The 136,101-nt window shown below is 47.3% G+C and overlaps 2 protein-coding genes, 1 long non-coding RNA gene and 1 other non-coding gene across 7 annotated transcripts in view; 1 reads left to right on the forward strand and 3 right to left on the reverse strand.

Annotated features, from left to right (window-relative positions):
- Positions 1-14,354, reverse strand: part of suclg2 (succinate-CoA ligase GDP-forming subunit beta) — a 41,771-nt gene extending 27,417 nt beyond the window's left edge. Inside the window, exons 1-2 of the mRNA XM_028998276.1 lie at positions 14,278-14,354; positions 5,294-5,435 (exon numbers count right to left, since the gene is read on the reverse strand). Of these exons, the coding sequence (XP_028854109.1) occupies positions 5,294-5,435; positions 14,278-14,346 (211 nt within the window). The 5' untranslated portion in view covers positions 14,347-14,354. The remainder of the gene's footprint in view (positions 1-5,293; positions 5,436-14,277) is intronic.
- A 26,853-nt stretch (positions 14,355-41,207) lies between these two features.
- On the forward strand, positions 41,208-115,630 carry LOC114801363 (chemokine-like protein TAFA-1). 3 transcript variants are annotated; one of them, XR_003751492.1, is made up of 6 exons: positions 41,208-41,409; positions 42,348-42,483; positions 97,019-97,159; positions 103,999-104,123; positions 105,201-105,291; positions 112,402-115,630. XR_003751492.1 is itself a non-coding variant. In XM_028999542.1 (5 exons), the coding sequence occupies exons 2-5, from the start codon at positions 42,360-42,362 to the stop codon at positions 114,812-114,814; spliced, it is 408 nt and encodes a 135-aa protein (XP_028855375.1). In that variant the 5' UTR covers positions 41,208-41,409; positions 42,348-42,359; the 3' UTR covers positions 114,815-115,630. The 3 variants fall into 3 exon arrangements, 1 of the variants encoding a protein (XP_028855375.1); XR_003751491.1 differs by having other exon boundaries at positions 114,797-115,630; XM_028999542.1 differs by lacking the exon at positions 105,201-105,291 and having other exon boundaries at positions 114,797-115,630.
- Positions 100,966-101,084, reverse strand: LOC114801402 (5S ribosomal RNA). The gene has a single exon (XR_003751509.1). It is a non-coding gene; the product is annotated as a 5S ribosomal RNA (ribosomal RNA).
- Positions 115,631-129,089: 13,459 nt separating the features above from the next.
- On the reverse strand, positions 129,090-135,477 carry LOC114800970 (uncharacterized). 2 transcript variants are annotated; one of them, XR_003751455.1, is made up of 3 exons: positions 135,410-135,477; positions 131,111-131,235; positions 129,090-129,466 (listed from the first exon to the last, which is right to left on the reverse strand). It is a non-coding gene; the product is annotated as an uncharacterized LOC114800970 (long non-coding RNA). The 2 variants fall into 2 exon arrangements; XR_003751456.1 differs by lacking the exon at positions 135,410-135,477 and adding an exon at positions 131,340-131,639.
- Between the last annotated feature and the right edge of the window lie 624 nt (positions 135,478-136,101).

Raw genomic sequence — 136,101 nt, forward strand, 5'->3', positions numbered from 1 at the left:
CTCCATTGGTGCATCTCATTCGTATGTCTTTTTGCGTTGTGTGATAGCCTCTTAGCTTTACATGCCCTTTTTGTTAACTTTGGTGCGAGTTTGAGTTGTCCCCGCTGGACCGTCCCTTCCTTCAGGCTGTCCTGATGCTGGTTAGCTGTGCTGAGTCCGCCGTTTTATTCTACATGTTAGCTCACTGGATATAAAAGCACCGTTTGTACGCTTGGTTTGGTTGTGTGTGTGTGTGTGTGTAACGTTCTCCTCTCCACACCCTTGTCACGTTCCTTACACCCCTGGACTTGACAGGAACGTGACGACCATAATAATTTGCCTTGAACTCCAGTGAAATTAGTACAAATGTTACATGGCGAGAGGTATCAGTGTTTCAAATCTCTGCAAATACTTCCGTTTTTTTTCTCCGAATGTGAATCCTCCATAGAAATAAGAGCACATGCATAATAAACCAGGAGATCACGATGCCATAATCAGCACGCCGATCGGCTAAAAATGAGAATGAAGGGAAAAGCCGTACCTGCATGCAGGAGGAATAAAAAATAATAACAACAACTTGTATTTCTTCAAATTTACTGCTCAATGGACCCCAGAACAGCTCTAATAAAACACACAATTTAGTATGAACATTACCAAAATAATGGCGCTGCGCCGCGCCGGCATGGTGGCGGGTCGGAGCGTGAACAACCGTGATTTGCCACGCGTAATATCAATACCACGCCGCAGTCAGGGAGGCAAAATTACATTTTGATTTGTGGGGTCCCCGAAACGGAGCCCATAGCCCTCCCAACACATTTACAGAACCATTTGAGAGCCGCTGCAATTGTTCCACCAGCGAAACACAAATCAGCAGCGCAATTACGCTTCTTTATGATCCATAAAGTCTCCGGATTTTCACATTACAGCATGTTTTCTGGGTTTTTTTTTTTTTTTTTTTGGTCTGAGGAATTCTATTAGGGAATCGGGGGAGCGGGAATGTGGAGGTAATAAGGCCCAAGCTCGTATTAACATGCAGAAGAGACTGGCACCTTCCCATCATGCTTAGCCAGACAGAGGGCTCCTTTTACGTGAGACCATTTCGCTCATTTACATAAACTTTAGAAAAGAGTAAAAGCCGCTGACATGAAAAGCCCCGCCCCCATTCCCAGAAAAAACATGTTGAACAGGCGCGTCGTCGCCACGCATGGCTGAGGCCTCCAGCGCCAGAGACGCCGTGACAGATGGCACGGGCCTGGCAGCGAGACGTGGAGGGGGAAGCATATGGTCCGCCACAGCTGATCCATCAGGACAGGCGGTAAACGTCCGGACAAGATCCGCCTTCCCATCATGAAGAAATATCATCATATTCTGCATCAGAATTCACTTTTTGGAATAAAACTTTCATTAAAAACATGATGCGGTTGCCGCCGCAGGGTGGTATTGATCTTTCACACGTGACGGAGTAACGGATGTTAGATGTACAATACAGGAAGTGTGGGTTGGGGGTGGGGAGAAGCGTTCGTGGGGGTCACATCCCATCACCTTAAAAACAAGTGCAGATATCTGAGCCATCAGACAAAATAGAAGCAACCGGTCATGTGACTTCGAGATCAACTTTCATCAAATGTGAATATTCTGGACTTTATTCTATCTATCTTTGTTGGAAAGTTTAAATGTGCATCTGCTGGTTTGCTGCAGACGTTATCATCTCGCTGCACTTGTAGGAATGGGCTTATCGAGGACTTATTAATGCACGCATGCGTGAATAGACGCGTCAGGGCCGCCTTCAGAAGCCTGTTCTCAGACAGACCCGGTACAGAACGGTCATCCTGAGGAGAACCATACACCATAACAGTGGCCTGGAGTCCGCCGGACGCCTCATTTGTAACCTGTGGTAACCTTGTTATCGCCCCGAAACCAGACCAAGGTCCCAGCGTGGGGGACTCATCGGTCAAGCGTGGCTGTAGCTCGAGCGGACTTGCGGCTGGAGACGGTTATACTTCCTACCAGCAGTCGTCTAGTAAACTCACACGAGGCCCCAAACCTCACGAGTCCGTCAGGAACGAAAAGCGTGAATATTCATGCCACTGCGGCGTGAATATTAATACGCTCGACGGTTCACTTTCGGAATGAGGAGTGAGGAGGAGGAGGAGGAGAGCGAAGAAGATGGACTAGTCCTGCTGCCGGAAATACACGTCCAGCTCTCTGCTCGAACCTCCAGCACCATCAGCCGGGGGATCTTCACTGCTCCGATTCCACAGAAACCAGGTGATTCTCCAGCTCCACTTCAACCTGGATGGAGGTTCTGCAGCAGGCTCTCAGGCCCGCCGATTTCCGGAAGGAGGAAAACGCGGACCGGGTCCAACAAATACGCTGGAGGACGCACAACGTAAACTCGCACCATTCGTGCCGAATCCGAAACCTGCAGCCGGATCGGTTCCATGCATGCACAGCGGTTAGGATACGAATTTGTAGGAACGTACGTGACGACCGACGACCCCAACGCTTATTTATTTTATATATATTAACTTTTATTTTACAAAATGAAGAATGTAGAAATAGTTCCCTGCATGAAATGCACAAATTATTCACATGTAAATGCACAAACACTTTATTAATGGTGATTAAATGTGATTATTTTTCTCAACCCACTCCATAATCCAAATAAAATAAAAAAATCCACCTATATCCATAAACCAGACATGGAACAGAGATATAATATCTCATATCTCATAATAAACTACACAAAACAACCATTTAACTGGAATGCTGTTGGTGTTTCAGGAATTGTCCCATATCACATCTACTGATGCCGGACTGCCGCCATTTTAAACTCAGAAATTAAATACATTTAATACAAACTATATAAATAACACAATTCTGATTGTTCACTCGTGCTGGTTTGGTGAAGGTCAGATATAATTAAGGAACATAAAGGAAAATGATGAATATGATGAATATGATGAATATGAAAATGATGAAAGGTGAGGGGAGTAGAAAAAAAAACTTCTGCAGATATGGAAACATCACAAATCGTCACCAACAAAGTGACAAAAGATTTAGAGGAGCCAGAACTCTCATTACACCAGAGATTCGTGCTGCACTCGTTGAATATTCATATCTGCGAGATGAATTAATTCCGTCTCCAGTTAATTGCAGTGGCGCGAGGACGACTTTAAGCAGGCAGACAGAGAGGCACAGAGACATGAAGACAATGAGAGACAGGCAGAGAGACATGAAGAGACAGGCAGGCAGACAGAGAGGCAGAGAGACATGAAGAGACAGGCAGGCAGACAGAGAGGCAGAGAGACATGAAGAGACAGGCAGGCAGGCACAGAGACATGAAGACAATGAGAGACAGGCAGAGAGACATGAAGAGACAGGCAGGCAGACAGAGAGGCAGAGAGACATGAAGAGACAGGCAGGCAGACAGAGAGGCACAGAGACATGAAGAGACAGGCAGGCAGACAGAGAGGCAGAGAGACATGAAGAGACAGGCAGGCAGACAGAGAGGCAGAGAGACATGAAGAGACAGGCAGGCAGGCACAGAGACATGAAGACAATGAGAGACAGGCAGAGAGACATGAAGAGACAGGCAGGCAGACAGAGAGGCAGAGAGACATGAAGAGACTGGCAGGCAGACAGAGAGGCAGAGAGACATGAAGAGACTGGCAGGCAGACAGGCACAGAGACATGAAGACAATGAGAGACAGACAGGCAGGCACAGAGACATGAAGACAATGACAGACAGGCAGACAGAGAGGCAGAGAGACATGAAGAGACAGGCAGGCAGGAAGGCACAGAGACATGAAGACAATGAGAGACAGACAGGCAGAGAGACATGAAGAGACAGGCAGGCAGACAGAGAGGCAGAGAGACATGAAGAGACAGGCAGGCAGACAGAGAGGCACAGAGACATGAAGAGACAGGCAGGCAGGCAGGCACAGAGACATGAAGACAATGAGAGACAGGCAGAGAGACATGAAGAGACAGGCAGGCAGGCAGGCACAGAGACATGAAGACAATGAGAGACAGGCAGAGAGACATGATGAGACAGGCAGGCAGAGACACATGAAGACAATGAGAGATAAGCAGACAGGCAGAGGGACATGAAGACAGACAGACAGGCAGATGGCAGGAAAGTCAGGTGAAAAGGGAAGAATATGGATGTCCTAACAGATGGCGTGGTTATAAAAAGTCTATTTGCGACACTTCCTATAACTGTTTTTATAGAGTAAAATTTGACGAATTGACGAGTTCTGGGCTTAATTTTTTTTATACAAACATTCATGCAAAATAACAAAACACAGCTGACCGAACGCGAAACACCTCCCGGCTCCCATCCCTGGCATGACATTACTGTTCAAAACAGGGGAAAAGGATGATTGATCTTTAGAGGAAAACCCATCAGGATTTAGCCATCAGAAGCGCCAAAAATAACCAACTAAACAAACGACAGCGTGTCGACGGTCCCCATCTGGCCAAAATAATCATCTATATTCATCATACGTTCTGCTTTGGGCTCCAATGGAAGCTGCATATAAATGCTGGATTTGATAAGAGGCGGGGTTCTATTATCGATACGGTGATACGGCGCTCCCCCATCAGCTTCACGGCCCCTCGGATTGCTTTTCTCGGTTTCTTCTCCTCCACCTGCTCTCTCATGCGGAGTAAAAAATAAAAAAATCTAACAAATACCAGAGATCAAAAGGAACGAAATGTCGAGGTTTCAACTTCTTGATTTCATCGGATTTACCAGCATGAGGTCCTGAGGACGGCATCTGGAGCCTCGCTCGGGGACCCCGACTCCAGCACAGTGGCCCCCGAACTTCTCACCACCGCGCAACACGTTACAACTCATGAGACTAAAGGAGGCGATTCAATTTAAATATCCGCCCAGCAACTGGTCCTTTAATACATGAAATCGTACTTTATTTTTAAAGTAAAGTGAAGTGATTGTCACATGTGATACACAGCAGCACAGCACACGGTGCACACAGTGAAATTTGTCCTCTGCATTTAACCATCACCCTGAGTGAGCAGTGGGCAGCCATGACAGGCGCCGGGGGAGCAGTGTGTGGGGACGGTGCTTTTGCTCAGTGGCACCTACGGGGCCGCTTCCTTAACCGCTAGGCTACCACTGCCATTTTGATCCTTCTGAAAGAACCTCCGCATCGTATAGATTTATAATAAAGAATTTCAGGGTAAAACCCAGGAAGTTAGAAGGAGGAGGAGGAGGAAGAGGAGAAAGATGGGAAATAAAGGAGCGGGCACGGCTCCGGGAAGAGAATACGGCGCGTGGGCGCGTACTCACTCAGCCTCCGGGCGGCGGCGCGGGCCTCGGACGCCGTCTCGGCCACGAAGAAGCGCTGCACGGCCACGCCGCTCTCCTGCATCAGCTTCTTGCTCTGGTACTCCTGCAGGTTCAGCCATCGTCGGCAGCTCCACCCGGGCAGCTGCGGGGAGACGCCAGCGGCACAAGATGAGGAAACACACCATCATTAGTATTTTACCATTTCTCCGTAAACGCTGCCCGCTGATTCACTACCTTCATGTCCACTGAACCTGGACCTTCCAGATTCCCGATAATGTCTGATTTACCGCACAGCAATACTGAGAAGAACAGAGCAGCTTCACTCTCCAAAAGAAACGGTCAGGGAATAGGCCTAGTCCTGGACTAAAGGAGAACTTCAAATGAAGATCCGCATCCAAAAAGCCGTGACTTGGAACCTTAACTGCCTGGTGAAGACCACAAAAAAAACCTCCAATATAGACACGCGTGGTTCTCCTGACCTGCACCAGCAAGATGAGGAATCTCGACCACAAACGTTCAGCGATCTCCAGATCTCAATCGAGGCACCACCTCGAACTTACAGGACCTGCTGTTGCCTGCTGGGTGCCAGACGCCACAGCAGATACCGGTGTCTTGAATTGCAGGAACGTCACACCCTACATTTCTAGAACAACAAACAACATCCTCAGCAAGACCAGATCAATGCAGCCCCAGTTATTTTTGAGCCTTTAGACAGACGGGTCCTTCATGACCGACAGTGCAGACTGGAATTTCATCGATTGGTGTTCCTCCATCCATAATTCAGCCACACACAGATATGGCAGCATGCTATTGTGAGATGGCTGCCGAGGTCAAGATCTTATTACTTATTAAAAAGCACCAGAACAATGACGCACCACAAAAGCCATTATCTAAAACCAGCAGGTATTGGAGCTTCAAAAAGGCCAATCGGCGATTCTGTGTTTTCACATAATGTACTTCGCTTCTTGACTCGGGCGGAGGAGATTAGCAGCGACTCCAGCTGCCGCCGCTATTAGAAAGGCATCGGGCTTAATATCACGCATTGTCAGGTGGGCCCATTATCCCATTTCATTAGAGAAGAAAAAGCTAAAAGCTCACCCTGGACCTGCGAGTACAGTATGCCAGATGCAATTAGACACACACACAATGAAAGTGTGGCTGGATTACATACACACACACACACATTATATATATATATATATATTTTTTTTTTTTAAGAAAAAGAAGTGTTTATATTCTCCACATTAAATAGCTTCAGGTCATTGGGGCAATTTAAAATAATTTCTTCCCCCACGCTGCCCATCTGCCATTCCTAACAACTCCTGCATGTATAATGGTGCATAACCCACTACAGGCAGCCTGATAAATAATTCAACTTTATTCAAGTAGAGTAGAGAGTCGAAGGAGTTGATCAAACAGGAGACCTTTCTGGAGAAAGGCTTTAAAAAAAAAAAAAAAAGAATTCTGACAGCGGGACCGACGATGGGGCACTTAAAACGAGCGGGAGGGAAAAAAGGCAAAAAAGGTCGATGGCATCGGATTCGCAGGAGCAGGAGGCCGACAAGGCCGCGGCGTGACTTTCAAACGAAGCTTCCAGCGACTCCATCATTCATGAGTGTGGATGTAATACTGTCGACCAATAAAAACAAGACTAAATATGGTTTACAAGATAAAAACTGGACTAAAATGTCTTCATTTTCATTGACAAAAACGAGACGAGACGTGGTGCAATAATTATTATGCAGTATTTCTGTTTCCTGTGTCTCCTGTCCGGTCACACGAATAACGTCACTTCTGCAATACACATTCATGGCATTAATTCCATGTCAGGATACTTGTGTTATACGTTATTTGGTATAACGCTGACTAAAATAAGACTAAAATCTTCAGAATTTTAGTCGACTGAAACTTGATTAGACGAAAATGAGTCTGGACGTGACTAAAACCAATAACTAAAAAGACAGCTTGATGGAAAGACTGGAATAAAACTGAAATTAAAACACCAACCAAATACGACTATATGATGAAGTAAGCTGTGCGGGAGACAACATGGACGCTGGACCCAACAGCTCCCAGAAAAACATGATCCAAAGAATCTTCTCCCCACATTGCACCGTGGCTCTGTGGTACGGTTCTGATGTTCAACCTTCCCATCGTAGGAGTTTCTGGTGTTACGCTGTTTTAGCACGTCCTGACAGCTGCAGACCAGGAACCTGCCATGATCTTTGTCAAAGTATCTCAGATCCTCCAAGTCTCCACACCTCAAGATGTGCACTTGCTGCCAGGTGCCACTGTGATCTGATAATAAACGGTCATCGCTTCATCTGACCATAATGTCTCATCAGAATAAAGCCACAAAGAGGGACCATTTTAATACAAAGCCCAACATGCGAAGACATTTACTCCTCATCTTATTTCATCCCTGTCTGCTCTCATTACCAGACCCATCGTGCGGTGAAGAGGTGGCATTAAAAATGCCAGCTGATTACCTTCCACTAGTTAAAACAGAGTTACTCAAGTAATCTACATGACCGAGGGCTAAAGACCAATCATGGAGGATACTTAACAGCACGCCACCATGCAGCAGGACACAGAGACGTTAATGTGTCCGGACAAGCAGCGAGATGTCCAATACCAGCTTCAATAATACCCAGAAGCCCCTGCTGGATGCAGACAAGACAGCATCAGAAGGATGGCAGGAAGGGGGCTGGTCGTGTCTCACCTGGTCCTGACAGGAGAGACGCCACAGAGACGTCTCACTATTTAGCAGCACACAGATTCCTGCCTGATCTCCACGTTCCACATCTAGCATGGGGCAGTCAGGACCTGAAGCCAAAGGCTCTACACTTCCTAATATTTGCATCATGGTTTCCTTCCGTAATTAACACACAATCATCTTCATCAGCAAAAATTTCAGACACCGGACCACCTCTCGTCCAGGTGCTGGAGAAGCGGGACTACCGGAGACACCCGGACACCCACTTTACCCCACAAAGAAGCAGAAATCTTCTTAGCTACAGAAAACCTGGAAAAAGGAGGAGTACTACCATTTGGCAAACGTAGATCCAAACCAGACCTGCAGGGGACTTCAGGGATACTGGATATGGACCACTTTACCCCCATCTGACCACATGCGTGAAGAACTTAACCAGTAATAAAATGCACTTAAAGTCCATTATCTGCTGCTCTCGGGGTCCCACGAATGACTATCCAGTTCTCAGCCTGCAGTCCAGGAGCAGGATATGGTAGAGGGGGGTGGATGTGACGTTTCGCATAATAAAGATGTTCTGGCTTCATGGTTTAGCTCTCTTCAGGCTTTTTGAAGGTAACCTCTAAACACGTACGAGCTTTTTGTTCTTGAGATGTTCCGCTGTGGCTCTGCTCTGATGGACAAATTCGACTTACTGCACTTTTCTTCCCGTCTGGCATCCAGACCACGTCACCAAGAAAGGACGTGGACACAGGCCACCTCTGAACATGGTCCGAGTGGTCAGGTGTCAACCAACCGTGATGGAGGTTAAAGTGAGGCATGTTTCAACCCCACGGCACCAGCCAATAAACTAACAAACCTCGATAATTTAGTCTAGTCACTCGCTCACTCGAGGACTGGAATGGCTTCCGTAAAAGAAACGTGTTCCGAGATGAATGAGAACGGGCATTTCATCTGGAACTGGTCCTCAAAACCGCCACACGGCCTTATTATTACACCCTGCTGTCTGTATATAATAATACAAATCTATTAAATAATTGATTAAATAGACTATAACAATAAAATCCCACCAATCAGCTCCTTGGCTAATTAGCTGGTCTCCATTGGAAGCCCAGAGAGAGAGAGAGAGAGAGAGAGGAGATGTCAATACAGCCTTGACTGCTAAAAGGGTCCGTGAATTTTCCCCGACATATTCACGAGAAGCTCGTTCACGAATCTGCATCGACCAGCAGGAGACTCTTCTGGAACAGAAACTTTTTAAAAGCAGCAACGTCTCGGAAGTTCTTCCAAGGCATTCAGGAGTTGGTCCAGGTTTCTGGAACCAGCATGAGTGCTGATTTGAGCATCAGAGAGAAGCCATGGGTCTTCAGCGTCTGGCGAGGAGAATCATCTTCAACCAGGTTATGGAGCAAAAACTAGAAATAATTAAAAATCACATCCTGGAACTTTGAATACCATTACACAATACTCGACTATGAACCAGAAGACCCAGGTTCAAACCCCACTTACTACCATCGTGTCACTGAGCAGGACACTTAACCCTGAGTGTCCCCAGGGGGGGACTGTCCCTGTAACTACTGACTGTAAGTCGCTCTGGATAAGGACGTCTGGTAAATGCTGTAAACCACCATGGATGGAAGCATCTAGACAATTCAAGCCCCGCCTTCCTCGTCCCACTCCTTCATTTTGTACACATCAGCAACCACTTGACCCAACGCACTTCTCTTCATATTTGCATTTCATTAGAGACGAGAGATGCATTAAAAAGAGCGAACCTCTGAGATCCAGGAGCCGTGTGGAGAACCTCTGGGGACCAAATCCACACTGCAGCTCAAAGCTTAGCCCCAAACCTTAGAAATGACTCTTCCTAATTAGCACCTCCGAATGGCCTCCTGGTTAATTAACTGGGATATTCCTCAAGGGCCGGTTTTTATATTTAAAAATGAACACATTTCCATTCTGCTGATTGTTCATAATTGATTTGTTCTAATCGGGTTCGGGACCCGTGTTCCACATCCTAGGCCCACAGCTACAGATGGACTCGGTTTCTTCAATACGGAATACATGCTCATTTCTGGAAAATATTGGATCTCAATGATCTTAGCTGTAACACACCTGCCTATCACTTTACAAACCAAACCAAACCTGGAGATTCCATAAGGTTCCCTTCAGGATGGATGAAGGATCTATGGATAACAGTATGGAAGTGTTTGGCTGTATTGATTTATTGCCTCTTTGCAGCTGAATGAGCTTTTCATAAATCTGATTATTGATATTCCAGCTCCGGGTTCATGGGGAAATGGCAGCCATTACACCTGTGACTTATATTCATGTTGGAAAAGGAGAACTGTTCATATGTGAACAGAATGAGCAGAACTCTGGAGAAACGGGTCATGGGGGTCGGATGCATTTTGCCGATATGAACGTTAAAAAAACAAAAAACAAACACACAGTGACATTAATGCACCGTCTGTTAATAATAATAAAAAAAGCACTGGAATGACCAAGAGGCACAATCATCCATTAACATATTTCATAAAGATTCATGAAGAATGAGCACCAGACACAGGAGCACAAACACAAAACCGAATAAGAGTCATTTTAATTAGCGGCAAAAAAAACAAGCCAAGTGGCAAATGTCCCATACAAGAAAGGGAAGAGATGCGAGGACGCATCCGGCCGTGAGGTGAACGTTCAGAAGCTCCAGCCATTCCACTAATTAGCATGGCTAATGGGGGCAAATCACATCAGCCAGAGAAGATGGAGAAGAAGAGCGGCCGCTTCATTTATCCCTCTTTCCACCTTTTTATTTCATTTTCATTTCCAAAGACACGAAGTTGGCAGAAATGACGGTGGCGGCGGCGCCGGTACATTATTGAAAACCCCTAAACAGCTCTTATGAGCGACAGAGAGGACCATTAACCTCGGAGAGATGAAATTCAGGAGCTGCGCCGCGGTGTCCCTGGCGGGGAGGAAATGTAAATGCGGCGGCGCCGCAGACAGATGGGGACGGAGGCCGCCGTTTGAAGTGGCGGCGCCTCCGCCCCGCTTTTAAATATTCAAGCCTCGTGGCCCACCAACCTGCCCACCACGCGGAGGGACAAATCGTTCAGGCCTGTACCGCCGCACGATCCCACAAAGCTTCCAGTTTTTTTTTCTGTTTTGCTTTGGATTAGAGGAGGATTTCATACGAACTCGCATTAATTAGTCCGAATATTACAGTGAACATTGAAGTCGGTGTTTTCCCGTCATGAATGTTCTGGTCCCTGTAATCCTACTGAGACGCGCAAACAGGCTGGAATATTTCATACAAATCCGGGAAAATCTGCTTTTAAACAAGGGTGCATATTTCCCTTTTGGTCTTAAATACACACGACATGTTTCCTGATACCAAACACTGAATAACCACACACTCCTTAACACGTCTTCAGACGCTTCAACCAATAAGACACGTATGAACGGCGCATCATTAACCGATATTAATTAAAGGTAACGCGGATCCCAGAGAACACAGAGGGAAGCTCCAGAGACGCGTCTGGCCAGCAAGATGTAAAGCCGGCTTCAGAAGCATCTCCTCCCATCCAACAGCCTGGACCTTCAACACCGAGGCCTCAACAATCATAGCGCGGGGGTCGAAGTTAATCTCACAGTCGATGGACGATTCTGGATGGACGCATAATGGATTATTTCATAATGACTTGCTGGGTGGTTTTCTAATTAAAGAGCAGTGACGCTAGTGGCTGTGGCGGCCTGATCTAGGTACTGAGTTCGGCCTCGTCCACACGGACGCTCCAAATGAACGCCCACTGGAAACTGCACAGTATAAACTGTATAAATTTGTGAGAGCGTTACTGGTTTCGATAATACCGCCTACCGCAGAAATATCGTCACAATGACGTCACATGCGCGAAACCACGCCTACTTACAGCACAGAGCGCACAGCGGGGTTTAAAAAGCCCGAAATTCGCGTTTCCAAAAAAGAAGGCCTTAAATATGATGTATAATGACTAGTAAATGTCTTTTAATACTTCAGACCCAATAAATAAAGTAAAACAAGCCTTCAATCTGTCCGTAACCCGCCGGTCGCAGCGAACTTCCGGGTTTACAGGGCCTGATCCGGACCACGCCCCGGATTGGCTACTGACAGCGTGCATGGAAATGAGCTGGGGCGGAGCTAGCCGGTTTGGTGATCTGTACAAAAATAAAGTAATTATCTTGGAATCCTGGAGGGACTGCATGACAAAATATGAACGAGCGTCATATTATTTAAATATTTTTAATGTAAACTCTACAGCTGAATACAGAAAATCCTTATAGGCATGTCAGAAAGTCCACTTTCAGTAGAATAGTCCAGATCATTTTATCTTGTATATGGTTATGCTACATGCTGATGTATCTGAAAAAACGTTTATTATATAACTTCCTGCTGTAGCATATTTGCTATGGAATTAAAACAGTTACATATAAATTTACTTATCAAATTATATACAGATTAGTTATAGATTATTTAACACACACACTTATTTACATTTCATATTTGCACATATCACCGTACCCATATAAACACACCATAAGTGGTAATTTTAAATATATATATATTCATATATTTCGGTCCACGCTCACCTGATGGCACGAACGTCCGTGTGGATGAGGCCTTAACGCTCATCTCACTGACGTATTAAAAAATATCATGTGAAGTAATGTAGAAAATTCTGTGTTGTGTATTGTGTTGAATCAATAAATCAATGAACTGATCAATGCACATTATTGTGGCAGCAAACGGCAGGCAGCACAACTGTACCAACGTGCCTTGTAACGCGCATGAAGCATTTATGCATTTTTTAACATCATGTTTCATGTCAAAGCTTTCGTAATCGCCAGAGCTAGCCACAGGCTCACCGCCTCGGCTTCCGTGCGAGCCCGAATAAAACGAGAGATGAAACGCTGCATCTAGAAAACACATTACATGCAGCCACAAATACTGGCCCAGCGTCGCCTCTCAGAAAACTGATTTTATTTCATTTAACTGGTTTTTATTTCAGCTCAGTAACTAAGTCACTTTAAGCACCAGCACGTGTTCAGCAAGTTACGTTTCTTGTAGAATTGCGCTTCAAATAAAAACTTTGTTAACAAGATTGATATTTAATCATTTACAAGTCAACGTTTTCTATATGCAAAGCAATTTAAAAAGAACAGTAAAAAAAAGTTAGTCCAGAGCCCTACATATTCATAAACAATTGGTTTTCATAAACGAAGGGTGCTTAATCTCAATTACAAAAAAAAACGTATTTAAATTATTTGATTTGTTGTCTGCTGACTTGCAGCGATGGTCTTTGAAGAACATTTTAGCTAAAGACTGAATCCTGAAACAAATCAGCATAAAATGTTATATAATTCTGGATATTATTTAAAACTTCAATCAAGTGCCTGCAGTCAACAGATCATACAAACTCTGATTAGTCCACAAATGTCTTATCAACAGAAGGTCACGGCGTCAAGATAAACCAGATTAACCTTCAAACTATTGCCTCAGCTCGAGCGACCGAGTCAACAACAAAAAAAAAGGTCCAGCAGCTACGAACAAAGGTCTCCGTCCGGAGCAGATAAAGTTTAAGAAGGCCAAACGTGCAACGTGCACACGGTATCTCGGAAAGAAAGGAGAACAAGCTGATAAACGCGGAGTGAAGAGTGGTTTTAATCTGACGCCTGATATCAGGGTTAGGCCCGGCATGAAGAACTCGTCAATCTACGTCCAGATGACGGACAGAAAGTCATGATCGCGGGGTTCACCTTCTACATGGAACATGCAGCTCATTTCATTTACATTTACAGCATTTACCAGTCGCCCTTATCCAGTGCAACTAACAATCAGAAGTTACAGGGACAGTCCCCCCCTGGAGACACTCAGGGTTCAGTGTCTTGCTCAGGGACACGATGGTAGTAAGTGGGGGTTGAACCTGGGTCTTCTGGTTCATAGGCGAGTGTGTTACACTCTAGGCTACTACCACCCCTATTTCACCCCCACCTACAAGTACAGAAGGATGAAGACCTGGGTTCAAACCCCACTCACTACCATGGTGTCCCTGAGCAGGACTCCAGGGGGACTGTCCTCGTCTGGTAAAAGCTGGAAATGTAATACAGAATAGAGTAATAATGGATGAGAAATCACCCTGCTGAGGCGCTGAGGTACCTCAGGACCAGAAAGGTCCCACTGACACGCAGGGCTTTATGGGAAATAACGGCTGTAATCCCGCCTCTACCGACACGCAGGTACCTCGTTCTGGTTGAGAAACAGGCGCCTGGATCCTCTCGCCGCAGCCTGACAAGCCATGGATGCCGCCATGATGATCCCGGAAGTGAGCGGTGACGTGGCGCGCGTGCGACGCCTCCTTGTACGCTGATAGGAGGACGCCTGCGGAAGTGGGCGTGGCGCCTCTGCGCGCCACGTGTTCAGGATGCAACTACAACAAATAATCTTAAATAAAGCATGTCTATATATATACTGTATGAGTTTTAAAATATAATCTTTATAACCATTTCTCCCTGCTGTATCTTTATATTCAGAAATGCAACGTAACATTACAAGAATGATGATTCTTATAAAATATACATAATTGTTGGTAATGACTGTGGTGGGAAAGACGTTTTTATAGTTTTATGTTGGTATGAAGTGTGACAAAAAATATATATATTTTAAAAACTGTAAAATCACACAATACGTTTACTAGTTTACTTTCCAAATAATAGAAGAGCTAAATCTCGGGATATTAATGTTCCACAAATTTAACCTGGTGGTTAGAGTTTACAGCAAATGATTAATTGATAATCATTTGCCATTTTTTGCCACCGTCAGGTGCACCAGAGTTAATATTTAACAGCACCGTGCATCCTTGGAGGCGGATCTCAGTCACGATCCATGACACAGGCAGTCGTTCAGCTCTTCACCGCACAACTGAGCACTATCGTGGTCAAAAAACAAGTACATTCAAGATGGACTGCATCATTCTCTCTTTCAGAATGATTAATGCACCGCTCCGCACGCTGCCTCGGTAATTGAATGCTGCCTTTGTTTCAGGATTCCATTTGTGCGTTCTCTAAAGTGCTGCAGAACAGCGTACTCAGACGTGACCTTGTTCCGCAGGCTCGGCCGGATACTCTGTGTGAGAGGGATGAGTGGGTGGGATGTGGGCATCAGCGAATCAGTAAATATTTCCCTCTCATCCAGTCCTTCCATGCCCCCTTACACTGACAGCTTCAAAGGGCAGAGAGGGCAAAGTGATCATGAAATAAGTGATTATGACGGAGTGTGGGAGACAGATCAGCCGCCAAACATCGGTGAGACAGCAGTGGGTGGAGGAGCGTCAAAATCACACAATCATTATAGCCAAGTATTCTGTTGAAAGTCGATATGCATTGTGTGTTGGTTTTGAAGTAAATCGACTGTAAAATGGCCTCCTGTGACAGGAATACAGCATTAAATGAATTAATTAAAGTGATTGTCACATGTGATACACAGCACACGGTGCACACAGTGAAATTTGTCCTCTGCATTTAACCCATCACCCTGAGTGAGCAGTGGGCACCATGACAGGCGCAGTGTGTGGGGACGGTGCTTTGCTTAGTGGCACCTTGGCGGATCGAAATTCGAACCGGCAACCTTCTGATTACAGGGCCGCTTCCTTAACCGCTAGACCACTGCCCATGGAATTCCCGCGTCACCCTAAATCATTAAAGTTTTGCACGTTTGACAATCTGAACCCACCAGATGTCATGATCCGGTCCGAAACTCCGGGATCCAGACCGGAGTTTCACATTAGTCCTGTGTAATGTTTCCTAATCGTGTTCACCTGTGTCGAATGTATAAAGCTGCCCTGTTTCTTTTCTCGTCATCTCTTTTCATTGTCTCCGTTTACCTGCCTCGTCATGCCACCGTGGTTGTGACACCAGAACTGTGGCTGTAGTCCAGAATGAATGAGTGAATAGGGATTTTTTTTTTTTTTAATCGTGTGCTTTAAAGGTGAGTTTTCTACCTGTTAGGTGACTAACATCTACTCCATACATGGAGTAGATGTTTATCTGTTTTTGTCCATATTTAATGCTGGTATGCAGCGGTGAAGCAGAGTTTAGCATCATGAACTAGTCAACTCTGGACAGGCTCTTAGTGAGACGGTCCCCTGCAGCCAGGGAGCCTCATCACTTCGGCAGTCTGGGCCGCAGCGCGTCCTTCCCGGCCGGCCAGAGAGATTAACCTCACCTCCCCAGACTCCAGCACGGCGGCCGATCCGCGGCTGCAGTGCCGGTCCAGGTCGCCGCTGATGGGTTGGCAGCCTGGAGGAGCCAGTCTCATTAGCGGCGCGCGGTAGCATCGCGTAGCGTCGGGTCGGGCCCCTAATCTCGCCGCCTCTCCCGCTGTCTCCTGCCTGGTCCCACGGGCCTCCCTCCCTCTCTTCACCCTGCGAACCGGGTTCGGGGCTCGGGACGGACCACAGAAGCCCCGTCTCCGAGCCTCTTATCCCCATCAAAGCCACGCGTGTTCCGTGTTCACGTACGAACCTCCGTGGCATCAGGAGGAATTTCATTCACTGCTGAGTCAACAGCCTGGAAATCTAGCAGCTTAGATGCATGAGGAGCAAACTTGCTGCCTGGTGGGAAAATTACGGCTGAAGAAAGAAGCTATTAAGGCCCCATGATACTGAATATGTCATCAAAGCGCACGCAGCTACGCAGTCTGAGGCGTGAAAAGTAACTCTTCTCGGCTATTTAACTGCTCTGGCGCTGCAGTGAGAACCCGAGCGGAACCCCGAGGTGACCCTGCATCATCAGCAGTAATCTTCTGACACGACTCCTGTCCCTCCAATATTTCACCTGGTGCCTTCCGATATGCATGCACAGCTGTGAACCGCAAAAAGGAAACTCCTGACTCTCCTAGAACCGTAATCCGGCCCGTTTCATTGCACTTTCCTGCATGGTATTCGAGGTTAGCGTGATGGAGAGAGAGGCGCTGTAATAATGAGGCTGTGAAGATTGGGCCAAACACCTTCTCGGCCTCTGATGCCATGTGACAGTGGTGACAGTGACATTTTCATTCCTTTTTTTATTTGCTGCAATTCAGAGGCGAAATGCATTTAATTTTATACACGGTTAACATATTATAACATGTTGTAACCTGATTGGTCCGAACGTTATAATCATTGTGGAAGATGACCAGCAGAAAAGTCCATAGCTGAGATCCAACATTGTAAACAGTGTGAGCTCACGAGCTCCAGGTTGAGGTTCCGTTATTAAGATTATTATTCCCATTCCACGTAGTTCCAGGGCAAAGAAGACGAATGCCCAGGCTGCACAAGTCCACTGCATCCCAGTCAATGAAGGAGCCACAGCAAGCAGGTCATGGTGGATCATGGGACGTGCTGCTAGGCGAGGGGTCACGTGATCACAAACACAGAAACAACGTAATAATAATAATATACAGTACAGACTGAAATACGCATCTCTTCTTTCTCTCAGAACACTATTGTCATGAACCTGACTTTGTGGGTGTCACGCCGTTGAGGTGGCGGGGGAGGGAAGTGCAGAGGCGGGACATGCTGGGAAAAGGGGTTTTATTATCAGACGATTAAGAACACAACAGTGAAACAGCGGGGAGAACACAAACTGGCCCGAAGAACTCAAAATACAAACTCATACACGGCTGCCAAGTCAAGTTCACGAAGGAGTCCACGAAAATGTCGTCACTCCCGAAGGGGCGGAAATCCCCGGCTTTTAAGTGGGCTGCTCCAGATCCGGGGAAAGGGGTTTTAACACATCAATCAGGTGAGAGTTATTACTTCCAAAATAAGGGGCAGAACGTGGAACATGCAGAACCAGAACCAAAACATCAAATCCAACACAAAATATCGTGCATGAAAGAAAATGTCCGTTTTATTGTCTTTGTTTATGTCCTTATGACCTCTGCAGGTAATGGTAATGCCGTGCGGTGAGGTATTATTGCTGATAATTGACTGGTAATAATGACCTGGGCGCCTGAGCCGGTATCTCTGAGTCAGCACGTTGGTCCCCAGGGACTGGCGCCCTGTTCTGAAGAAGGTTAATCATAGGCAACATTATGCAGATGAAGTTGGGGGGAAGGGCGGGCGCAGGCGGCGCTGATGGGAGTTCGGGGAACCCCGGCTAATTAACCTTGTGCAGGCTGCCTGTGATGTAGGAGCTGCTCACAAGGCCATTAGCGTTATTAACGCCACCAATTTCAAAAGTTTCTCTTTGTCTATCGGTGTGTGCGGTTAGTCAAATACTGAAGCATGGGTGGTTAAGTGTGGTAGTGGGTGAGACCAGAAGACCCAGGTTCGAACCCCGCTTACTACCATGGTGTGCCTGAGCAGGACATTTAACCCTGAGTGTCTCCAGGGGGGGACTGTCCCTGTAACTACTGACTGTAAGACGCTCTGGATAAGGGCGCCTGGTAAATACTGTAAATGTAAAATTAATGGGCCGAGGAAGAAGCCGGTAGATTGTACAGGAGTCCTGAGTTCAGAACTCAAAATCACGATCCATATTCATGGCATCTCCTTCTGACCTCATCGTGGAGGAGTTGTTATGGTGATTTTCTACCTTTATCTATAAACACATTTGTATTACCGTTATACCACCCCATTAATAATGTACTTCTGGCTGTATTATAAATTTCATCATCAGCACACACGTTTTTCACCCGTCTGTAGCGCGTCTGTAGGCTGCTCTCCAACTTCTCAGTTCTGTAAAGGTTACATGGCGACTGGACAAGGCTCCTCTTATCATCTTAAGCTTGTCAATTCTCAATCTGTGTCATTAATAATTCATAATTCCAGTTGTCCTTTCAGTCTAGAGGGGAAGACACTCACCCATGAACGCGTCAGGGGACGGGCGTGACCTGGCAGGAAGATGCAGGCAGGTGGGTCCCAGGTTCGAACCCAACTGGGGGACCATCCCGGTAAAGACGGATCGGAAGGCGCTGTGGATGAAGATAAATGGGGGCAGTGGTGGCCTAGCGGTTAAGGAAGCGGCCCCGTAATCAGAAGGTTGCAGGTTCGAATCCCGATCCGCCAAGGTACCACTGAGGTGCCACTGAGCAAAGCACCGTCCCCACACACTGCTCCCCGGGCGCCTGTCATGGTGCCCACTGTTCACTCAGGGTGATGGGTTAAATGCAGAGGGCAAATTTCACTGTGTGCATCGTGTGCTGTGCTGCTGTGTATCACATGTGACAATCACTTCACTTTAAAATGATAATCGAGCGTATTGGTCTCCTCCCCAGTGACCAACTTCATTGATTAGAGTGAACAGGAGGACCTGCAGCGTTTATTCCAACTTTCCCTCTCCGTTAGCTTGCTGAAGGTCGGGCCGTGTTTTACTTTGATGTGGGTTAAAACCCGCCGCACGCGGTCTTTGGTGACACGTGTTGACGAGCGGGGTGACAGTAGGAGACATGCTCCGGGGCCGTCTGGCCTCATGCATAATGCTCTTTGTGTTTCCATGTGCGGCTTCGGCCAGGCTGAGTGGAGCTGCCTCGGCTTCAATCATAAATGCATTATGTGGGCGCATGTCTCTTTTTTTCTTCCACCGTCACTTCCATTAATGCATTATTTTCTGCGTATCCTTTTCAACTCGTTTTTTCACTTCACTCTTGGTTCAAACGTGCTCATTTCTGTGCAATGTTGATTGAGTTTTGTGCGTTTTCCTTCCCTCTTATGGTCATTACTGCAACGCCGGGACCCTCGCTGTACGGCCGAGCGTAGGTTCCGCTGACATTTCACCTCATTTCCATCAGCTTATCACACGCATACGATGTACGAAGTGCTGAGAAGGGAACGCTCGGTACCTTCACAGGAAAATATACCTGCACATATCTACCCTTATTCAAACATATAGAAATAAATGAATCATTCATTAAAACAAAAAAAAGAAATTCAGAGTTGAATAATTCATAAAAATTTCCGAAATATCATGATTGTGTGTTTTAATATGAAAAGCCACATAGCCCATTAGCCAGTGCGTGGGACTTACAGTCACATGAATTATGAATGTCTCCTCTTTCCTCACAGCCGGAGCCTTTTCCCTGATGTACAAATTACACGAGAAAGCAAGAGAGTCGCCACCTGGAAACCCCACCACCAAATAGCTTCGTCAAGGAACGAGATGGTCATGTGACAATAGCCATATTAAAACATATCATGAGACCAATCGTGGTTTACAATATAATAACTATTCGAAAACGAGACGAGACGTTATTTCCTTTCGCTTAATCTCGTATTTCTGTTTCCTGTATTTCCCAATAAAAGACATTTAGAGGAGAGCAAGAGTCCAACCGCCATGTCCGCCCTGTCCACCATGTCAGCATAAATAAAAGGCAACATTGAAACTAGGAAGGAAGAGCATCTGTTCTGTGTATTTCTCGCTGTGAGGACGTGGTGGTCTCCTCGCTGGGACCTCCGACCTCTTCTGCTTCAGCCCTGCTCACCATCTCCTTAGCGCACCCCTGATTATTTCTCCTAATTGGACAACGGTCCTACTCACGGCAGTTTTGTATTTATTATTTGACTGTCCTTCACTCCACCAGCACTGGTTTTTAATCTTCAGAAAGTGTCCATGGGTGTGGATTTTACGATTTATTATGAAAAATGAATATGATGCATCAAGCAGACACATTAAATCTAATATTAGAGTAAATTTAAATGCTTTCTGCATTCCTTGCATGAGCCACACATTGACTACAGTATAATAATTACAGTAAAAACTGCACCCTGGCGGGATGTTGTTTCGACTGAGCATCAGAATAGCAAATCCAAACATGTGTCCCAAACCCGAGGGCGCTTCACGCTGAGACTTTTACCATAATGTGATCGTCTAAGTGGGTCCCATTCACTTCCTGCCAGTCATGAATATATTCCATCAGCTGCAGCGACACTGCGTTTCTTAATGGAGATATGGAGCAGCACAATAAAATACCAGCCAGACACAACCAGGCAGGCATTCACCAGCTTCAATCCCATAATGCACCTGTAGCTACGTTCCATGAAGAAAGAAAATGGACTGGACAGCACGGACATGCGTTTCGGGGGAAATTGTACTGCTGCCCAGTTCTTCTGTACCAGGCAGCATTGTTGAGCGGGCCGACGCCCCGATCCTCTGGGGTTCACTGTCCGCTCCATCATCCACAATGAAGGTCCACAGCTGCAGAACCTGAACCTACAGGAGACCAGAGCAATATATTTCACATAGTATTCATTTCAAAATGCTAATATTAAGATGCATTTGGTTTAAAATGGAGACTCCATCCAAATTTGCTGAGGTGCATTACCTCATCAAGCACATAAGCAAATATGAGAGAAATAAATACATTTAAAGATTCCTGCCAAAAATGACTCCCGTGCACTGGGATTTTATTTATGAGAATCAATAGAGTCTGTGAGCGAAAAGTTTCTTTTCTGGAAATCTCTATTTTCGATTCTTGGAAGCCACACAGCATTTAATTAGTATTTTAATGATGGAAGTTCTCCAGGTGTGTAATTGACGCTCCATCTGAGGTTCGAGCAGAATACATTTCTAGCTTCATAATAAAAAATCCACTGAAAACCTGATAGCCTGTGCATTTCATTTATTTCTAATCGAAAGTCATTTCTACGGGCGGCCATCGCGTCTCTCAAGCAAAGACACGCGTTGGGCCAGATGCACGGCAAAGTCCCGTCTCCCCCTCCGTGTGTCGTACATCTTCATTTGAAAGGGGAGCCGAGGAGGACGTCAGCGTTATCACACCCAGCTTCCAGTGGGACCACCGACTCCCACCTTCCGTGACCTGAGGTGACGTGAAAGTCCCCACGATATAACAAATATCACGCATAGTTAAAGCAGGCACCATGGGAGAAACCAGGAGGAATGATGTGAATAGAACTGTGTCAGATTATTCATATACAATCAGGTCTTTTCCAAATGTTTTCTAAGCAGCAGTGAAAGGACCATCAGGCGCCTGGCAAGGTCACCGTGACGCGTCTGGAGCAGCTCGTGTTGTATTTAATAGAGTGTTGCTCAGGCATAATGCGGGATCTTTGTTCTTCGAGATTGATGCACGCTGCTAAAAAAATCAATGCCTTGGTTAGTTTTAACTGACGGGGTCTGTGATTGAGTTCAAGCCTCTTTTTTGTCTCTGTTTGGACAGAGAGCACCGACTCCCGTCCTCAAACGGATGTTGTGTCCTCCAGCAGCCGCCAGCCCGGGTTTCATTTCATTCACAGAATGCTACAAATCCTAGAAAAATGTTGTACGTTGTCATCAGAATTTACTGTATGTCGTGTTCTCCTTTGGAGGATATTTTATGAACAATAACTCGCTTGTGTTACTGTAAATACTCAAGCTGTGGGATTTCAGGCGATCCCGCTCTCACCGCACTGGAGGATCCATCAAGAGAGGAATGAATCTGATGATGGAGCCCAGAAACGGGATTAAAATCATCTGAATTACAACTCAACGCATCAGTCCAGAAATGTCTCTTGGATTTATTTAAACAGCGTTTTTCGATGATAAAAGCAGTTCGTCTGCTTGTATTAATATTTAAAAGACAAGATAAATGTGATGTTTGCATGCAGTCTGGTTAAGCCCTCCAACAATCTTCCATTCGGAATCTCAGGACATCCACCGCCGCGATGGGATCTATCGCGCGAGGTCCCATTACGATTATGGTGTCACGCGCGTGTAATTTTCCGATATTGGAAGTGCACATGCGAGCAGGCGAGTGAGGAATGCGCGTGTCGGAATAAATTGTCCTGGGATTTGGCCTCATATGAAGCTGCTATCATGTTTCTCGCGCTGATGGCATATTTCCTGTTTACTGGCCACTCGCTCGGCCGTAATTGACTTGTCTCGGTGATTTGGCTGCGTGTGGATTCGCCGTCACGTCTTTATCTCTTCACCTGCTCAGCAGAGGGCCCTTGGGTGGCGCGAGATTGTCTGTAAAGATGAAGAACCCAGGGCACGTAACGCCGCCATGATGGCCACTCCTGGAGCCGTAGAAGAATCAGCCGTCGATGGCAGCGGGCAGACCGCGGCGGCGGTGGCTGTGTAATTTCTCCGGGAAAAAGCCTCTCCATCCCGTCCACCAGAGCCGCAGCCGCTTCAGTTGGGACGGGACACCATACGGGTCCCACTGATTCGGGGATAAAGCGCATCTGAGCGTCTACAATGGGTGTCATTTCGCCAAGCGAGGAGCCGTGTCCTTTATTCGCCTAACCTGATTACCGGCGTTTCACCAGTCGTAATCTGGCAGGAAAACCCGCACCGCGCCGCCGGCAGCAGGTCTGTCGCGGCCTTCGGGAATTCCCAGGCCGGAAAAAACAACGTGTCCTGTGGCTGGTTCGCTGTTTCTGCTAATATATGAGGTGTAATTGCAATAAGACACAAATAGTGAGTGGCTGCCAAAACGGTGGTGAGAAGATAAATAAATCGTAAAATGAGAACGAGAGAGAGAGAGAGAGAGAGAGAGAGAGAGAGAGACCAAACCCGCCAGAATCAAACATAACACCCGATCCATGAACCAAGCAGAGGTCTGTAGGTGGCTGCGTCCTCCACTCATCTAGGAGACAGCAACATGCGACAGAGAGAAAGTGACGTGGTTGTCATGGTGATCCACTGCAGCACAGCACACGATGACACGGTGAAACTTGTCCTCTGTATTTAACCATCACCCTTGGTGACAGTGGGCACCATGACAGGTGCCCGGGGAGCAGTGTGTGGGGACGGGACCTTCATCAAGGGGACCTCAGTGGCACCTCGGTGGATCAGGAGTCGAACCAGCAACCTTCTGATTACGGGGCCGCTTCCTTCACTGCTAGGCCACCACTGCCAGTAGAGTAGAGTTTAATATAGTAAAATAGAAAAAAGAAGAGTAGAACAGAGTAGAATAAGATTAAAAGATCACCTTGACAAACAATATTGTAGACAAACGTCACATGATAGTTAGTCAAAAAAATCTAGGAACCTGCCGTATGTCAAATGTTGAACAAATATTGATTTACCTGAAGTGTTTGCTACAGAATTTCATTATTTCAAATTCAAATTCCGAAAGTTTAATACAAATTCAAATTCCTCCTGTAAGTTGCTTTGGATAAAAGCATCTGCAAAATAAAGTAAAGTAAAGTAAAGTAAAGTAAAGTAAAGTAAATCTAAATTCAAATTCAAATTTTATTTGTCACATACACAGTCGTACACGGTATGATATGCAGTGAAATGCTTTTTGCGACTGTACAGACCACAATATTGCAAATGTTGCAAGTAAACAATGAACCAATATGCAAATATTGCAAACATAACCAAATATTACACTTTTACGTCTTTAACATAAAACATGTGTAACAGGTAGGGTGAAGGTGTGCAAATGAGTGAAAGACAAAGTTTAAGATAAAAAAAAAAGTAAAAAGAGCTGTGATTTTGTGCAAAGAGAAAAAAAACGCATTTTTTGCAAAGAGTCCAGAATGATTGAAAGTGAAAGTGCTGGAGTTCTATGTTGTGAAGTTGTTGAGAGCTATTTGAATTACACTGCAACACAGCATATGTTGACACGGTGAAACGTGTCCTCTGTATTTAACCATCACCCTTGGTGAGCAGTGGGCGGCCATGACAGGCGCCCGGGGAGCAGCGTGTGGGGACGGGACCTTCATCAAGGGGACCTCGGTGGCACCGTGGCGGGTCGGGAGTCGAACCAGCAACTTTCTGATTACGGGGCCGCTTCCTTAACCGCTAGGCCACCGCTGGCCCTAAGGAAGAGACTCTGTTCTCCTGTTGTTCTCCGAGCAGCAATACAACATTGTTCTCCATCTGTAGAGATTTAATGGTAGGAGATCATTCATTAGTTTACAGAATTGTGAGAAACCGACCTTCAGTTCTTCTGGAACATTTTTACATATGAACATAATCTGGAAGATATGGATTTAACATGAATCATTAATACGGACATTCATCTATCCAGCCATTAAATCTGACCTGTCCATGCTGTTTGAACTCAGAACATGATCTACAGGCTTCGAGAATCTTTCTGAAGTTGAGTTGTTATTGAGTGAGAGACTCTCAGGCTGGTCAGTCTGGACATCTAGGAGGCCATGGAGAAGAACACAGGTTTTCTGAGGACCGGGACAGCATCAGACAGAAGAGGCAGGACAACGTCCTTTACAGCATTCATAAAATGTCCTCACTGAGTAATAAAGAGCTCGCAGCCTCCATACAACTGCATTTATGTTCCTGCTCTTTACACTTATGACCACGTGTTGATGATATTTAATGTGGAAATGCGATGAAGTGTGTTTCTGAGTGGCAGCAGGCGTAGAGGAACATCACACGCTGGCGATCTAGAAGCCTCCGTGAAAGGATGAAAAATACACAGCAGTCAGGTGGATACGCCGGCAGACTTCAAAGCCGTCACACAAAGACAAGAAGACAGCGCGGCATGAAAGTTTAATTCGCCGCTTTAAAGCCCAGATTAAAAAGCGCAGGAGAAAACAAAAAGAATCTTCTTCCGTGGTACTGAAGTGCGGTGAGAGGCGCTGAAATATGAATAGATCCCAATCAGCACGGCGCGGCCTGATAAATGTTAAATGTCCGACGGCCGGAGCCGGCTCGGCCTCCAGATAAGCGGCGCTTGGGGAGATATCTGTTTCTAAACGGCGCCTGAGCCCGCAGATCCGCACCTTTCTCCGACAATTAAAGCGGGGCGCCATCGATCGCGAGCGGGGAGCCTCCTGGACTGGAGCGTCTCGGTTGACCTGCGACGGTTAGCAGATTCTCTCGATAAATACGAGTCCACGTCTGGAACAGACGACGGATGGAGCGAAGATGAGTGATGCTTCTCGCCGCTGAAATGTGACCTTCCCCAAATTCCCACTGAATAACCTTCTCTTTCAGCTCTGCTGTTCAAAGACGGCTTCAAAGCTGAGATCCTGAGACCCTTTTGATTCTGTTACCATTAAAGCTGCCATATGGAGAGTGTTTGATCAGAAAACTCTCAATAAATGAACAAATTCCCGATTTTTCCTCACCTGCCTCATGCGTCCCTTTGAAAAGCGCAACATTTAGCTGATTTTAAGGAAGAGCTTTTTAATCCGGGTACGAAGGGGCAGAGTGGCGGATCAAAGCGCCGCTCGGCGTTCCCGTGATCCTCGCCTCTAATTATCCGTCTGAATGCAGGACAGCGAAGCCGCTCTCTCCATTCACGCTTCATGCTCTTCATCTCCTCGCTTCTGCTGGCTTTCGCGAGGGCTCGCGGAACACAGAGGCCAGTTCAAAAGACTCCGGCCGAATCACACACACACACACACACACGCTGGCACAGAGCTGGTTAACTCTAACAAGCAGCTGGCCATTTTTCCATACATCTGAGAGCTGGATCAGAGGTGCAAACACCCAGCAACAGGCCCTTCAACCACGAAGAGAGAAGCCCGTTTCATCCGGGATCCATCTCCGCGCTGAGCCTCGCGGCCGCTCTGCGGCGCCCAGTGTGGTGCGCATTGATCTCCGCAACATGACTGTGCTCTTTCTGTTCAGCAAAGGTTAACAATTCAGTATGGAACCTTCCAGGCCAGAAGAAAGAAAGACTTGCCCCAGTTGCCTTTAAAGGGAGATGAATGCGTTGTTTCTGACGGACGCCTCAGACCCCACAACAAGAGTGGCCGCCATGCGGAATACGAATAAATCAAGGCGGCCTTACAAAATTCCAAATGCTTGCATTGTTTGTAACATAAAGTGACAGAGTGTTCATGAGCCGTGTGGCGCTACGAAACCGGACGTGGTGGCTCCACGTCATGCTGAGATGTAGAAGATCCGCTCTTCCATGCATAATAATAAAAAGCTTCTAAATCCTCAGAGATTTGAGGACAGCGACACATCATGCAGACATGAGTTACCAACAAAAACCAAACTGAAAATCCAGGTAAAGAATAAAAAAAAAAGTTGAAAATAATCAGTAATGGCCGGATATACACGAAAACAAGAAAATTATAGAGATTATAAAGTAAAAGGAAAAATCTGTATTCTGGTATCAACCTATTTAAAGCCTGAGAAAAAGCAGCAGGGAATGAGTCTCATCATACGCCAGATCATGCATATAAAATACAGTATGATATGGTGTATTTATGAATGGGCTTTGTAGGATACGATGAATTCGTTGCTTTTTCCGGGTATCTACCGTAATTTCCCATCGTTCTCTCAGTCTTGGATCTGCGTGTTGGATCTAGTGAGTGTGACATGAGCAGTGTGTGGGCGCGGCACTGTGGATCTATCATCTGACATTTTTTGTTGAGGGGGTCCGTGGGGACGTGGAGAACAGATTCCCTGTGTGGAGATCGACCTCACAGCAGACAAGTTTATTGTCTCGCCGGGTCTGAAAGGTCATGGGACTGAAGCGCCGCTCCTCTCTATCGAGTCCTGCTAGAAAGGCCAGATCCCATCCTGGTCCTTTACTCATTATTAACCTCATTTACAGACAGAGAGCTCACTAAAGACATATGTCACGTACACGTGTCCCCACCTATCAGACCTGCATGGACACTGTTCTACGTTTTAATGTGAGTCTGCTAAACTGTACCCCAATAGATGGGTTTCAGAGGGTAAATAACCCTGACTAAGGTCTTGCACTGTGACACGTCCCCTCTGCACGTAAGCCTGCGTCTCCCTTAGTGAGCAGTGAGTGGGGACGGTACCTTCATCACTGGGACCTTCTGATGACGGGTCAGCTTCCCCACCCGCTAGGCCACCACTGCAACACCTCATGGCGTGTAGATGCGTGTCACTGTGAACAAGAGAGGGAATCAGTGTGAGGATGAAGCTCTTCTGGGGTTCGACATTTAAGGGGCACTGAAGGTTCCTTTTACAGGAGGAGCTGCCGTTTCTGTTCACCAGATGATGACCTTCACCGAGTTGCACTTACTGGATTCATAATCAGGAGAATCATTACGGACCAGCATGCATTTAAAAGTTGATCTGGTTTATTGGGCTCTGGGATGGGGGGGTGTCGTCTTTAAAAAGACGTTTTCAGAGTAAAGGGACCTAAATGGCATCATTCCTACATTCTGGAATGCTTCTGTAATGGCATTCTGCATGGCAGACAGGAAACACAGGACACATACACACGGCTTCACGGTGATAACATCACCACGGCAAACTTGACATGCCGACACTGGGAAACACACAGAGAAATGCAGCAGCACGACTGACCTTCAACCTTCCCAAGTTCTCCACACCACCCCTCTGCTACGTTCCTCCACTGGCTCCCAGTAGCTGCACACATCAGGTTCTAAATACTGATGCTGGCCTACAAAGCCAAACATGGAGTAGCACCATCCTACCTCACAGCCCTTATTACACCTCACACTGCACCTGGTATACTCCGAGCCTCCAGTACTGCTCGCCTGGTCCCTCCATCTCTGAAGGTAAAAGGAAGACGCTCATCTAGACTCTTCTCCGTCTTGGCCCCTCGGTGGTGGAATGAACTTCCAGCTCAGTCACTGAGCACCTTCACACGGCAGCTCAAGACCTTCCTCTTTAGAGAAGATTTAGATGAACTTGTGACCTTCTTCTTGTCTGACTTCTGTATAGAAACTAGAACAGAGTGAATAAAAAGATTGTATTCATAGTTGGGGGTCCTAGTGAACCAGAACTGATCACTTCATCCATGGTGACATGGAAGCACGTAAAATGTAAAATGTAAATACAATCACCCGGCAGGCAGACAACATCGGCACCATAAAAACCCCGGACTGGCACACGGATCTGGAGTCACCCTCACAGTAAGAACCGTGACATCTTGGACGTGGTTTGATAATCTATGATTAGATTGGTACACCGCGTGGTAATCTACAAAACATAAACATTCAATTTCACAAACCGCAATATACAATATGCAACTCATCCAGCCCTCCACACAGTACAGTACATGATGCTCCGCCATCTGATCACACCATCGTCTAATTGAATGTTCTGCGTGAGGAACATGATGTGTGTTTAATAGAGCAGGGCGAGGTGAGACCACGGTGTGTTGGTTCATTTCGTCTCCAGCTGAGGATCCCAACACCTACAGGCTTGTACCTTCTTCTCTGCACAGCAGGAACATTGTGGTGTAAAGACAGCAGCACTCGGCAGTGAGAGGGGGTTACAATGACGAATTTAAAAGATAAAATGGTTTAATAAGGACAGTGGCTGCAGTAGTAATCATTTCCAGAAGTATTGATCTACATTTTATTACTGCTAGTATGATTGTGATGATTACTGTTATTCATCTGATATGTATTTATCGCCACTGAAATTTGGTATAAATGTGTGCAGTTCCACTGGTTTAGAAAATGTGAAACCTTGGTAGTTGCCATTTCTTTACTATTTATTTCATTTAAAAATGTATTTATTGTGGCACGACCCCGAAGTGTTGCTATGCATGTCAACACAAAAATGAATTAGACGAGAGAATAAAACTGAATTGGACTTTTTTCTTTTTTGCAGACTCAGGTGAATTAAAGTAATTTGATTTCGAAACATAAAGGTTTGCAGAACAGAAGGTAATTGTCAGTGGCCTAGACGGCGTAAATCCATCTTTACCTGATGTAATTGAGAGAGAGACGGTCTAATGCACCGGGGTCTTCATCTAATTACTCAAAACACCCCATTATTCTGTAGCAGATACTCACAATCCTGAACACTGGGAGAAGGTCCTGGGTGGAGATCGGCCAGGACAGGCAGTCTTGTTGAACGTAACATCTAACATGGCGGAGATTATTGAATGGATCATGTGTTGCAGCCATGCAGTCATGTCACCATATTTCAGAGGGACATTTTGAGGACATTTTAATACGGGCGGACTGGGTGAAACGTTGCTCTTCCTTACGACCGTCCATTACATTTCTAAGACCTTAATTTTTAAAACATTGGACTGAAGGCGGAACTGGAGTTTTGATGGGTTCTCAGCACCCAGCATTGTGCCGGAGCCGACAGCGAACAGGATAAATCTGCATTACGCCGAGAAGAATAGTCTGGTCTTCTCCAAATAGAAACCGCTGCCTTGGATTTCAACTCAGTTTTTTCTAAGCAGGCCATTGATTGACCTTCATTTACGCAGTGAAGCCTGGAGATGGAGGGAGAATGGATCAGTCCATCTGAGATCTTCTGAGCCTCCTGCCACTCAACCCTTCATAGTTTGGACTGCGACCGAATCTTCAGCGGATCAGCGGAGGTGTTGGTTATTAATACCGGTTATTTAAACTTAGTCGTGTCTCCATTAATTAGACAAGGCGGTTATGAAGACTGAAAACTTCATTCCTGATATTCACATGGTTTGGTGAAAAGTGCGTAATGTGACGGTTAATATTCTAAATCACCACAACACAGCGGTTGATGGTGAAAGGGTAATACATGCTTTATGTTTCGGCAGAGGAAGCCAGGCCCGCTTTATAATCCCGTTAAGTGGTGGCAACACACCCAGAGCTGTATGAAAAATGAGCTCGACCGGGAGATGACAGCACGATTTACAGCCCGAATCTTTGAAGAATGCTTAGCTTCATCTTTTCCTCGGATCCTGACCAGAAACTGGAGTGGGACAGAAGTTGATGGTGAACTGTGGAGCTCCAAGTAGGTCAGAACTATTCCTGGTCCGTCGCCATATGCTAAGAGAGAGAGAGAGAGAGAGAGAGAGAGCCACAGCAGCACCACACTTGCGGTGGATGGTGACAGAATATCAATGCGTCTGCAGATGGACCAGCTGGCGCTGAGGAGGGACAAAAACTCAAGTTCCGCAGCTGGAGTTCGGGGTCCAGAGATCCCCACGTCCTGCGAGAACATGGATTTCCACCAGAAAGCAGCAGGTGATGCAGGAATTCCCTGTTCATGAGAAAAACGTCCCACCCCACTGTAAACACGGAGTCCACAGCATCCAGGATACAAGCTCTCCAGCAAAGATAAATCCATCTTTTATTCATCCGAAGACCAAACTGTTAAAATCAGCTAACGGCAGGCTATTTCAGGATGGACAGAGTCCAGAGTCCCTCCCAGAAGACATAAAACAAAGTCTCGAAACTCGACTGACTTGTGACATTGTTTCCCTGACAACAACAACAATGAAAGGACACACCGCGGCCTGCTGGGGACGTTCTGGCCACCGTTAATTAAAATGAAAGGTGGCAGCAGAAACGGGGGCATTAGTTCTGTGGCATTTCAGCTCAAGTGATATGATAAACGACCACACACACACACACACACACACATGCACACTCACATGCGCGCACACACACATGCACGCACACACACATGCGCACACACACACACACACACACACACACAAATGCACACACATGCACGCATACACACACACACACATGCACGCACACACACATGCATACTCACACATATGCACGCACACACACATGCACACTCACACATATGCGCGCACACACACACACACACACTACACACACACGCACACTCTCACACATACACACACACACACACACATGCGCGCACACACACATGCACGCACACACATGCGCACACAAATGCACACTCACACACACACACACACACATGCGCGCACACACACATGCACGCACACACACATGCGCACACACACAAATGCACACACACACACACACACATGCACGCATACACACACACACATGCACGCACACACACATGCATACTCACACATATGCGCGCACACACACACACACACTACACACACACGCACACTCTCTCACACACACACACACACACATGCGCGCACACACACATGCACGCACACACATGCGCACACAAATGCACACTCACACACACACACACACACACACACATGCACACTCACACATATGCACGCACACACACGCATGCACACACACACATACGCAAGCACACACACACACACACTACACACACGCACACACACACACACACACACACATGCGCGCACACACACATGCACGCACACACACATGCGCACACACACACACACACACACACAAATGCACACACATGCACGCATACACACACACACACATGCACGCACACACACATGCATACTCACACATATGCACGCACACACACATGCATACTCACACATATGCGCGCACACACACACACACACACACACACACACACACACACTACACACACACGCACACTCTCACACACACACACACACACATGCGCGCACACACACATGCACGCACACACATGCGCACACAAATGCACACTCACACACACACACACACACACATGCGCGCACACACACATGCACGCACACACACATGCGCACACACACGCAAATGCACACACACACACACATGCACGCATACACACACACACATGCACGCACACACACATGCATACTCACACATATGCGCGCACACACACACACACACACTACACACACACGCACACTCTCACACACACACACACACACACACACATGCGCGCACACACACATGCAAGCACACACATGCGCACACAAATGCACACACACACATGCACACACGCGCACACACACATGCACAGACACACACATGCACACACATGCTCACACCCACACGCACGCACACCCACAGGAAGTCATTAAAAGGCTCTACATGAAGAGCTGGACTGGTTTCTGTGGCTGATGGTCGGGCTGCTTCCTCGGATTGGTAACCGAGGGACCGACACATGAACCTCGTGTTTATTGTCACTTTGTGCCCGACTGCTGCCTGGCAAAACACAGCGTAGGTGGAAATGACAAAAGGTTACATGAGGTCAACCTGCAAACTCGGGTCACACAAACAAACTGTTATATCTTTACAAAAATAGAAGAGAACCAGCAGCACAGCACAAGCCGCCCTAAAAAGAATATTTAAAAAATGCAGTCAAAAAAGTGACCGTATTAACAAATATTAATCAGACACAATAAAGTAATGCATGATGGGTGCAACCCGGCCTGAAACCAGCTTGTTATGGACAGAAACTCATTTAGATTCAAGGGGTTTTGAGGGGTTTTCAGATCTTACTGAATAAAGCACAGACAGCTGCAGGATAACTTCTTCTTCTCTCCTGTGTATGAAACACTCCTGCACCTGCACCACAGCAGTGGAGATGGACAGGATAAAGAACAATAGAACATTTTGTCTCTTATCTCGGCCGTGCGGCAGCTGGAACCGGGCTTATCTGCTGTCCATGAATGCTCCTGATACTGGACTTCAGGGAGGAGATCGGCTGAGATACAGAGAAATCCGAAGCATGAAGAACGTCAGCGATGCAGACTGACGGTGGCTAATGCTGGAACCACCAGCAGAACCTGTACAGAAGATCCATGCGAGGAGAGCAGGGCATGGTGGTGCCTTTTCCGTACAGGTCCCAGCTACTCACCGCCAGGGAACAGCAGCGTGAAAAAAGGGACCGGGTCAGCGGGGAGGGAAGCTCGCTCTCAATCCCTCCTTTGTGCCCGTGACACATTGATGGAAACCCCTGGCTGAGCCGCCCCTACTTGCTGAGGGATTGTGAGCAGACACGCAGAATTTATATCTACAGACAAACAAGATCAGAATACGTGAAATGAGTTGTTCTCAGATTATGCTCGATATTAAAATGGGTCATGAAACATAAATGTACATTTCCGACAGGCGCGGCCGTTATATAAAACGAGATGTATATTTGTTGACTGTGCGTTCATGCACATGGTGCTTAATTCTTTAATGTGGCTTTGAGACGATGTCCAATGTTCACCAGAACAGAAAGAAGGAGCCGGGACATCCTGGAGACGGCGACCGAACTAATTAAACTCTCCGTCGTTACGGAAACGCTGATACGCTGAGAGGGCGTCCTCGGAAGAGGACGGGGCCCAGGGAGGACGAGTCCATTTCCGGCGCGGTTTAATGAATGAATGAAGAGTGGCAGATCGGGGCTGATGAGCGACCGGTGGAGATACGGAAAGCCCTCAGTGACCCCAACCTTCAACATGAGAGCAGTCAGGAAGTAAATAAAGCTTGAAGTATTTTGGCTGGGAAATATGTCTGGATGTTTGGATTGTAATGGATTCCGAAGTTCTCTTCTGTCCCCACAGTCCCGGCTTCATGGTTAGTTAGAGCCACAAGGTTCCTTCTGTTCTCTTGCCACTGTTGTTTAAGAACAAGAGCAGTTTAAATACAGAGGACACATTTCACCGTGTCACCGTGTGCTGTGCTGCAGTGTTTCACAATGACACTCACGTCACCTTCACTACAGGACGTGTCACCATACATCGGCTGTATCTGCACGACTGGTCGGAAATGTGGTCCATCTAACATTTATTTAGTTCATTAACGCGACTCTCCTGTAATTCCGCAGGTTTTACTGCCTGGATTCTCGCTTTCTGCGCCTGACCTTCATCTCTTCCGCTTTCTTCTGGAACACCTGAGATCGGATTCACCGTACGAAGCACACGGCGTCCTCGCTCTGCTGCCTCGCTGCACCTGAGGTTTAACAACGTTAAACCCTCGCTGCTGATGATGTCTCCACGCTGGCCTTCAGCTGGACCGGAAACCCAAACGCCTTCGCCCTCGGCTCCGACCGGCTCCTCACGACACAATAATGATATTTCAAAGTCTGGCTGAAAGAGCTCCTCCATTAGTCAGTGTAGGGTGGACTCACGGTCCCCCTCACCGCGGCGTCTTTCACTCCGCAGCGATGCCAATCCTTCCAGTAGCCAAAGTCCCGCTGGCCATGGAGGAAGAGTCTGGGGTATTAAGGTTCACATCAGCCTTGAGGAACCGTAGGACGTTCCCTTTCAGCACTCCATTACGTGCCGACGGGAGCCGGCAGTGGCCTGGAAGGGGGTTTGTCATTGAGGGATATTGCAGAAGGGATTCTGAAGGTGGTAAAGGCAGCACGCCAAGCTTAGGTTCGTTATCAATAAATAATTCATAGAATCCCTCACCATTAAATGTGTGTAACTGAGCCAAATTCGGAATTTTCTCAGGAATTCGATAAGCTGCATTCAGTCGGGCTCCCAAAAAACAAACGAACACGACAGATCTTCAGCTCTGGTTTCAGGCCGCTTGGCTTTAATTGGAAGATTCATAATTTGATCGTGCCGCTCGAACATGATCCCAGAGTGCCTCTATTTTGGGACCCAAACAGCGGGAACATGAGGGTGGTGGGGCCGCAATGTAAATAATGGCCGACCTGGGCTGTCGGGCCGGATATCTGGTTCCCAGCGCTCTCCAGACGGCGGCCAGCTCATTGCCGCTATCTAATGGGACCATTTGCTGGTTGTTTGGACCATAATTCTTCATTAATATGCCCTGATGCACTACAGAATTCGTGTTTAACTTAACTAGGTTGGGCCAAATGTCAAGTGTCATGAACAATTCCATTAGGAATTTGTACAGAATCTTAGAGGGACTTTTTCGCCTGAAATTGTTCCACTTGCCCTTTGCAAGTTCCCATTTGGTGATTTTCAATAACATTGATTATCTGGTGAAAATTGTACAGTGTAAGCACAGTCATTTCTTGCAGTTGATGAGTTGCAAGCAGGAAAATGCAGCAGGGCTGGTGGGGCGTTCCGGCTGCACAGTGGCTAATGGCCGGAGAAAATGTCCAGGCTTGGAAGCAGCTTCTACAGGAGCTATGCGATAGGTGTCATGGCGTCCATGCCTGGAAGTACAGAGCTGCTTCGGTGGTTTTAATGAAGTGGCTCGCGGTTGTCCTCCTGGACCTGGACGTCTGCCGATGGACGTTCTGGCTCAGGGCATTTGCTGTCTCACCAAGATAAAGAGCAGCCTCTCCAGCGAAGGTCCTGCCAGACTTTCCCAGAATCCTCTGGTCCTCAGCCACTGACGGCGGTGTTTCCTGAGATTTTTTACTCCCAGAAATCTCCCTGATCGGCCACCGGCGGACCGGACGCCCTCCATCCGTTTCAAATCGCTTTCACTTAATCAGGTGTGATGAATCGTCATCAAACTTCATAAATGGGAGCGGGCCGCTCGAGTCTCCCGCCATAAAGCCGGAAACACCGGCGCAGCGGGCACTCATCCATTCCGGTGACTGGAGTCCCCCTCCAAATTTATATGCTCCGACCGCGCCGCTCCGGCTCGGCCTCCTGGCCCATTTAGGCTGGGAATTTATGGGCCCGTGGAGGTGAGCGGGACGGGGCGTGGAACGGGGCGTGAGGGAGCGCGCCTGCCTTCAACTCCTGATGGGTTCAGCCTCAGCGGATTCAATCCGCTTTTAAAGATGCAAATAGTCGTACGGTCTCCATCTCCCTCGCTCCACATTTCCACCCACGGCTCCGAGGCCATTACCTTCCCCCACATCCATTTTCCCTCCTTCTTTTCCGGTATTCCTTCAGACTCAGATAAGCACCCTGAGTCACGGCCAGCGCCGCAGTGTATTAATAAAAAGGGAAATTAAATTGCTGCATGGAAACATCAAAACAACAACAAGCCCAAATGGGAAATTGGCGAATCGCATATTCACAACGCGCCGTTTCACGAAAGGTCAAAACGATGGCGAAGCAGCGGAAGCAGCGTGATGCAGGCTTCCAGATTTACATGAACATCCCTCCATCAGTGAACTCTTGTCTCTGTCCAGAAGGTTCCATTTAGAAAAGGTCAGTAGAGTATGCTGGTTTGTGCGAGAATATAAATGTGCATCAATTTAAATAGTATTTAAATCGATGCACATTTCTGATCAATGGCGAGGATGTGACGGAATGGATTTTAAAAAGCAGAAGAGCCCCTCTGCTCATAATGAGCGATTCTCTTATCCACTTATCTGCAGAAACATCTGCGAACGTCCCCACTTTCCATGCGTCCATCCTTCCAGTCCAGATGGTCTTCAGAAACGAGTCGGCGTCAGTGAGGTCCAGTAGGCAAGAGGTGTCAGAAGGCCAGCATTTGGTCAGGTCGTCGGAAATCGAGACGAAAAGAGTGAACGAGGCAAAACATTTTCCAACAAGAAGAAGGCGAGCAGCGACAACGGGGCAAAATTCAATATGGCGGCCGGATGGTTCTACTGGGCGCCCCCTGCAGGCGTGGTCGTGGGGCAGGTGCCCTGACACCGCCATCCTTCTTAGTACTGGGATTTGTACAACATGCAAGTAGACACGTGTAAAGCGAGTAAAAGATGTTCTTCTAGAATGTTCTGATGGAAAGCCCTTCTGCGGTCTTCACGTGGCTCTGCTGAACCGAGCGCTTTAAAAAGCACGCCGCATGCCCGGCTTCGTCTCTGCCGGTTTTTGTTTACTCTGTATTGTGCCGGAGGTCTTTCTCCATCATAACCCCCATTATTATCTGCCTCACTCAACTGGGGAGGAGCGTGGGACAGAGGTCAGGGGTCAAACAATCAGTTCCTAAACCACTCCGGCAAAGAAAAAGCCAAGCTGCAGCCGAGAAGGTCAGACGGAAGACAGGGGACGGTGCCCTCGGCACAACAAGCTCTCTCTATTCACCGTCACCTTGAGAACGCAGCAGAAATCTGACCGCGCTGGAATTGGCCGGACACAATGGCTGGACGGTGAATGGCGGCTGCCCTCGCCGCTCGGCCTCACGACCAAGGACTGCGGACACAGAGGAGAAATAACGGGAAGGAGCTTCATTCACCCTCCCTTCATCCAGCTTTCCACACGACTGCGCTGCTGGATGCGGAATAATTCTGCACAGCAACAGCTGCATAAAAGCTGCATAAAACAGCTGCATAAAAGCATTTCACTGCATATCATGTCATGTATGACTGTGCATGTGACAAAATAAAATTTGAACGTGATATGTTCATATTGCACATGAAGGACCAGGATATGTATTATTTTTTCAATGAAGACGAATAAACACGTAACATTTTATATTTACAGCACAAAGTGACTTACATGAGCGGAGTGGTGTCCTGTCGGTTGAGGAAGCGGACCCGTAATCACATCATCGATGGTAACGTGGTGTAAGCACGGTGTAAGTCACTCTGCCAAATGCCTTAAATGTAAATGTAATCAGAAGGTTGTGGGTTCGAGTCCCGACCCGGCGAGGTGCCACTGACGTCCCTTTAATGAAGGTCCTGTCCCCACACGCTGCTCCCCGGGTGCCTGTCATGGTGCCCACTGCTCACCAAGGGTGATGGTTAAATACAGAGCACACGTTTCACCGTGTCACCGCGTCCTGTGCTGCAGCGTCTCACAATGACGATCACGTCACTTCTACTCCATTCTATTTTTTCTTGCAACATTTCTGGAAGCTGTAAGACTGGACAATTCACAAGAAACCGGTTGTTATTCACGGTGGGTTTCTGGTGCTTCTAATTGCAAAAGTAATTGCACAATTTAGTGTCTTTTGGCCTGGACATGAAGAGCAGTGGGGCTGTGGAACCTTCTCCTGACCAGGATCCAGACCAGTTACTGGCACCATGCAGCGGCGCTGCTAATGGTCCCTTCTTCCCCGTCCTTGTGCTTCCATTCTTCCGTGAGAGGACGCCGCTGAGCCCCTCGTCCCCGGTCCAATCACATCGTGATGAAACTGGACGTTTTTTATGGTTCCACTTGGATCCATTTGCAGCGTGAGAGTCTCTATGAGAATATTCCTGCGCCGCTCAATTACTTTCACTGGTCCCACCAAGACTCTCCGATCCCGGTGCATTACCGGCCCGGAAATCTGACCCACTTCCTCACCTCGTCCTCTTCCTCACCTCGTCTGCATAAAAACACCGTATCCTCCAATGAACCACATTTATTGGAGTAAGTGAGGAAGAGGAGGAGTATGCGTTAATCGGTAATGATTACCGCGCCGCAGCTCAGAACAAGGCGTGTGGAGACAGCGAGATTTATCTCCCGGCTCCAGGCGGCGCTTCTTTATGATTCACAGGCAGAGAAATCACACACACACACGCGCGTGCGCGGCGTACAGATGCGTCGTAAAGTTCCGTCCGGTTCGAGGGCTTTTTATACGAGCGCCAGGAGAGCCATGGATCCTGCATCTGGACCAAACTCCACCACGACGGTGAAGCTGCCAGCTGCTCAGACTTCGCAGTCAAATAAAAAGACAGTCTGAGCCTGGTCCTGCATGGTGATCTGGTGTGGTTCACAACTTCAGAAATGATCTTCTCTGCTCTAGTCTAGCGATCGGTGAGAGTTCTTGCCTGAGTGCAGATGGAGACTTTATTTTCATCTCAACCATACAGAGATCCCACAAGTCCATGTGCACAATGAACAGAGCTGGGACGGTGACCCAGAAGATAGAACGTAGGTCCTGCATCCATGCATTAAAGAGGAAATCTGGGATTGATACCCAGTAAAAGTAGGAGGAGCTGTCCGCGGTGCTGAATCCGGAATCTGTTCAGGGAATTCCTCAATTATCATGGTGGGTTTTTACACTGTACGTTAGAAAGAACAGGACTGTGGACCAACGTGAGAGGAGGCTGGACATTAAAGGCAGGACCTCCAATTACCATCCTGGACCAGTTGGCTCCAGTCCCGGCAACAGATTTCTCACCAGGAAAACAAGTAAAATAAAAGCCCCTCAGCAACACAACCAACTAGTTTATCTTTCAGAAGGACGGTGGCTGGGAGGAACGTCTAATTGGACGCCTCCTCTCATAAATCCTCCTCTGAGGTTTCTAGATTCCTGGAGTTGTTTCAGTTTGGCTTTTAATTCAAGTCCAATGAGGATTAACACACACACACACACACACACACACACACACACACACTACAGACCTATCAATTGTCCTTCTGTTCATTAAAAACCCAAGATTATGAAAAATGAAATAAAAAGTCTAGTATTTGGTAATATAAATCAACATGTTGTTCTCATTTCATGCTGCAGCTTCATGTTGAGCTCATAAGCGAAAATATTAAAACTAAATTCTAATTGTTTGGATTGAAATGGTTCATTAATTATTAGTAATGCATCTTCTCTCGCTGAGCTGCAAATTTGATATTAACGGGTCTGGGTTGTCCAGAGTCTGGACCACTTTACTCTACAATCTTCTGGGCTTTTCACTCCTGGTTTGTTTCCTTGTTAGCAGCTGCTCTCTGGCTGCAGGGACCCGGCAGAGAGAATAAAAAATATCACCCTGCTGCCATCAAGCAGCAATCTATATTTCATACACACAACTAGCCGACACACACACATACACACACACACACACACACACACTCGAATAACACACACAATAACACACACACACACACACACACACACACACACACACACATACACACTCGAATAACACACACAATAACACACACACACACACACACACACACACACATACACACTCGAATAACACACACAATAACACACACACACACACACACACACTCGAATAACACACACAATAACACACACACACACACACACACACATACACACTCGAATAACACACACAATAACACACAACACACACACACACACACACACATACACACTCGAATAACACACACAATAACACACACACACACACACTCGAATAACACACACAATAACACACACACACACACACACATACACACTCGAATAACACACACAATAACACACACACACACACACACACACATGAATAACACACTCACAGATACATACAGACACACACTCAAATAACACACACCATAACACACACTCATACGCTCAAATAACACACACACACACACACACACACACACACTCGAATAACACACACCATAACACAAACACACTCATACACTCAAATAACACACACACACACACACACTCGAATAACACACACCATAACACAAACACACTCATACACTCAAATAACACACATATAGACACACACTCAAATAACACATTCATTAACACAAACACTCACATACTCAAATAACACACACACCATAACACACACACACACACGCACACACACACACATACACTAACACACACTATAACACACACACTTATACACTCAAATAACATACTCACCATAACACCCACACTCTTTCACTCAAATAACACACACAATAACACACACACACACATATACATACAGACACACACTCAAATATCACACACACACCATAACACACACACTCATACACTCAAATAACACACATAATAACACATACACACTCACACAGGAAGTCTGAATTAACAGACAGAGCGAGATCGTGATGTTGGGGGTCTGCAGTGGTGGACAGTCTTCCTTTAAGACATGTGATACCCCCTCTTCCTCCTCCTCCTCCTCCTCCTCCTCCTCCTCTCTCTCTCGCTCCGGTCTTCATACACAGACACGCACGGTGGCGCGCCGCGCGGGGACGCGGATCTTCTCAATGGGACCAGCGCTGAGCAAGTGACCGAGCACCGCGACACACCGCGACACACCGCGACACGGCGTCCGGGACCATGAGTGGATTTTACACGGCGTGCTGAGCGAGGCGGAGGAGCCGAACCCGCGTCCTTCTCACCCGAGATCTCAGGTAAGAAGCCTAGGGAGAGAGGGACAGGGGACAGGGGACAGGGAACTTCCTGCAAGTTTCAGGTGAATTTTCATATAATGCGCCATTATTCAAAAGCAGCTATAAAACACAAGTAGAGGAGAGAAGATCTATCTATCTATCTATCTATCTATCTATCTATCTATCTATCTATCTATCTATCTATCTATCTATCTATCTATCTATCTATCTATCTATCTATCTATCTATCTATCTATCTATCTATCTATCTATCTATCTATCTATCTATCTATCTATCTATCTATCTATCTGTGTAATTACTAGTGGGTCAGGAGACACGGTGTCGTCCCCTGCTTAGATCCAGAAGGAGGTGTTGGTCGCTGTTTGTGGAGATGACTGACCAGGATCGAGAAGGAGTGCAGGGCGTTATTTTACGCTCCTCGTGATCTTGTGAGGTTCCTCCTCATCTCGTTGGTCGAGATGAGGAGGGTGTTGGGTGTAGTAATGTAACAGGTTAAAACCACCATTCTTCTTGAGATGAAGGGGGAGCAGTTGGTGCTCTGGTGGAAGTGATGGCAGAAGACAATTGTTGAAGTCTGGGGAGAAATGTCAGAACATGTCACGATGGAGGGCGCTCTGCATCCATTACACAGACGCTTCTGACACAGAGACCATTCTTCTGAACGTCATGGCTTTATGGACGCCTTCAGCTGCTTCCACAGTTTATTCTCAGGTGACACAAAGACCATCAACGTTGAGCAAGACCTCCTGGCACAAAATGATGGATGAACCACAGGGCTTTTCATCATGGTGAGATGGCCAAGCATCTCAGGGGAAGGAGTTCATTCTTTTACCGATATGATTTTTTGGTGGAACGGGTGATAATATCCTGATTTATACCACACTTGCTGGGACAGAGATGATGAGTAAATGTGTGTATGTGAACTCTCCTGTTGTAGAGCCAGCCTGCCATGTCCTGGTTCGTATGCCTGTGGATTAGCCTGAGCCTCTTGCTTCTGTGCCAGGCCACCCTGTATGAGACCATCCAGCAGCACCACGTCACCGGGCCGGGACGGAACCCCCTTCAGATCCTCGGTGAGTCGCTTCTTCCTTGCACCCTGCATGCCTGTTGTGATGCGGACCTTCGAGTCCAGGGACTGGGAAGGACCGGGCAGGCCGCTGTGGCGTGCAGGTCCAGGGATCTTCGAGTCCAGGGACTGGTAAGGACCGGGCAGGCCGCTGTGGCGTGCAGGTCCAGGGACCTTCGAGTCCTGGGACTGGGAAGGACCGGGCAGGCCGCTGTGGCGTGCAGGTCCAGGGACCTTCGAGTCCAGGGACTGGTAAGGACCAGGCAGGCCGCTGTGGCGTGCAGGTCCAGGGACCTTCGAGTCCAGGGACTGGGAAGGACCGGGCAGGCCGCTGTGGCTCAGATGGGAAATGACAATTATCTTTAACTTCATTCTCGGCGGAGGCGTCTGGTTCCACTCTGAGGGCCAGAAGGACGTGAAGGTGTCTGACGGTGCGGCATTATGCCATCCCAGGATGCTGCAGTTTTAAAACAGGGCTTCCAGGTTTTATTCATGCGGTTTTTACATTTCTGGACGAGTAGAGTCAGGCGTGTTTCTGGTGACGGAAGTGACCGTTTCGTACGTTTCCACAGTTTCATGTGGTGTTGTATGTGCTCAAAGATCATATTCATATATTCATCCTGCCATCTCAGGATTTCACCATTTTACAAACTTTATAAAGACGGTGAGGGTCCAGGTGATGGTCCATGTGAAGGTCCATGTGAAGAATTCAGTTCCATTCAGTTCCATTCAATGGAAAATACAGTCATGCCAGTTATTTCTATTCAGCTCCACTCTAGATAATTCCGTAACTCGCTAATCAAACATTTCCCTTTTCAAGAAATACTCATGAATAAAGTGTTTAAATATTCATGTTCCTTGCTGAAGAATGAAGACTTTTCCTACGAGAAATGAAGTTCTCGCTCCCGAAGCAGACGCCACGCCCAGTCGGAGCCGAGTTCTCGGAACCGGAATACTGCCGTGAATATTTGAATTGGAATTGATTTTATAATTTGAGGATCATCTCTGGTTTCACAATGCAGACCTTGTGGTATAAATAGCCGTGCGCTGCCTGGAGAGTGAGATCTCACATCTAGAAGAAGGAGGAGGAGGAGGAGGAGAGAAGAGAAGAGAGCCTTTCGCCCACAGCGCTTCTCATTCGGCAATCAAAGCCTATTAAAATGAGCAATGGCCATTAAAAATGAGGAATGCTAAATGGGCGTTGAGCATAATGCATTATGAATATGTGCCATCATTTATTTAACAGGGAGATGCCCACGTTATATGATGGCGTTTATTATGCTCTTCGCTGGTCGCTTCGTCGGTGGAATCTGCAACCCGGAACACGTGTAATCCTCTGGCCGATTCCGTGGGAGAGACCGGCTTACATCCCGGCACGCCGGCTGAAGACTGTTCATCACCTCCTCCCATGAGCCTCCGCTGCGCCGGGCCGCTCGGCCTGCCACACTCGGCCAAGATTGATGATGTCCAGACTCTGGCCAGACAATTCGGGTCTCTCAAGAAATAATCCACTGCGCTGACGGACGAGTGGAAAGAGGCGAAACTCAGCCTCCTCATGTTATTTTATCTGGTGCCGAGGTCGGGGTGCAGTTTTTAGAGGGAGCTCGGGGGTCCAGGCGCCGCGTCCCGCTTGTTGCTGTGTTGACATGCTGCTCGATGGACGAAAGGTTATTTTCCGGCTGCTGGCCGAAGATCCAGTCATTTGAACAATTTACAACGTGAACTTGCAGTGATTAATCGTCCTCTGACTGGTTTCATATCAGCTCTAATTGGACTTCTGAGCAGAGCACCACAGAATGGAGGGAAATCCGGTTCCATTCACTCCGCCATTTTATTTTAGACGTTTGGCATAATCAGACCTGCTGGATGTTGCATGAAATCATTTTTGGCAAATGTTTTGTGTAAATAGGAGCCATTTTTGGTCGTTTCTATTAGTGTCGTGCCTCAAGTGTAATTTAGTTGAATTGATCTAATTGCCCTTTACTACGAGTGTCGGAGAGCTGCTCTACCGTCTAACGTGTTGCAAGATGGAAATGCAAGAAGGAAGGAGACAGAGCCGCTTACTTACCGCCCATAGTGCATTAGTATTTCATTCTATTGATTGTTAATTATTGTATGAATAATTTCAGATTTCAGCTCCCTGATCAATGAGGTTCCACGTTCTTCTAACATCGATGTTAGCAGCCAAATGGTAGAAGTGCAGTAATCGGATGTAATCTGATTGATTTCACACTGACTTTTTAATTGTGCAAATGAATTAGAAGTTGAATTGATGACAGGAACCGAATGTAATTAAACCCGCCCCATTAAGTGGGCGGTAGTAATCAGTTGCGGGTGTAATTGGATGAAACGAAGGGATCCAGACAGGTAGCCTGGCCAGGATTCAGAGATTTATCATTTAAAAAAAAAATAAAAATGGTCCGGAGCATGAAATGGTGTTGGGCTCTAAACGAGACTCGACCAGCCGCTCCAAAAACTCCTTCTCTACAGGCTTTCCAGGCTTAATGGAATGTAATTGACTGGTGATGTAAATCAAACACAATGTGGCACAAATGTAATTAGGAACATTTATTAAAAAAAATAAAAATAGGGCTCTGAGGCATGGACCTTAATCTGGTTCTACATTTTGTTCTAATTGCTCTGAAGACTGTGAAGGCCTCACTGGTGAAGTTGTTCCTCGTCCAGCTGCTCTGGTTCGCCTTTTCCCTCTTCTTTCTGTCTCCCTCCTTTTTTCTCAATTTCCTGGTCTCCATCGGGCCCTTGGACGATTTGTCATGGATCAGATGAGACAATTTGTCATGGATTAGTGCACTTAAATGTCTGTGTGATAGTGGAAGCAGCCAGTGGAAAAGCCGAAGAATCCTATTACGGTGCTTTTTATGGCGTTTTGGGGGGATGGGCGCCTCATGTGTTCATCACTTGCTGCACGTATCTGCTGATTCACCAGGAGAAGAAAACTGGAATATTCATCTTCTGTGTATTTGTATTCTTTTCAAATGATCATTTTTATGAATGAAGTTTTAACTCCATTTTTGGTTATGGTTCTTCCGACACTCGTCTCCAGACGCCACTGAGACTGCGGAACATCAGATTCCGATCTGCTCCGTCGGATAATTGTTCCGGTCGGGAGCCTGACCGCAGCCCATCACAACACGTTTATTCATACGTCTAAATTCCACTAGTGGATGAGGACACCTCACGTCCAGCATCTGCTCAGAGTCAAAGGAATGATTAAACAGGCCATATTTACACCGTTCTGCACGTATCTCATTCCATAAGATCGACAGCATCGACCGCCGAGATTTTATTTATTGTTAATGTTGATTAATCAACCATGTTGTATAGAAGCTGAAAAATGACATTTTCTGCACGCTGATATTACACGCTACCAGACTCTCTCCTGGCCTTGTACCTGATGCCGCTGTTTGGTGTCCTGACGTGGTCGTTTTGGAGCCGCAGCGAACGTAACGATTTTAATAAAACGCCCGCGGTCCTTTTTTCCGTAATTACTGTCAGTGCCGGGGACATGAAAAGATGACGCGCGTCTGGACTCCGTATTGATTAGTCCCAGCGTGTCACCGCTGCAATATTTAAAGTCCAGATCTGCGATTGGTCTGGAGACCCCGTCTCTGGTTATGAGTCCTGCTGTCCTGGAGAGTTTGACAATAAAAATAACATGGAAGCGAAGGTGAGAGAAATATTCCTTCATCCTGTCATGGAGAGTGAGTGAGACGGAGGACAATGGCCCAATTTGTCATTTCTGATCGAAGTGACATCATGAGTAACTTCTATCTATCATATCTCCACCGACCAGGTACTTTGTTGGCTGAAGTTGTATGAAACTGTAAAAGCTATCTTAAAAAGAAGGCAAGCAGCATATATACCAATATAATACAAATATAATGCAAAATATGATATAAAATTCAAATTAAAGGCTGAGGTAGAACCCTTTACTGCACATGAAAAAGATATTGAGTTGGAGGTGGTAGAATGTAGTACAGGACGATTCTTCTTAAAAACTCCATCCCATTTTTAATCAACACAATATGATTATGAATCCATATTTTAATGGACGTGCGGGAAGCTCGTAGTTACAGAAATGTAGGAATTTACAGAATTTTTACAGAATTGACAGCATTTACCAGACGCCCTTATCCAGAGCGACTTACAGTCAGTAGTTACAGGGACAGTCCCCCCCTGGAGACACTCAGGGTTAAGTGTCCTGCTCAGGGACATGATGGTAGTAAGTGGGGTTTGAACCTGGGCCACTACCACCCCTACGTTGTAGGAATACAACGTTCAGTCACTTCCTGCAGAAATGTCCACACGAGAAAGACTTGATGGACGAAGTGACTCGAGGTGTCCCGCCAGGTCTGAGCGGAGGAGGGACGAGCGGCAGGCACGGCAGGAGCCGGGTGACAGTTCGGCGCGTGCAACACGAACCCCTCGTTAGAGAGGTGGCACGTTCCCGTCCCCTGACGGGCCGTCTCGCCTGGCCTCCGACGCGCCGGTGACATGCACTGTGACGCCGCGTTTGAGGGTGAGCGGGGACTTGGGGTGCCGCGCCGTACCCGCCGTGGGCTGACATTCCTCAGCAGTGCAGTGCGGCGTGTATGTAGGTATGTAGCTGCAGTTCCTGGTTAAACAGGAACTTCCCGGCAGGTAGAACTTCCCATAAAAAACATTCGTGCGGCATGTTTGGTTTGTCTGATTTGGAAATTGGACGGTTTTAGTTCGTATTTTTTGGTATTTTTGGCTCTTTGGTGTTCGCCGTATCTCATCATCAAATGGCCGGTTGGTGAGAAGCTCCTCTCCAGCGCTGGATGGAGGGATAATGAACAGGCACCTTGCTGCTCATTCATGGCCGTATTAAATACGGTTTAAATACGTTTATTTACGATGCTCACTTGACGGGATTCTGGCGGTATGAGAGAGTGGATGGGGACCCTGCTGATGGGGACATCAGGCCATCCATCATGATCTGTGGCCATCATCGGTGCTCCAGACAGATGGTGTCCATTTGAAGTAGGGGTGGCGGTAACGCTGTCACCGGGCCACCAGGAGCTGTGACTGACAGCCACTCCAGCCGTAAACGCGTTAACCTTTGGAAAAGGACCCACTGTGTCCTGTGGACGTTTGCAAGGTATAAACATGGGCTTGACCTTTGACCTCTCAACTTCCTGGAGGGTTGACCACTGGATGTGAAGAGAAGAAGCTCTTCTGACCATACGAGACACATGGCATCAGCAGAGGATCTTCACCTCCCGTTTCACTGGGGGGACGCGTCAGAAAAGGACGTCTCCGTCCCGTAGGTTAAAAAAGACATTTCACCCCGAGCATCAGACGGAAAGCGGCGTGCGTCGGCGGGGATAAATCATCACATTAGCTGAGTAATGGGGCGACATAAAGCGCGGTTCCGCGGCGGCGACGCCCGTCCTCGCTACTCTGGATATTACTGACCATAAAAACGTCTTTTATCAGACTTCCGGTCGGCAGCATGGCGGCTTCATCTGCTAATGAGGTGGAGATGAATAACGAGACCTTGAATGATCTGGAACGTGGAATCAGGAGGAGCGCGGTATTCTGTACAGCGCCGGGCCTGGACATTTATCATAAATAACGATGCAACCAGCACGTGCGCGGTGATGTAGGGCTGGTCCACAGCAGGACGTCTCACGGGAACCTTACAGACTTCTCGTCGTGTTTCATGTTTGACTTGTGGTTGGTCTGGAACCGTCATCTTCTACCTTCATGCTGCCAGGTTCTCCTGCCTTTATCCTGGCCTCATCAAGGGAAAAAGGAAGTCTTTCATGGTGCGGATGACTTAGATTTCCACATAAACCAATGACTGACTTTCTTATCAGGCATCAGCAGAGGAGCTAGAAAAGTCCATCTGCTCATGAATAATATTTATCATGATTCCATTTTTTAATGTTGCCTTCAGGAATGACTTCTGAGTGGCGTTGGGAGAGCGTGTAATGAAAGGGGGAGAATACACTGAGTCTGGACGAAGGGAAGACAGTGTGTTGGACTTTGTTGGAATTGAGTTCTGTGTACGAGAGAAACGTGTTTTCTGCTTTTGCAAAATTGACTCTTGTCTTCACATCTTTGTCTCACAAGACGCGCCACCCCTCCCTGTGCAGGTAAACGGGGAACGGAAAGAACGTCTTGGTCTCCACAGCCACCGGCAGTCTGGTAGTAACCTGCAGACGACAAACCCAGTAAAAAACGGGACAAGAACCTGGAATGCTGGGACGGGGACGGTTATTTCTGCCCGCCAGCTGCGAGTGGAAACCTCAGTAGGTTCTAGAAGAACCTGGAATGCTGGGACGGGGACGGTTATTTCTGCCCACCAGCTGCCAGTGGAAACCTCGGTAGGTTTTAGAAGAACCTGGAATGCTGGGACGGGGACGGTTATTTCTGCCCGCCAGCTGCCAGTGGAAACCTCGGTAGGTTCTAGAAGAACCTGGAATGCTGGGACGGGGACGATTATTTCTGCCCGCCAGCTGCCAGTGGAAACCTCGGTAGGTTCTAGAAGAACCTGGAATGCTGGGACGGGGACGGTTATTTCTGCCCGCCAGCTGCCAGTGGAAACCTCGGTAGGTTCTAGAAGAACCTGGAATGCTGGGACGGGGACGGTTATTTCTGCCCGCCAGCTGCCAGTGGAAACCTCAGTAGGTTTTAGAAGAACCTGGAATGCTGGGACGGGGACGGTTATTTCTGCCCACCAGCTGCCAGTGGAAACCTCGGTAGGTTTTAGAAGAACCTGGAATGCTGGGACGGGGACGGTTATTTCTGCCCACCAGCTGCCAGTGGAAACCTCGGTAGGTTTTAGAAGAACCTGGAATGCTGGGACGGGGACGGTTATTTCTGCCCGCCAGCTGCCAGTGGAAACCTCGGTAGGTTCTGGAAGAACCTGGAATGCTGGGACGGGGACGGTTATTTCTGCCCGCCAGCTGCGAGTGGAAACCTCGGTAGGTTCTGGAAGAACCTGGAATGCTGGGACGGGGACGGTTATTTCTGCCCGCCAGCTGCGAGTGGAAACCTCAGTAGGTTTTAGAAGAACCTGGAATGCTGGGACGGGGACGGTTATTTCTGCCCGCCAGCTGCGAGTGGAAACCTCGGTAGGTTCTGGAAGAACCTGGAATGCTGGGACGGGGACGGTTATTTCTGCCCGCCAGCTGCGAGTGGAAACCTCGGTAGGTTCTGGAAGAACCTGGAATGCTGGGACGGGGACGGTTATTTCTGCCCACCAGCTGCCAGTGGAAACCTCGGTAGGTTTTAGAAGAACCTGGAATGCTGGGACGGGGACGGTTATTTCTGCCCGCCAGCTGCCAGTGGAAACCTCGGTAGGTTCTAGAAGAACCTGGAATGCTGGGACGGGGACGGTTATTTCTGGGGTGCCGTTGTAATCCCCAGAGATTATGGAGGGGCTATTACATTCAGGCTGGTAATGTCCCTGTCCTTCTCCGAGTTGAACAGTCGGTGGTGAGGGGACACGCCTGTGGGTGTCAGAGTCCATCACGGGGAACCAAGGAGTCGCCCCATAAACGATTGAGACCATCCTTCCCTCCCGGCATGTCTCTATTCATTTGTCTCCATTTATTTCTTGTTCCTCCATCTGTTTAACTTCCTGCTTCCATTTCCTGTTCCCCTTATCTCCCTGTCTTTCTGCTTGTCGCTCGAGTCCCCCTCGCCGGAATCTGTCCTGCTGTTGTGTGGTAAATTCCATTCGCTGATATGCAGATATGATGCTGTATGAATTTGACTTCTGATGTCGTATGTCATCTTTTGATCTTTGTCACATGTAACACACAGTGACACGGTGACACGGTGAGACGTGTCCTCTGTATTTAACCGTCACCCTTGGTGAGCAGTGGGCATGACAGGCGCCCGGGGAGCAGCGTGTGGGGACGGGACCTTCATCAAGGGGACCTCAGTGGCACCGTGGCGGGTCGGGAGTCGAACCCGCAACCCTCTGATTTTCCTTACCCCCCTGAGGCTCGGCGTGGTACTTCCTCCATGCTGGGTGTCGGTGGGTGGTCAGTGTGGGGTACGATTGGGGACGAGGCAGGACACCGACTCGGGTGAAATGTATTCCGTGGGATCAGTGGTTTTAGACATGACATATCGTCCCTGTCCACACCTCTCCATGGATGGGACCAAATCCATCTGCAGGCTTCATGCAGAGATGGACAAAATGGTGTCCATGTGGGGAGACGTGAACAGGCGTTTTCGGGGTGATTTCTGTTGACCACCAGGCAGCTGAAATGGTCCAGAATGATGGACGGATTGATTTTGAACCCGTCTATCCAGATCCAGGAAACGTAGAAGTCCTGGTAGAAGTCCTGGTAGCCACGGTGAAATGACGGTGAACCTACGTTATGCGGGAAGAAGGCGAGACGTCGTGTTTCCGTTGCAGGCTGCACACTTTGTGGACTCTGGGGTAAATATCGGCGTTTCGAGGTGAGAAAGGTGGAGCCGCATGAACCAGCATCATAGGTCACATCGTCCCCGTCATTACACGCGACCGGTGTCCCGCGATGAGAGGTTCGACAGGCGGCCAATCCCACGAGGCACCACAGCGTTTAATGGCGGCGTATCGGCGGGATAATGAAAGCCAGGATCCGAGGAGGGTGGAGAGTCGGGTTTTGATCTTCTACCTCCTACCCCCAACTTCTCCCCAAAAAGCCCCTTTCATGTGGTGACCTGGCACGTGACCCGGCAGAGGGGACACAGTGGAGGAGACCAGATCACCGCCTACGTGTCCCTCAGACAGCAGACAGTGTCTCTGTTTACAGGATTCTCTCGCTGGTTGTAATTTAGGGTGTTCAGATGCTTTGTTTTGCAGAACTGTCTGAAGGTCGCGCGTTATCACAAAAACTCGCTGATGGTGGAAAACTCGGCAAAACTCGTCAGAGTAAAAGCGCCTGGTCCTCTAACCCACATTAACGCGGGAGAGACGAACCGCCGGAACTCCCGTCTTCACCCAGCCAGGCCGGATACGGTGGATTAGACTCGGGCGGCCATGCCGGGCGCGGTCATGCCGGGCGCGGTCATGCCGGGCGCGGTCATGCCGGGCGCGGTCATGCCGGGCGCGGTCATGCCGGGCGCGGTCATGCCGGGCGCGGTCGCGCACGTCTCATTTACATGTTTGTACTGGAGTGCGGTTCCGATACGCCGCCGTAATCTCCCTCATTAACGCGCATGTGTTTGAGCGGCGGCCTGAACGCAGATGGACCTGCGTCCAGAGGGACCTGCTTGTCCAAACATGGACACCGCCGCTCTATTTACACACACACACACACACACACACAACACACACACACACCCAACACACACACACGCACAAGCACACACACACACACACACCCAACACACACGCACACACATGCACACACACACCCTACACACACACACGCACAAGCACACACACACACTCACACATGCACACACACACACAACACACACACGCACACACACTCACACATGCACACACACACACAACACACATGCGCGCACACACACTCACACACGCACACACACACACGCACAAACACACACACACACCCAACACACACACAGACACACAACACACACACCCAACACACACACACACAAACACGCTCACACACACAGGCACACACACTCACACACACACACCTCACACACACACAACACACACACTCACACACACACACATACAACACTCGCGCACACACACACACAACACTCGCACACACAACACACATAAACACACTCACACACACACACAACACTCACACACAAACACATACACACACACACTCACATTCTTTTATTTCTTCTTAATTCCAGTCATAACCCATCTGTGGGCGGGGCTTCATGCGTCTTTTAAAAACGCATCCATCAGTCAGGAAATCAAACATGAAAATGTTCCCGTGGAGACAGCTTCTCCCCAGCAGCAGAAAGGTCATCGCACGGAGAATATATCGACACAGATATCTCCTCGGGCGACAGAGGCCACTTTTTATCTCCACAAACCCACACTGTGTGAGGACTAATGAAGATGGATTCAGTGTATTATGGAGATAATGACTTTCGGGGACAAATAAATCCTGGCAAGGCTGCGGCTGGCTGGAAGAGGGACACGCCTCTTGTCGTGTGATGTCATGGAGCTGGTGGCCAGAGTGAGGGGAGATGAGGTCGTGGTGGAGCACAATGGTGGCTATTTACTGCCATGGATTTGGTTCATCCACAGTAAATATTCTTCTCTTCTTTTCCTCCTTTTCCTCCCCTTTTCTAGTTGTTTCTCTTTCATCTTCCTCACACACACACACGCACACACACACACACACACACACACACACACACACACGCACACACACGCACACACACACACACACACACACACACACACACACACACACTTCAGAAACCAGTGGGATGTCTTGCTTTTGCTGAGAGTGTGATGATTCTGTGGCTTCAGAGCACAGTTACATGACTGCGATGGTGGCCGCTGCGAATAGCAGTCATGGTGGTCTGGTGGTCCTGATAAACCTGGTAGTCTGGTGGTCCTGGTTGTCCTTGTCATCCTGGTGGTCTGGTGGACCTGATAAATCTGGTGGCCTGATGGTCCTGGTTGTCCTTGTCATCCTGGTGGTCTGGTGGACCTACTGGGTACTGGTGGTCTGGTGGTCCTGGTTGTCCTTGTCGTCCTGGTGGTCTGGTGGACCTGATAAACCTGGTAGTCTGGTGGTCCTGGTTGTTCTTGTGGTCTGGTGGACCTGGTGGTCTGGAGGTCCTGGTTGTCCTTGTCGTCCTGGTGGTCTGGTGGACCTGATAAATCTGGTGGCCTGATGGTCCTGGTTGTCCTTGTCATCCTGGTGGTGTGGTGGACCTGATAAACCTGGTAGTCTGGTGGTCCTGGTTGTTCTTGTGGTCTGGTGGACCTGGTGGTCTGGAGGTCCTGGTGGCCCTCTCATGATCTCCCGCTGTGCTGTGCCACTGTAATGATGCTAATGTGATTGGGCAGAAGAAAATCTCAATTCTTCTTAAAAAGTAAAGGCGATCTGCGGGCGTGCCCAGAGCGTGTATGTTAGCGCCCCCTGCGAGCGCGCCGCCCCCTCTCGTCTCTCCTCGCCGCGGGAGGTTGGTGATGGGGAGTGACGTGTCCCGCCGTCCCCCGCCGTCCCCCACCGTCCCCCAGCCTCCGGACAGATGGAGCCTGCCACAACTGCCCGGCCATGAGATGTGGTGGCGAGCGCCTCGGGCCTTCGAGTGACATCGGGGTCTGCAGATCTCCAAACAGCCTGACCTCACAGGGGACCTCAGCCGGATGTTCTTATGCTCCACGTACTGCTCTCCTTCAGAGAATGTTCCTCCTCGTTTCTTCTGGACGCATGTTGACTTTATATGAAACGATGGCGATGCCAACGTGCAAAACGTGGGCTGCCGCGCCCGTGCTGGAGAGGAAGGGGACACGGGGACTAATGGGGATGAATGGCCTGTCAGGCCGGCCCTCTCCATCTCGCGCACCTGGGGTCTGCCAGCGGTTCCATCTGCCCATCAGCAGCTCGCCAAGCAAGCAGCACATCACAGCGCATCGTCCGGTCCTTCTAGCAGCAGATGAAGTTAAACGCCTCCAGAGATCTGAACATGGTGGAGATAATGTCCACTAATTACCTCGCGCGAGGCGAGAGACGCGGACATCCGTCGCTCACTTCCCTGCGTTGGGCACCGCGCTTCATACCAGAAAGGACCGTAACGTGTGGTGGACCTCCACCACCTTCCTTTACCCGATTACGTCTCCAACATTTCTACAACGGACGGTGGGGACCGCGAGACAGGCGCCGCTGCTGCTGCTGGTGGGATCTACTCCACACTTCAGCCCCGTGATATTTAGCGGTCCCACGAGGGGCACGATTTCTCCGTACAGTTTCATCACGTATTGGATGGTACCGTTATAGATGCCGCTCCCAGAGGCCCGGTTCTTCTGGTCAGGCAGGAGAGGAATCCTGGGAATCGTTAGGAAACCAGACCCCTTCACTTCATCCCAAATCGATGCGCGGAGCTGCCTGCACAGAACGCTCCGGATAAACCCATCGCGGCCCCATCTGTCACAGTCTCATCACACGAACCCGCCATCCCGTAATCTGAGCAGCGCTTCCGCACATCGGAAACCTTCACCTCGTCCAACCAGCGGGACAGCACCACGTCCGACAGACAGAACTACTGTCAATATTGTCCCGGTCGGTGGCGGCCCACTTCCTGCCTCGCTGCAGATAACGCACGTTAAACATGGCCACATTATATCAGGCCCACGACGTCACAAGAAGACGTTCCTCAGGACCATGCCAGCGTCTCGGAGGAGGTCCTCGGGTGCGGCATCATTAACAGGGTGGGCGTGGTGCTTCACGCGCAGTGTGTGTGTGTGTGTGTGTGTGTGTGTGTGTGTGAGAAGGACTGTAGCCATGATTCCATATGATGCTTTTATCGTTTTATTAGTTCAGTCATCAGACACGAGACTTCTGACGCGGCGGGAGAGACGTCTACACACACACACATACACACACATACACACACACATACACACATACACACACACTCTCACACACACATACACACACTCACACACACACACACTCTCACACACACATACACACATACACACACACTCTCACACACACATACACACACTCACACACACACACACACACACACACACTCTCACACACACATACACACACACTCACACACACATGCACACATACACACACTCTCACACACACATACACACACACTCACACACACATACACACACATACACACACACTCTCACACACACATACACACACACTCTCACACACACATACACACACACTCACACACACATACACACACATACACACACACTCTCACACACACATACACACACACTCTCACACACACATACACACACACTCACACACATACACACACACTCTCACACACACATACACACACTCTCACACACACATACGGGGCAGTGGTGGCCTAGCGGTTAAGGAAGTGCCCCCCCGTAATCAGAAGGTTGCTGGTTCGAATCCCGATCCGTCAAGGTACCACTGAGGTGCCACTGAGCAAAGCACCGTCCCCACACACTGCTCCCCGGGCGCCTGTCATGGTGCCCACTGCTCACCAAGGGTGATGGGATAAATGCAGAGGACAAATTTCACTGTGTGCACCGTGTGCTGTGCTGCTGTGTATCACATGTGACAATCACTTCACTTTAAAACTTTAACTTTAACATACACACACACTCACACATACACACACACTCTCACAAGCACATACACACACACACATACACACACACACTCTCACACACACAAACAATCTACATTTTTTTCGGAATGCAATTGTCAGATTGGCATTAATTGTGTCTGATCTTCCCATCATGCATCGGGCTGCATTAACGCTGTGTGTATCGGCGCCCGGAGGACAATCTGTTGTGACTTTAGCGTTGCATAAATTTGGCCGCAGTCGGACAGGATCATTTCAGCGTTTAGCGGCGATACGCAGGCGGGTGCCGGCGAGGCAAAATACCCTCCTGCCAAGAGCCTCGCGGCGGATGCGGGCGCGGCAATTTATTATAACAGATCAGCTTGTCAGAGAAAAATACGGAAAAGCGTAGAAAGTTGCCCTGATTAGAAAAGCGCAGCTTCTCTGTCTGTTCGGAGATGTGGATTCTGTGTTTATGGAGATTTCGGTTAGAGGGATGGATGGATGGATGGATGGATGGATGGATGGATGGATGGATGGATGGGGGGTGACGTCCAGGTCGACAATTACAATCCGGTTCCGTGCGGTGCGATTCCGGCGTGTACAAGACATCCATCTTCCGTCTGGGCGTCGCCGCTGCTAAATGGGAATAAATGGTCGTGATATTTGTCACAGATTACATGCATTACGCCAAAATATCAGGTTGCATTACGGCACGTCGTAAAGCTGAAGATGCGACCTGGAGTGTGGACAGAGACGGAATGACGTGAACGGAGCTTCTACACCCACATCAGCTGAAGAACATAAATATAAGTTCGTAATGAGGGTTTATAAAAAGCGTCTTTTCTTGGACAATGGAGAGTAAACACTGTTTGTCTGCTTCTGACCTCCATTTCAGGTTCCCTGGTACGTTCCCCACACACACTTTACTTCCCTCGCTCGGAACAGAGAGACGTTGTGTGGAGCACGAAATGAAATAACTTATTTATACCAGGATGGGAGACAGTGGGGGCTGAAAACAGGACAAGGACAGGTGGACCAGCGAAGTGAAGCTTCTATGAAACAGCTGCTTCAGCCGTGACTCGGCCGCTGTGGCTCGCTTGATGCTAGCATCTCTGGACATTCTCCCAAGCCCCAGATCCATGCCATTTATCTCCCTAGCACTACGTCCATGTTGTACCTCCTACACCCGCCGCTCCTGCATCATGCATTATTTGGTGCTCCACGTTGACGACCTTACATGGTGTTACTGGCTCGAAGCTGCCTTGTTTCAACACCTAGTTCCACAAGACCACTGGACCACTGGACTGCTCTTCAGATGAGATGGTGGTGGTGTGTGGTGAAAGTTCTTGAGGGGAACGCCTCTCATGTGGAGGATGTTTAGCTGTCAGGAACCCCCCTTCATGTAAAGCACTTTGGGTGAAACTGACCTAAACAGCTGAAGGTTTAGATGTTTGCTGGATGCTCCACCCCTGGCTTTTCATATCTGATGTCCGTGTTTCGGAGCGCTGCCGCCCTCAACATTCGTACGTTCAGCTCCTCTGCTGCTGCTGCTGCTCCACAGAGGAGGATGGGGCAGCATCGTAAGTGACTCGGAGCCTCTTTGTTTAAACGGCGTCTATCTTGTCACTCTTGTGGAAGAACGCGGCTCCCTCGCGTCTCCTGACCGAGTCTGTCTGAAGGTAAATGATGAACACACGCGCTCTGGCGTTACGTTCATGTACGCGGCGGGACCGTCACGTCACACTTCTCCATTCAAACGTAATTAAAGCCACTTCTGGCTAGAAGATGGACGTTAACCTCTGAATTCCTTTACGGATTCCGGATTATTCCCACGTTCCTCCTCCTGACAGATGGTCGGTCTGATGTTGACATATGAAGCTTCAATTTTTGTAAGATAACTGATTCCCAGGCTCAGCTGGATTCCCAGGAATTTCCTGAATGCAGGAGCTGCTGTGAGCTGCTTTGAGGTGGAACATACGGTTGTCAGTAAACTTCAACCTGCTGGAATTCATTCCAAACTGGCAGAGATGGTATATTGGCACAAATGACCTGGTTGGAACTGGTTTCTTCTCCAACACCTTGTTGAGGAATGGTCTTGTTTGGACTGTGAACGTCTCCGATTTTCTGGAACGTTCTCAGGGGGTGAGGTCAGGGGAGCAGGACAGGGATTAGAGTTGAGGGACCTGTCTGTCATCCAGACATCCAGAGATGGAGATCCAGCTGGCAAGGACAGCCCAGGGTCAACACTCATTTTTCAGCTTAAGCTGCATTAATGGGGGGCTGCAGAGGGACCATGATGGGACAATTTGTGCTAAAAGAGCCTCACGCCTCTTCTCCGGGGCGCATGGAATCATGATTCAGAGCACACCTTCCACATCCACTGAGGCGAAGTGCAAATAGACCTGTTCTCCTGGAAGCCCGGTGATCCAGAACCGTGTGCTCTGTGTTCAGGTGAAGTGGAACATCTGATCAGTTCATATATAAACACGGCTCACCTCAGATACACGAAATCAGGAGGATTAAAGCGTGATCGCTAATTCAGATTTTATCTCAAGTCAGATACATATACACTTCTGTAAAGGAAGCCAACGAGGAAGTGGCTCGGAAGAAGAGCCACGTTTTCAGGCTTCATAGAAAAGCTGTCAGACTGTAATGGAAAATGCCAAGTGGTGTAACGATCGCATTTCCGGAGCCACGCCGAAAAAAGCGAGGTCGCCGGGCGGAGCAAAAAGCAGACAACATATCACTGACGCTGTCAAACCTCTCTCTCTCTCCCTGTCTTTGTCTCTCTCTCTCCCTCTCTGTCTCTCTCTTTGTCTCTCTCTCTCTCTGTCTCTCTCTCTCCCCTTCTCCCTCTGTCTCTCTCTTTGTCTCTCTCTCCCTCTCTGTCTCTCTCTCTTTGTCTATCTCCCCTTCTCCCTCTGTCTCTCTCTCTGTCTCTCTCCCCTTCTCCCTCTGTCTCTCTCTTTGTCTCTCTCTCCCTCTCTGTCTCTCTCTCTCTCTCTCCCTCTCTTTGTGTGTGTGTGTGTATGTTTGTATTTGGAATGACGTGTTGAAGTTAAAGGAGGGTCGTTCACAGCAGAGACTTGCTGGAGTTATAATACGAGGATATTTTTATTGAGTCTTGTTGATCTCTGAATGTGATGATGCTGACGGTCTGTCCTTGACCGGTGTGGACCGGTTCAGCTCGTGCAGCACATGTGTACAATACAAACATACATATATATATATTATAATGTTTTCTTCGTCTAGCACTTAACAATCTCCGAGCATGTTCTATTCCTGACAAGTTGGGCCTTATCAGGGATCTTAGTTTTGTTAACTCAAAATCCTATAGAAATCGAACGAGAATTGCTGGTGTCTTCCTCCTGTAAGTGGCTTTGGATAAAAGCGTCTGCAAAATAAAATAAAGTAAAGTAAAGTAAAAGCTCGTGTTTCTGGAGACCATCTCTCCACCGTCATCCATAAAATGGGTTAAAATGTCGATACGTGGATTCGATAAGAAGTTGTAACTGTACGGGGGGAAGGTTGTACATTTCACTGGTTGTGCAGCGGCTGACAATAACGGTTCGTTCTGCTGGCAGCAACGCTTTGGGCGGAGAAGAAGGCGGGGCTTCAGTTGGCACCACCTTCTGCAAACTAATGATTCAAAAATATCCAAAAAAGAATCCGTTGTGCCCGATGTCCCTTTATTTTCATCTCCTGGGGAGAAATTCCCACTTATTAAAGCCTTAAATAATTCAGCCTTTTCTCCCCCTCCGCTTTCTTCTACTTTTTTATTTTACTTTCTTTTTCAAAGAGAGAAAAGAGCCGGACGTTTCAGCAGAGACGCCTGCAGCCATGATTTGTGTTTACATGAGTTTAGCGCTTCTAAAACACCGAAAACCGGCAAGAAGGAAGTGAAACTAGAAAAGAGAAAAAAGAACCAGAGCGAGTAGAACAACAGGAGCGGAAAGTGGTGCTCGGGTCGAGGAATCAGAACAAACACACACACACACACACACACACGTACACACACAGACACACACATACATACACATACATACACACACGTACACACACATACACCTACACACACACACACACACACACACATACACCTACACACACACACACAGACATACACCTACACACACACACACACACACAGACATACACCTACACATACACACACACACACACACACACACAGACATACACCTACACATACACACACACACACACACACACACACAGATACACACACAAATACACCTACACACACACAGACATACACCTACACACACACACAGACACACACACACACACACACACATACACCTACACACACACACCACGTACACACACACACACACACACACACACACACAGACACACACAGACATACACCTACACACACACACACACACACAGATACACACACAAATACACCTACACACACACAGACATACACCTACACACACACACAGACACACATACACACACACATACACCTACACACACACACCCACGTACACACACACACACACACACACACACACAGACACACACAGACATACACCTACACACACACACACACACACACATACACATACACATACACACATACAGACACACACACACACACACACACACAGACACCGCCTGTACTACGCCTATCGTATTTCTGTTCTTCCAGAAACAACAGAGCTTCACGTCCTTCAACTTCTACACCTACAAAACCACTTCTTTTTTCATTAAAGACAAGTAATAACCTGAGTCTGAGTGTGAGAAGAGCGCATCGTGTCAGGCCGAGGACTCCAGGTAAAAATCCATAACCCATCCTGAAGACCCCTCACAGGTCTACAGGCATCAGGACCGGCGCAGTTTACATCAGATGATTCGGGCTGCTAATGTCCAGCATTTCCTTCAAAACTCACATCTGGACCTCCGTTCTTGTGCACAGTTTCTACACGAGGGACAGCATAATTCCACACTGCACATGAAGGAGACGTGAGAAGAGCTGGACCTGCTGTGGGAGGAGTGGTTTTGATCTGTAACGCCGTGTCCACGTCTGAAAGAGCGCGTGAGACGGCTGGTTTTATTTTTAGTCCCGGATGAGACGCCGCTTTATTCTCCGCATCTCCAGGTCTAATAGCTTCTGATCGCTCGTCGCAGCTCTACCTGTTTGTCTCTGCACCAGTCGGGCTTTGACGCTGCGAGGTGTTGAGTGAGGAGGGGAGAAGGGTGTCAGGTCGAATCATCTCCTCATTTCATCTCCTCATCTCCTTTATCCATTCATCTGTTTATCTGCATCTCAGTCCCGTACCACCTCACCAGCCGTCCAGGGTTTAGATCTTCCTGGTGGATCAGGCCACTGCGGGGAAGGGCAGGAGTCCTGGGACTTTCTTTTGACAGAAAGCAGCTGAATGATGAATTGTCCCAACATGGAGAAGCCCGTGCTGGAGATAAAACCTGAAACCCGAGATTAAAATGCAGCAGCAGAGAACGTATAGTCAAAAAGTCCCATCAGTCCCTGCAGAGGTCATTCTGCATCTTATCAACTTGGAGATGATGGAGGCTTTCCTGGCCTGCTCCTCTGCCGCCCCTCTCTCTACATGGTGGATTCATTGTTCTGGTCTTTACCCCAGACTGCTTATGAAAGGATCATCTTACTTGGCAGCTGGTGGAAGTTTATGTAGATATAGAACCAGATTCATAACTATTCTACAGGTAGCGGAGAAGTCCACGTGGTTACCTGAATATCAGATTATTCTAGAATCCCAGTGAGATCTGGTAATCCCACAAAGGGAGGAGAGGAGAGAAGATTGTGGAGGAGCGCAGGAGATCCTCTGCATGATGATGCGTAACATTAATTCCTCATGATGTTCGTCTGCTTTCATCAGCGTTAAACTTTAACACGGCCACCCGAGGCCCATCCGAGCCAGACAGGGACGCCGGGGGGCGGCGTGAGAAGATAACTTCTCCCTCCAAGTGTGACACTCGGCAAGCCACCGCGGCCAAAGTCGCATAAAAATTTCAGGTTCTCAGCATCATGCGCTCTGACGCGTCTGGAACAGCCTCCCCGATGCTGTGGTGGAACCGGCGCCGGTCCAACTGGCCCGTTCTGCTGATCTGGGTGATGAGCAGGAAGGAGAAGTTTCTTTCCAGAACACTGTGAGGATTTCAGAGCTTTTCTTTTCTGAATTTGATGTTCTAAAATTTCAAAGGCGATGAACGAAACAACATGGAATAAATAATTTATTCCTTAAATTGAACACTTTTCTGTTCTTCTCACGTTCCGTCAGCTACGAGTGTTCCTAAATGACATTTGCAAAGATTCATGGGATTTCAATGCTGCGAATGTAGTCAAAAGGCCTGTCTGAAGGTCTTAAAATGGTGGGGCTTTTTTATTGTATTCGTATGTGAATGTTCCACTTTAGGAACCGTTTGAAGAACCCTAATAAAGATTCATGTACACAAGGCCAATTTGGAGTCAGTACTTGAAAAGTGTGTTTTATTTAGCAGGATTCCGAGTTGCACACACACTCCCACTCCAGGGACCTGGCTGGAACTGTGTGGCTAATTCGCACCGTTTCTCTGAAGAGGGCGGAGTCTCCTGTTTTCTCTTTATTCCGCCGTTTTTTTCAGCTTATTTCAGCAGAGACGGTGGTTTAAATCTGTTCAGCGTGGTGCGGCGCTGCTGATAGAACGAAAATAGGCTTCCTGTTCCTCATGTACCATTTCTTAATATAATCCAATTTTCCACGGCGGTAGATGGGCCTGGAACTTGCTCCAACATTATCTGCCCTCCGCAGAATTTTGTTAAACTTCAATTATTTTCCTTGCTGAAAAAATATGGGAAATGCTTTCATCTCGTACATGATTACATGACTTTATCAAGGACATGGATTACATTCATCTTGTATGGAGTATTTTACGTCCTAGACGTTGGAAGCTGTGGTGAGGAGCTCTGAATGAAAGCTCCTTCTGGCCACAGGTTCTGCCCACTCCAGGTCATAAGCTGTCACTTACAGGTGATGAGAAGATCAGTGGAACAGCGCAGAGTAGAGAAAACATTTAACTCAAGTATGAGTAAAATTAATAATAGTCATCCAAAGTGGTCATCCAAAAAAACTACTCAAGTGGATTTAATATCTCATTTATATTCTCATTTTTTGAAACAATGTGTTCAGACACAGAATATAAATAATATTAATAACTATGCCTTGTAGAAATTAATAGAGTAAATCTGACCGTACAAACTATCTTTGCTAATTATATGTGTTAGCATTGATCTACATTTCCAGCATTTACCAGACGTCCTTATCCAGAGCTACTTACAGTCAGTAGTTACAGGGACAGTCCCCCCCTGGAGACACTCAGGGTTAAGTGTCCTGCTCAGGGACACGATGGTAGTGAGTGGGGTTCAAACCTGGGTCTTCTGGTTCATAGGCAAGTGTGTTACACACTAGGCTACTACCACCGATCTATTAAATAAAATTGAGGAACGCTAATTCCTTCCTCTACTGAAAATGTATAGAAGTCTACTTAACTCATTCCGCCATTTAACAAAAAGTTTATAAAAAGTGTTGATATGAAAGACTGTGATTCTTAACTCTTTCTGTAAACTTTAGTTTTAGCTCTGGAGCCATTTGTATTCCGAGTCTGGTCTGTGTGACGGGTTTGTGCCGCCCGGTTTGTGTGGTCATGTGACTGCACGACTACATCTGATTGGTTGATTACATCTATTATGGCATGTAAATAGTTTAAAAAAGTAAGGGGTCGAGTGTAAGAGCAGAGGAGAGGAGATGTCCTGATTGGATGATGAATATTCACAGTACACACACACACACACACACACACACACGCATGCACACACGCAAATAATTACACAAAGGCAATAATTCGAGTTGCTCCTGCACGTTGTAATCAATGAGAATAATGTCCCGCTGAGTGACTTTCCGAACGGGACATTTGACCTGCTTTTTCCCCCAAAACGGCGACAGCGAAGCAGAAGGCGCCCACTTTCTACCCAGAATGCTGAGCACACGGGCGTGGGGGTGCTTACTGGTCAAGGACGAGGCAGCTGTGCCCAGACTGACCCTGCCGCCATCTGGACAATGGAGCCACGTGGACGTGACGCCGCCTGCGCCCCTCGTTCCACTCGCTGCGCCGGAGAACACGGAGGTTAATGTCGGCTAACCAGATTCCATTAATTAGTGCTGGATGGTGTCCTGAGCCCCGTTAATCGCTTGCGAGTGGCCTGATGGAGTGTGAGGTGGCGCGCCGTGCCGCTTCGGGAGGTCACTCGAGCCGCAGATATACGTCCGGAATGCCAGAATAAAAAGACGTACGATTGTGGGGGCGCGAGGGGGAAAAATCCCATTAAACCAATAAGAGCGCGGGAACGGCAGCAGCTGGCCGGTAATGAATTTATCATCTGAGTGACAGCCGCTCACGTCTTGTTTATACGCCACCGCAGTCGGGGCCGCGTGTCTTAACACCCGAGCGCCGCTGTGGACGGGGATCCATCAAGAGAAGATGGGTAAACAGCAGAGATTAGAGGTCATCAGATGGGAACAATGGCCTCTGAATTATTGAAGGTTTCCTGCTGGATCGCCCATATCCTGCTCCCCTAATGGACCCTCTGCTAAAAGGCAGGAGACAAAGAGCACCGGCCTGAATAATTCCTGAGTTGACGGCCGGCCCGAGCGCTGCATCGCTCGCTTCTTCCTCCGTTCACGTCAGGACATTGTTTTAATCTCGTCATCATTTGCTCACGCCTGGCTGTCTGCCCGGCTTACAGTGATGAGATCTGAAACGTGGCCTGGTGGACAAAACCAGAGCAACTCACAAGGTCTGCATGGGAGGACAAATCATCGTCTCTCGAGGACAACAGCAAGGTTCTTCATAATCGGAAACTTAACCGGAAGGGGCGGAGTTTTGTCTTTGTCCTTTCACCTGTGTCTGCCCTGTTCATGTCGGGTCATAATAACCCCTCCTTCCTCACCAGGTCCAGCCACCGTGTCAATTCAGAAAGTAAAGTCCATGTTTACAGCATTTACCAGACAGCCTTATCCAGAGCAACTTACAATCGGTAGTTACAGGGACAGTCCCCCCCTGGAGACACTCAGGGTTAAGTGTCTTGCTCAGGGACACAATGGTAGTAAGCGGGATCTTCTGGGGTCTTCTGCAAGTGTGTTACCCACTAGGCTACTACCACCCTCATGTTTACTGTAATCAAGAATAATAACTCTTGGAGACCAATAGGGGGCGATGTAAAATCTACTGGTGCTTCAGCAGGGTTTGATGCTAAAGGCTTGAATTAATGTTTATTGATTCTCTACCACTTTAATCTGGTCTACCTCATGATGGTCTTCCTCCAGAGCAGCGAGAACTTTAAAGTGGATGGGCCTTGAAGACCATACTTGAAGGTGAAGTGGTGGCTTTTTTAAAAAGCTGAGTTCGTTCCCGACCTCAGAGACCCGCCCACCCCACTTCCATTTATTTAGGGACACCACGCGGTTCCCATCATGCTGGGTGGCAGTTTGGTGTCTGCAGGGGGTCTTTAAGTCGTAGGAAGTGGAGCAACAATGAACAAGGCCCTGGGAGGCACATCAATATCTGTGACAAGCGTTTCTTCACGAGCCCCCAGGGTCCTTATTCATGCTTGGCCAGCAACAGATCCTGGCCTGGTCTGGTCAGACAGGGATGAAGAATTATTATTAATTATCATTGTTAATGGACAGATAATCCCCTTATATCATCATACATATGGGCTATGGGGTATTGATTTTTGTTTGAAGTACAGATACGTCATGCTTGTTCACAATTCATAAATACAGCGTTCCTGCATGTGTGTGTTGCCAGGTATTTACATTTTTTTAGGGTTTTTTAGTTAAGCATTAACCTGAAATCAAGCTTGTAAAAGTGTGTTAAATCTGCTGCACCAGCACCACTACAGAAGCAGCTGAAGGAGAACTGGAGTCTTCGTAAGTAGCAGGAAGGATGAGCACGTTGTAACCAGACAGGAACTCTGATCCTGGGGAAAAGCTGACAGACGCTCCGGCCGAAGTAGACGAATGGCGTCCCACCACTTCATTACTCCTGATGGATGTCTGGGAGCTTCTCGCTTTGCAGCGAACAAACAAAGCAACCCAAACACATTTATGTCCGTCTCTTCATGTCTCCGGCAGCCGCCGCCCGCTGGGCGTTCCAGCTGTTCTACGTTCTTCAGACTCTCTCCTGATTGGTTTAGCCAGGAGCGTTGTCCCGCGTTGCCAGACATTCTTCTCCGTCTGCATAATACCGTCGCTGTAATGAGCCTGTGCCTCCATCCACCTCCAAGCACAATTCCTGTACGCTGACGGTGTTCTGCCATTTTCTCGTGTAACAGAGTTTATATCTGGGTGTTATTATAATTATAATTATTATTAGAAATAGCAGCGGTGGTTTTATACCCGGACTCCGGGCTCCATGTCGGGTTTTACACTCATTATTCTGACTGTGGTGACCGGTGTAGAGGGGACCCTCGTCTGCATGATAAGTTGTGCTAATGTTCATCAAGAGGTTCATCCAAATGTGACCCAAAAAAATGAAACACTGCAGCACGGCACACGGTGACACGGTGAAACGTGTCCTCTGTATTTAACCATCACCCTTGGTGAGCAGTGGGCACCATGACAGGCGCCCGGGGACCAGCGTGTGGGGACGGGACCTTCATCAAGGGGACCTCAGTGGCACATTGGCGACTCGGGATTTGAACCGTCAACCTTCAGATTATACAAGCAACCAATCACACACACACACACACACACACAGCTTTTAGAGAGCAAAGACAGGACATGGCAGCTGTATCTGTTGTATCTTTCATAAATGAACGTGCCCGCTGCCTGAATGTCCCTGTCCATGTCAGTGTGTTGTCCTGATACCATCTTGATTTAGTAAAACCTGCTCATGGGTCCTCCGTCTCTGAAAAATGAATGAAAAAAGCCGCAATTCCACTGAGGAGATTTTACTCGCCGTTTCATTGAAAATCCACATGCAACATTAACATGGAATTAGGCCCAATATTGTGTTGGTGAGACGTGAATAATTATCCCGGCTGACCCGGTGGAGATTAATGCCCGAGCAGGAGCTCTCCAGGACCGAGAGGAACGCGTGACACCCCGAGAAGCTGCTGAAGACAATGTGGCTGTCTCGCGTCTGTTAATAATGTGACCTCTGAGGCGGAGATGAATAAATCTGGGCAGCTGTGTGGATGCTGGTGAATAGAGGAGGTCTTTCCCAGCTGGAGATCCAGGTGCAGCATATTTCTCCCCCTCTAATCTGATCTGGGAGACTCAATATCAGCTCCTCCGCTGTGAGACTGGGTCCATTTTACTGTCATTAGCTGACACGGGCGTGCTGCTCTGCAGGAGGAGGATGATTGCATCCTTGACATTTTTACACTGCTCCGTAATTACATTACTCTCACTGGCTCTCTCTCCCGTCTCTTCTCAGTGGCTCTCGCCCCCAGCTGTACGAGAGTCGAGTTCAGGCCGGTGTGAGGATCGTACCTTTTACACGTCGTCGGAAATGCAAGCAAACAGGCAGCGTCTCCGAGGAGGAACGACCGTTCAGCATCCGGCGCGGCCTCGCACCACTGCCAAAACCTTCTCGCAGATCCCAGATCATGTAACGCACAGAAAGGAGCCTGCATGTAACCAGGAAAGGGGAAAAACATTCCTTATGTTGGAGTGAATAGTTTTCCCCTAAAATCATTATATTGATCAAAAATGCTTTAAAACATTTAAGTGTGACAAGCATGCAAGAAAAGGCATGAAGAAGTGACTAAATACACGAGGTTCTCATCTTCCTGCCACACCGTCGTGGCATCATCATCTCCTCCTACTGCTCTCGGGATGATTAGATCCCGAAGTGCTCAAGCTCTCTCTCTCTCTCTCTCTCTCTCTCTCTCGCTCTCTTTCTCTCTCTCTGCCCCCCTCCTCGCTGTTTCTTTTTCTTCATATTTTTGTCACATTTTCACCTCCATGCTCCCACATCCAGTTGTTAAACGTTCCTGTTGGTGAACCCAGTTGAGGAGGATCTGGTGAGGACCAGACATCACTGCTGAGATTCTGACGGTCGCAACCTGGCTCCTGTATAACCGGATCTCTTCCTTTATAAATGTATAAAATTTTCATTTAACAAAACACAAGTAGCTTTCCAGCTTTATAACATATTTATTGAAATGTCTGGGATGGTGTGGGTGCATAGCTGACATCTACCCTACACATGGTGACATGCTCGTGTATTGGAGCTGGAGACCAGGGAATATTTCATTATATTCAGTAGTAGCCTAGTGATAACACATTCGCCTGTGAACCAGAAGACCCAGGTTCAAACCCCACTCACTACCATCGTGTCCCTGAGCAGGACACTTAACCCTGAGTGTCTCCAGGGGGGACTGTCCCTGTAACTGCTGATTGTAAGTCGCTCTGGATAAGGACGTCTGGTAAATACTGTAAATGTGAATATATATGTAGTGTTTATTACCACGCCGTGTTCCCCTCAGAACGAGTCCTGGAACCGCAACCCCACTAAATAAATAATGCAGATCAGCTTTCTTGTTTACAATTAAGTGGCGTTGCCGTGGGCGACCCACAGGCCACTGTCACTCGGGGGGATTCGTACCCAGAGAAGGAGTCGAGGCTGCCAGGCCGAGTTGGCCTTGTAAGAAAAGCAACAGACGCTGTAGTTTTACAGGCTCAAAATGAAAACTGGATCTTATCAACACGGACAAAATATGTTGCAGCACCGCAGTACTGAGGACATCAGTAGTGTAGCAGAACCTCTATACCAGCTCCTCGTCTCCACCGACCACTTTATTCTGCATTCGGCCGCATTTCCAGAGACCCGAGGCCACTCGCTACATGTTCTCCTGACCTTCCTCGCCAAGATGACCCCTGTACAGCTGCTGTGATCTTCCTGATTACAGGACCATCCTAAACCTGGACGGAGGCATGTCTCCTGATGCCTCAAACCACAGCGCTGTCCGGGAGCGTTTCAACATCATGGGCCTCGGGCAACGAACCAGAATCCGTTCTACTGCGCTATATTCACATGCTTGACCTGCTTTTACCTTCCCGTCCTCATCCTGGTTTTACATTTATTATAATGAAATATTCCATCAGGACCACGTCTTCATATGTAGGGTTTATGAATTCTCAGTAGTTGTCAGCATTTAAATACGGCTTCACCATCCCACACTTTCTGATACATGAACCATTGCATGCTGGGTATTAAGATGACTCCACTTATCCACTATAGAGAGAATCAGACCTTTTGTTGATTTCTCATCTGTATAATTATTAGCCTGAAATTTTTCCTGACGTGTGAAATATGAACCTTTCAAAGAACGAGAGTTTCTTAAATCTGACCTTTGTTTCAAAGTGTTTCATATTTTAATAGTGGTGTTTCATAAATGCACAATTGCACATCAGTGTTTATTCTGTTTTCTATTGGTCTAGAATCTCTGAAACATTCTAGTATAATAATTAGAACTGGCTTTAGAACTTTAGAACTTGGCTTTCGTAAGTCAGCCAATTCACCATCAGGACGGGTTCAAAAAATGATTTCTGACTAATATAATTAGAAGTACCAACACATGCTAAAGATCTTTATTAATAATCCGCCGCCGCTGTTCCTGCGGTCCCATGATGCCGAATCAGCCACCACCTCCCAGCCCTCCTCACCCTGCATCTTCATGGATCCACTACCAGAAACGGGTTTATGTGAATAAGGAAACTCGCCACCACACAGCGCAGCGGTTATTTCAACCTGTAGGTCGTGCATCAGTTATTACAGTAGTTATTACACTCGTATTACATAAACAGGCGGTAGTAGCCTAGTGGGTAAGACACTCGCCTGTAAACCAGGAGACCCAGGTTCAAACCCCACTTACTACCATTGTTTCCCTGAGCAAGACACTTAACCCTGAGTGTCTCCAGGGGGGGACTGTCCCTGTCGATCTGGATAAGGGCGTCTGGTAAATGCTGTAAATGTAAATGCAAACAACGTTGCTACAGGTCAACCTTCAACTACTACAGGCATTTTTACATTGAACATATCTCTATTGTGAATATAAGTAATATTATAATAATATCAGATTATCTGGATTTCTGTAAAGCATGACTCTGGAATATATTATGGCTCACATTTCTTTAATACTTTGCATTGTTGTAGTTTATAGAATTTATCAATTTTACTATATAATAGGGGCAGTGGTGGCTTAGATGGTAGGGAAACGGACCCGTAATCGGAATCCCAAACTGCCACTGAGGTGCCACTGAGGTCCCCACACACTGCTCCCCGGGTACCTGTCATGGTGCCCACTGCTCACCAAGGCTGATGGTTAAATACAGAGGACACGTGTCACCGTGTCTCACAATGACAATCACTTCACTTTCACTAGTTTCCTTCAGCATTTTGCACTGGCCACATTATTAGAGACACGCCGCTCTGTCCAGCTTACATTAGTATTGTGTGTTGGAGTGGCCGGATCAGCAGTGACCTTTCCTGAATGTTCTTGAGCCGGGAACCGGGCAGATATGTGGTGTGTACGTAATGAAGTGGACAAGGGGGGCAGGTGGAAGGTCGGCGGCTAATTGACCCGTTCCGCCAGGCCTCTCCGTGAGGCGTTTGGAGTCCAGATGCCGGTCATTCGCCTTTGGTTATTCGTGGTCTGGTGGTGCAGCTGGGCTGACGGCTCCCTGGACCGCACTCAAGGGTGGACTAGGAATAAAAAACTCCGCCACACCGGCAGCCATGACAATCACGCCGCGGGACGGTGCCAAGTGAATGTTGGGCACCCGCCGCAATAATTCACTTTCCATGCAAATCAGGCCAAGACGCATCCTGAGCGCCGCCGGTGTCCGGCGAGGATGGAATTAACCGGCTAAAGGCTTCATTTGAATTCTGCTTTTTGTGTTTTCTTGTTTTAAATCCACAGGCCAAGGTGACCCGGGGGCGGGTACCTTGTCACCGTGGCATGATGGGTAATGAGGTGGGACGATTGATCACGGCCTGTCCGGTTTTTTCTCTCCTGCTGTGAGGGGGCAGCTCAGACGTGACCAGGCCAGCGGGAGCGATCACCACCTTCAGGGTTTGGTTTCTAAATAAAACTAGAGGCCCAGACACATCAGTACATCTCAGGAAAGGTCTCGCTCTGGGGGAACTGGCATCTCTATGGTTTAACTTCTGTAAATCTTCACATGGGGCCTCCTAGGCATGTGGCTGCGGGCCCGGTTCCTCCTCCGGTTCCTCCGTCGCCTGCCGCTGCGTCTCGGCTCAGTAGGGCGAGGACGGCTGGGGGACGGTGGAGGGAGTGAATATGAATGTGAACAGCGAGGAGGAACGGAGCGGCGCTGGATCCAGGGAAACACAGCGCTGCTGTCAGCGACACAGTGGAGCAGAAAGGCAGAATCCACGCTGGCACCGCCGCACACACTCAGGGGCTCCTGAATATTGCATGTACCGCCTTCTATCAGTCAAACCAACAGACTTTGTTAGGCCAAGTCTCATGGATGAACAGATGAATGAGCTTCTACTCAGGCTCGCAGACCCAGGCACGTCACTCCAGCGTCACGTTCAAGGTGCAGAGCATCTTTAATACGAGTGGCTCCATCTACACACGTTCTTCAACAGTCATCCAGCGGTGGTGATGAAGGCGCCTTCTTGCCAGTCTGAACGGAGGTCCATTTAGCAGATTTTCTCAAAAAGGATAAAATGAATAAAAATGAAAGAAGCCTCCTTTGGTGCCATGGTGCTTCATGATTTTAGGGTGACAGCAGGAGTTCCCGCCTGCAAATGAAATCCCACCCAGGGGTTTACCGGCGTGTTATTCTGTCTATAGCTTCATCTCACCTTTGGAGCGCTTGTCTCTTCCACGCCAGGTGAAGAAATGGGATCATGAGAAGATGCCAATTCGCATCTCAATTGGAAATTGAAAAAAAGTTTGTTGGTCGTCACAGTCAGAACGTGAAGCGGTAACTTCTGCTGACTCCGCCATCGATCAGCCGCGCCCCGAGCTGGGAAATCGTAGCGGATTACTGTAGTTACGGTTATTGTTCTGTGTGATGCATCAACGCACACAACGTAATTAGGCGGTGTGATGAATTAGCTCTGCCGGTTCGAGACCGCTAACAGACTTCCCTGATTGGCTGAAAATGGAACCCTTTTTGGCAGGTATGGATGCTTGTGGGTTTTATTATTTAATCATGGTGAACAGTCCAGCGCCGCGGCGTGTCGTGTGTTCCCGGCGGTTTGGTTTGCTGCGGGGGAACAGCTGGGTTCATTTAGCCGAACCTGCACAGCTGGGGAACGGTTCTCCTGGGAGAACACTGGACTGAGTTCCAGCGCTGGAAGGGTTCTGCTCCATCAGGAACGTAAAAGCCTGGCGTGGAACGTTCTGCCTTCACTGTCTGCAGAGTACAAAATAACTGTTGTTCTAAAATATGAACCATTTTTTCAGCACAGAGAGCCGCACCATGTCATAGTTCTACAGAGCATTTACATTTAACATATTCATGTTAAAGTCGTGAGAGAGCAACCTTCCACACACACACACACACACACACACACTCACAAGAAGAAGACATGCGATGAAAACATTCATCATCATGATCATTACGTGAACATGTGATATGTAGATATGATATGTGATATGTTGCATGTGAGTACATTACTGTTCTGTGTTCTTATTCTGTGTGTGTAAGCAGAATAGATGGCAGGGGCAGTGGCCTTTAGGTGCAGTGGTGGCCTTTAGGAGCAGTGGTGGCCTAGTGGTTAAGGAAGCGACCCCATAATCAGAAGGTTGCCGGTTCGAATCCCGATCTGCCAAGGTACCACTGAGGTCCCCTTGATGAAGGTCCCGTCCCCACACACTGCTCCCCGGGTGCCTGTCATGGTGCCCACTGTCACCAAGGGTGACGGTTAAATACAGAAGACACATTTCACTGTGTGCTGTGCTGCAGTGTCTCACAATGACAATCATGTCACTTTCAAGTAACTGTAATGAAGGTCAGAAGGTTGATTCATTCCCCTTGTTTGCAGGGAAGCAGGACCGGTCTTCTCCACACTTCAGAAGCATCAGCGATTTGCTGATGAACGGCAGCAGATTAAATATGAAATTTGCTAATGTGAGATTCGAGGTGCATCCTGCAGAACGTTCCCTCCGTGTTCTGTGCACACAGGCAGACGTGAGGTGGGAGGACGTGTACTGAGCAGATGTTCAGGACCTCTGAGGAGCTCGCTTGTGTGGCCAAGCTGACCTCTCCTGATCCTGCAGCGGCAGCGGTGAAAAAATATTGACTTTGCGGAGAGCTTTGAGCAGTCCCCTCACAAAACACCGCGCCAGGCCAGGAGCAGCATGGTGACACAACATGGGCGGCTTATTAATGTGGCCACCAGTCACCAGGCCGCCTGCAACCACACAGTAATTACTCACCATCATCAAGCAACTGCAGGTATGGATAATGGGGTGGCCAGTGGTGGTCTAGCGGGCAACCAGAGAGTTGCGGGTTCCAATCCTGACCCGCCAAGGTGCCACTGAGGTGCCGTCCCCACACACTGCTCGCCTGTCATGGTGCCCACTGCTCACCAAGGGTGATGGTTTAATACAGAGGACACGTTTCACCGTGACACCGTGTGCTGTGCTGCAGTGTTTCACAGTGACAATCACTTCACTTCACTAATGTGGACAAAGAAGCTACTGTACAGACATACAATATGAAAGTTTTTTATAATACTACAAAAATACAGCTGAGTGTGGTGACAGAAGAGAATAGCTGAGAAGGTTAAAATCTGGTCATGAAAACTACATGCTGTAGGTCTTCATATACATACTTTTTATTTCTTTATGCATGTGGATTTAATGAATGTACCTGCACCTTCACCCCTGCTCCAAAGCCCCAGAATTGCGTTTAGAGAGGATCCATGCATCAGAACACGGGAAGGGAGGGAGACTGGTGGAAAGGATGAGTGGGTCAACTTCTTCAAGAGTCACTTTATATATAAAATATATATATAATACAGTATAAAATATATTGTGAATGCAAGTCAGCATTGTAATCTTCATTCCACAGCGTCTCAGAGTATTTCCTGTTATTTATGAATAGGTCTACGTAGTGAGGGTCCTGAAGAGTACAGAATGTTGGTATTTGCTACGTTCTGATACTACACATGAAAAAAAAACCTAGTCGGTTACTTTCCACTGATTCTGTAATCTTGCAGGAAAATGGAACTCAATTCGTCCCTCATGGCTCTTGTTCAACTCCATTAAGCAGCTCATGTGCTTCAATTCCCCACAAATCATAATCCTCACACTACTTTTCAGCAAGTCTGTACACAATGCATTCTCCAAGATTACTGGAGAATAAATCCAGTTTTACTGTTTACTCTGAGCGTTCTGCAGTGATACATGATCAATAAATATGCTGGAATCCAGCATTGGTATATTAATACTTAAGTAGGACACTTAATGGATGGGCTGGAATTATTTTTGGACAATAAATCATTTTGCCAATATGTTCTGTGATAGCTCCAGTAGTGATGGATTATTTATACACTGCGTGTGTGTGGGAGAGAGAGTTTAAATTGTAGAAGAATTTTCACCATATAGAATTAACATTACAACAATAAAAACAGTGGATTAATTCAAATGACAGGACATTTGACAAAATCTGCTTTGTAAACAACAAGTGTAATTGCAGGCAACATATCAAACCATATTTTCTTGCCACTGTGAATAGGTTGTGGTCATGACAGTGACATTCACCAGTTCTCATATCAAAATGCTGGAATTAAAGCGCCTAATGACCTGCATGTTAGTATTGGGCGTGGTCACGTTCACTGGAATTACAACAACAACAACTTTTTTTCTTATCTCTCAATGGGCTTTAAGTTGCTGATAACCTGCATGTTGGTGTTGGTAGTGGGCGTGGTCACGTTCACTAGGAATTAAAGCACCCGATAACCTGCATGTTGGTGTTGGTAGTGGGCGTGGTCACGTTCGCTGGAATTAAAGTGCCTGATAACCTGCATGTTGGTGTTGGTAGTGGGCGTGGTCACATTCACTAGGAATTAAAGCGCCTGATAACCTGCATGTTGGTGTTGGTAGTGGGCGTGGTCACGTTGACTGGAATTAAAGCGCCTGATAACCTGCATGTTGGTGTTGGTAGTGGGCGTGGTCACGTTGACTGGAATTAAAGCGCCTGATAACCTGCATGTTGATAGTGGGCGTGGTCACGTTCACTGGAATTAAAGCGCCTGATAACCTGCATGTTGGTGTTGGTAGTGGGCGTGGTCACGTTGCTGGAATTAAAGCGCCTGATAACCTGCATGTTGGTGTTGGTAGTGGGCGTGGTCACGTTGACTGGAATTAAAGCGCCTGATAACCTGCATGTTGGTGTCGGTAGTGGGCGTGGTCACGTTGACTGGAATTAAAGCGCCTGATAACCTGCATGTTGGTGTCGGTAGTGGGCGTGGTCACGTTCACTGGAATTAAAGCGCCTGATAACCTGCATGTTGGTGTTGGTAGTGGGCGTGGTCACGTTCACTAGGAATTAAAGCGCCTGATAACCTGCATGTTGGTGTTGGTAGTGGGTGTGGTCACGTTGACTGGAATTAAAGCGCCTGATAACCTGCATGTTGGTGTTGGTAGTGGGCGTGGTCACGTTGACTGGAATTAAAGCGCCTGATAACCTGCATGTTGATGTTGGTAGTGGGCGTGGTCACGTTCACTGGAATTAAAGCGCCTGATAACCTGCATGTTGGTGTTGGTAGTGGGCGTGGTCACGTTGGCTGGAATTAAAGCGCCTGATAACCTGCATGTTGGTGTTGGTAGTGGGCGTGGTCACGTTGACTGGAATTAAAGCGCCTGATAACCTGCATGTTGGTGTCGGTAGTGGGCGTGGTCACGTTGACTGGAATTAAAGTGCCTGATAACCTGCATGTTGGTGTTGGTAGTGGGCGTGGTCACGTTCACTAGGAATTAAAGCACCTGATAACCTGCATGTTGGTGTTGGTAGTGGCGTGGTCACGTTGACTGGAATAAAGCGCCTGATAACCTGCATGTTGGTGTTGGTAGTGGGCGTGGTCACGTTGACTGGAATTAAAGTGCCTGATAACCTGCATGTTGGTGTTGGTAGTGGGCGTGGTCACGTTCACTAGAATTAAAGCGCCTGATAACCTGCATGTTGGTGTTGGTAGTGGGCGTGGTCACGTTCGCTGGAATTAACGTTTGTGTATAGGGGGTATTAGGAGGGAAACAGAGGAGAAAGGGAGGACATGGACGCAGCGCTACACCTGGGCGTGTCACGTATTGATTATCCAGAATGAGGAAGTAGGGGGTGTGACGGCTGTTAATGATGATTATGGGCTTCTCTCCTTCATAAAAACACGTTTATCTTCTGGCTGCCGGAAATAATTACACACCAACTACAACGTTCCTGCTCTCCAGCAACTGGCAGCCACTTCCTGTTTCTCTCATCTTATCTACACCGTGGCTGTGATCTTCTCACACACACAGCAGAGTGACGAGCAGCCATGTATGAGTGTGTTAGGGACATCCGTGAGTGACACCGGCCGTGCTGTCATATGAGCCCCTACCTCCAGCGGCTCAGCTGGACGCCTGGTTCCTGTCACACTGCGCTTCGTGATGTATTGATGAATGTCTCCTCGGTTCGGGCAGGGCGGGGATTCATGCCGCCAGGGTTAAGATATTCTCTGCGCTCAGGCCATCAGTAAGATGGATTTTATTTTGTTTCTTTGTTCAGGTCTTTCCCTTGTTAGGTCGGCCTGATAAAGATGGGGACGTCCTCGCCAGCCTCCCTACCACTCAAAAACAAGGGAGACCGACATTAGCATGCATGCATTTATCCTCCTCTGCTGCCAGGGAGGAGTCTCGCCCGAGTGCTTCGTTTTCAGTCCCTTTGCGGATAATGAAAGATTCATAACTCATGTATGTGGTCTTAAAACAACGAGCCCTCGCCGCGCTGCATTCCGCATCAGCGGATGGAAGCTCACCAAAAAGGGGGTTTGGTCTCCAGCCATTAGTGTCTTTGGGCTGGGAGCATTTTACATGTGATCAGATCAGAAACCTCGTCCCCCCATCAGGACGATGTCCTGCGTCCTACACAACAGGAAGTTACAGCGGGCAGCCTGTCCAGTTCAGGGCTTCATTTTTATACCCGAAAGGAAGTGGCAATTGTGTGTGTGCTTCACCTTTCTTCCAGTTGCATGTGTGTTTGTGTGTGTAGTCCGATTGTAAGTCTAATTCAATTCATTATCTGTGTAAAGCAAATAAGTGTCTCAAGGACAGACCAAAGGTGTACAACAATGATCAATTCACGATACATTTTAATAACTACAGTGTATACATTTTGTAATAATTAGTTTTCAATTGTGTAATAATGTAATAATAATTGTACCACTGAGGTCCCCTTGATGAAGGGACTGTCCCCACACACTGGTCCCTGGGCGCCTGCCATGGTGCCCACTGCTCACCAAGGGGGACTGTTAAATACAGAGGACACGTTTCACCGTGTCACAGTGTGCTGTGCTGCTGTGTATCACAGTGACAATCACTTCACTTTTTCACTAGTAGTGCTCAGAAATGTATATATGTATGTAGTGCTTATTATATAAGTAGATTATATATCTTTGCTCCTTCGTACAAGTCATACCCATAGAAAAAGTTGTGTGTTCGGTGAATGTAATCGGCCAGCTGGCATCATAAATCGTTTTCTGGCTGCGAATGTACGGTTGACTCAGTCATGGTTATGAGCTGCTTCAGACAGTCGGGTTTACATCACTTCTCAGGGGCACCCCGAGCCTCGCCGTAACTTACTAGGCCTGGCTGGGCCCTGCTAGTCTTATCAAATATACAATATGGTCATGTTTGGACAGCCGTAGTTGCTGTAGGTTCTTCCTCGTCTCATTCGTCTTAAACTTAGTAGACGCTCTGATCCAGTCCGTAGTTCCAGGTTCAGCCCCTGGAGCAGGTCCAGGTTAAGGGTCATGGTGGTAGGAGGTGTACATGCCAGTCCTGCCCTGCGATGAGAGTTTGTCATTGTCTAGAAGATTTTCTGTAAATTTTCCTGATGCTAAAAGAGTTCAGGTCAAACGAGGTCGAAGCCGAACAGGAAGTAACGCTGCCCGAGTTTCATGTTCCAGGAGCAGCCAGTTTCTTTCTGCCTCTGTGGTTATTAGCCTGGCAGCGGAGTAAACATTATGTTAATGTTAGCACAAGCGTTTCCTGATTAACGCTAAGCAAACATGCCCTCGCTGCAGTCTGCTCAGTGGAGGCGGGGCTTACCGACGTCCTTGGCTCGCAGCGCTCAGAGCGGCGAATTCCCTCTAATTACTGTCCCCACTACACACACACCCCGGGACGTTCCGTCTCCCTGGGTTCCCCCCTCAACCGGCTCACCGCGATCCGTTACTTGTTCTGGCCGTTCAGCTCATCTCCCGTGACACGAGGTCGACAAAGGTCACGCCTGGGTGTCCGTAGCGGTCTCCAGCGTGGTGGCACTTTAAAGAATACTTCTAGACTCGAGCAATCGATGAACGAAGGAAGAAACGCTGCACTTTTATCTGAGGCAGACAGGCTGCAGGCCTGACAAGCGGTAAAGAACGTGGCCATCGCCCACCACCATGGGTCAGGACACTGTTTCATTTGGATGGATAAAGGAAAAGGTCTTCTGACCTGAACCTGATCTACGCCCGGGTCCGGAACTGGCTTCTGTCTTCATGGAATTCTTGGTGCTGACGTGATGCAGAGTTAAGTTCTATATAGTAGAGTATCTACAAAGAAGTTTATGGCCAGTGGTTAGTTTATGGTGCCCTATGGTGCCCCCAGAGGGATGAATTGAGGCGTCTCACCTCCTGTCCTCCTCGCTGGGGGTGAATTCTGGTCCGTTCTGATGCCTATAACAAGCAGGGGGGGCTTTAAATGGTGCCGAATGAGGAAGCAGGGTTGGTGAAATCTGATGCTGATGCTGATGCTGTTACCTCCACAGCAATTTCATAATTCACCGCTCTGTTGCATGGATGAAAGACGTGGATGAAACGTTGCTCGTTGTTTTTCTTGCGAACTAAGCAAGCGAAGTGTCAGCAGTGAAAAGAGTCGCTTTGTAGGACGTATTAGAGACGTATTAGAGACGTATAGGGACGTCAGTGGGGTGGAAAAGTGGACCACCACCCAAAAATATCCAGTCAGCAGCTGTCCTGATGGCAGCAACATCTATTTCATGTGCAAACTGTACCTCTCAGTAGGTTTTAGCCCCTTTTCTTTTCATTAGTGTTGGTTTCAACTTGTAGAATGAAAATGATTCCTCTTCACACCACAGTTGCTCCAGCTGGACAGCCTGGCTGACGCGGCGTTTTAAACGAAGCTGTACGAATCCGTGGCGGACGTCTCTACAAGTTTAGCGAGACAAGGAGCCGTAGTGCAGGGAGCGCTGGAGTTGCAGTTGGGGGGTGACGTCAATGAACATCATTATCCTGACAAAACGTGTCCAGCCAACCGCCGTGTCGCACCGGCTGGTCATCACTCAACATTCCTCCTGGAGGGATTCTTCTACATTCACCATCATACTATAAAGCTTTTATTAGTCTTTCTGATCCAGCTTTATTCCTACTTAAAATACTAAAGAAGAATGGTAGTATAATAGAAAGTACATGGAATAATAATAAAGTACATTCATTCTATAAACATTCTATATTTTTTGACCAAGCTAATTAAACACTAACACTTCATAGTGTCCATTTTACACAATTAACTTATTCTCGAGGTAAATGTGAGACCAAATCCCCCACCTAATCCCCCATGAAAGACAGTGTAGAACCGGGCCCGACAGCTCCTGATCCATGGACCAGGGTGCCATAAGAACCGGTGGCCAGCACCCAGTAGGTGTTGGTTTCAGTTCCTGGCCTTATGCCACTGCCTTCGGGTTTGTTTTCTTTCTTTCCGTTTTCCTTTTGGCCCCTCAAGTCGTGATGTTTTGTTCCTTAATAAATTCCTTGTGTGTCATAATGTCCTGTTTCTGCACCTTCTTCCACCTTGGACCACAAGACGTGACAGCCCTCTGGCAGGTGGCCTGTTCATGGATCCCCTCTCACCACAAATGGGTTTAGATGGGGACTAGCATCATTTTCCCCAACAGCCTCTCCACATGTAGGGAGGCTGAACACATTTCCCGTCCAGCAGACGCTGTTTCTTTTAAAAATGTGTCTGAAAGGAGCCTCCACCTGCATCCATTCTTCTCCCCGCGATGGTCTGTTCTTCAGCCTGTTTTATCACCCAGCCAGAGGACGACTGTCCTGCTGGCCCCAGCTGTCCCAGACAGCCCCACTGTATTCCTGTACAGGAGCTCTGGGATCTTATTATATTTTGCATTATGGTTGAAGTCGTGCAGTTCGTGTTAGTCCGTATCTTCTGTGCATGTCAGCGTATTTTCATTTTACGTATTACAGTTTAGTTCATGTTTCAAATCCTGACAGAGTTAAATCATTAGCAGCGATGCTGATGAAAAGGTCAGGAACAATTCCACGTCTACTGGGTGTCCTTCCCAAAGTCATTCTAATTGATTATTAGCTATTTACCGGCCCTAATTAAATGCTGCCCTTTGAACCGGTTCCTGACATGTGCTGCGTATTATTCTCCAGTCGAGAACGTGATTACCAGCCCGGCCCGGTTCTTAACGGGTCCTTAACGGATCCCTTCAGGAACGAGGTCATGGATAATTCTCATTTTCCAGACTCCTCTTCTTTTACCTTTAATTTGTGAACTTTGGGTTTTATGTGAAAAATGAGTCTGGTTTCTACTCCAGAGGAGCGGGAGGGATATTGTGTCATAATTTAACTTCCATTTAGCACGTTAAAATATGACCGTGGCACTTTCAAATACCGCCATCTGACACTTTCAGTCTTAAAATTTGAATCCATAAAAGGTCAGGTTTATGAATAGAAATTGTATTCTGGCGGAGACTCCTGATGCACCCAGGATGCTTTATGTTGTAGTGTGAGAAATGGCCTTCAAAATATTGCACCCCCTAATTTTACACCTGGTTTTGCAGATTTTGGGTTGAATTTCAGCTCGACTACGTGACTTCTGAAGTGTAAGGGAGGGTCTTATTAATTCCCCAAAAAACATTTTTCCCATAAATAAAACAGAAATGAATGAAAAATGAAGACAACTGATTAACAAAGTAATTTAGTGGAGATAACTCTCCTTTTCTTTAACAGTACTGACACACTACCATTTCATCCTTAATAACCGGAGTATTATTTAATCAATAATAGAGAAATGAAGGTCTCTGTTGAGAGGAAGTCCCCCCTCTAATCTAGTCCCTAACCGTAGCAGATAATCCCTGTTCCTTTGTGTGAAGTGCACCAGGTGATCAATTTTGTTCCTCCAACCAGAGCATCTTAACCATCGACTGAAAGTGGGCGGAGCCAGAGCAGTCAATGCCTTTACACCGTAGCCCTTACTCTTCTTCTTCTTACCTCTCGCCTCTTGTTACCGGGACCATAAATTAACCCTGTAGTGCCGAGTCCGGTTCCATCTCTTCCAGCGATTTGGAATAATCGGGTTCATCCCGCTGACATTAATAACCCGGAGTGTTGGTATAACCGGGAGTTTATCAGCCAGCGGCGGCTGATTCATTAACACCAGCTAAGTGCTGCACTCTCCGACCCCGCGGCCTCTCCGGAAAGCACTAGCACGTCATGCTAACCTCGGCCGCGCCTGGACAAGCTGCAAGGCGCGGTGCTGCAGCTCATTAGCTACCAAATGTGGTGCAGGAAAGCGACGCCCTGTGGCAGTAAACATGGAGAGTTTAATGAGGATGTACATATGTCTGGATATGAGTGATGGCGCCGCTCACGCCGTGATTAATGGTGTTTAGAGGGTCGGGCTTCACCTGCCGCCACACATCAACACCGTCTCTTCCTGCAGTAGCCTGACTGTAATTAAGCGGTGGTTTTGATTGGCCCGTTTCGTGGTTTCCTCACAGACGGGGCTTTCGTATGAAAAGCGTGACGGAAAAAGCCATTTATTCCCCTTTTATTTCATGCATAAACGCTCTTCAGAAGATTAATGAAAGCTGAAAAATGAGCATCTCTAACGATTTTGCTCCTGGCCACGCCTCCAGCTTCATTACGGCCTGTCTGTAGATCACTGGTGGTGTGATCTGGCCGAAGTTTTCTAGCTGTCCGCACTCGTCACACGGCCTGTGTTTGGGCTGATAATGGCCACAAGCTGGGGCAGCTTTCAGGTGACAGACGTGCCAACGGAATGGAAGGGGACAGATGGAGGAGCACAGGGCTGAACAAAAGCCCCCGGAGAACACGCTGCTTTTGAGGAAAAAGGAGGAGAAGCTGATTAATTCAATTAAAAATGGCAGGACCAGGCCACTCAGACCCACAAGCGGTGACAATGACCGTCTGAACGGAGCAGATAGGAGCCCATCGTTACACTCATTACAACGGCTGAATTCATTAAGGACTCTCCGGAGGACGCTGTTGAGCAGGTGCTGGAGTTCAGGGCGCCACGCCCGTTATCTGTACGCCCGCCTCTTATTTAAATACAGTCTTCTGTCTTTGTGTACTAAAAACAATGCATTTCATAAATGCTACAATTAGATTTATTAAATTATTGTTTCATATTGAAGAAGGTGAGTGAAAATGCAACAACATGCCAGCAACTGGCAACCTGGAAAAAACATTTTTAATAAAGGTAAAAGACACATATTGTAAAGTAATGGTCCCACGTCCCCTGTGACACCCCCCTTGGAGCAGAATGGATGGAGATGGCGTCTGCCATTGTAATTACAGGACAGAGAAGATTGAATTTACCTGCTGGCTGCAGTAAAACAGAAGCTGTGCTGCTGGTGATGGTGCTGTACGGTCGTGATAAGCCTGAGATAAACAGGCTGGCGAAGGCCGAGCTTCCATCCATCCAAGCCACCATCTGCGCCGGCCTCTGTCAGAACGCCGTTCTAAACGGATTTGCATGTGCTCAGCAGCTGGCAAATTAATATTGTTATTGTATTTTTCTCGCACATAATTGATATAGGTGTTGACAACTCAAAGTAATAAAGGGTGCATCAATGTACAAATTGCTCTGTGATGAAATTAACCATGCAATGCTGCATAGCTGTGCAGAGGAGTGCCGGGTTGTTCCAGTGTGGAGGGCTTTTTATATAATGACACTCACAGGAAAGGTCCCACTACTGGATATACGTACCAGAAAGGTCTTTTTTGTACAGTTCCACCATCTGACGGACTAATGAGAAGAACCCAGAGAGCGTTCCAGCCTGTTTGCACCTCAGAGGGGCACCTTGCCAGTCACTGTCATATTGCATTATGCACAATTGGAGGAATTGAACAAGTGCCGACGTGCAATATAAATAGATATGAAATGTGTGCATTTAGTAAAAATGCAGGTAAAGTGATACAGTAATAAGGTGTGAGAGAGTGTGTGTATTACCGTTATTACAGCTGCCATCAGGCCAGTCACAGCAGGGCTTTAATACGGAGGCAGGGATGATGTTCTGGGAAAACCCAACATAAAAGATGTGAGTAGCGCGATGTCTCACCAGGCCGTGCTGTGTTTTGCACGCCCACATCATGTTTATTCCTGTTCAGAATGGCGTCTGAGCTCATAATGCTGACGGAGGGAAGATCACGCAGGGATTTTCATTAAGGCGGAAATTCAGAAGTCTGGAACAAGTCTAATCCCATCGACGTTGACTCCCCTCCTTTACTCAGTCAAATCCTGATATGCTAATGGTCACCATGCAGCATGAGCGTTTAGGAAATGAGTAGAAAATGAATAAATCATTTTGAGCTTTTAAATCTCTGGACGGCCCTGCCAGCCCCTCGTAAAATACCAGCGGATTCAATAGAAAGGACATTTTGTGGGTTTTTTTAGACTTTTGATTGTTAGTGAAATGATGACACTTCATTCTATTTCCCACACTTTTTTAATATTTAATATTAAAGCAAGCTAAAAAAAACAGAGGGATCGGTAGCGAGGTTACAGTTCAGGTAAAATATATGAGTAGCTCGGCTCTGGCCATTAACATGCACGCGGCATCCTGTCACGCCATGATTTCACCGTCCACGTGGAGATGGAATTCATGGGTGCGCGCAGGCGATCAGGAGATCGAAGTTCACATTCCACCTTCAGGAAGGCTGAGGCTGGAAATGAAAGCCTCGGGTGGTCAGGACATCGACTCCGTTCTCTCGCGGTCGCTGAGCAGCAGTTGCCAGATGCTGCAGGTTTTTGAAGATCAGTCGAGAGGATAAATCAGTGGAAGATCACAATAGTTATTAGCCGTATTAATATAGCTGTGCACTAGCTAGTCCCAGTATCAGCAAGTTATGATGGTTGTACTGCACTGATAGTTCACGATCTCGTAATCTTAATGACTGAATGTCTCCAGGTATGAAGAAAACGTGTCTGTTAGAATTAATAATCAGAAGAAAGCTGCATTAGAGGACGAAACGTTCCCTGATGAGGGTATAGACGTACCTGGTTTTTAAAATTGGTACACTAATCTGTATTACTAATGATCATTTGCTAATTAGAGACCTTGCCATTGTCATGGCCTCGGTATTCATGTTAATTGCAATGGAATATTTAATTCCAGCCAAAGAATTCCACCGTGGCAGAAATCACGACTGCTGCCTGGAACGGAGGAAACTCGCAACATCAAGTGCCAAATTATAATCACAAAATCATCCAAAGTGGGAAGATGTTAATGAAACGCCAGCTCTACCCAGCGCAGGGATATGAAAAGCGAGGCGTGGCACAGCACAGCAGGAAGCAGGAGGTGTCCAGATGCCTGATGTCTACTGTAACATCATGAAAGGAGAAAGTTGGAGGTTAACCTGGTGTAGGGAATGTTGTTATTCTGCTTCTACTGCAGATTCCCGGGTGGAAACGTGCTACTGAGTTGTGTGATTAGTGGTGGGCGTGGAACGTTGCGGGTTCTAATTCAGGCTCGGTGAACAGTGAATAGTGGCGGCCGGAGCGAACACTGATCATTTTTAAAAGCGCCAGGAAACACTCGGTTGTGGTTATTAGTGAAGTTGTAATGCCGCCTCCTCTGAAGCTGTGACAGAGGTCCCAGGTTTGGTGTCACAGCAATTAGCAGAAACGACGAGGCCAGTAAAAGAGATAAACTGGGGTTACCTGCAACAAGCTGATTGGTTTTTAAATGGATACCTTGGAGCTACGGAGAAGCAAACGGCGAAATACAACATAATAAATTAGCTCTGGACTGAACAGATCAAGGGGAATGGGAATACGTTCGACGTCGGTGAGCTTTGAAATTACTTTCTCACATTACAACCTAGATTAATAAGCAAGAAAATAAATTAAGTGGAGCAATTTTACTCCACACCTTTACTTGTGGTAGGATTAAAAAAAGAAAGTCCAATAAAAAAGAAAGAAAGAAAGAAAGAAAGCATCAGTCTGGCAATGTACGTTCTATTAATGTTTAAAATCCAATATGTGCGAATTGTTTTCCATTCCTCTGTAATGTGGGATGTTAGTAATGTGTTGGTGTTGGTGCTGTTAAATATATTAAAAGTCATCAGTAAAAAGCACCACATCATTTTCTCCATATTTTGATCATGGATCGTCTGCTCGTGGACATATTGAAATTAAAAAACTGTAAGTGCTTCCTTTAAATTGATATTTTTTGTGATCAGTGTTTAAAAGGAACACCAGTCGGGAATTTTTCCGATGCCAGTGAGGGTATGAAGAAGATTAAAGGATCCACAAACGTGTCCCACTTGTGTTTTCCGGAATACTTGACATCAGAGGCAATGCTGCCATTTCAGAGAAGAAGAGTCCAGCGTACTGTACGGAGGTCCCTGTGAAGGAACCGCCCTCCTGACAGACATGACGCGAGTGACGCCATTCACATACCCAACATACTGCAGCGAACGTGTGTGTGTGTGTGTGTGTGTGTGTGTGTGTGGAGAGTCGAGGCTGCGCTGAATAATCAGTCCGGCTCTGGTACGCGAGCAGCTGCGTGAACCACTCCAAAAACATGAAAGATGTCTGGAATGAAGTCGACGCTTTATTAACTTGCGTTGCGAATGAGGGCCTGGTGTTGAAAAGCAGGCGTTCCACTTTATAACTGGTGCATTGTGCTTATTAACTAATGAATGGAATATGGCTGCAGCAGAACAAGCAGAAATATTGTGAGGCGATTGCTGAGATCTACTCACTTTTTGTGATAAATGTTCTCCATCTTTTTCATACCTACTTGCCAAATGGAGCAGCGCCCGGGGGCACTCAATACCTGGCTAATGCACTGAAATGTTCACTTGGACTCGTGTACAGGCCATTTCAACGATATTTCAAAAAGGAAATGTCCTCAAAATGCAGGATTTACAAAGGCGAAGATCATAATGACGTATGGACTGTGATATGATCAGTGCGGTGTGATAAGGTCAAGATCACTACTGCAATATGGGCCATTTAACTCAACCTGAACGAAAATATTATTATACATTCTGGTCCAGACTTATATACTATATGAAACTGAACAGAAGGATATTAATAATAATATAGACACAGTTGAAGGAAGCAGAACAAGTGTCCATTGTTCCTGAAGGAGAGGCATGTAGCTGCAGCCTCATATCTCTTCCGGGCCACCGTCTGTCTTTATCAGGATAATGCTGTCAGTGACGGCCCTCCGATGCTTCCTTACAAAAGCAGTTTTGTGATGTAAATTGTCTGCTGAGTGCATCATTTCCAGCTCACCCCTGGCGGCTGAGCGCGGCGGGACCCCTGCCACCCAGGCTATGGTGAGGTCAGCTGCAGAGTGCAGATGAAAAGGGGAGAGAGAGAGCGAGAGTCTCATACACAGACTGGCGGGGTCTGTCATTCGGGAGGAAGTGAACGTGACAGGAGAAAATACGAATTCCAGCAAAGAGAACATACATATCACCAGGCGAATTTGTAACGTAACAAAATTCATACAAATTTCTTTATTCGAATAAATTTCTTTGTAACAAATTAAGTAAAATTTCCAGTGACGAGAGAGTTTACACATCACTATTCAGATTAGGATACATAACAAAATAATTACAATTTCCAGCAAGGAGTGAGCATATATATCACTATTCAGATTATGATACATAACAAAATAATTACAATTTCCAGCAAGAAGTGAGCAAAAACATCACTATTTGTGTTATGATGCATAACAAAATAGGTAAAATTTCCAACAAGGAGTGAGCATATATAGCACTATTCAGATTAGGATACATAACAAAATAATTACAATTTCCAGCAAGGAGTGAGCATATATATCACTATTCAGATTAGGATACATAACAAAATAATTGCAAGTTCCAGCAAGGAGTGAGCATATATATCACTATTCAGATTATGATACATAACAAAATAGGTAAAATTTCCTGCGAGGAGTGAGCATGCAAATTCATGAACATCATACTCAAGGCTATAAAAGTAGGTTATTTATGTATAATTTTGCCAATATTCAGATTCGCTTTGTTTTTGGTTTCTGAGATCTGAAGTGCACGACGTGGAAGTGGAACAGCGGGCTATAATGTGCACACAGCTCTTTAGGCTATGGTGCATTATTCTCCCCGCCGGGCCTGCAGGTCTGTTAATGAGGTTTGACACGCAGCTCCCCTTGGTCCCAGGTCATTTCATGCTACTGTAAGGATTGATGAGAATGAGTTGGAACAAGGAGCCCGGCCCTTTATTGTGGCAAGGTGGATGCAGATAAACGCAACACAACACAAATGCATGGAAATACACACAATGGATATGTGGACATTTTTTATAAAGTAACAATGCAATAGGGCACTGAGTATTTTGACCTTACATTTACATCTTAAATTCAAAACTGAAAATGAATATAAATAAAAGTAAAAAGTTGATTTCAATGAAAATGTGGTCCAGTGTGTAGTTCTGTTTTTTGAAAACAATTAGTTCTAACGCAGCCACGTGAATGTTTCAGATCATCATTATTCGCATTATGTCAGCCTTTTAGTATTTATTTCTGCATTTTTTCTATCTTCCCAAAGCCTTGTGCAATTATATTTTTTAAAATAAGTTTAAATTGCGATTATGTGCTTTTTGGAATCATTAGAAGCCAAAATCGTAATCGAAATTAAAATTAGATTAACATCCCAGCTCGAGTATAAAGATAATTATCCAGCAGGAGAGAATACTTATTAGCACCAAATCCATTTAAAAGCATTTCCGTGTTCTGAACAGTTCTGGATTCAAACAGAAGTGACCTGGAAGTCCTTACGGCGTGAACAAGGAAGAGAAGACAGGTGGAGCGGGTCAGAGGGCCCGGCGTGAAATGCCTGTTTGCTGCAGGCGCTGGTGTGTCCACTTGTTTGCCTTTTTTTGCACTGTTCAGTAATTCTCGCCTGGAGGGGAATAGGGAAGTAGACAGAATCGAGGTCAAAGCAGAGCAGGAAGGATCAGAAGAATTCTGAAGAGAAGTGCTAAAAATACTGATGCTCCAAAGTGATGCTTGCATTGTTAATCGGCTTGGCCGTTCAGTGGAGGCGTCGAACCGTGAGACGCACGGCAAACTCCATCCGGCTGTTAGAAGGCGTGGGGTTCCTAGTCTTGTTTTTGTCAGCGCCATTTTTGTGAAATATCCTTGTCAATGGACACTTTTTCATCACTTGTGTTGGGTGAGCAGATGTCTGGGAGAAAAAGACAAAGCGACCTTTAGATGACCTTTCTTTACATTGAAGTGGAAATGAAAACTGAACATGTGTGTCTGGATGTAGAGTATTCTTGAGTCTATCAGGTAAGAAGTGTGGTAGAAGACCCAGGTTCAAACCCAGGTTACAAAACAAAAGAGATTAAAATACAATTTTCATTCACTAAAAGTAGACTAAAATGTTCATGGATGATTCTGACTAAAATAAAAACTAATAAAAACTAAAATTACAGTTTGATGCCAAGACTAAAACTAAAACTAAGACTGGCCGCTAAAAAACAACTGTAGTTCGTCCTCTCCAAACGGTAGGACGCAAACAACACGAGCGCCATGGCAACGGAGATGCAGAGATGGCGGCTGTTGTTGGTGCATGTTGCCCGTGTCCCCACCTTCACTAGCAGGGAGCAGGAAATGGTAGTATATATACACGCCCTGAGCTGAAGGGTGGGGTTCAGGACCAGGAGACCAGCATCCACATGTCCCTGCTTTGTACTGCTCGTAGGGTTTAGTCATGATACATGCACAGTGACAGCAAACGTCCACTGAGGTTCCAACATTTTAGTCCTAATTAATGAGGATTCAGAAGATGATGCAGCAGACAACCAGCATCAGAAGGTAAACAGAGATGGACGTCTCTTTGTTAGTCATTATTTCAGTCCAGTAAACTTCAAGCATGTCTCCAAAAATAATGAAACATCGGTGTGTGTGTGTGTGTGTGTGTGTGTGTGTGTGTGTGTGTGTGAAGCTCAGCTTTAGAGTCAGGAATGAAACGGCAGGGTGAGATGCTCGGGCCAGGAGACGCGATTATTTGCTTTTCTTTCTTCTCGTCTCCGTCTGGAGAAACGCGCACTTCTGCCTGAGTGATGATGGTTTGTTTATTTATATATTTGCTTGAAGGCGCCGTTACGAACCTTTCAAAGCCTACGTGCCAATTAATGGAAGCGAGCTGAGTTCCAGCCTCTGGCACGCCGCTTCCTGTCAAGCAGATAAACTGCAGCGACACCGTAACCCGGTTCGTCTTCTTCACTTCCCCCCAAACGTAACTGTTCCAGCGCTGCCGAAGACGGTGACGGACGCGTTCATACGACCTGTACGTAAAGGGGGATTTATTACCAACGTAGAAACGATGATAACAACAGACAAGCGATGACCCGACGAGGACGCGATACAAACTGGCCGGTTGTATACAAGCGGGAACAGGTGCACACAATTAGGAATCGGGGAAACGGAATACCCCACCAGGTCCAACCGTGACAGTAACACGTACGGGCGTGGCACTGTTGCTGTGCAAATATATAAACGCCGTTCTCATTAGAGTTCTGTTTATTGGTCAAGTACGCGATTTAACACATACAAGGAATTTGGTTCCGGTTGATTTGGTAATATTCAATATAAATGTCCTTGGGTTGGACGATCAACAAATCAACAGTCATGGCATCAAGGGACACGTTGTAGGCTGGATGATGAATTACAAAAGAATTCAGATATTTTACACCAAATACAAACAGGCAAAACGGGGCTGATGAGATTTTTTTGCTTTTATTTTAACAAATTATTTTTATTGCTTTTTTTTTCTCTTGTCGTTCAGTATTTATGTGTTTGTGTGCTCCTTCGCTCCTGCTGCTCTGCCATCGGTGGTGTCACCTCATGTCTCTGGGATTTTCTGGGGATGTTATCATTATTCCACTTTGATCCTATTTAGTATGTGTGTGTGTGTGTGTGTGTGTGTTTTGCATTTACACACACTGCATTTCTTTCCAACTTATTAAAATATGTGGGACGTTTGTGTTCTTGTGTGGTTCCTCATTTCTGGCAGATGGGTAATGTGGTGTCTAGAGTCGCTTGAAGTGTAACAGTAAAGCAGACCATAAAACCCACCACCAAGTGCCCATTTTTCCTCTAAGCATCTCTCCATTATGGACCGATCATGGAGGGCGGATCCCGTTACGGGCGCGGCCGCTCCACACACAGATGGTTCATGATGTGGAGATTTAATGTCCCCCTGTCTCATGGGGGGCAGCAGCGATGCTTACATGATGTAACGGCCCACACACACAAAGTCAAACCCGGAGGACACGTACAAATACGTGTAAAACCACGACTCTCCTCCGAATCTCCGGATGATCTCCCTCCAACCTGAGCCACGTTTCTCCTCCGACTCTCCACACGATCTCCCTCCAACCTGAGCCACGTTTCTCCTCCGACTCTCCACACGATCTCCCTCCAACCTGAGCCACGTTTCTCCTCCGACTCTCCTCCGAATCTCCGGACGATCTCCCTGCAACCTGAGCCACGTTTCTCCTCCGACTCTCCTCCAAATCTCCGGATAATCTCCCTCCAACCTGTGTCACGTTTCTCCTCCGACTCTCCACACGATCTCCCTGCAACCTGAGCCATGTTTCTCCTCCAACTCTCCACACGATCTCCCTCCAACCTGTGTTACGTTTCTCCTCCGACTCTCCACACGATCTCCCTCCAACCTGAGCCACGTTTCTCCTCCAACTCTCCACACGATCTCCCTGCAACCTGAGCCACGTTTCTCCTCCGAATCTCCTCCGAATCTCCGGACGATCTCCCTGCAACCTGAGCCACGTTTCTCCTCCGAATCTCCGGACGATCTCCCTGCAACCTGAGCCATGTTTCTCCTCCAACTCTCCACACGATCTCCCTCCAACCTGTGTTACGTTTCTCCTCCGACTCTCCACACGATCTCCCTCCAACCTGAGCCACGTTTCTCCTCCGACTCTCCACACGATCTCCCTCCAACCTGAGCCACGTTTCTCCTCCAACTCTCCACACGATCTCCCTGCAACCTGTGTCACGTTTCTCCTCCGAATCTCCTCCGAATCTCCGGACGATCTCCCTGCAACCTGAGCCATGTTTCTCCTCCAACTCTCCACACGATCTCCCTCCAACCTGAGCCACGTTTCTCCTCCGACCCTCCTCCGAATCTCCCTCCAACCTGTGTCACGTTTCTCCTCCGACTCTCCACACGATCTCCCTCCAACCTGAGCCACGTTTCTCCTCCAACTCTCCACACGATCTCCCTCCAACCTGAGCCACGTTTCTCCTCCACACGATCTCCCTCCAACCTGAGCCACGTTTCTCCTCCACACGATCTCCCTCCAACCTGAACCACGTTTCTCCTCCGAATCTCCCGACGATCTCCCTGCAACCTGAGCCACGTTTCTCCTCCGACTCTCCACACGATCTCCCTGCAACCTGAGCCATGTTTCTCCTCCAACTCTCCACATGATCTCCCTCCAACCTGAGCCACGTTTCTCCTCCGAATCTCCTCCGAATCTCCGGACGATCTCCCTGCAACCTGAGCCACGTTTCTCCTCCGACTCTCCACACGATCTCCCTGCAACCTGAGCCATGTTTCTCCTCCAACTCTCCACATGATCTCCCTCCAACCTGAGCCACGTTTCTCCTCCGACTCTCCTCCGAATCTCCCTCCAACCTGTGTCACGTTTCTCCTCCGAATCTCCTCCGAATCTCCGGACGATCTCCCTGCAACCTGAGCCACGTTTCTCCTCCGAATCTCCGGACGACCTCCCTGCAACCTGAGCCATGTTTCTCCTCCAACTCTCCACACGATCTCCCTCCAACCTGAGCCACGTTTCTCCTCCGACTCTCCTCCGAATCTCCCTCCAACCTGTGTCACGTTTCTCCTCCGACTCTCCACACGATCTCCCTCCAACCTGAGCCACGTTTCTCCTCCACACGATCTCCCTCCAACCTGAACCACGTTTCTCCTCCGACTCTCGTCCGAATCTCTGGACGATCTCCCTGCAACCTGAGCCACGTTTCTCCTCCGACTCTCCACACGATCTCCCTGCAACCTGAGCCACGTTTCTCCTCCGACTCTCCACACGATCTCCCTCCAACCTGAGCCACGTTTCTCCTCCACACGATCTCCCTCCAACCTGAACCACGTTTCTCCTCCGACTCTCCTCCGAATCTCCGGACGATCTCCCTGCAACCTGAGCCACGTTTCTCCTCCGACTCTCCACACGATCTCCCTGCAACCTGAGCCATGTTTCTCCTCCAACTCTCCACATGATCTCCCTCCAACCTGAGCCACGTTTCTCCTCCGAATCTCCCGACGATCTCCCTGCAACCTGAGCCACGTTTCTCCTCCGACTCTCCACACGATCTCCCTCCCACCTGAGCCACGTTTCTCCTCCGAATCTCCTCCGAATCTCCAGACGATCTCCCTGCAACCTGAGCCACGTTTCTCCTCCGAATCTCCGGACGATCTCCCTGCAACCTGAGCCACGTTTCTCCTCCGACTCTCCACACGATCTCCCTGCAACCTGAGCCATGTTTCTCCTCCAACTCTCCACATGATCTCCCTCCAACCTGAGCCACGTTTCTCCTCCGAATCTCCTCCGAATCTCCGGACGATCTCCCTGCAACCTGAGCCACGTTTCTCCTCCGACTCTCCACACGATCTCCCTGCAACCTGAGCCATGTTTCTCCTCCAACTCTCCACATGATCTCCCTCCAACCTGAGCCACGTTTCTCCTCCGACTCTCCTCCGAATCTCCCTCCAACCTGTGTCACGTTTCTCCTCCGAATCTCCTCCGAATCTCCGGACGATCTCCCTGCAACCTGAGCCACGTTTCTCCTCCGAATCTCCGGACGACCTCCCTGCAACCTGAGCCATGTTTCTCCTCCAACTCTCCACACGATCTCCCTCCAACCTGAGCCACGTTTCTCCTCCGACTCTCCTCCGAATCTCCCTCCAACCTGTGTCACGTTTCTCCTCCGACTCTCCACACGATCTCCCTCCAACCTGAGCCACGTTTCTCCTCCACACGATCTCCCTCCAACCTGAACCACGTTTCTCCTCCGACTCTCGTCCGAATCTCTGGACGATCTCCCTGCAACCTGAGCCACGTTTCTCCTCCGACTCTCCACACGATCTCCCTGCAACCTGAGCCACGTTTCTCCTCCGACTCTCCACACGATCTCCCTCCAACCTGAGCCACGTTTCTCCTCCACACGATCTCCCTCCAACCTGAACCACGTTTCTCCTCCGACTCTCCTCCGAATCTCCGGACGATCTCCCTGCAACCTGAGCCACGTTTCTCCTCCGACTCTCCACACGATCTCCCTGCAACCTGAGCCATGTTTCTCCTCCAACTCTCCACATGATCTCCCTCCAACCTGAGCCACGTTTCTCCTCCGACTCTCCTCCGAATCTCCCTCCAACCTGTGTCACGTTTCTCCTCCGAATCTCCTCCGAATCTCCGGACGATCTCCCTGCAACCTGAGCCACGTTTCTCCTCCGAATCTCCGGACGACCTCCCTGCAACCTGAGCCATGTTTCTCCTCCAACTCTCCACACGATCTCCCTCCAACCTGAGCCACGTTTCTCCTCCGACTCTCCTCCGAATCTCCCTCCAACCTGTGTCACGTTTCTCCTCCGACTCTCCACACGATCTCCCTCCAACCTGAGCCACGTTTCTCCTCCACACGATCTCCCTCCAACCTGAACCACGTTTCTCCTCCGACTCTCGTCCGAATCTCTGGACGATCTCCCTGCAACCTGAGCCACGTTTCTCCTCCGACTCTCCACACGATCTCCCTGCAACCTGAGCCACGTTTCTCCTCCGACTCTCCACACGATCTCCCTCCAACCTGAGCCACGTTTCTCCTCCACACGATCTCCCTCCAACCTGAACCACGTTTCTCCTCCGACTCTCCTCCGAATCTCCGGACGATCTCCCTGCAACCTGAGCCACGTTTCTCCTCCGACTCTCCACACGATCTCCCTGCAACCTGAGCCATGTTTCTCCTCCAACTCTCCACATGATCTCCCTCCAACCTGAGCCACGTTTCTCCTCCGAATCTCCCGACGATCTCCCTGCAACCTGAGCCACGTTTCTCCTCCGACTCTCCACACGATCTCCCTCCCACCTGAGCCACGTTTCTCCTCCGAATCTCCTCCGAATCTCCAGACGATCTCCCTGCAACCTGAGCCACGTTTCTCCTCCGAATCTCCGGACGATCTCCCTGCAACCTGAGCCACGTTTCTCCTCCGACTCTCCACACGATCTCCCTGCAACCTGAGCCATGTTTCTCCTCCAACTCTCCACACGATCTCCCTCCAACCTGAGCCACGTTTCTCCTCCGAATCTCCTCCGAATCTCCGGACGATCTCCCTGCAACCTGAGCCACGTTTCTCCTCCGACTCTCCACACGATCTCCCTGCAACCTGAGCCATGTTTCTCCTCCAACTCTCCACATGATCTCCCTCCAACCTGAGCCACGTTTCTCCTCCGACTCTCCTCCGAATCTCCCTCCAACCTGTGTCACGTTTCTCCTCCGAATCTCCTCCGAATCTCCGGACGATCTCCCTGCAACCTGAGCCACGTTTCTCCTCCGAATCTCCGGACGACCTCCCTGCAACCTGAGCCATGTTTCTCCTCCAACTCTCCACACGATCTCCCTCCAACCTGAGCCACGTTTCTCCTCCGACTCTCCTCCGAATCTCCCTCCAACCTGTGTCACGTTTCTCCTCCGACTCTCCACACGATCTCCCTCCAACCTGAGCCACGTTTCTCCTCCACACGATCTCCCTCCAACCTGAACCACGTTTCTCCTCCGACTCTCGTCCGAATCTCTGGACGATCTCCCTGCAACCTGAGCCACGTTTCTCCTCCGACTCTCCACACGATCTCCCTGCAACCTGAGCCACGTTTCTCCTCCGACTCTCCACACGATCTCCCTCCAACCTGAGCCACGTTTCTCCTCCACACGATCTCCCTCCAACCTGAACCACGTTTCTCCTCCGACTCTCCTCCGAATCTCCGGACGATCTCCCTGCAACCTGAGCCACGTTTCTCCTCCGACTCTCCACACGATCTCCCTGCAACCTGAGCCATGTTTCTCCTCCAACTCTCCACATGATCTCCCTCCAACCTGAGCCACGTTTCTCCTCCGAATCTCCCGACGATCTCCCTGCAACCTGAGCCACGTTTCTCCTCCGACTCTCCACACGATCTCCCTCCCACCTGAGCCACGTTTCTCCTCCGAATCTCCTCCGAATCTCCAGACGATCTCCCTGCAACCTGAGCCACGTTTCTCCTCCGAATCTCCGGACGATCTCCCTGCAGCCTGAGCCACGTTTCTCCTCCGACTCTCCACACGATCTCCCTCCAACCTGAGCCACGTTTCTCCTCCAACTCTCCACACGATCTCCCTCCCACCTGAGCCACGTTTCTCCTCGGCACAAATTTCTTTTCTTTTCGGCTCGTTTTTTAGATGAATGGATAGACTGTACATCCCTCTCCACTGACCGCCATTTTTGGTGTCACTGATGTTTCTCTCCCGTTCAGCTCTGTACACACACACACACACACACACACACAGTCTCAACAATCATTATAAAGCCAAGACAGAACACACACTGCACTGTACACAGCTGCACCCCGATCCCTGGGAGCGGCCGCCCCTGCTGCTGCGGCGGATGTAATTATAAAGACGGGATGATCGTGGAAGCGCCGTGCGGCGTATACCGCCGAGTCCTTATTTCACTTTTTACTGCACATTTCTGTTATTTATTCTTCTTGTGTGGTGTGGTGTACGGAATCCATTTTTCAGTACATCAGAGTTGTATGGAGATCCGGAACACGGACCAGTCTTCGCATCTCTGGACGTCCCTCTTTAATTCCACGGCCTGCAGACATTTCAGGGTGAAAATGGGACGGCCTGTCCCGGTCCTGGGATGAGCTCCGGCGTAATTGCTGGACAGCGGTGAGGCGGCGATGGCTGTCAGGGGAAGATAAAGGGCTTTTCCCCGGGCATCTGGACGGGCAGCAGCGCTGATGGAGGACCCGTCTCCGGCAGCCCTGCTGGCAGAATTAGCCAAACACTTTATAATTGCGTGAAGGGGACAGTTCCAGCAGGCCATCGCCATCAGTCCCCGTCACGGGTGGCTCCACCCGCTCTGCTTCCATTACCCATCCCTCCCTGAGGTTGTGCGATTGTTCTTGCGTATGCAGTTCTGGTCCCACGTTGTTGGGCCCAGCGGTCCTGGTGGACCAGGACTGTCCCGCCAGACCCGAGCATGTCTTATTCAGCCACACGCTGGAGCCAGAAATGTCGTTAATATGCGATAATCAACATGCTTCAAGGTCAATTAGCTGAAGCAGCGCGTGCGATAATTACACGGAGGCCCTTAATAGAGGCGTAATGCCGCGTTGATAGATAAATGGAGCGTATTAATAAATCTAATTACGGCAGAGATTCTCTAAGCACTATAGATTTACCATCGTCGATATCGTCAGGACGAAGGTCGTTTATTATCATGCTCAACGATCCTCTTCATCCTTTAAGATGTTATGGGTCTTATAGCACTTGTAATGAGACGGTTACAGGAATTAGGCACGAAACGTGTAACAACACCAGCTGTTGGCGTGTGTGTGTGTGTGTGTGTGTGTCTGTGAGTGTTTGTGTGTGTGTGAGTGTGTGTGTAACAAAGTGAATGGTCTTTTATCGGCTGTCGCTTGTTCCTGTTTGCAGAAGGAGGAACATGTGAGGTCATTGCGGCGCACCGGTGCTGCAATAAGAACCGGATTGAGGAACGTTCCCAGACCGTCAAGTGCTCCTGTCTCCCTGGGAAAGTGGCCGGGACGACGCGCAACAAGCCCTCCTGTGTGGATGGTGAGTTTAAACCTGCGTTATTTCCCCCTCAGCTGGACCTGCCAATATTCAGCTGAAGATTATTAATAATTCGGGTAAAAGAAGGCAGATTCTGTATCACTTTACTAAACTGCAGTTATAAAAAGCTGTATTTATAATATTACTGTACTTTTTCTCTGATACCTTTGATGGTCTTTTACTTTATATGTATATATGCTGCTTATCAGAAACAGACAATATATTATTTGAATTAAATATGAACATTTAAATTGTAAAATCCACATGCAGCGCCAATGGAGCATCATCATTTTCAGGTTTTTTGGGGGTGATGAGTGACAGCTGTCGTCGCCTCTGTCGGATCCATTTTAATCGATAGCGTCGCAGGATCCCGCGGTAGAATAATGGTGCATGCGAGCGTGAGGTGTGAAGCCTGTTTCAGGTCAGAGCTGCATAATCATTTTAATACAGCAGAGAACTCTCCTCTGGGTGATACGAAATACGTTAGAATTACTTTAAAGAACACACAGACCCCACCTGAGAGGTCACCAGATGGAGCTCTTATCACATACGCATCAGGTGGTGACCTGTAAGGACCTATCCCAGAATGCATTGTTAAAAAGCTGTGAAGTGAAGCTGCGTCTACAGCAATAAGGAAGCATCAAGAAGCATCATTTGAATGTGAACATCTGAATGGTCATTATGGGAGTTGGTGGTTGTGGAGGAACGGGATGGCTTGCTGCCTAAATACTAACCGTGGCTGACGTGTGATGAAGTTACTGGTAAGTCCGCTCGTGGTTTCACTGTCCCCCGCGGGTCCAGCTGAAGAGGGACTCGTGGCTCGCTGGCCTGTCCCCCCGGCACCGGCGTGGCCCAGATGAACGCTGCCCCGCGAGCCCCGCGTTATTAATCCTGTCTTCATGACTAACGACGCCGCGTCCACAGCTTGACTCGGCCCCTGGGGACGCCGCTTTCAGTCCCAAACACGCGCCGCCATACGGACACTTCACAGCGTCCTACTAAAAGCTGTCAGACGCTGAGAAGCAGGTTCCAACGGCGGCTAAATTTGGAGGTGTTTTTAAAATGATCTTTCTCTTCCATACAGAAGCCCAACTTCCATCTGCTCCGGCGCATGAGACGTATTTACAAGGCGCTAAGTGATTCGGGGGGTTTCGGGTGCCGCTTGGTGGGAGGGGGGAGCTGTCGGATTATCGCGGCGCGAGAACTGATTATTAGCTTTGACAAGGAGAACTACGTCCCAGTTATGTCAGGGCCAACAAGGCTCTCGCTGAAGAACAAGTCAAACGCTGCAGCTCATTTCCCGCAGTCCGCGGCGGCCAAATCCCAAGCGCTCGGATTAGACCTCCATCACCACGGCGGCCAGAGATATGCAAACGTTCCTCCTCGGCGTGATCGGCAGTGATGGGGAACGCGGCCTTCTGTTCTCCTGCAGGCTTCTAATCTGAAACATGACAGGCTGTCATGGCGGATTTGGTCCAGCGTGGTCCGGCGTGGAGAGCGGGGCGATGATGATGATGATGAGCTCGTTCCTTTCTGTGTGTGATGGATGGGAGCGTCCCAACAGTGTCCACATGTGACAACTCAACGTGACAGTAGTCATAAGCATGATATTGAGTTTTTGACCATGTTGAAGCTTTTATTCTACCAGTGTCCCTTAGTTTGGCCTCCATGGATATTGATGTCACTGTGATCATATGGTTGATATCTGATGATGATAATGGAATGTATACGGATGGCCTCATCTCTCATGTTCATATTACAGAGCAGGCAGAGGATAAAACGAACCCCAAATTCCAGCCACTACCAGGCCTGGATCAGCTGTACCCACTGCAAGTCACCCACAGATCCTGCTGTCAGGAACTAAATATTCATTTCTCCCTCTCAGCAGTGAAGTATGTGTCTTGGACTGAGACCCAGAGAGAAGAGTCTGCATGAACCACGTATGCACAGTATCGCTGGAAATATCATTCCATTACGAATCTGTTCTAATGACCATAAAGCTAACTTGGACTTGACCTCTTGACCTCTTCATTTCAAGCTACTTGACCACGTCACTGCTCGCGAATCTTCTCCAGCTCAGACTGCGGCGCGACTCGGCCTGAATGTCTAATCAGCAGCCGGCGCGACGATTACCGGCGAATAATGGGAGCGCGGTCTCGGCGAGGTCGGGGGACACTGACCGCAGATCAGGGGTGTAGAGCTGCCTCCCTGCTAATTACTCACAAGGTTCATTATCTGAGACCTGCTCAGACCCGCCGCGTCCACACAGAGACGGGGATGTTTGCATGTTTCAGGGGACCTAGAACGGGTTCCAGAGTGAATTACTCTTTTCCCTACCTCAAGCCTGACCTTTAACCCCACGGACGTCCTACAACAATGGTTGTGCTGCATTAGCTACAAGAAATCCTCTCTACGATGGATTGCTGATGAAAAGACGGATTACAAAACGTGAAAGTGACGTGATTGTCAAGGTGAAACACTGCAGCACAGCACACGGTGACACGGTGAAACATGTCCTCTGTATTTAACCACCACCTTCATCATGGGGCCCTCAGTAGCACCTTGGCGGCTCAGGCTAGGCCTCCACTGCCCCAAAGGGGAGAAGCACCCTCGATTTTCACTAACAAAAAGGACAAAACTAAAATGGTCAAGTGCAAGATGGGGATGAAAAGGACAGGTCACCGGTGTCCAGCATTAATCCTGTAAAAATATGTCCCAATTTCGAGCGTAATTTCTGCTCACTCCTAATGACCGAGGGCCGCCGAACTTACTGGGAAGCCATCGCTTTGTGGCGATTCGTTGTGAGTAAGTGGAGGTGAAGAGTCTTCATGATGATTGGAGGTGAAAATCAGCCCCGGGACCGGGGGAAATGAGTTACCTGGCAGACAGCGCGTCAGACTCATCATTCCTCGCTGATGATGACCTTCGCTTCGACTCGTGTCGTGGAATACGTGGTCCTCATCGCTGCTACACGATCGCAGACAGCAGGCTGTCATCGTGTTGGTGTCGAGGTCACGCCACGGGAAAACGGGCGTGGCAGCAGGGCAGGCGGTCCCGGGGGTTTTCACTCCAGACAGGTGGCGGAGGGCCTGAGAGGGGGGACTTGGACGAAGGTGGGCTGCGCAGCATCGCTGGTGGAGGCATGAAGGTCGGCGTGATCCAGCGCTGAAGGTCATCCAGCAGGGATCTGGCCTCGGTCCAGTCGGAGCACATTGACCTCCAGAGCCCTTGCCATGAGAAGTCCATACTGGACATTTGTCACTCCGGGTAAATGGGTCTTCTGAAGATGAGTGAAACTGGCCTAAAAACTCCAGATACTGAACATAAAACTATATTTCTGTCAGTCAGTCACTCACAATGTCACGTAATGTTCAGCAATGAGACCTGGTCCTCAAAGCCCAGGGTGACAGTGGATGGGAAAAACAACACGCCTCAGCCAATCAGAGTGAAGGGTCAATTACATTTCATATCTAGTTGATTTAAGTATTAAATGTGGATTGATTTACTTTGAAACAGGATTTCCTTAAAAAGTCTTAAATTGGATTTTTTTATAATCTAGGCCTTAAATACAATTAAATCCAACGTTACAAATACTGTAGACCAAATAAATGTATTTACTGGTAACCTCTAAATAATCTGGTGTTTGGTGTGATAATGATGTGTTTTGTATTTTGCTTTTTTGGTATCGGATTGGAATGAGCGGTATCGCCTATAGAGCTAGACAGCTAAACTCGCCGGCAGACGTGTTCACTTTATACTTAAAAAAGTATCTGATATTATTGAATCAGGAATAGAGAAGGAGAAAACTAAGCTTACAGCACCTGGTATTCCCAGGCAGTCTCCCATCCAAGTACTGACCAGGCCCAAGCCTTCTTAGCTTCCGAGATCAGACGAGACCGGGCGTTCTTCAGCTGGTATGGCCGTAAGCAATCTCTGCATGAAAATCTTGGACTTTAAACAAAAGGTGCTTGAAAACGTATGAAAGATTGAAAAGTCTGTTAACCGTTCTGGACTGGAGTTGGGGAACACAGGTTCGAGCTGGAAATCTATTTCCATCATGTCGACTTGTATGTGTGACGTCACAGCGACAGCGCAGGTGGGAATGGATACGGAGTCGGGCAACGGCAAACTTGTAGTTAAAAAGGCAAAAACAAATACATCACTAGTATTAGCACCTAAAACCCTAAAATGTTCCATTAATATCCAGCAGTTCCTATATAATACTACATGTAGTACATCTATTATAAATGTACCTTTTTTTTTTTTATCTTACTGATTTATTTATTTTTATTAAACTGCAGCATTGGGAAAATATCATTTGCAGCGATGTAAAGATTTAGTAATTTTATGTGATTTTTAAAATTTATTTTACCATATCACAATATTGATCTCAGTAATCACAATATTACTTTTTCCCGAATCGTGCAGCCCTGAAATAAGAAACGGAAAATATTGCAGTCACCCCCTGGTGGCTTGGTGCACTACAGGTAATATGAGTGTTGACAAAGGCTAAAAAATTTGGAAGTAAAATGAATATATTTCTTAAGATAAAATACAATTAATACTCTATTTTAGAGGATCATCTGGCCCTCAAGAGTATCTGTCGAGAAAAAAGTCTGGCCCTTGGACAAATGTAGTTGACAATCCCAATGAAGGGTCTTAAATTTGATGAAGGTGGCCTTAAAAAAAGGTCTTAAAATGTCTTAAATGTGACTTCCTTAAACCTGCAGAAACCCTGTGAAACTCCCTGAATTGTATTTGAAACATTTCTCTTATTTGATGATATGATAAACTGTATGTACTATATGTATTAGAATTGTAGGTGCGTTGATTGGATAGATAAAATACTCCTAAATTCATGACAAACCCTCTTACTGTCAGTTGTGTCAGTGCAAGGTGTCAGTAAGCAAGATTTATTTAAGATTATATCAATGCCAAACTAATTAAATAGAAGCCTATCAATTCTATTTTATATAAAGATGTTTTTCATACACAGAATATGTAATGTGGTGGAAACTAAACCTTCCACCCTTCAGGCTGGACCAAGTGATGATTCTTCTGTCCACCTATTGAGGTTAACATATTGAAAGTATCACATATTCAGCCAACCTGCCGGCGGTAGAAGAGCGGGAGAACATCCAGACTCCACAGAACATCCCAGCTGGCGCTGAGGGTCTTACGTAATGAACTCACCATTGTTCCCATCAGACGCCAGAGCCCCGTTCTGCAGAGCTGAGGTGTCTCAGTAAGCGGGCAGCAGGCGGCTTTGGCTCCGCCTTCGAAAACTGCTTTTTGATGAGGCAAGATCATCAAATATAAAATGCCCCTGAGCGCATTAAACGCGATTCATCTTCCATGCAAAACATGGCTCATATTTCCGAGTCCCAGTTTAATCTGCTCTCGCGCCCCTCCTCTGTTCTGAAGCTCCTCTCGTCGCAGGTATTGCTCCACTGTATCCGAGTTTATTCAGACAGTTGAATATAAATCCTTTTCTGCGGAGCGGTGGTGTAGAAAGAGGGCCACCGTGAAGCCCTTTACTTCTCTTCTTCTTCTCTTTGTGTGTGAGACATCTGTCCAGTCCTTCTGCCAGGGTTTCACGTGGCCTTCCTGGGACGTGAGTGTGATTACGGTGGGAGAGGGGTTACACGGTAATTACTCAGCTTCCTGTGTAGGCCGCTGGGACCGTGGAGGTTAATGTGAGTCTGGTTGACGGGTCTCTTGGGGGACCATCAGATGGAACTGGCCATGGAGGCTTCATGTACATTTATTCACCATGTTTGCAGGCGAGGGAAAGACCTTTCTATGTATCAGCTGCTACCTCGTAACCTTGGTAACACAAGATGAAGCAGGGATTGTGGTGTAGGAGAAATACAAATAACATTTAACCTTCAAATCCCACTCGACTTTTTACCAAGAATCAGGCTGTGAGTGAAGGAAAAAAATGTCACAATGCGCTTAGAAGGACTTTTAAACAGGAAAGCAGGAGAACACCATCAGGTTAGCAGTGGTGAGGGACAGTACGCCCGCGCTGGCCCAGTTGGACCATTATGCTGATGGAAGAGAGATCTTGTAGGCTCAGCAGCAGACTGGATGTTTCTCTTCAACGGTGCGCAGCATCCTGCATAAGACTCTGTCCGAGGAGGTAGGAGCACCACGGGTCCCACAGGCCACCAAAACATCAGCCCAGGACTGCATGTCTGATGAAGCTTCCAGAGATAAACAGGGCTCCATGACGGCACCATGGAAGGAGAGTGTGAGATGTTCATCCAGTTTTGTAGTGTGTAAGTGAGACCAAGTGAGATTTTTAATCGCAGGGCGCTTGTGGAGGATGAAAACTAGAAAATAAGTCCTGAAAATGCATTAGCTGCAGTTTTAGCCTCGGGTTCGTTTCTCTCGGCTCTGCACCATCTTATACGTGCTGTGACAGACCAGCCTCAGGCCACATATGACTGCAGTATGTGGGGGTGTGTGTATGTGGGTGTGTGTGTGTGTGTGTTCTGCCACGTTGGGACTTGATGAGATCTATTTCCAGTTTGGACACAAAAACAGCCCACAGCGGGTCAGACTGAGAAAAAACTTCATGTGTTCATATTTATGTATTTCACAGTCCAGTTAAATACATAATAAATCCAAATACATCCAATACTGGAAATACTGTTTTCTTCATTTTTATGGGAAAAATCCCTGTAAACAAAGACACTGATCTGTAGAAGTAAAAAGACCGAAGAGCTTCACTGACTGTGTGTGTGTGTGTGTGTGTGTGTGTGTGTGTGTGTGTTTGTGTGTGTGTGTGTGTGTGTTTGCGTGTGTGTGTGTGTGTGTGTGTGTGGGCTCTGCTGCAGCCTCCATTGTGATCGGGAAGTGGTGGTGTGAGATGGAGCCCTGTCTGGAGGGAGAAGAGTGCAAGACGCTGCCTGATAACTCCGGATGGATGTGCGCGTCTGGGAACAAGATCAAGACAACCAGGGTGAGACCACACACACACACACACACACACACACACACACACACACAGCCCTGTGTGAAGTCTGTATGTCTGTGTATTGCATAGAATGTAGAATTTTATAATTTGCCTGTTTCTGGACTGTCTGCGAATCAGAAATCCATTTCATGACATCTGAACGATGTCAGGTGGCCAAATATCCGCCCGCCGCACACGAGTTGGCAGGCATGATTGACAGCTGCAGGATCAGAGACAGGGCATGACAGACAACCCTGTTCTCTCTGACAACCTACACTCAGTCAGAGGAGAATCATTCAAATATTACGTCCTATTACATAACAAATATTACAGGATAAAACCAACTGCATCAACAAGATCTCATTTCATTGACAGTTTGCAGGATTTGTAATAGGTGTACAGTCTGGCAACAAGGCTGTTGGTTTCGATGCGAATTGAATTAATATGCACTCAAAATAACTACTAAGACTCTGATGAATCTGGGCTCGGTGGGTCTGTGTGTAAGAGCCGGATGGAAAGCCTCTGTTTGTAATGGTTATGGAGACAAAAAGTAGGTCACCATCATACAAGAGGGTCTGACCCAAAGTTTGATATAGAGAATATGAGCCTGCGGAGAGGTTACTGCAGTCCATGCACATTTCATGCAGGGCCCTGCGGCTGGTCAGCAGATTTGTACTCGCTCGGTGGACCACACCGGCACCGGTGTGAATAAACACAGAGACTCGTGCGAATGCCGGTAGTTCGGCTGTGCAGGGCTATCAAGGTTTTCCCTTTTGGTTATGTGTGGTATTCTGAGGCCAGCTAGAGATCAGAAGAGTTGGATGGATGGCGCACTTGTTCAAGGTCTTTAAGGTAAGATCTTTCATACTAATATGCAAAAAAAAAACCCATAAACAAAGCATTCTAGGTGTCAAGTTTCAGTCCATTTGCCAAAACGCATTTTTTCATTCTGCTTTTACACAAACCATGGAAAGTCATGAAAAAAATATACAATACAAAATTTATGTGAAAACATATTTTGGGTTTTAAAAAATGTCATTTAAAATATACACTTGCTATTTTCTCTGAACATTATCTTTGCAGAACACCCAGCCATACTCACCTTTTTAGCTCTGGAAGCAAAATGCAGGGGATGATCCAACAGAAATTGAGCTGCATTCTTGCTTCCTTAAAGGTTAGTGCCCTCTCTTTTATTTATTTTTATAGCTATAAATATTTGTTTTAATGTCCATGCAATATCACTCATGCAGTCGCTTTCACATTAGCGCTCACTGTATAACAGAAGATACCAGCTATCACACACAAACATGTTATTTATGCCTGATGATGTACCGTGGTTTTAAAAGGTATTTTTCAATACATTTTCTGATTTCTTTTCATTTTTATATGATGGATTTCAAGTTTATTTGACTGATTATGTGGTGTTGTTTTATTCATCAGTGAACTGCCACCATCATTATGAATATCTGTTAGGTTGAATAAGCATGACACAAGACAAGATGTCTTTAACTGTCTTTCATCACAGTTTTCCTTGACATTGGTGTGGTGTTAGTTTTGTTCCGGTGACACTTTTGGTGTTTGTGGTGCTAGTATAATCTGCGTTGTGGGTGGTGTTGTTAGTTTTGTTCCGGTGACACTTTTGGTGTTTGCGGTGTTAGTATAATCCGCATTGTGGGCTGTGTTGTTAGTTTGTTTCGGTGACAGTTTTGGTGTTTGTGGTGTTAGTATAAGCCACATTGTGGGTGGTGTTGTTAGTTTTATTCTGGTGACAGTTTTGGTGTTTTGTGGTGTTAGTATAATCCACGTTGTGGGCTGTGTTGTTAGTTTGTTCTGGTGACAGTTTTGGTGTTTGTGGTGTTAGTATAACCCGCGTTGTGGGTGGTGTTGTTAGTTTTATTCTGGTGACAGTTTTGGTTTTTGTGGTGCTAGTATAATCTGCGTTGTGGGTGGTGTTGTTAGTTTTGTTCCGGTGACACTTTTGGTGTTTGCGGTGTTAGTATAATCCGCATTGTGGGCTGTGTTGTTAGTTTGTTTCGATGACAGTTTTGGTGTTTGTGGTGTTAGTATAAGCCGCATTGTGGGTGGTGTTGTTAGTTTTATTCTGGTGACAGTTTTGGTGTTTTGTGGTGTTAGTATAATCCACGTTGTGGGCTGTGTTGTTAGTTTGTTCCGGTGACAGTTTTGGTGTTTGTGGTGTTAGTATAACCCGCGTTGTGGGTGGTGTTGTTAGTTTTATTCTGGTGACAGTTTTGGTTTTTGTGGTGTTAGTATAATCCGCGTTGTGGTGGTGTTAATAGTTTTGTTCCGGTTTTGGTGTTTGTGGTGTAAGTATAATCTGTGTTGTGGTTGGTGCAGTTTTGGTGTTTGTGGTGTTAGTATAATCCGCGTTGTGGGCTGTGTTGTTAGTTTTGTTCCGGAGACAGTTTTGGTGTTTGTGGTGTTATAATAATCTGCGTTGTGGGTGGTGGTGTTAGTGTTGTTCTGGTGACAGTTTTGGTGTTTGTGGTGTTAGTATAATCCGCGTTGTGGTTGGTGTAGTTTTGGTGTTTGTGGTGTTAGTATAATCCGTGTTGTGGTTGGTGGTGTTAGTTTTGTTCCGGTGACAGTTGTGGTGTTTTGCAGTGTTAGTATAATCCGTGTTGTGGTTGGAGGTGTTAGTTTTGTTCCGGTGACAGTTGTGGTAATTTTTTTGGTGTTTGTATAATCCACGTTGTCAGTGGTTTTGTTAGTTTTGTTCCAGTGACAGTTTTGGTGTTTTTGGTGTTAGTAAAATCCGCATTGTGGTTGGTGGTGTTAGTTTTGTTCCGGTGACAGTTGTGGTGTTTTGCGGTGTTAGTATAATTCGTGTTGTGGTTGAAGGTGTTAGTTTTGTTCCGGTGACAGTCATGGTGTTTTGCGGTGTTAGTATAATCCGCGTTGTGGTTGGTGGTGTTAGTTTTGTTCCGGTGACAGTTGTGGTGTTTTGCGGTGTTTGTATAATCCACGTTGTCAGTGGTTTTGTTAGTTTTGTTCCGGTGACAATTGTGGTGTTTTGCGGTGTTAGTATAATCCGCGTTGTGGTTGGTGGTGTTAGTTTTGTTCCGGTGACAGTTGTGGTGTTTTGCGGTGTTTGTATAATCTGCGTTGTCGGTGGTTTTGTTAGTTTTGTTCCGGTGACAGTTGTGGTGTTTTGCGGTGTTAGTATAATCCGCGTTGTGGTTGGTGGTGTTAGTTTTGTTCCGGTGACAGTTGTGGTGTTTTGCGGTGTTTGTATAATCCACGTTGTCAGTGGTTTTGTTAGTTTTTTTTCCGGTGACAGTTGTGGTGTTTTGCAGTGTTAGTATAATCCGCGTTGTGGTTGGTGGTGTTAGTTTTGTTCCGGTGACAGTTGTGGTATTTTTGGTGTTAGTATAATCTGCGTTGTCGGTGGTTTTGTTAGTTTTTTTTCCGGTGACAGTTGTGGTGTTTTGCGGTGTTAGTATAATCCGCGTTGTGGTTGGTGGTGTTAGTTTTGTTCCGGTGACAGTTGTGGTATTTTTGGTGTTAGTATAATCTGCGTTGTGGTTGGTGGTGTTAGTTTTGTTCCGGTGACAGTTGTGGTGTTTTGCGGTGTTAGTATAATCCGCGTTGTGGTTGGTGGTGTTAGTTTTGTTCCGGTGACAGTTGTGGTGTTTTGCGGTGTTAGTATAATCTGCGTTGTCGGTGGTTTTGTTAGTTTTTTTTCCGGTGACAGTTGTGGTGTTTTGCGGTGTTAGTATAATTCGCGTTGTGGTTGGTGCTGTTAGTTTTGTTCCGGTGACAGTTGTGGTGTTTTGCGGTGTTAGTATAATCCGCGTTGTCAGTGGTTTTGTTAGTTTTGTTTCCGGTGACAGTTGTGGTGTTTTGCGGTGTTAGTATAATCCGCGTTGTGGTTGGTGGTGTTAGTTTTGTTCCGGTGACAGTTGTGGTGTTTTGCGGTGTTAGTATAATCCGCGTTGTCAGTGGTTTTGTTAGTTTTTTTTCCGGTGACAGTTGTGGTGTTTTGCGGTGTTAGTATAATCCGCGTTGTGGTTGGTGGTGTTAGTTTTGTTCCGGTGACAGTTGTGGTGTTTTGCGGTGTTAGTATAATCCGCGTTGTGGTTGGTGGTGTTAGTTTTGTTCCGGTGACAGTTGTGGTATTTTTGGTGTTAGTATAATCTGCGTTGTCGGTGGTTTTGTTAGTTTTTTTTTTTTCCGGTGACAGTTGTGGTGTTTTGCGGTGTTAGTATAATCCGCGTTGTGGTTGGTGGTGTTAGTTTTGTTCCGGTGACAGTTGTGGTATTTTTGGTGTTAGTATAATCTGCGTTGTGGTTGGTTGTGTTAGTTTTGTTCCGGTGACAGTTGTGGTGTTTTGCGGTGTTAGTATAATCTGCGTTGTCGGTGGTTTTGTTAGTTTTTTTTTCCGGTGACAGTTGTGGTGTTTTGCGGTGTTAGTATAATTCGCGTTGTGGTTGGTGCTGTTAGTTTTGTTCCGGTGACAGTTGTGGTGTTTTGCGGTGTTAGTATAATCCGCGTTGTCAGTGGTTTTGTTAGTTTTTTTTCCGGTGACAGTTGTGGTGTTTTGCGGTGTTAGTATAATCCGCGTTGTGGTTGGTGGTGTTAGTTTTGTTCCGGTGACAGTTGTGGTGTTTTGCGGTGTTAGTATAATCCACGTTGTCAGTGGTTTTGTTAGTTTTGTTCCGGTGACAGTTGTGGTGTTTTGCGGTGTTAGTATAATCCGTGTTGTGGTTGGTGGTGTTAGTTTTGTTCCGGTGACAGTTGTGGTGTTTTGCGGTGTTAGTATAATCTGCGTTGTCGGTGGTTTTGTTAGTTTTGTTCCGGTGACAGTTGTGGTGTTTTGCGGTGTTAGTATAATCCGCGTTGTGGTTGGTGGTGTTAGTTTTGTTCCGGTGACAGTTGTGGTGTTTTGCGGTGTTTGTATAATCCACGTTGTCAGTGGTTTTGTTAGTTTTTTTTCCGGTGACAGTTGTGGTGTTTTGCAGTGTTAGTATAATCCGCGTTGTGGTTGGTGGTGTTAGTTTTGTTCCGGTGACAGTTGTGGTATTTTTGGTGTTAGTATAATCTGCGTTGTCGGTGGTTTTGTTAGTTTTTTTTTTTTTCGGTGACAGTTGTGGTGTTTTGCGGTGTTAGTATAATCCGCGTTGTGGTTGGTGGTGTTAGTTTTGTTCCGGTGACAGTTGTGGTATTTTTGGTGTTAATATAATCTGCGTTGTGGTTGGTGGTGTTAGTTTTGTTCCGGTGACAGTTGTGGTGTTTTGCGGTGTTAGTATAATCCGCGTTGTGGTTGGTGGTGTTAGTTTTGTTCCGGTGACAGTTGTGGTGTTTTGCGGTGTTAATATAATCTGCGTTGTCGGTGGTTTTGTTAGTTTTTTTTCCGGTGACAGTTGTGGTGTTTTGCGGTGTTAGTATAATTCGCGTTGTGGTTGGTGCTGTTAGTTTTGTTCCGGTGACAGTTGTGGTGTTTTGCGGTGTTAGTATAATCCGCGTTGTCAGTGGTTTTGTTAGTTTTTTTTTTTTTCCGGTGACAGTTGTGGTGTTTTGCGGTGTTAGTATAATCCGCGTTGTGGTTGGTGGTGTTAGTTTTGTTCCGGTGACAGTTGTGGTATTTTTGGTGTTAGTATAATCTGCGTTGTGGTTGGTTGTGTTAGTTTTGTTTCGGTGACAGTTGTGGTGTTTTGCGGTGTTAGTATAATCTGCGTTGTCGGTGGTTTTGTTAGTTTTTTTTCCGGTGACAGTTGTGGTGTTTTGCGGTGTTAGTATAATTCGCGTTGTGGTTGGTGCTGTTAGTTTTGTTCCGGTGACAGTTGTGGTGTTTTGCGGTGTTAGTATAATCCGCGTTGTCAGTGGTTTTGTTAGTTTTTTTTCCGGTGACAGTTGTGGTGTTTTGCGGTGTTAGTATAATCCGCGTTGTGGTTGGTGGTGTTAGTTTTGTTCCGGTGACAGTTGTGGTGTTTTGCGGTGTTAGTATAATCCGCGTTGTCAGTGGTTTTGTTAGTTTTGTTCCGGTGACAGTTGTGGTGTTTCGCGGTGTTAGTATAATCCGCGTTGTCAGTGGTTTTGTTAGTTTTTTTTCCGGTGACAGTTGTGGTGTTTTGCAGTGTTAGTATAATCCGCGTTGTGGTTGGTGGTGTTAGTTTTGTTCCGGTGACAGTTGTGGTATTTTTGGTGTTAGTATAATCTGCGTTGTCGGTGGTTTTGTTAGTTTTTTTTTTTTCGGTGACAGTTGTGGTGTTTTGCGGTGTTAGTATAATCCGCGTTGTGGTTGGTGGTGTTAGTTTTGTTCCGGTGACAGTTGTGGTATTTTTGGTGTTAATATAATCTGCGTTGTGGTTGGTGGTGTTAGTTTTGTTCCGGTGACAGTTGTGGTGTTTTGCGGTGTTAGTATAATCCGCGTTGTGGTTGGTGGTGTTAGTTTTGTTCCGGTGACAGTTGTGGTGTTTTGCGGTGTTAATATAATCTGCGTTGTCGGTGGTTTTGTTAGTTTTTTTTCCGGTGACAGTTGTGGTGTTTTGCGGTGTTAGTATAATTCGCGTTGTGGTTGGTGCTGTTAGTTTTGTTCCGGTGACAGTTGTGGTGTTTTGCGGTGTTAGTATAATCCGCGTTGTCAGTGGTTTTGTTAGTTTTTTTTTTTTTCCGGTGACAGTTGTGGTGTTTTGCGGTGTTAGTATAATCCGCGTTGTGGTTGGTGGTGTTAGTTTTGTTCCGGTGACAGTTGTGGTATTTTTGGTGTTAGTATAATCTGCGTTGTGGTTGGTTGTGTTAGTTTTGTTTCGGTGACAGTTGTGGTGTTTTGCGGTGTTAGTATAATCTGCGTTGTCGGTGGTTTTGTTAGTTTTTTTTCCGGTGACAGTTGTGGTGTTTTGCGGTGTTAGTATAATTCGCGTTGTGGTTGGTGCTGTTAGTTTTGTTCCGGTGACAGTTGTGGTGTTTTGCGGTGTTAGTATAATCCGCGTTGTCAGTGGTTTTGTTAGTTTTTTTTCCGGTGACAGTTGTGGTGTTTTGCGGTGTTAGTATAATCCGCGTTGTGGTTGGTGGTGTTAGTTTTGTTCCGGTGACAGTTGTGGTGTTTTGCGGTGTTAGTATAATCCGCGTTGTCAGTGGTTTTGTTAGTTTTGTTCCGGTGACAGTTGTGGTGTTTCGCGGTGTTTGTATAATCCACGTTGTCAGTGGTTTTGTTAGTTTTTTTTCCGGTGACAGTTGTGGTATTTTTGGTGTTAGTATAATCTGCGTTGTGGTTGGTTGTGTTAGTTTTGTTCCGGTGACAGTTGTGGTGTTTTGCGGTGTTAGTATAATCTGCGTTGTGGTTGGAGGTGTTAGTTTTGTTCTGGTGACAGTTGTGGTGTTTTGCGGTGTTAGTATAATCCGCGTTGTCGGTGGTTTTGTTAGTTTTGTTCTGGTGACAGTTGTGGTGTTTTGCGGTGTTAGTATAATCTGCGTTGTCGGTGGTTTTGTTAGTTTTGTTCCGGTGACAGTTGTGGTGTTTTGCGGTGTTTGTATAATCCGCGTTGTGGTTGGTGGTGTTAGTTTTGTTCCGGTGACAGTTGTGGAGTTTTGCGGTGTTTGTATAATCCACGTTGTCGGTGGTTTTGTTAGTTTTGATCCGGTGACAGTTGTGGTGTTTTGCGGTGTTAGTATAATCCGCGTTGTGGTTGGAGGTGTTAGTTTTGTTCCGGTGACAGTTGTGGTGTTTTGCGGTGTTATTGTGGTTGTGGTTGGTGGTTTTGGTTGAAGTGTTGGGTGTTTTTTTTCAGTGATGTTTTTTAATAATGTATTTTCGGGGCGTTTCTGGAAATATTAACATTTTGATTTTGAGAGTTTAAATGACCATTTTTTATAGCCACTTCATACCTTATGTAACACACGCCCCGGCGCTGTCACGCCTGGACCAGCCTCAGGCTCAGGTTTTTTGGGGGATATCAGCCAGACCCCGCTGTCCTGCAGTCGCTCTGTATAAACGTGTGAGTGGGGGGTTTATCGCTCGTCTGAGTTCGGTGCTCAGTATCTCCCTTCATATCTCCCACGCCTTCATTCTCGCCGCCACGTTCAGGACGCGGTGCCTGGTGTGTCTCTAACCACGAAGACTTAAAATGATGAATCTGTCGCCTGCAGGGTCTCCTTTTGCTCTGAAAAACCTCTCGAAACAATAAGCTCCTCCACCTGTCTCACATGTTCACGTACGCAGCGTCCTTCTCGTCTTCTTTTTAAAAGTGGCATGAAAGTGGAAGACACTGGCAACGCGAGAGCCTGACACCCTTGTTCTTCTGTCTTTTTTCTTTATGTCTTTCAGAAAGGGAGCGCTCCTTGCCTGTAGCTCCAGACAAGGTCTCAGTGACGAGAGCTGGGGAACCACCACACTCTCCTGCACTGGCCACATAGATCAAGCGTCTTAACACATGCATGAAAAATGAAATACTGTAACATGGATCCAAAACTCTCCATTTCTGCTCCGGTTCATCTGGGCCGCCCTGTAACCATCTGTGTGCAGGATGAGCAGATGGCCAAGAAGGCCCTTTTCACGGCTCATTTGGAACGAGCTGGAACCGCTGGTACTTTGGGTTCTAGTTCTGGCCCTATTGCAACTTCTCTGTACAAAAAAAGATTTCTAGATAACGTCCTTCTCTACAAATGCATAGATGACCACTGCAACAGGAGCATCCTGAGACTGCTGGATCTGATTGGATCTGGAGTAGCGACGTCTTTTGAAAAGACGCCATCTTTGTGTTTTATAGCACACACTTGATGTGGAGGTTCCATGTGCAACTTGTGGCTCTGTATTCTCAGCGCCAAAGTGACCCTGATCCCGGTGAAGATGCCCTCTGATAACACATGGTCTGTTCTAGCAAGCAGCTTCATGCATTCAAACGGTGTCTTTCAGAGCAAAAGTGAAGAGTCAGAAAAGTTTCAAATCTGCTCTCACTGTCTCATTAAACTTCTCTTCTGTCTTCATTATGTCTGTGCTTTCATCAGCATCTGCATCACGCTTTTCTCACCTTTTCTAAATGTTGATCTAATTGCCTTCTGTTTCCAGCCGCTGGATAAATTGCAAATGAATAAACTATGAGACAAATCTGGTAAAGTGCCGCTCTTTTTTGGTTTTACTGCAGAACCAGGGTGGTTAGAAGGTCCAAAGTGTGTTTGCATTTCATCTTGTTTGTTGGAAGCAGTGCTTCCAATCGTAATAAAGTGGCACCTTGTGGGGCCAGGAGTCCATCAAAACTCCCACATGCCAATCATCTGCTCACCTTCTGAACCAAACCAGGAGGGCAAGTGACAAGTCGGAGCAAATTTTCAAATATTTAAGCACTTTTAAGTGTTCATGAATCAGTCCGGACAATCAGTCCAAAAAATGGCAGCTTCAAGTGGCTCGTGAACCTTGCAAGATGGAGTCGTTTTGCTCGTGGGCTTTTGGGAAAATGTGCTCATTTCGGGGGGAAATGTTGTAAAAGGTGCCTGGCAGCACAGCGAATCCACAAGTTCATGAGTGTACGTCACTCTGGATAAGGCCGTCTGATCGATGCCAGAAATGAACCTGTAATTTAGCAATTAATCAAAAGCCCATCATGTCCAAGAGATATGGAATAATTACATAATTAGCTGGTTTATTGGAGGACCGACACCTGGATCAGCCCGCAGTTCTTCAGTCACACTCAGGGTTCCGTCACACTCCAGGGTTCCAGAGACACGATGGCAGTAAGTGGGGTTCGAACCTGCGGCATCGTGGGGGTCTGGCGAGTGTCCTGGATGCCACATGGTGGTCGTACGTCACACACGGCAACAGAGCGTTTTAGGACCATCAGACGTCTAATAACGTGAAATTAGCATATTTCCAGCACACACAGCATGAAAACGTGTTTGTTGTGTTCTCATTAATCTCATTTTCTGTTTTTAACTATACGCCTCACACAGAGTCATCAGCACCTTAAATTTCGATTGATCTGGTCTCCAAATGAAGGAATCGTACTACATAAGGTGTCAATCAAGCAGAAAGTCTCATTTTCTCCTTCCCCGCCACGTATTCAATCCCCTGAGCGATTTTCACCTTGTTCAGTTGCCGTTCTCCGTTCTGTCATTTCACTGGTTGTAAAACATCGTTGGTCATTTCTGAAAGTTTATGAAAGATCACGCTCGAGTGAAGATGCTTTTCAGAACTATGACGTGGGTTCCTACCTTCATTTGCCACAGTAGCCAACGCTACTGAATTATGAAATTATGGAAGCAGAGTTTTGGTCTTGTGCTCCAGAACAGTTTTGTTACCGTGGCGTCAGACGGTGACATGCTGGGCCACCTCCCAGTGCCAGCGTGGCAGGAGTGCGGGGCGTCATTTCTCCGCCGTGAAAGTGTCACTCAGGCGCTGCTGGGTGTCCCCCTGTCTTGTCACCAGCCCCCCACCCTGTGGAGATGTGGACATATGCTGCCCGCTGGGGGGCTCGGGACATATTTATTCAGCCAGGAACGTAGGTTGGGCTCTCGTGCCACGTCCATGTCCGTATATTCCTGTAACTGTATTTTTTTTCCTTTTGAAAGGCGTCCAGCGGTGGGAAGGGGGCGGAGCTTGGCAGGACAGCGAGGGGGCAGCAACAGGCAGTGGGCGTGGCATGTTGTTGCCACGCCCGGTGTGTCTCGCCATCATGAGCGTTCTAACCGTGTGTCCGTGTTCCCTCTCCACCCTTCATCTGTTCCAGATTCATCCCAGGACCTGACGAAGGCGCTTCCTCGCCGGGAATCTCCCAATCAGAACGGACCACAGCGCTACAGGGAGGGCGGAGACTGGATTACCTGTTACCGAGGGAAGGAGAAGCTTCCAGAACCCTGTGGTGCCAAGGATTTTACAGAATCCCTTTTTAATCAACCAGTTCCTGGTGTCTTCAGTCACCCTGCATTTCTTTTTTTTATAAAAAGACAAACGGAGGCGAGATGCCGGAGACCCCGCCCTGTCCAGACCACAAACTCATCTTCCTGTCATTTTCACCCGAGTGACATGATGCTGTTCAGACTGTGAGACACACAGCAGCTTGTGTGACCCCTACAAAACAGATGTCCCCCATGTCCCCTTTCTCTGCTGGCATGCTCGGTGTATTTCCTGGGCGCTCTTTCTACTGACGGTACATAGCTGTACATATATAAATATAAATGTATATATCAGCATAGAGGCATATAAGAGGTGAGCGGAGACGTGTGGTGTCCGTCCCCATCCCTGCAGGTCCCCCTGTCTAATGTTGTCAGTGTTTTGTTTGCTTCTGTTGGGAGAATCTGGGAAAAGGCCAAAAAAATTAATGAGGCAATTCATTCCAACAAAGCGCTGAAAAAGAACAAAAACTTGAACCACAGGCATGTAGCGGGTTCCAGCGCCGCACGGACTCTTCCAGGCCATTCTTCAAGATGCCATGAAGATGCCACGCTTGGGCACTCAGCAGGTGCACATGTGATATGGCCTTACCAGAATAAAGGGATTTCTCTAGTCCTATTTTCATCCGGCCGTCGTCATTTCTCCAACAATAAGAACCAATTTCCCAAAAGTAACGTCTCGGCTGGAATTTGTTAATGTGCCGTCACTATTATTACCATTAATGACATTATAATAACTATAGTTCAGAAGCACAGAGACACAAATTAAGATAGAATTAAGGATCATTCAGGCAAATCCCAGTGTGGAAACCGGGAAGAAAAGTAGCGTATTGTGCCAAGAAAATTCCAACTTTTCTTATTAAAAAAGCATGTGTTCTTGTGTTGGTGCAGCATGTGTGTCTTTATTAGCAGATTCACGGCACAATCAGACAGCGGAATATTCACCGTCCTTCATATCTAACAGGATTCCGAGTCCCCGGGCTCCCGGTGAGCTGGGATGAGAAGATTAGAATAAAATGCCAAGCATGTAACTTTCCATCGACACACAAGTCACTGTTTATTCATGTAAAGTAGCTCAGCCTTTTCAAAGATGCTCGGGGATATCGGCAGAGGGGCTTCCATGGTAGAACAATGTTAGAACCTGCCGTGATCAGCATCTTCTCTGCTGGAGACAGAGACCTTTTCTCCCGTCCCCGTCATTTTATGTGGTTTTACCACTTTAACGTAACAAACCGTGAAGAGACGCCGCCGTAGAGCTGTGGACCATGAAGGATTTAACTTTATCCACAGTAGATGAAATTGAAGATTAATAATGTGCCAATAATGAGTTCATTTCACAGGGAAGAAGAACCGATTCCTCTACGTACCAATACTGATCCCAGAACAATACCTGGTTTTCAATATCAATTCATGAATGATAAAAATTAGGCTTTTAAATCAGCAACACATAATTCCTGACAAATCAAAACTCTCATCTTTTGATCAATTGAACTTTCTAAGCAATTTAATGATAAAAAGATTGAAAAGTTGGTGACTGTCCGGGGTCTTTCCTTTCCTGCCAGTGTGAAGGGATTTCTGGAACTTGTATTAAAATGTGATCAGTGGAGACGTGTGGTTATTATTTTTAGTTTCTGACAAGATGGTGCGACACGGTTTAACGGGCAGTGGTGGCCTAGCGGTTAAGGAAGCGGCCCCGTAATCAGAAGGTTGCCGGTTCGAATCCCGATCCGCCAAGGTACCACTGAGCAAAGCACCGTCCCCACACACTGCTCCCCGGGCGCCTGTCATGGCCGCCCACTGCTCACCAAGGGTGATGGTTAAATACAGAGGACAAATTTCACTGTGTGCACCGTGTGCTGTGCTGCTGTGTATCACAAGTGACAATCACTTCACTTTCACTTTAAAATGTTTTTTTAATGCAATTTTATATTTAATTCTGAAAATATGCTGACGTGTGGCTCACCAACACAGGTTTACTAGAATAACTGATGAAAATAATCAAGGTCACCAGGGGAGCATGAGACAGAGCGAAACAACCACCACCATGAATGTGAGGAGGTGAAACTGGAAATTCTGGCTGGGAATGAGTTCTACCTGAAGACTCTAATCACATCATATCATAATCATATCTTTTAGAAGCAGACGCATTCTGTGTGAATTCTCCACATCAGACAATTACTAAGTGACAGCGATCCAACATGACAGTAGATCACGTCCAGGTAATTTCTCATATTATTCCATGAACCCCGTCTTAATTCACTTTATCCCAGGATGCCTTTATTCATTTACATTTCCAGCATTTACCAGACGCCCTTATCCAGAGCGACTTAAAATCAGTAGTTACAGGGACAGTCCCCCCCTGGAGACACTCAGGGTTAAGTGTCCTGCTCAGGGACACGATGGTAGTAAGTGGGGTTTGAACCTGGATCTTCTGGTTCATAGGCGAGTGTGTTACCCACTAGGCTACAACCACCCTATTCAGATATCAAGGACACCTACACACACACACTCCCTTCACATCTCATCTGAACCATTTTTATAGGCAAGTCTCATCATCTCATGATAATTCTGGTATTGTTTTCTTTGAGCTGCTCTGGAGTGCATCGTTTTTAAAAACCAGAAGAAAAATGTTCCAATGTGATGATCCATGTCTTCCATTAACCTTGACGACTGTTACCCCCCTGCTGAAGAAACGGGGTCCCTGGACAGGTTGGACCTGCCAAGGGCTGCCCTTTTGGAGGGCTGTCTGCTGGACTCGGAATGCCAGATACAGTACGTGTGTGACACGGCTGCCTTTGATGGGAATTTCATTACTCTTCATTATCCGATAGGTCTGCAGGTATCTACTGCGCTTGGTTAGACGACGTTCAACACACCAGAGACTTGGCCTCCAGACGCTCACTGCAGTTCAATGTTGCCAGGCGATGAAAAACTGATTCTCCAAATGACCAGTGGCACGTACAGAAAAGGCGTGCTAGTTCACCACAGTCGTGCACATTATTAATAACCGCAAGGACCAAGGCGAGTGCAGAGTGTACACAAGGTCAACAGCACCATTAAATCCAGAATTAAAAAGCACACCCGAGATGCATTTCACTCGTCTAGATGGAAGCACGGCAACACAGAAAAAGAAAAGTCAGGATTCCGTGTGAGTGAGGGATCACGTGGAAAAATGCTGGATGCTGCAACATGCTTTGACCCGCTTTGTTGTCACCTAATGGCCACTGGCTGCCATACGGAAGTCGTACTGATGATGGTGTTGAAAATCATACTGTCAATGAGCAGCATTTCCATGACTAGCAAACACATTTGAGCTAAAGATTGAGGAAAAGTGTGAAGTGAAGAATAGAACTGCAGTATTACAGAAGCCCATTTATTCAGCTGCAATGCGAGAGTTTATGAACACACCGTACACGTAGTGTGCATGGCCTGCGGCTCAGGGAAAAGCGCTGAATGGGGCAGCTGGGTGAGGATTCCTGTTACGGCACGGGACGTATGGTCTCCGTACACCATCCTGGCGCTTCAATCTCTTCTGCTCTCAGAATGACTGATGCTTTGCACATGCCTGCATGCCGAAGTTATTCCACTCATGCATCTACTCCCTCTCTCCGCCGTGCATGCATGGTGCAAATATTAAAAGTCCCCCGTGAGGGTTGATACGCGGTTACAGGGTGCCGCGGCGCAGCAGCATGTAGGAGGGAAGGAGTGCGCGTTGTCTAGTTCTATTTATGACGCATTATTCGCTTGGCCTTACATTTTCTTTCAGTGGGAGGACTGTTTATGTCTTCAGGCAACGGCTGGGACTCAATTCAAGGTGTCACCACCACACCAGCGCACAGATTTTGCAATAAAGACACCCTGGTTGCAGATGCGGCGCTCACCTTTAAGCAAATGAATATGCAAGTAACAGCAATTTGACAGAACAGAGTCTTCAAAAATCAGCTCCGAGACTTGAACCTGCAACCTTCTGTTCACAAGGCCGCTTCCTCCACTGCCTAAAATGAATTAGGTGAGACTCGAACCCAGGCCGCCTGAGACATAACCGTGGGACCTTCTGTACACCATCCGTCCAGGAATACATATACTCATTACACAATTTACCTCAAACTTCTGCAGCGGCTGCAGGAAAGCTGACAGGAGCTGGCAGCCTGGCCCTGTGTGCCAGCATGTGGCCCGGTGGCATTTCCACTTTTCCCGATGATACAAACACAGCAGATCTGGGTGGCGAATTTGTTCCAGCTCAGGTCACGACTGGAGGAAAGAAGGACACAACCTCAAACCCCAAACTTTTTTCATCTAGCTCTATTTATGCAATACTCTGTAATGTCACCTTGGTTGGCGATGACAGAGGTTAAACGTTTGCTGTAGGTCTTCACCAGGTTTGGCATTCTGGCCCATTCTTCCCTGCAGATCTTCTGAAGAGCTGTGATGTTTGGGGGTGTCCCTGGGCACAGATTCTCTATTGGATGGAGGTCTGGAGACCGGTTAGGCCACTCCAGAACCTTCTAATGCGTTTTACGTAGACACTCCTTGGTTGCCGGGGTGTGTTTGGGATCATTGTCATGCTGGAGGATCCAGCCTGGTTTCATCCTGGAAAGAGGTTTTGACCCACTCCGCAAGTTTGGTGTGTGGGATGTCATCGTCCCAAGATTCCCGATTGTTAGCACGTGTGATCTTGTTGTAAATGGTTGCCGGTTGTTTCTCGTCTTTGTCGGGTTTTGTATTAAATCCCCTTTGTGGTCGTGGTGTGTTCGGGTCCATCTTTCCACCGGAAATCTCAGAATGAAACCCGAAGTGGAAGTACAAGTTGGCCGTATATCTGTCGGCATGAATTCTCTACTTACTGCAGGTTACCAGAAACCACGAATGGCCTGATGCGGCAGCGCCGTAATGAGCCCCGAAAATGAGATTTTACCGCCTGGCCGCCCACTGGTGCATCCGCAACAAATTACAGACACAACAACTCCAACTCAACTCCAGTCAGCTAATCATGCGGTAATTACACAAGCACGGCTCACACTCCAGCCATCCTCCATCCGCGCTTCATAATTAATCAGGGGCCATTTCCAATCTGCCATCAACACGGAACCCTCTGTTTGCAGGTGACGCCACAGGTTCTACAGAACCCGCGGAACCCGGATCTCCGTTCTACTCCTTTCAGCAGTGATGGATGGAGTTGGGGAATTACTATGAGTTTTTGGTGATCCAAATTCAGCCTTCCAGTGCGGTGAAGGCACACCGGGGTGACAGGCCTGTCACATTCTGTCACTCAGCCCTCGGCCGAGTCGGCATCGCGTGAAGAGGCGGGACTTCTCCCCACCTTCGGCACATTAATCACTTTCATCGGCTCAAACGGGATCCATTTAAACGCCTTGCTTTGCACAAATAATTTGCGTAGCCAAGTTAAAAGTGTAAGAGTCAAAGAACACGTAATTAAAGGGGACGATTGCGACACCTAATAAGAGATCTAATTAAGAAAATTAATAAGGTGTCAGCCCCCTTTCCGAGGCTGCACCGCGTGAAGATTAATCACATGCTGGGCTAATTTGATTTGTGACAAGGGAAGCGACGACCTGGTAAGTCAGCACGAAAAGACCAAACCCAGGAGCATATGACATTAATAAAACATGAAAAAATGCGCTAATTCGCATTGTTCCGTGGTCCTGCCGGGCGGCCAGCGTGAAATGAGGCCTGTGGCCTGTGGTCTGTAGGCCAGAGTTAAACCAGAGATCTGGACTCAGGTCAAGCTGTTCAGCAGAGTGGCGAAAGAGCCTCATTAAAGTGTGTCCTCCCACTTTTTGGTGTGTTTGTCGCTCTGTGAGGTGGTTTGTATGTAATGTGAGTGTGTAGTTGTAGAGGAGTGCGGGAGGTGGATCTCCTGCATCTCCTGCATTGGCTGCACCTGGAGACAGACCTGCATCCCAATTTCGCATGAGAGCCTACGTCAGTGGGATGCATTACTGAGCATTTGACTTCACCATGAATCAGATATGATTTGATGAGAAGACTCATAGATGTCTTTGCAGAGATGACGTCCAGGAGTGTCTCAATTTGAAGAGTGCATTTCAGAGCAAATTCTCCATCAGTATAACAATAAAACATAATACATGTAACCAGTCTTCAAAGGTATCTGACGGGTCTATATATATATATATATATATATATATACACACACACACACATAGACATACTGTATGTGATTATGGGCTTTATAAGAAATAAATGTTGTTGTTGAGACACTCAGAGTTAAGTGTCTTGCTCAGGGACACAATGGAAGTAAGTGGGATTTGAACCTGGGTCTCCTGCTTCACTAGGCTATGATAGGCCTGGTAAATGGCGTAAAACTTAATGTAAATGTAAATGTGATGTAAAATTAACAAAAGAACCCATTAATGTATATGAATTTAGTACAGTTGATGTTAATTTTACACATTCTTATAAAGAGTTTGTTTCATTGCATTCAGAGCAGCTTTCTAGTCAGAACCAATGCTAGACAAGAGCCAAGAAGGTCAGAACGGATGCAGCACTCATCAGTGGTCTCTCACCAGGTTTCATTCCCAGAAAAGTTTCATTCCCAGAAAAGCCAAAATCAGAGCAAGGAGCATATAGAACAAAATTCAAGGTCTAAGTGATGTATATAATGTAAGTTAGAAAGAAATAAGCATTTTGGTAATAGCTAACAAAGATGAAAATATTAATAATGTCAGTTCGCAGCCAATAAATATAAATTTAGTATTAAATATAGTCATTATTTTTTATTAAATATAGTAATTAAAAATAGAAGGGACTTTTGTAAACTGCTGTTTCTTATATGTGGCACCATGTCCTGCAGAATTCAGGAAATCTCTTTCTGCTTGGTACAAAGATGGAATTGTGAAATTAGAACTCGAGCTGAATGATCAGTTGGATGTAAATGCTGATGTATAATTTGCTCACAGCATGATGGAATAAGTTGTTAATTCCATAATTTCACCCTGGGCCGACACAAGGCTGCCCAATAACAGCAAATATCCTCCTCCTATCCATCTTCAGCCCTATATTGTCTACAGGGGTTTAAAAGCGAACGCAGCCTCCCCCAGTGTTATGCAATGCAATATTGAGCGAGTTATTCCATAATTACATTATCAGAATAGCAGCGCAGGCCCCCGTCTTTTTCTGAAGGCTTCATTGCTTGTACGGAAATGTAGAGAATGTTCCTTACACACGTTCTCCCTCCCACGCAGACTAAGCGGCATGGAGGAGAGATTACTGCGCTTCAGCCAGCTTCACGTCTGTGATTAATGGCCTGAGATGAGTGTGGGCAAGAGACAGAGACACATTTAAACATTCAATTAAAAACGCACCGCGCAAAAAATCCATTTCACTAGAAGGGTGGACGGTTTTCCTCAAAAATTGTTAATGCTACTTCACGTTTTAGCGAATCAGCTCAGTAAGAAGATATTGTGACTGTGATCCTGTGTTGCATGTGAGTGGTAATTATCAGCACGTTGTTCTCTGATAATTAAACTGTCACTAATGACTCTTAAGTTGATGCCCAGCAGCTAATTGATTCTTGTCATGATCCGGATCCTGAGTCCGGACCGGAGTTTCATGTTTGTCCTGTGTAATGTTCCCTGGTCGTGTTCACCTGGTGTATATTTATATAGTTGTATAAAGCTATCCTGTTCGTGTCTGTTCGCCGTCGGGTCATTGTGCGTGTAGATCTTCCCTTGTCTTGTGTAGTTCGTATTAAACCCCTGTCCTGTGATCGTGCGAATGTGTCCTCCATGTCCAGCCCACCCGTGACAATTCTCCAAGTTCTCTCTTTGCTCCACACGTTTACTGTCCCTGTGTCACTTCAGCCGCCGCCGAGGTCTCTGGCTCATATTTCATACAGAAAATGGCCGTTCATGTGGGGTTTTCTGAATGAAAGATCTATATTTACTTTTCAGAGGGGTTTTTACTGCTCTTATGAAGTTTATTATTGCACGGCAGCCGGGAGGCTGTTGCCAGGTTTGCCGTGGGAGACATATGGAATATCTGGAACGTGGGACATCGCAGCAGGGGCTCAGCTCCATAAAATGACGAATCTTGGAACAGGTACTGGTCCACTGGGAGAGACAGGGAGGCGGAGCTTGCTTCTCCCAGGCTGACCTATTAGTGACCTGTGGACACGGCGCAGGCAGCTGACATGGCTGTCCCTCCTCGGAACACCGGTGCCCTTGTCATGTAATTCCTAAAGACAACCGGAGGTTGAGGCGGGCGGCGGCCGAAGGCCCCGCTCCAGATGGAGCAGGGCCGCACCTCCGACACTCTCACCGGCCCCCTGGGGCCCCCCGCCTGGGCCCTCCTTATTCAGCCTGTTAATGAGAGAGACAGCAGGGCAGGACGCACCCTGACCACCGCGGCCCTCGGGCACCTTGGCACTCAAAGGCGGCAAGCAGGTGGCCAGGAGTCAGGAGGACATTCGCCCGCCGCCCAGCTGAATGTCACTTCCCAGGCGCCTGGCCAGCAGGACCTGAAGACGTGTCAGTGTTCGCCGGTATGATCTAGAAAAGGGACATTTCTTATGGAAATTGGCTACGAGGTCACGTGGCACGGGTTTCAGCGTCTTCGGTGCCACGGCGAGAAACTTGGAGCTTTTCTTCCTTCATAATTATGCGTCCTGCAGCTCGTGTTTACACTTCGGCGTCCTAATGATCCATTAGGACATGGTCTATTGAAATATGTATTCATTATGCAGTCACCTCCAGCTACAGGGGCTTAAGCGCGCTTTGGCGCTGTGGCGGTGGAGGGATTAGTCATTAATAACGGGGCTTTCGGAGAACCGGGCGTAAGTGAATGATGCATCGGCCCTCGCAGGCTAATTGATATGGACTGCGGCCACGGACTCGGTTTGAAGTGCGGCCTGGACTTCGCAAGTCAACTGCATTTATCATTAGCCGGGACTCGCCCGGTAAACAGGCCATCACCATTACCAAGTCTAATTACGCTGGGGTCCGAGGTCTCAGCGGAGAGGAAGAGATTTGTTTTAATTAACGCTGGTGGCAGATACCTTTCTGCAAAAGGACTTTTTCTTTTCTTTGCTTTCGCTCTCTTTTCCTCTTTACCAAAACCCCGGCCAGCCTCCGAGCTAAAGCTCTTCTGAATACGAGGCTACTTCAGCGGTCAAGCTGGTGGCTTCCTGGCACTGTCTGCGGTCACGATTTCTCCTCCCGCCGTGTACTATAAAAACCAGGGTTAGACTTTTTACTCTTGCACATTTTTACTTTTTTACGTAGTTAAAAACATAAAAGTGTAATATTTGGTAATGTTTGCAATATTTGCAGTACTGTGGTCTACATCATCGCTAAAGCATTTCACTGCATATCATACCGTGTATGACTGTGTATGTGACTAATAAAATTTGAATTTAGAAAAGTAATTGCAATTAGCCTAATGGCCAGTTATTGATATGTTTTAAATGGAAAGTCTAAAATGTCATGAAAATTACGAATTTAAACCAAATCTTACACCATAAAAAACTTTCAGAATAAATTGCTGAGTGAGGAAGAGGACCCGTGATTGGAACGTTGCCGGTTCGAGGCACCAAGGTGCCACTGAGGTGTGTCGTGGACACAAATCCCGCAAGCATGGAAAACATTATAATTTTCCATTACAGGTGCCACTGAGCAAAGCACCGTCCCCACACACTGGTCCCCGGGCGCCTGTCATGGCCGCCCACTGCTCACCAAGGGTGACGGTTAAAGGACTCAGACTGAGCTCCTCATCCTGAGAGAACAGCCAGAGACTAAATCCCCACAGAAACGAGCCAAATGACATCGAGCGAGACATAACCGTCCAGATCCATTAGCAAGAGGCACATTTATGGGCTAAATACAAGCGTTAGTTATAATTAACACACAATCAATACGGTCCATTAACATTAAATGCCTTGTGTTGGCATTACACATATTTTTAAATATCTGATGACCTTCACTTAATCCTGAGCACAAGATGAAATATTTTGCCCTTGAATTTTGGATTTTGAGAAATACATGATAAGTATTTGGATTTAATAATCGTTGTGCATTATCTATGAAATTGATATGATGCATGTTGAAAAATGACAACTGGAATGAGCAGGTAGCTGTGCGGCTCAGTCTGGTCCAGCGTTACTGTTTTATTACATGCATTTATTAACAGAATGTCTCCCCTGTCAGCCTTCACACAGCATCTGCTCTTTTGTCCCTCTGTGGTTGTTGTCCCATAAACCCCTGCTCCATCCATCCTGTCGGTTCCTCTTACAAACCATCCATTATTCATCTTCACACTTTACAGAAAAGGTGTAAGTTCTGCGTTGCCAGGTGTGGTCTAAATAACCCATACCTGATCCATCGTAATCAGATGAACCGGCTGCTCTTGATGTTCTCGTAATGTGAACTGCTCTCTGAACTGAACTGACTTTGTTTGAATGCATTCATTGTCTCCGGAGACTCTGTCCTCTTCACTCCTTACTGCTTTAATAACCGCCCACCCTCTCGATCTCTCCGTTATCCACTCACCGCTCCTCTTTCTTTACCAGATTTCCAGCCTAAATCTGTTTCTGAAGAGGCTTCAGCTCGGAGCTGAAACGGCCGTCTTGGGTAGATGAGTGAGGAGCCTCTGAATGTCGTGTGGGATGAGTTATCTCAGGTGATTCAGACTGGCTGGATGTGGCTCTGCTCTGCGCGCCGCTGCCTGCTTGACATTAATTAAACATGAAAGCAGATCATTTACACAAATTGGAAAAATGTTCATGAGCCACTTCAGAAATCATCCGCAATGTTTCCCAGCCAGTTTTGTGCATCAGCGCATTTTTTTTTTCTTCTCAAATGTCGGCACGTATTTAATCAAAAAAGTTCCCATATTATCCTGGCCAGTTATTCGCATGGCCTGATCATGGAAGAAATATTCCAGTATTCCAGGATCATGGTTGACCTGGAATACAGTCTAGAATCATATATCGAGGATTTATCACTGTACACAATCTCAATTATTCCTAGTTATGGTGAACACCCGATGCCTCGAGATATTCCTTTCAGCACCTCCAGAACCTTCCATGTGTCATTGAACAGTGTTTTCAGCTGAGCTCCTCTCGTTATTCCCTCGTCTGATCCCCCAGTGTCACGGCTGCTGCTCAGGCTGGTCACAGGTCACCTTGATTTTGAGCTACTGCACTCCTCTGCACCAGTGGCCGGCGTGAAGGTAGTAGTTGCCCCCTGGCTGTGATTGTCAGGTGAACATGAGACGCCCCTAATGACCCTGAAGACATTCTTCATAATGCAACGAGCCTCCGGGTTTGGATTTGTGGGCATCAAGAATCAGGATGAGCTCAGTTCTGTCCGGATGCTCAGGAAAATGTAGAAATCAGTGACGCCACCTGATCCAACCATCACCTCCCTTACGGCATTTTCATAAATGATATGGTACCAGTGGTATTCGGAGGGAGGGCAGATGGTCCTTGGCTTGTTCGTGTGTTCACTCCGCCGTTGTGAAGGTGTTCCAGAGAGTCTGACCTCTGATGGTCCACGGTGCAGGTCCACACAGCCTGCGGCTCCATCAGACTTTAAAGTGAGGAGCAGGAACGAGCCGGCAGCTTTAATCTCGCAAACACAGAAGCCAATTGTCATTCAATTTAAATCCCATTTGTGTCTCTTTTCAATTTATGTAACAAAGAACAATAAAAAAAATGAAAAATGAGCATGTGATGACGGGGATGAATAGTTCTGCAGGCTCCATGTAGAACCATCTAGAGAAACATCCTTGAAGACACAAGCCCACACTCAAACACACCTTTACATCTTCTAATTACACGTTGATCTTTATATTGTATTTCATTTCTTTCACTAGACTGGAATAAAAAAGGCTGACAGCAAAGCAGAAATAGCTTCATGGGTTTATTTTTCCTCCAGCTTTTGGATTTCTGCTGCTGTAGGAACAGATCTCATGCGCTCAGATGGGATGTAGAGGGATTTACAATAATACACGTGCACAGGTTAATATATGCAGATGTACGGTATTAACGGGTAGAGGGTGGACTTTCTTCACAGAGACAGTCCCAGGGTCACCAGACTTTTATTTTTATGGTTGTTTTTGTCACAATTAAGAATTTGCACAATGGAATAAAATAATTAGTCCACTCTGCAGCAGACCCATGTGGCACCAGTTAAAAATAACCTTCTATCCTTCCAGAGTTACTGTAATTGTGTTGTTCTGAGTAATAAAAGTCTTTGTGGGTTTTTTTGGTTTTTTGAGTTTTTTGCAGCCGAGGTGTTTGTAATTTTATACGAGGTGCACGGTGCAGTTTTTCTGTAAATAATGGTGACCCGGGACGTGCCTGACAGCTACGCCGCTTCTCATTTTCTCCCCTCCAAGCGCGGCCAGAGCCGGGGCCGCAACGCCCGGCGCCGGCCACCAGGGAGCGGCGCAAATTGTCTTCAAATATTGATTGTGCCGCAGGAAAGTGGTGTAGGACAGGATGAGGCATCAGCTCCAGCCGTGGAGGCGGCGCCCCCTGGAGAACAGGGCCCTGCCACTCTGAAAGTGAGACGTCCCCGTCCCCTCACTGCGGTCCCCCGAGACCCGGCCACGCCAACAGGCTCGCTCTGGCTCTTAAAGGAGATGGATCTATACAGAAAGGGACATGCGTGAAAGGAGACACTGTCTCACACACACACTTGCTGCGTCTGTGTAGGTGATAGAATAGTGTTTACTGCGTGAATGAGAGTGTGTGTGTGTGTGTGTGTGTGTGTGTCAGCGGAAAAGAAAGCCGTGTTGAGCTGAAAGTGCTCCTGACTGCACTGCGCCTAAAAATACACGTGGCTGCTCCCAGGAGACGCCTGGCCACATCCAGGCTGCCGTAATGAGACTCTGGATCTGCCACTGGCCCCCGTGTCCCCAGCGGTGTGGGACTCAGAGCTGGAAATGCACCATCTCCAGCAAATTTATCATAAGTCATGAGGCACCGGGGCTGAAGGGCCGCGCTCCCTGTGAAAAAGCTGCCGCTCCGGGTTTGGCCGGGACCGCGCTGACAGAGCAGGGTCATCGAGGAAAAACGCATCCCTGAGACCACTGGAGCCTGCAGAGCAAGGGGACGGAGGGGGACAGAGATGTCCCCATCACCTCTGCAGAGTCATCCATTACAGACCAATCAGGACACTGAACTCGGCAAGGACAATTTCAGCTGCAGCCTCCACGTCAAACAGGATTTTCAATTCCTTCTATACTATAGTATACTTTATATTAATACTATAAAAAGGTTCCTTGACCTAAAATGTGAGATTATTTAACATTAACACGAGTTCCTCTAGCATTATGTCCACCGACCGTCATGGCTTCCAAACGTATGAAGCATTGCAGTTGCTTGGATGTAAAAATGGGCACAAACGTGGACTCTTATTTTTTTTTGAAAAACGGGACACGACTTCCTGTTGCCAAACACTGTGGTTGGCTGACGGTGTTGATGACGTCATTTCCACGAATGTCCCCTCAACTTCTATAGGCCGCTCTCCTCCTCGTCCCGCCTCTCTCCTCCTCATTAGCATTTAAAGCTACAGACGGTGAGACGGCGCGTCCTGGGAAATCTCACTGTGGGACTGGATCAAAGTGGCTGGAATTTTGCGCCAAGAGACTTCAGATACAGAATTAGGGACCAACAAGATATAAAAGCAAAAATTGTCATAATAAGGGACCTTTAATAATGCTTCTTTAATCATATTATATACTTTTTCTGCATTTGAGAGTAAAAATGTTTTTTTTGGGGCCATATATAGTTTTAAGAGAGTAGAAGAATGGAGGCGCTACACCTGGCCGAGCCATATACGGGGTAAACCGCCCAGAATAAGGAAGTAAGGGGTGTGACAGCTGTCAATCATGCATACAGACTCCTCCCTTTTTCAACTTTGTTTATACAAATACTATTACAATTCATCTTCTGGGTGTCAGAAATATTTACACACCGACAGAACGGTCCTTCTTTTAATGTGTAATTCTGTAGGAGCAAACTTGGCCCGATTGTATTATTATTAAAGATAAGACTGATCTAGCTGGGAGAGTGAAGCAGTCCCTACATCATTATAGTTCATTTATTGTGACAATGTAACAGCAGAAGAACAGGAAGTAACTAGAAAACACATTTTCTCTCCATCAATGGTTTTAAACTAGTGCAAATGTCTTATGTGAATTTTTCTTATGTGTAGTTACATTTTTTTGTTATTCAGCAAAATTCTTTGCAGGAAAATCCGACCACATTCTGAGGACACGTCCTCCCCGCTGATGAATTCAGAGTCACTGGTCTGGGGGGCAAAGCCACCGGAAAAGAGTTGGGCGCAGGAAGTCAGGTGCGCAGTTTATGTAGGGTCGGCTTCACCAGTAGCCCCGCCCCTCGCTGTAATTGTCTGTAGTGTCCTCCGTTTTCACATTTTCTCAATAATCCACGTGGAAAGCGTATCTGCTCCTCCTCGCGGCGCTCAGGTCAGAAGGCCGACATTTCCTCGCTATCGCGTGACCTGCAGACATGAGAGAGATTAAAATGACTAACTTTACTGTTTACTGTACAACGCACAATGGGACAAATTTACAGTCAACTTGACGGTTAGATTACAGTCACAGGGTGTACGGAGAGGCGGTGGATGTGAATAATAAAGGCGGTGGCTCTGCTGGATCTCCACACAGTTAAGGAAGAGCAGGAAAACCTGGCCGCTACCACTTCACCTCGCCTGGCAGCTTGGGAGCGGCACGGGGGTCATTAACTCCAGGCGAAGCCCCGCCCCCATCCGTCATCCGTACCCATTTAATTAGACTCTTAATTTGAAGCCCTCCATGGAACCCTGAGCCGTAATGCCTTGTAATGAAGGCAACATGTCCTGCGCCATCGTTCTCGCCATTTGTGTGCCATAAGTTACGTTTGATGGGCGTGGTTATTTGTTACGTTTGATGGGCGTGGTCATCGGTTACGTTTGATGGGCGTGGTTATTCATTACGCTTGATGGGCGTGGTAATCGGTTACGTTTGATTGATGTGGGCATAAGTTACGTTTGATGGGCGTGGTTATGTTACGTTTGATGGGCGTGGTTATGTTACGTTTGATGGGCGTGGTTATTTGTTACGTTTGGTGGGCGTGGTTATGTTATGTTTGATGGGCGTGGTTATTTGTTACGTTTGATGGCCGTGGCTATTCGTTACGTTTGATGGGCATGGTTATGTTATGTTTGATGGGCGTGGTTATGTTATGTTTGATGGGCGTGGTTATGTTACGTTTGATGGGCATGGTCATTGGTTATGTTTGATGGGCGTGGTTATTCGTTACATTTGATGGGCGTGGTTATTCGTTACGTTTGATGGGCGTGGTCATCCTTTACATTTGATGGGTGTGATTTAGTGATTTGCAGTTTGAGTGTTGTGTAGCTCTGGGCTGATGTTGTATTAACTGAAAGCCAGACTTGTTATTTTAGTGTTAAATCTTTAATATAAAAGTTGCAGCTGAGTCCTCCACCTCCCGTCATGGCCGGTGCAGAGACCCGGCGCCTTTATTCGAGGCTGAATCACTACTGAAATTGATTTTGATATTGAAAAAAAAATCTTTGCATCTGGCACCATATTATTTTATTAATATAATACATGCCACTTTTGTTGTTGTGACAATATTATCTGAATAAAAGTCCCAGGTCCCTTTTTTGCGTAGGTGGTGGACAGAGCCGGACATGGCAGCTGATGGCGCCGCTCTGATTGAACTGGGCCCGGAATCATTATGGAGTTTGTCCCAGATGCTGCACCAGCCCTCCGGCCGGAGCTGCTGCTGCTCCCTCGTATCGTTTACCCGCGATCGTTTTCTCATTGATCTCTGCTTAAACTGAAGCCTGCTGCTGGATCTACTTGTGATCAAACGTAATTACGCCCTCCGCGGCCCTGGACGCGAGGAAGACTTGGTGAAACACTGAAGGAAAGTTATTATGGAGGTTTTAGCTGAACATCTAATCCACACCTGAAGTGATAAGCGCAGGTGCGACCGCTTTGACTCCTTTACGCTCTTTGGTGGGAATTTTGACGATTTGTCCAGGACAATTTGTTCATTTGTGAGGGCAATGGACTGGCCTCCAACCACGCGAGGTGTCTCATCACCAGCTAACATCTGCAGTCGTCCGGTTCCTCACCTTTGTGGTTTTGACCTTGTTTCCAGTGCTGCAGGACCAGCCGGTGAGATCAGGCAGAACTTTACACTCCTCCCCATCCAGACAGGGGTGCATCTGACACCACCACTTCTGCAGAACGATGGAGGCTGTGGAGGAACCACGCACAACCACACACGCTTCATTTAGGACCATGCACACAAACAAAACATCTATACTGTACATTTAATTTAATTCGGGAAAATAAAATCACCATTAATAAAGTGATGATGAATGTTGAATGATGGATTTTGGCTCTGACATGACGATGGACCAGCCAGATGACCACATGAGGCTGAGTTACACCAAGACTAGCCTGGTCAAAGCCAAGACCGGCAAGTAGTCGTCTGGTGTTCGTACCATGGAGGAGGGACTAATGAAGGCTCATTTGCTGCTTCTTCTATTGGTGGGTGGAGGGGCTAAAGTGCAGGAGCACATCCTCTCAAGCGTTGTGTAAGAACCGAGGAGCTCACACGTGGTCCAGAAGAACCAAATCATCAGCAGTGCTGTGCCTGAAATGGCGGTTATGACATGATAGTTTTGGATTATTTGAGTCCTCGGCATGTTGTGGACGATTATCGCTGGCAGCAGAACCACTGCCAGGAGAGACAGAGGTTCTCCAGCACCAGAAATAATCACGTTACTCACGTTATTATGCACTCACACTGCAAAGAAGAACAGCACAACCTGCCACACAAATGAATCGCCGTTCATACGACATGACGCTTCTTCAAGCAGCACCTTTAATAAAAGTTTCTGCAGTGCCTGTCTGGTGTTAGGCAGCAAATTGATGGAACCCTGGCAGGTATCACAGTCTGGGTTAGAGGGGACGCGGTGGGTTAGAAGGTTAGTCAAAGCTCCGCCGCAATTTGGTCTGGGCGCATCTTCTGTTCCCTGCGTGTCACCTTAACTCCAGAGTCCCAGGGCCGGTAATTGGAGGAGAATTCCCAGAGGCTGTAAACAGGGCTGCGTGAGGATGAGGACGTGTTGAAATCTTCAACTTATCTCGCTTATCTTCATTTGCTAGCGTTCGCTTCTCAGTCTTGGGGGACCTCGAGTGACAGGACGGTATCTGTATAATATAAATGACATTTCCCTGTGTGATTATGTTCCGAATTACAGCAGGAACGTGTTTATGGTGTGAAGATGTTGCAGGAAGACACACACACACACACACACACACACACACACACAGGGCTGGAATCTGATTGGCTCCTCTGCCCAGCAGGGCCAGAATGGAAGCAACTTGCCGACTTCTAAAACAGGATTCACCAGCTGAAGCCCCGTGGCATCAGGGCCGTTCCATTCACCGCGCCGCCGAGGAGGAGCATCCATCTCCTTCAGAGATGATTTAGTAACACCAGAGCTGCGAGGAGGTGCACACTTACACACACACACACACACACACACACACTGACAATCTTCACACACATTCGCCACAGAGATCCACAGCAGTAAAACGATGGTAATCAGATTAGAATCTGGTCGGGTCGGTGTGTAACGGTCACCTGCAGAACGCGGGACCACAACGTGTCTTATAGACGCGAGAGGAGGGCGTTGTGGGCGGCGCCCTGATCTGATTAATGAACAGCGGGGCGGTTGGAGGAGAGAAAAGGACACGCGTCTCACGCTGAGGCGAGCGATAACAGTCTAAATCCGTTTCACAGCATCACCGCCCCATTCCGACAAGTATCGACTCTGACGCGGGATGAAGCGGTAAAACAACTCGCCGTAATTCACTACAGCCACAGGGGCGTCGCCCGCCAAGCCTCCTAATAAACGGGTCCCGGCCCTTTGGCCCTGCTGTTTATTGGCCTTTATAAATTCCTTTCTCACAATTGCCATCAGGATCGCAGAATTCTCTAGATCATTCTGTTCATTTTACTCCAAATTAATAATTCTCACGTAATACAAAGTACAGTACGGGCCAAAAGTCTGGACACCTTCACATTCAACGTGTTTTCTTTATCTTCATGACCATTTACGTTGGTAGATTCTCACTGAAGGCATCAAAACTATGAATGAACACAAAGTGGAGACCTGACCTCCACAGTGGCACCTTGGCAGGTCGGAACTGGAACCGGCAACCTTCTGATTACGGGTTGCTGGTTCAATAAATATCTTAGCAATAAAATGATTGAGCTTAATGGGATTTTTTAAATGATTGATTGTACATCGTACAAAGGGTAACATTACGGTACAAATACAATAATTATTGTATGTCTGGAGACACTGAGCCGCTCTGCCCACCCCAGTTTGTGTGTGGTCATGTGACTGCATGTCTAATTGGTGAAACGGTGTCATGTGATTTTTGCTGCTACGTTTGAACGGCGAAACATATGTACTTGCTGTGAGCTTGTGACCAAATTGTCTGCAAGTCTGAATGTGATTGGACAAATCTCGGCCACTGTTGTGAGGTGATGCGCTTCAATTATCTTCCCAACAATTCCAGCATTTACCAGACGCCCTTATCCAGAGCGCCTTACAATCAGTAGTTACAGGGACAGTCCCCCCCTGGAGACACAGTCCCCCCCTGGAGGCTACTACCACCTCATATGATTTAAAACCGATCATTCCCTCTTAGTCTAGAGCTCGTAGCCTGTGCAAAGAAAACCACACTTTTGAAAAGCTGTACTTGTCGGGTCGGGCTGGGTCGGGTCGGGTCGGGTCGGGCCGGGTCTAACTTTTTAGAAGAGCTTCACATATCATATCATGCAGAGATTTTAGTCAGTAACTCACTTTTTAATCCACATATGAATGCAGCGTAATTCCTCTTTAAATAAAGATGTGGCCTGTCCCTACGGACCGGGGTCAACATTAACAAGAGCCCACAGAGTTCCACAGCGGGGACAAAAGCCGCCTGTGAGGTCCAGGCGAGAGGACACAGCACAGATGGCACCTACCGGGGCCGGCGCCGTTCCCGGCAGGGCCAACCTGGGCAGGGCTGTAAACGGAGCCTGTGGGCCACCGAGACCCCTGACATATGCAGGAGGTCCTCAGTCGCGCCTTTTTTCAGCTTCTCTCTCCTCTGCCTCTAATGGGGCTGGAATGTCCATCCTGCGTCTCCACTTTAAAAACGGCAAGACGCTGGACATGATGCAGCCGAAGATCGGGACAGAAAAAATGACAAATTAAACAAAATAAACAAAAATGAACTTTTATTCAACCTTTTCAACCTCATGTTCCTGTTTACTTTCAAACACTATTGTATTAAGGAAATGGAGTTGTGATGGTGTATAGCGCCCTCAAAAGGCCAAAGCATGGAACAGCAGGTAAAAAAAACAGGATGTTTCTATTTTACATGATGGAAAAACCCTCGATTAGTGTATTAATGAGTCAGGGCATCTGAATTGCTAATACAGTTATTATAAAACAAACAAAAAAGAAAATGAAAAAGTATCTGTATGGAACTGAATGGAAGAGTTTTTGGGGTTCCTGCCATCTGTCTGTCTTCTCTCATTTTATTTTTACTTCCTTTTGCCGAGCAGCAGCAGCGTGTCACTTCTGGTGGGTGACGATGACGATGATGATGATGATGATGCTGCTTCTGCTGCTGTGTGCGTGTTTGCACCACAATCCTGATGGGGGTTTCAGTCCTGCCACCTCCGTCACACCCTCGAAAGATCGGGGTTGACATGGAGTGATGCGCACACACACACACACACACACACACAGGCAATGGTTGAATAAGAAAAAAAAACAGTTTTCCTCGGTTGACTGCTGGCAGACAACATGATTCTGAATCCTGAAGAATTCATGACCTGCAGCAGCAGAAAGATTTTTATTATGGTCGGAACCATAATTCCTGTGAAACGTGATGCTTCAGCAGAGGCGGTTGTGTTTTGGGTTACAGGCCGTGCAGCCAGCCTCTGTTCACCATGCACCAGGGATCCTTTTTAGTGCATTAGTCTGTCGAGCCTTTAATGTCAGATGATCCTGAATTCTGAACGTGCGGTAATGCGGTCTGGGGGAGCAGAGCACGACGGAGGATCTGAGGGCTTTGTAAAGAAAACCACAGGATATCTCCAGATCAGCCTGAAGCAGAGTGTTCAGGTCTTTTCTTTCTACTGAAACAGTGCAGCTGATATCAACAAACGTGACCAATGAAAGGAAAAAGCACCCAGCTGCAGCCTCCAGAACATCTCCAGGGCTTCTGGTCCTCAAGAGTGATGGAAACCATTTTTTAGAAAGATGCTGTTGAAGGGTACTTATCATCGCGGAAGATGGAAGATCCTCTCATTTTTAACCTGTCTGAGGAAGATCAGAAGAAGACACTGACGTTACCTTCCACGCAGGACGGCTGGGTCCGTGTTGTCCCCGCCACCTGGCCTGGGAAGCAGGAGCACTTGACAGTTGGGAACGTTCCTCGAATCTTGTTCTTATTGCAGCACACCGGTGGATGGCCACCACTTCGCACGTTCCCCTGCTTCACCTGGTAGTTTGCTGTGGACAGGAGAGAAGAATTTTTGTCTTATCTATTCTGATGGCAAGTAGCTTCCAAAACCCGTACACTGAATAGAAATGATGAAGAAATAAGGGGTTAAAAGAACAGAAAGCATCCTGAGAAGGGAGAGTTCCTCTCCCACTTCGGCATCATTAACAGTCAAGGCCAATCAACATGGGAATAAACCAGCTAACGCAGAAGCAAGACATGAAAAGGTAAGGAAGATCTGGCTGAGTCAGGAGACACTTCACCCTGAACACAGGGGTCTGGCAGAAGCAGCACGGGACGAGGCGGGACGAATTTAAAAAACGGCAGCGCATCGCGGTTCTCGTCCACATTTCTGCACGGCGAGGAAAAGAGCTGCGATCTTCACCGTGTCTGCAGGGAAACGAGACATGAAGTGAAGCATGACCAATGCCAAATCCAAGGAAATGGATTGAATTCGGTTTTCATTAAAAGCTTTCTACAGACCAGCATCTCAGTAGATCCTAACCTCCAAACCCCCCCCCCCCGCACAAGGATTGTCCTTCAC

The sequence above is a fragment of the Denticeps clupeoides genome, chromosome 12, assembly GCF_900700375.1.
Source record: "Denticeps clupeoides chromosome 12, fDenClu1.1, whole genome shotgun sequence".
NCBI lineage: Eukaryota > Metazoa > Chordata > Actinopteri > Clupeiformes > Denticipitidae > Denticeps > Denticeps clupeoides.

Bases quoted from the DNA above. Each gene is read 5' to 3' on its own strand.
- LOC114801363 (XM_028999542.1), top strand. From the start codon at position 42,360: ATGTCCTGGTTCGTATGCCTGTGGATTAGCCTGAGCCTCTTGCTTCTG. The intron at 42,484-97,018 runs GTGAGTCGCTTC...TCCTGTTTGCAG, and splicing joins GAACCCCCTTCAGATCCTCG to AAGGAGGAACATGTGAGGTC. The intron at 97,160-103,998 runs GTGAGTTTAAAC...GCTCTGCTGCAG, and splicing joins CAAGCCCTCCTGTGTGGATG to CCTCCATTGTGATCGGGAAG.